Raw genomic sequence first — 116,647 nt, forward strand, 5'->3', positions numbered from 1 at the left:
TGCTGGGCTGCATTAAGAGCAGTGTTGCCAGATGGTCGTGAAGGAGAGAACTGAGGCTGCTCAGCCTAGAGAAGAGAAGGCTCAGCAGGTAACACATCAAGGTGTACAACTGTCCGGAGGGACAGTGTAAGGAAGGCTGACTTGGGCTCTTGCCACTAGTGCCCAGTGACAGGAGGCAGTGGGCACAAAAAGGAACACAAGAGGTTCCTCCTGAATATGCGGAAACACTTGTTTACTGTGAGGCTGATGGAGCAACGGTACAGGGTGGCCAGGGAGCTGCTCAAGTCTCCATCCTTGGAGATCTGCAAATGCCACCTGGACATGGTCCTGGGCAGCTGGCTCAAGACGGCCCTCCTTGAGCAGGGGGGATGGACAGGATGATCTCCAGGAGTCCCTTCTGGACCAAGCTGTGGGCTTTTGCGTGGCAGACAAGGAGTGAGTCCTTCCCCAGCTGCCCTTGGGGAGCTGCGTCAGGGCACTCCCTTGTCACCTTGCTGCCTCCTGAGGGCCAAGCAGCATCCCCTCTGAGCGCTCTGCTGACAAGCTTACCAGGAGGACCTGGCAGCCATGCTGAGGCAGGCCACCGACTTGCGCATGTCACTGTCGCATAAGGCACCTGCTGACAGCAGCGATTCGGTGCCTAAGCCTTGTTCCCACCCCTCTTTTCTCACACTGCATCCCCTGGCTTGGTCCACCGTCATCATTTTCACTAGAGAGAGTGGCTGGGCGTGTGGCAGAGGTGGCCTCTGTGAGGAGAGGCCAGGGCTGCCCATTTCTTAGAGTGTGAGTTGTGGCCTTCATGGCTCTCCCAGTAAGGCAGAGACATTGATTTACAGTAGAAAGCTTCCCAAGGCTTATCCAGGTTATCAAGTAAGTGACTCTGTTGTCTAAATTTAAAGGGCTAACTGCAGTAGAAAGCAGGGTGCCCGCAGCAGGAGGGCTTCTTCCCCTTGGCACCTCTCAGGAACTGTGGCCTGTTGTGACTTTCAGATAACCACCCTGGTCAGCTGACCTGAAGCAGAGTGTCTCCATTTACATGGCTAACATTAATGCCAAGCAGGCTGTATGGTAAATATTTAGTAAAGGGGATTCAGCCTGCTCTGTCCTGGTAGCCTGCCCTTGTTTGAGCACTTCTGACTGATAATACAGTGGGCAGACAAGGCTAAATGTCTGCCTGTACACAGGCCCAGGGAGAGTCATGCTGCTGCCTCTGGGGCTACATCTGGCTGGCGACTGGTCCCGCATGGTGCTTCTCAGGGTCAGTCCTATTGCCAGTCCCATTGGTTAGCTTTCCTCACATCTCACATATCCCAGAAGATGGAGTGCATGCATGTCAACTTTAAAGTTATCCCTAAGCAAGAATTACACAGGTAATGTAGCAAGGGGGATTTAGCTTCCTCTGAACAGAATCCAGCTCCTTCACTATAAAGTCATCCTCTTTTTAATTTCATGCTTCTTCCTCTTCCCCTTAAAATCTACTTCTGCAGCACTGACGTGCAGAGAAAGGAATTTACAATCAGTTAGCCAATAAGGTTGTAAAGTAGGTACATTTATTCAGTGCTGGGTGGCACAGGGGTCATCCCACCAAAGCCGTGCGCATGGCAGCCATTTGTCCTCTAAATATATATAGCATTGTGGTTACATATTCATGAGATCACCTACATATATTCATAGCCCCTCCCCGCTTCATATGATAATTAATATTTCCATGAAACTCCTCCCACTACGCTTGCGCAGTGCCTTTTGGTGGTGGTCGTTGGGGGTCGTGGGGATGAAGGCTAACGGCTCCTCTTTGTCACCACAATAACCGTTCAGTTTTGCGCAGGCTCAGTTGCTCCTTGGATCGTGCCCAGACCACAAAGCTGGTTTCAAACCATTCTCTTCTTTCGCGTGGGCTCAGTCTCTCCTTGCATTGGCTGATCTTATCTTAAGAGTTACAAATATAGCTAACTTTTCATAAGCGTTAAGTCCTGTGCTTTGTTTACCCCATAGGTTGCACTAACAATGCGATTAAGTTATACTATCACTAATTGCATTAATAATACGAATTAAGACTAATTACCCAACCAGAAACAAGTTTTAAATCTTAGGATTCCCCTATCTCAGCACTTCTTCCAGCCTTTATAAACAAAGCGTGACCAGGAGGTTGAAGGAGGTGATCCTGCCCCTCTGGTCTGCTCTTGTGAGATCCCATTTGGAGTATTGTGTGCAGTTCTGCTGTCCTCAACAGAAGAAGGACATGGAACTGTTGGAACAAGTCCAGAGGAGGGCCATGAGGATGATCTGGAGCACCTCCTGTATGAAGACAGGCTGAGAAAGTTGGGGCTGCTCAGCCTGGAGAAGAGAAGGCTGGGTGGAGACCTCATAGCAGCCTTCCAGTATCTGAAGGGGGCCTATAAGGATGCCAGAGAGGGAGTCTTCATCAGGGACTGTAGTGATAGGACAAGGGGCAATGGGTTCAAACTTAAACAGAGGAGACTTAGGTTACATATAAGGAAGAAATTCTTTACTGTGAGAGTGCAGAGGCACTGGAACAGGTTTCTCAAGGAAGCTGTGAATACTCCATCGCTGCTGTGTTCAAGGCCAGGTTGGATGGAGACTTGAGTGACATGGTCTAGTGTGAGGCATCCTTGCCTATGACAGGGAGGTTGGAACTACATGATCTTTAGGTCCTTTCCAACCCTAACCTTTCTATGATTCTATGATAATACAAATCTTTTGTTCCAGGCAGGTAGACCTAAGTTTCCACTAGAAAATGCATACATTCCAGGTAACACAACATACAAGGCTTCCTTGAGGGAGGTTTGCCTTCACTGCAGATGCTCTTCCAAGCATATCCATCTTATCCATTGGATGAGGTGTTAATTTTGTGCAAAAAATAGCTACAGTCATCATTACTTTATCACAACATATACATATATATAAATATATATATATATGTGCAAGAAAGTTCCAAAGTTTTCCTGTGTGTCCTCATCTGTAGAATTTCTAACCGTTGAGAACCTAATGATAGAACCTTTCAGTGCAATCTCTGAATGTCCTTAAAGAATCTCCACCATAAAAGCCAAATCCCACCCTGTGGCATCATATTGTCCCACATGGCCACAAGCAGGAAGGAGTCACTCGACTACTCAGAGTAACTAGTATGATTTACAGTTTGCCACCATTACACAGACAGCACTGGGCAGGAGGGAAATGCAGTTGGAACCTGTGGTTTTCCCAGGTGTGTTCTGACAGCAGAGGAATGACATGCTGGGTCTTTTACCTGCATCTGGAGCAAACACTTACCCAGCTGAGCACACTCCTGTCCAGTTTCATCTACCAGTCTGGAGCAGTTCTGTCCGCTCATTCACACGCCACTTCATGCCCTCCTCTTTTAACTCTTCAAGTCTACACTATCTTTGGCTACCAGTTCCTGCTTATAACATCAGACATCTCTGTTCACTGCCCTACCAGTCTGAAGCTTCCCTTCTACCTTCCAGCTTAGATTTTACTCATCCTAGTGTTTTTTCTGAGTCCCATTTCCCTGCCTGCTACCTTTCTCAAACTTCTCTCACTGGGTTTTAGCCCTAGGTCTTTATCTGGTCTCTTTCTGATCTTTTATCTAATCTCATTTTCAATACACTGCTTCCTACTTCTTTGCCTGCCATTTCTCTCTCTGGTCCATAGTCATGGTTTCTCCTTGGACTTCTTCCTGTTTTCCCATAATGTGAAAACCTGCTGTGACTTTATATCAAGCTTGTTCCAGCCTGAAAGCTTCCCTCTGTATTCAGCATGAAGAGCATGCTGGAGCAGTCTTTAGAGATTTGTAAGTGAATTCCCAAATGTGTGTGATTTTTCTCTTTTCCCTGAAGTTTACCGTGTTGTAAATTGAAAAAAACCTGCCAGAGGAATAGAAGAAAATTAAGATTGCGGGGGGAGGGGAGAGGAGGGATGGGGAAAACAAAGGGATATTGAGACTGTTCATAACCACATTTCAGTTTTGTACTTCATAGCATGCATGAAGATGTTAATGCTTCTCAAACCTTGGTCAAAATTTCTCATACAGAAAAAAACCTTTCTGTATACTAGGACTTCATTCTTAGCAGCAGCTGAGGTCCAGGCACATGGAAACTCTGTGGAAAGAGTTGGAAATTCTGTATGTTCTCCATAGAAAGATTTACAGAAATAAAGCATAATTTTGTCCAAATATGAGGCTTTCAGAGTCTTAGAAAACCTCATCCATAAGAAGGAAAACTCAGACAGAATATTGTTTTCTTCTAATATTCACAGATTCTATTGATTCTACTGTTAGAACATCTACAGGAACCTCTAGGGGGTAAGTAGGAAGGAAGAACTTCAAAATAAACTAGTTTTTGTAAGGCAATCTCATATTTACTAGTGAATGAATGCTTTGTACACTACAAACTTTCAGACCCTGAGAAATAAAAAAATTAACCTCTTATTTCAAAGATAGAAATAATGGATACAGAAAGCATGGGTGATGTTTGGAATTTGCTGTTTCAACTAGAAATCGAATTGGTCTGGTTGGCAGCAATGATCAAAAAGAAAAATGCCATATGACTGCTGTGACCTACTCTTTCTGAAAACACAGACCATATTGTCTATAATGTAAATATGACTGAAAAAGATTTTTTTATCAGTGTGTGTTTTTTTCAGATGTGATTCACAGAGCACACACTAGAAAAGAAGACTCACTGTGTACTAGTAGAGTTTTGCCAAGAAAGGAATGCTGTTGTGGAGGTTCCAAACACACAATGCCATTACTGCTATGTTTTGAAACTCAAAAGTAAAAAAACACGCTGCTTTTTTACAATACTTGTATCATCTGCAAAATTTCCAGCAAGGGTTTCGGGAAGCAAAGCGGAGTATCTAGACAAACGTGGAATAATCAGAAATGACAAGCTGACAGAGTCTGTCTCCTGGCATAAAGTGCACTTTCTCTATGGTCAGAAAAAACACTGGAGCAAATTAGAGCCACTGATAAACCTGGCTAAGAAATTACAGTGTTACTCAGGACTCAGCATCTTCAAAAAATTCCTGTAGGGGTTTAGTGCCAGAGAGCTGTGTGGGAGATGTGCGATCTATTTCTGGGGGTAGGACAATGAAATGTTGGAAGTGGGTGCCGGAAAACTAGCATTCACTGGCAACAGGACAGAGCTGGAAATATTGGACCATAAGGCATTTCAGGGAATTATGTCATACAGTTGCTTTCAAAATCAAATCTAGTATTAGTCTGAGAGTACCGCATTTACTTGAATGCAAGGCAACACTTACGTTTCTTCATCTATTCCAGGAGAAAAAATTGTGATAGTGAATTCCCCTGGAATCCCTCCAGGTCCACCTGATATGACAGCGAAGACTCTTCTGGACTGATGAAAATGCACCCTAAAACCTTGGACTCATGGAAAAGGATGCCACTTATTCTCTTCCCCTCTTTTCTCCACTTCATTTATAAATTAAATGCAGGTACTGCAAGGGAAATGATGGAGAAGTGATCCCACTCACTGAAAGAAGCATGTGCGTGGGAAGGAAGGTTGGTGATTAGACAGGGCAAGAAAAATGCATAAAGGAGTAGGAGGAAGGAAGAGACACTAAATAGCAGCAATGGATGAGAAGTGAAGGAAGTGTGAGGTGCTGGCGCCCTCATGTCCAAAGGCAATAAACATCCTCAGTTAACTCAGGGATTCTGGAATTTACACTCATTTGGTATTAAACCATGCAGGTGATGTGAGGGAGCAGCAGCGGTAGCCTAGCCCAGAGCCCTCAAGAAAGTGGTGTCTGCAGGTTCTGAGGAAGGATGCCTCTCCATCCTTTCACATATCTTCACCTCCTCCCACATGGAGGCAGTGATAGATGCCATCCGTGATTACTTTTCAGTTTGTTTTGCACTAGGCCCGTGTTCTGGAAAGCTACTCTTGAAGCTACCGGCTCCTTGAAGATCAACAACCTCTAAGGTGCCAGAAAAAATATCAAGCTTTACTCATTTATCCTTTTGCCCTTTAATAGCTTTTTGCTCCATTGCTTGTGTTTACTTCACCCAAAATATTTGGAGAGCATAATAATACTGGATTTTAGTTTGATAAATCAAACAAGCCAACTTTCGCTTTAACACTCTCAAATAACAGCTGTGATGTTCCCTAAACATACTTAGAGCTTCTTTCTGGTTTTGGTGCAGCTAGAATTCCTTTCTTTTGAATGTACTGACTACAACTGAACAAGGAATTGATGGTCAAATCTTTTCAGTGCTTTGACTGGGCAAATGAGACTTCCCTCTCTTACACGCATGTTAGCTCCTAACCAATCTACAATCACCCAGTACAGGCCTGTTTTTGCATGGAGAAAACAGAGGTACCATGGAAGGTTAGACAAAACGCAGAACCCAGAAGTGCTTCTTCCTAATGACACAAAGAACGGAGGAGAAGCTGATGCACAAGAGGTTACACTCTCATCCAGAAGGACCTTGATGGGCTGAACAAATAGGTGGAAAGAAACATTATCAAGTGATAGAAAGAAAAAGTCCTGAACCTGTGGAGGAGCAAACCCATGCACTAGTATAGGCTGGGGGTTGCCTAAATGGAAAGCTCAGCGGGTAACACATCAAGGTGTACAACTGTCCGGAGGGAGAGTGTAAGGAAGGCTGACTTGGGCTCTTGCCACTAGCGCCCAGTGACAGGAGGCAGTGGGCACAAAAAGGAACACAAGAGGTTCCTCCTGAATATGCGGAAACACTTGTTTACTGTGAGGCTGATGGAGCAACGGTACAGGGTGGCCAGGGAGCTGCTCAAGTCTCCATCCTTGGAGATCTGCAAACGCCACCTGGACATGGTCCTGGGCAGCTGGCTCAAGACGGCCCTCCTTGAGCAGGGGGGATGGACAGGATGATCTCCAGGAGTCCCTTCTGGACCAAGCTGTGGGCTTTTGCGTGGCAGACAAGGAGTGAGTCCTTCCCCAGCTGCCCTTGGGGGAGCTGCACCAGGGCACTCCCTTGTCACCCAGGACATCACCGAGGTTTCTCTCCTGCATTACTGCCATCTGCCAAGTCAGGGGCCAGCCTCAGAGAATGCGGTGATGTCACTGGGAGGCTCCTTTGATGTCCCCATCCTCAGTGCTCCCCTGCAGATACAGGCTGTGCTCCCGCACCTTTGGTCCAGGGCTCCTGGAGTGCACACATGTAAACTCTATCAGGACTGTGGACCTGCACTTCAAGAGCTGCTTTTGTGCAGGTCCACAGTCACTCTCTTCCCCTCTTTTCTCTACTCCTTTCTCTATGCTTTTTAGCCTTCCCCCAGAAACCCCAGAATGAGGCCTGCAAATTTCCACAAGCTTCAGGACATCATCCGAACTTTTAGGTATCCTCAAGAACAATATGCTATCAACTGGTACAGATCTGGTTTTGCATGGGGAGACCAGAGGTACCATGGAAGCTTTGGCAAAATACACTAAACTGCTGTGCTTCTTTCTGTCCCAGCTCTGTTCTGCAGCTTTTCCAGAAGTTTGGGCAGACCAGTCGCTATGTCGACATTCATTAGGCTTCAGATGCAGATAGTACAGCCATCTGTTTTTTTCCAGTGCACAGTTATCCCACCAGGAAGTTCGCCCTAACATTCCTTCCAGCAGTATTGGTACTGCTGCCAAGTTTACAGGTGTTGCCCCAGCTGGTTGGCCATTCAGGGCAGTGGTGACAGAACAGGGTTTGGCAGCTAATTCATTTACTAAGAATAATAATGCCAGGAATATGCTACTTTAGAGCAGCAAACACCAGTCTTTCTCCTGCATCACCCTGTGCTTTGCCCTACCTGAAGCCGCCTATTGTGACTGTGGCACAGCTTGGTATCTTTGCACAGTAACAGCCAACGACCTGCTGGTAGTTTCCACTAGGCTTGCGCTACAGCTCAAGACTGCCTCTGTCAGACTGCTCTAGACAAAGAAGTGTTCTAAAATAGAGAAAAAAACCCAAAACAAAACAACCAATTTAGAGCTGAACCTCTTGTCATCACTATTAAATTTCTCCATGTTATATTACTTGAGTCTTCTAAGTAAGGTGACTGTGTATTGTTTGTCCTGTTAATGTCTATGATTTAATCACCTAGCTTGCTTTCTTTGTATCTTTGTATCTGAGTGCTCAGTTCAGCCTTAGCTGACATATGTCACCTTGGGTTTGGATCATGTACTAATTTGGGAATGGCAAGACAGTTTTCAGTAAGCCTGGCAATCATAAACAAAGGCTTTTTCCAGGAAAATAATGTTAACTCAACCAAATCAACCTGGAAACTGATCAAAAATGTAAAAGGACATAATTGAGACAAAGCTTGAGGCTTAGAGAAGGCTGACAGACCTAGAGGCACAGTGACAGTAAATATGGAAGGAAGTAACTATGTGGAGCTTCTACACTTAACTGTAATAAGCAATTAATACTGTTTAAATGAAGATTTAAGAAGAAAAGAGATAAATCCATCAGTTTTACTTGGAGTGACACTTTCTTTGTCCTTGCAGCTCTGTTCTCCTACCTGGGGATTTTATCTATGCCAGTACTCATATTTTATTACTTATAGAGGAGCATAAAATATATAAGGCATGTCACAAGTCAGTAAAGACACTCCTGGTATCCCATACAGGGTTGTTCTGAAGACAGCAGTGTTTCCTTTCTGTGAATCTGTTCACACCTCTGATTCTCAAGTGAGCCTGCAATCTTTTCCCCAAGGGCTCAGTGTGTGTTAGGTTTATTTTATATTTTTTTCTTTTATCTTCAATCTCTGGGATTTCTGGTTTTGCACACATACGGTGGGAAAACATAACTTCATGCAAGACAAATATGAGAACAAGTTGAAAGGCAGACAGATGGAGGCATCTCTGTGATATCTCAACAAAATGCTGCGGATGGAGTGAAATACTAAAGCATTTGCATTAGTGTGTGAGTTTCAGCTGACAGAACAAAACTGATGCAACAGAGTTACTCATATGTGGATTTAAAGCCTTAGTTTCTTTGCTCTTGAGCTGCCATTACTGCATGCAAAATGTCATGGGAGACTTTTAGAAGCTAATGAATCTAGCTCCTAGCTACTTGACATCAAGGCATGCATTTATAAGCTGTATGTTGTTTGTGCTTGCCTTGTCTGCATAATTTGTGTCATAGTCTCCCTAACTCTTATCACTCATCATACAGAAGAAAGAACTGTTGTGGATCTTCATCTTTCTCCCACCAGCACTGGGGACTGCCTCAGTTTTACTGATACAAGCCTGTATGTTTAATTTGATTTTTAGTGGAAAATACATGGAGTTTCATGTATTTCAGAGTTAGCAAGTGAAGCCAAACCAAGAAATGACAGCGCAGTCAAGAAAAGAAATGCAGCCTCATCATAACCAGGCACGTTCTGAGCATTGCCCACAACAAACCTTAAACTGTTGCCACTCACTCTGACATTTTTGTAGCCTTTACTTTAGGTTGTGAGAAATGGGAAACTGAGGAAGCATCTATTTTCTCCCTTGTGAGGCTGTCTGCCTTGCTGCTGCTGCTTGGAATGATTTATGCTTGGTTTTGTTTGGAGAAGATTTCATTTGACATTTAATCCATGATCTTCACTCTTCCTATAGCTGATTACTTTTGTAAGTTAAAATGTTCAGACAGCATGGGTCTGTAAAAGCATGTGAAGGTGTAAATTCAAATAACTTCTGAAAACACCTGCTCGTACTTTGAGGAGTTAGGTAAATCTTGTTGCTGTTTCCAGACTCTTCCTGGTAGTAGAGAACTTATGAAAGAACAAATTACCTTTTGTTAAAGCAACACCTGTTAACGTTCCATTGTAGGTTTTGCTGTGTTTTGTAATGCCCTAACATCCACTGGTGAAACCTGGTCATCTTCCATTTTTATGTCATGTTTGACATCTAGCCAATCTTAATGATACTCTCTTCTTATGCTCATTATGGTTTCAATGCACCACTGATGGCAACTAGATCACACTTTCACCATGAAAATACTGAAAGTGGTCCCAGAAGCCAGGAGGAACTGTGGTGTGTGTTCCACCCTGAGATATTCCACTGCCGTTGGCATTGCCTAAGGAGCAGTTATACCTGAGGTTTATAAACTCAGGAAATCGTGGTGAGTGAGTGAAGTATTTGATGAACCCCAGATGAGGCAGGTGCCCAGCAAGGAGGTGCTGGAGCTGGGGCTACTCGATTTAGAAGCAGCAGCACATGCTCTCTGCCAGCATGGCTCCATTGATGCACTGAGCAAAAACGTGGTCTGGAGAGCGCACGGTGCTGTTTCTCTGCAATCCTGCTAGCATACGCGTGCTGGAGTCTGCCTTTGGTGGGGCAATTCTGGAATGGCAGCTACGTTTCCTCCCTGTTTGCCCGGTAACGATGCCCGGTTTGAGGTGTGTGTGTGTGGCAGGGCGATGCCCAGTGTGTTCGGGGAAGGAGCTCTGCCCCTTCCGCCGCCGGCTGAGGGCCTGGCTGCTGCCGCATTCCGGAGCGCGCCCCCGCCCGCGGCGCGCCCCCGCCGCACGCCGCAACACCCGGCGCGGGCGGGCACGGGGCGCGGCGGCGGGAGCGCGCAGAGTTGCCGTGGAGACGGAGCCGCAGGGGGCGGGGACGGGAGGAGGCGGTGCACGGAGGCGGCCGCTCCGCGCCCCGCTCGAGCACCCCCTCCGCCGCCATTCCCTATTATAGAAGAGCTTCCGGTGGCGTTGAACACTCTGACATCATCCTCCGCACCCCGGTGACGTCAGCGCCAGGAGCGGTGCGTGACGTGAGTGCGTAGGGAGGCGCGGTGACGTGTGCTATTTAAAGCTCCCCGGGAGGAGGATGGAGGCAGAACGAGCAGGTGTCATCGGGAGCGGTGGCTGGCTAGCTGTGTGGGGCCGCAGCGCTTTGTAGGGCAGGGCGCAGAGGTGCGGCCCTGCCCTGCCCTGCCCTGCCCTGCCCTGCCCTGCCCTGCCCTGCCCTGCCCTGCCCTGCCCTGCCCTGCCCTGCCCTTCCTTTCCTTTCCTTTCCCTGCACCCGAGAGGAGCGGGACCAGGCGCGGGTTGCATCTGCCTACCGCGAGGGGACGGGCGGGCGGTGGCGGAGGTGTGAGGCAGGGCGGGGAAGGTGAACAGGCAGCGGCCGCGGCTTAGAGAAGCCGGAGCAGACACGCACCGCCTGACGCGGCGATCGCTTCTTCCCTTACTCCGTCCCCACGGCGGGGCTGAGTCCGCGGCCCCGCCGCAGAACAGCGCGGGCTCGGCGGCGACAGCCCCTCCCGCTGGTAGCCCCCGACCCGCCGCGCCCCAGGACGATGCCCGCCCGTTCGCTGCAGAAGAAGGCGTGACGGCGAGGCGCGGAGCCGCCGCTGCGGGAAGGAGGAGCGGCGCCCAGCACCTCCGCAGCCGGGGGTGGGCGGGCAAGCGAATTGGGGAGCACGGCGGCCGCAGCTCGCCACCAGCCGCCTCACGCCGGGAGTCCCATGCCGGTGCCGCGACTCGCTGTGCTTTCTCGGAAAAATGCACCAGTGCCCGCCGCGCTGTCTGTAGGGCTGTTAGGGGGAGCGGCGACTTGGAGTCCTGCGCGTACCGCTTGCCCTATCCCGCTCCGCCTCTGAGCCGCACAGAGCCCTCGGCTGCCGCTCTCGTTCCGGCCAGAAGCGCCGCAGCCGCCGCCAGCCCCTCGCCGAAAAGGCGAGCTCCTCCGCGTCCGCCCGCAGGAGGAGCGTCTGTCCCCGAAGCCACCACCACCACTCGCCCGGGGGCCAGAGCCGCTGCCTGCGGGCGCCCGGCGGAGCCGACAGCCATGGGAGTCCGGCCCGCGGGGGGCGCTCCCTAGGGCGCGGGCGGCCCCGCTCGGCCCGGCAGCTGCCAGCCGGCGGCGCGGCCCCCCGGGCCTGCACGGCGCGGTCCGCCTAGCGCAGCGGCCCGCCGCCACGGGGCTGCGGAGCTGCCGGCGCGGCCAGGAGCGCCCCGGGGACTCGGCACTGCCGGCGCTCGGCGCCGCCGGCCGCCATGGGGTAAGGATCTTGCGGGGAGCTGCCGGGCTGGTGCCGGGGCGGGGGATGGAAGCGGCTGCTATTGAGGCGGGCGCTGCTGAGGGCGCACGGAGGCGAGAGGTGTTGGCGAGGAGCGCAGGGAGCAGTAATCCTGCCGCGGCCGATGCTGTGCATCATCTCGGTGGCAGGGGTGCGGTGCGCTTCGTGAGGGCGCAGCGCGGTCTGCAGCGGATTGCTTCTGCCGTAGCGTACCGGATCGGGGGAAGATCTTGGCTTCCAGATCCCCGCCGTGAGGAGCTTTCTCGGGGGTAGGTACTGGGTGGTCAGAGCTGAAAACGACTGCTTTAAGCTCAGCGTGACAAGGTGAAACTTAAGAGCTAGCGAAGGCTCGCTTTAACTCCCCCGGAGTTTTCAGAGGCTATAAAGCAACGTGTGAATTTCGCAGTGAAGAGGGCTCTGAGGGAATGCGCTGTACAGCAGGTCCCCTAGTAAACTGGGGCGTCCTTTTGAGGTTTTAAGGAGATGAGAACGAATAAAATCTTTAAAAAGGAATCCAATCGCATCTAAATTACTAGGTAAAAAAAAAAAATGATACAGATACCTATGAAAACTTTAAAAAACTTTTATTTGTATTAATTTATATAGTAAGATGAAAAAACGCTCCCTACTACCGGGCTTGTCTGATAGTGGGATTGAAACTAGTCCACGTTCAAAAGCAACAGAAACCTGGTGTGATTTGGCTAACTGCAAGGTGGGTACAGACTTCTAATGAGCTAACAAAATGCTCTTTTTTCTGAGGCTTTGTGGCATAGTCCTGAGTATCGAAGTTAAAGAAATTTGGGAATTCGAATGTCAAATTAGTTATTTATAAGGAAGTTAAAATTGTTTCTTTCCTCAGGCTGTTAAGGACACATGGAATTACACAATTCATTAACTTACCTGTGTGTGCGGTGATAACAGCTGCATCCTTGGCTCTGTCCTAGTCACTGATATTTAGCATACAAGATGTAGGAAGGAATGGCTTCTTAGACTAACTTGTATTTTCCTGTTGCTTTCCCTTCCATTAAAAAAAACCCACAAGAAAACAAAACCCAGACCAGACAAGCCAAATAAACCTAAACTTGCAGCTATCTACATATGCAAGAAGGTGATAATGTGTTTCAAAAACCTGCCAGAAGGCTAAATGGTATTAAAATGTTTTGGGGATATATTGTTAAAACTGGTAAATAGACATGGAATTTTGCACCTCTTAAAATTGAAATAATAGAAAATCTCTATATAAAATCACTACTGTGTTTGTCAATATGTCAGTTAAGTTTCATATTACAAATATGTCGTATTGCAAATACAGAGAGAACTGTTTAAGAGGAGTAAAGCAAAAAACCTGATGGGGGGGGAGAAAAAAAAAAGACTTCCCATTTCATCATCTCCATTATTGCTGGTGTTTTAGAGACATAGCTTCTTAACAAATAGTACAAATCAGTATCTGTAGAGGGAATTAAAATAATCCTAAATACCAAAGTTGGTGTGTTGACTTGGGTAGTATATAAGCACATTGAGGTCAGGAGGACAAAACTCACTAGTGAAGACTTTTGAAGGCTCTTAGTGCACATTGGGATATTGCAGCATAGAGTTCCTTTGCAGACTGTCTTCTGACAAGGTGGGCAAAACCTTAGAAATGTAAGTATGTGAGTGAGCACATACAAGCCAGGGCTAGCACCAGCTCTGTGAATCTGCCATTAAACATCAGGTGTTTGCTCATGTTCAGAGCACAGGTCCTGACTCAATAGGTATTTTGTATAAACATCTAAACGCAGTTGCCCATGGATTTTTGAGTATTTGTAGACTAAGGTTTACAGGACTTTAACACTGTTACTGTGAAAATAGTCTGCAGATACTCTACTAAATTCTTAGAATTGAGTGCTCTAGAAGCAAGTTACAAAATGGTTGATAGTCTGTGTACCTGGCCACACAATGATCTGTGTACTGTGTTCAGTATTTGGTACAGCTGGCCTGTGTAAGCTTGTACCTGCTTGATGGAGAGTTTACCTTTTCTAATGGTCAGAAAACTTCACATGTGGGAGAGGAACTGGCTTGCCAAACCAGTGGTGGCCTTCTTAGTGTCATTTGTTATAGTGAAGAATTCAGAGTTCTGCCAGTGTAGTTCGGCCTACTCGACACATCAGGTATCAACAGGCAGGCCAGTTAATTATGCAGTGTGTATGGGCTGCATACCAAGATATGATGACTGGTCTCAGGACCAGTGCTGCTATTAAATACTTGTTTTGAGAAACTTAAAACTAGAAGGTGGTATTATAGGGAACAGCAGCTCGAAAGGCACTCCTCTTGGTACTGTGTTCTGTGTGTCTGTGAGTGTCTCCTAGCTCATAGGAGGAGATGAATGAATCAAGCATAGACCAGACACATAGGATGTCTATTCTTTTTTCTCTAGCTGCCTGTCTTATCTCTCCTCTTGTAGTTTCTCGTCCCTGTTGCATAGAGACAGGCTGTTACCAATAATTACTGTTGAGTGGTACAACCATTTATTTGTGCAGACCCATCTATTTGGCTGATCACATGAATATAGTGTACTTTAACAGGAACATATGGATTTTTATGTGCCTGTTAAAGATGACCTCAGTATGTTCTGTCCTACTTTATAACATATCTCTTGTATTCCCAGTATTTAGAAATACAGAATTTGTCAGAACTGCACAGTCTTCTTTAAGTAGAGGTTTGGTTACATTAAAAATCCTCAAGAAATGCATCTTAAGTAAATGTAATCAAGATGTATATTGGTAACCTAGATTGTTGTGTTCATTGACCAGATAAATCCCACGCTAAAGCTGCAAACTGTCTCTGTATTTTTACTTGTCATTGGTACTGCTTTTACTTTTAGCTGGGGCAGGGGAGTTAGAGGTTTGCATTTGTGGACTGCTTAAGCTGAAATGAATACACTTCATGCTACCTGCACAGCTGTGAATCCTGGCAGGGGTGAGAAGCTGGTGTCCTGTTAATCTCTTGGATTAATTTCTGGTTTATTAATGGGTTGTCTCTCTCTAAGTACTTTCCTTTATGACCTTCTGGACTGTGGACAAGTATCCAAATTTGTCTTGCTAGATTTTTCCCTTCACTCTTCCTGAATATGATAATGAATTACAGGGTAAAAGCTGCTGTAAGATGTGCTTGTCTCAGTCATGTCATGTTAATCAATGTGTCTCTATAAAGACTTCAGCTTCCCTTCAGTTTTGTTGGACTATATTTAGTATGTTATCTTCATAAAGGTGGTTATAATGTGTGTCAGTTTGAGATGGTGGAATTAGAATACTAGGTTCTTAAGCTGGCTGGAGAATATTGTGGAAGATGAGTATTTTAGGATGTTCTTATTAGCATTGTAGTTGCCTAGAAATAAGTATTTCATTTTAATTTTTGGCAGTTGGGAAAATGTCTTTTCCTGATTGCCCCATTCCTAGCCCTTACCCTTTTTGAATGATGAGTTAGTCAGATGCATTTAGTTAAAGCATTTAGTATACAGGGTCTTATTTTGAAGAGAGGGTATTATAGTTATAGGGGAATTGACAAATCATGCTAATTCTAAACTGTAGGATGTAATATCTTTTTACAAAGCTCATTTGAAGCTTTAAAATCTAAAAATATGTGAAAGTTTATACTGTTTGAACACATGGGATAGAGAGATACTGCTGTGGAAATTGGTTTTGGTTTCCTTCCTGTTGACTTGTTTTTTTAGGTGTTTCCAAACCCTGGTTTTGTCCTCAAACTTTTCAGTTTCCTTTCTCTAGCTGGATAGCCAGAGATGAATGCTATAAAGTTGTCAGGAGCCCGAGGCATTGTTGATCACTGAATTTGACCTGACTTAGGTTCTTTAACCTGTCTTTCTCCTTCCCACAAGGCTTAATGATAGCTTTCTCTTTGTCTTAGCAACAGCCCCTCAGCTCCTCTGACACAGAAATATTGCAGATAATAGAGCAGAAGGTGTAGCTTCTTGGCAGTAGTTCAGTGTTATTGCAATTCCTGGCCATCTCGCTATCTCAGGGGTAAAATGAGATGCTTATTGTGCGAAAGCAGTGGCAGCAGAGTAGTTTATGCTGTCTGTGTGGAGAGTGTAATGAAACCAGATCAACATCAGTTACTATAGATAACACTATAAAACTTGATTAGCTTGAAAAAAAATAGTAAGGTATAAATACCTAGACAGATGGACTGTATGTAAATCAGCTTGAAATAGTTAGTGAACTACCTTGTTAAGCAGCAATGTGTGGAGACCTCTACCATGCTTAAATTATCTTCTGTCACAGTAGTTTTATGACTGTGTGAAATAAGCATGAAAAATCAAAACCAGCTCTTCTGGCCTGTCAGCACATAAACGAGTGTCCCAGACCCACAGGGGATGATTTCCATGCTGATCTAGTGGAGGTATTTGTAATGGCTTAAGGTTGCGATTGATCTCTTTCAGTATTTCCATGCATTTTATAGACTATATAGAACAGCTCTTTGGGTGAAATCGTAGTTCTGCTGAAAAGACACATTTAAGTCCTTCACACTCATCATGTTGAGATTACTGTTATTCTCAGTGTCACAAGACAAACATCAGATGAATGCTTTGTGTGTGTGTTCTTGTGATTTCTCTCTCCCAAACAGTGCTTGCCCTACAACAGTTCGTGTTATTTTGCCGGACTCATGACCAGATGTCAAGCCAATACTTGAAGAAATACAGAGTCTCGAAGCCATAGAGATTGCAGTTGCACAAAATAACAGGCCAACACGTGTAATCAGGGAAGGCAGTGACATCTAACCAGCATTAGAGTGTTTCTGCCTGCTAGTTAGTAAGTGTACTAAGTAGAAATCAGATACCATTTTAATGAGGATTTTGTTGGAAAACATCTATTCTTGATTCATTTTAATTCATGATTGTCTCTTAAGACTGCAATTTTATTTAAAACTTTTAGCTGAACATTCTTTACACTGGAGCTTTTCAAATCTATGTCTATGTGTTAGTCTACTACAAAAAGAAGAGCATTATCTCATGATGTAAGACTAATTTACTAGTAGTGTCTCATTAGTGTAGGTGCCCAGGACATAATTTTATGCTTTTCCAATGTATTCCAGATCAGAGACCATCTAAACAATAGGGACTTCATAGAGATTAGAAAGTTAGTTCTACTTTTCTAGGTATCTTTAATTTTTAAGCTGTTGAGGCCTTAAGTAGTTATCAAGAGCTGATGGCTTTTCTAGTCCAGAAGTTACAGTTTAAGCGGCACTTAGCAAGGGAGTTAGTGTCATATAGAGATAACCAGTAGGGCTGAGACAGGATTTGGAATGGAGCTCACATTAGTAAATGTATGTATATGCACAGAGAAATTAAGTGTGCTTGTGTCTTAACAGCATGCCGTTTATGTCTGAGACAGTCCTGCACTAAAGAAAATCTCAGTCTTCTCCACGTGTGTGGTTATAGTCTTAGTCACAGACAACTGTAACAATGGACAAATGGACAGGGTATTCTGTATTGTTTTAAAACCCTCAAATTGGAGTACTTAGTTTTTGTTTGTTTGTTTTTTTTTTTTCCTCCCCAAGGTAGTATGGTGTTTCGAAATCTGTATTTAAAAGCCCTACTTAGGTGAAAACCTTCTGTAAAAAAAAAAAATAATGTGCAAGAGTATGCTTTCTGGTTCAGGGTTTCGTGCTATTCTCCCTGTGAGGCTTTTCAGATGTATTCAATCTTAAAAATAAGGTGCAGTGGGTATGGAAGCATTGTGCTATGAAAAATACACTTTTAGATCTAATTTTGGTAGCAGGTTTCTTTTCCCCATTCTGTTGCAAGTATTTTTGCTTTTTCCAAGGCTGGGCTGTGTGAGAGTGCTCAGTACTGTGTTCAGGACAAGGAGGCTAGAGGGGAGAGAAGGCTAGTGGGAACTGTGGTGTTACTCCCCCTGGGCCTTGCACCCTGCAGTGCTGGACTGTGCTCTATCTACAGAGAGCCTGATAGTGGTATTAATGTCATCTGCTCTGTTCTGCAAAGTAATGGAACTGTGTTTGAATAGTGTATTGATTTTCTGGAACTGCATCACAAATATGCTTCTGGCAGCACACTGCATTCTGACACGCTTCTCTGGTGGCAAGTAGTGTGAATGCCAGTCATCGTTAAAAAAAATTTGTCTAGGGAGACACTGTTTAAACATGTAATAGATGATGCTGGATTGCCAGATATGAGCATATATTGACATTTCCAGTATTTAATCATGCTTTTTTGCCTTTTTGTTTTTTCTTTTTCATTTTGACCAATGGCTTTTACCTGAACAAGAGGGAAAAACTTGAAATGCATAGTTCCTCTCAGGGTTTTCTTATTCCTCTTCTTCCTCCAGACACATACAACTGATTCACAGACACTGGTTAGTCAATCTCTGTGGTTGTCAACCTTTGTCAGCATTTTCATCATGTTTTCACTGAGCTTGCGACCAGAAAGTAGGAACAACAGAAGATGGGGGCTGCTTTTTCCTGTTGTCTGCTGCAGCAAAAGCATTTCTGTAGTGAGCCACGTCAGTACTGTATCATGGCTGACTGTGTGGCTGTACAAATACAGGGCTGGTAGTAGGGAAATACCATTACAAGTAGGAGAGACATACCTTTTGCTGCAGCAGTGTCTGATGTTCTGAAGGGAAGTGTTGAAAAAGATCCAGACTCAGAGTTATCCCCGTGTGAGTCTGCTCCTCAGTTTTGAAGCTCAAGTCAGAAAACATTTTTTTTGAGACTATCCACTAGGTTGAGTCTTAGCTTGTTGAAGAGTTCTTTCATATAGGTAATGTCAGGGGTTAGAATTTGGCTTTTTTTCAAATGCTTTTAAATGCCTTATTTTGTAAACAGTATGCTATAACCTTGAATCCATAGTTAATCTTGAAGCTATTCTTGTAACTGGGCATATAATGAGATCTTCCTTGAGTTTTGAAAACTGAAGAATGAGCTTTAAATGGTCAACCCTTTACAGTAGAGTGTTGGTGAAATAAATGATCCTTGATGTATATTCTCGTAATTCCTTCTTCTTGTGCCTGCTTATTTCCAACAGCCTGCTAGCCTTGGCTTGCAAGAAATGTAAAAGAATGTTACTGCATGATACTGGAGAAAACAGAGTTTTCTCCAACGTAAGTCTTACTGTGGAGTGTGCAGCAATGTCAGGGCTTCTTATGGTATGAATTGTTTTCCATGCCAACAAAAATAAGCATATGGAATAATATGTGCTGTGTAGCTATCTTGTCTCAAATCATTACATGGAGTAACTGAGGTCCTAAACAGCTATTTGGCCAGCTGACTTTGAAACTGAAAACTTGTGCTTTTGCACTGGGAATATTCTTCACTGACTTGTGTGTGACTAAAAGTTAGCCTGCAATTAGACAGAAACTATTTCACACAGATTAACTTACTTTCAGCTTCTGAATATTGATTTCCAAGTGCCTTTTCAGCATCCACATATATGTATGTGTATATACAGATACACTTATGCACATATACAAGTATATATGTCCCTCCCATGCCAGTGTTTGTTCTTATTCTTTTACAAAATGTAGGATTTCCTGTGTTCCTTTAGCAAGGCTACAAGCCAGGCATCCTGAGCTCTCTGCCTTTGGACATCCGTAGGAGCTGGGTTCCTACCAGGAGATGACTGGCAGTACTTGGGAATAGGAGGTGTCCTGCTGATTGGGGTCCTAGGTAGGCTTGGTTCTTCAGAAGCATTGCACAGCTAATGGCAACATGTCTGGCTACGCACAGTAATAAGACTCCCAGGATCTTTGGGAAGTTTTCTGGAAAAAGACAGGTGCTGAAACACATGGTTAAGTAATGATCCATTTTGATGGGATTTCTGTGAAACATGGGCCCTAAATTCTGGATTCCCTAATTTAGCTCACATCTGAATGTAAATGCTGCCTGTTCTCTTACAACAAATCTTGTCAGGCCACTCAAGATCTGAGATAATTCTTAATGATGATTATGTATTTGGTGTCCTTAAATGTGAGATACATTTAAAAAAAAAAAATCCTCTTTTTTAATGCACCTGAGTTACAAGTTTTTAAAATTGGGTTGGAACAAAAGCTAGGATAGTTCTATTACTGGGATGGATGTGAAGGGCATTGTAGGGGCCTTTTCTATAACATCTGTGACTTTTATCATTAGCAGGATTTGAGAATCAATATTATTCTGGAGTGAAGTTCTTGGACAAAGGAAAACAATTTGCTCTTTCCCCAAGAGTATTTACAAAGAGCAATTTGACTTAGCATGAAAATACTTTTGAACAATCCTTCTCTTCTTCTCCTTAGTAATAACCATACATCCTAGATTTGAAGAATCTTGCTTATCAAATCTTAGATTTGAAGAATTTTACTGCTGTCAAGGAGTCAGAGATGAACATAGCAATCCTCAAATCACCTGCACTAACTCAGCCTTTACATATAGGACCCAAGTCTAGATCTTTAAAGGTTACCATCTGACTTGCTTGACTTTTCTTGATACTTCTGCAGCTGGCTATTGTTTTTGTAAAACTCAAAACATCGCTGATTCAGAGGACTTTATTGTCACTTAAAGCAATATGTGTAGGATGTTGCATATGTTTCTGAAACCATTTGGGAAAGAGTAGTTGAACATACTGGCGGAAGGGTTTTGTCAAGGAAGAAGTAACTGTCAACACCATGTTCAAGTTTGAAGTGGTTTTACAAAATCCAGCCATACAAACAGTTGTGCAACTTTGGGAACTATTTCTGTAGTGGGAACCTGGAACAAACATTTGATTTGATGTTCTACATGGCTTTGAACAAATCCTGGTTAGTATATTTAGACCCTAAAAAATGCTGGCTTGATGATCTGCAACTTGCATGTAAGAGTACTTTTCTGAAGTATTTTTCCCTCAGAATATAAATGGAATTTACCCAGTTACTAAGATACAGACTTCTGTCGTCACCCGGTACAAGCCCTCCTAAATTCTGCATTGTAGAGGAGAAAGAGTGGGAAAGAGTGATATAATGATGAGTTCAGATTGTGGGTAGGTGAGCTGATTTTTTTGACACCAGGTCACTGAATGCTGCCTGGTATGAATACGAGTTTTGCAGCAGAGTGCATGACTGTATGCTGCTGTTAAGAACTTAACGACAGCACACAGTTTATGATTAGCATCACTGGTTGTGGTCACAAAGTGGAATTTCATCTTTTATATTTGAAAAATGCACCTAGTATACTTCCATGAGAAGCTTATATTGAATGAGAAATACCACTAACCATAGTAGCACAAGAGCAGTTAGTCTTCTTCATTGACATTTGACAGGCATGGTGATCTGCTTATGTCAGCTGATGCCTTAATGAAGGCTGTTAGAAGAATGGCAAGAATTCTGGTTTCAGATGCCATTATGCTTGCAAACTAATACGCTTATATACTAAATGTTTGGAAAATTAATGGTCATGATCAAACTTCACATGGAGCCAGTTAAGTGACAATTAAAACTGATGCTTCAAAGTTCAATTGCCAGATACAAAGTTTTGCTCTAAATAATTTTGTCTTGTATGTATGCTGTTCATCTTCCTGAAGAGCTCTTCCTCTTCATTTGTTTGTGAACACTGAGATGTTTATGCAGTTAAGTATGATATTAATACTTCCTACTCAACGCATTCTGTTTACTAAGTTAAGTAGCTGTGTATCCTGGTTATGTATTCTGTTTCTAAACACAAAACCTATTACAGTGGGTAGTGGTAGGTTTTGCTACATGAACTTGCATTTAATGCTTCAGTTAACCTCTTTTGGAAGTAAACTGGTGAGCACCTAAGTGCACCTCAGTTTGGGAAGACCTGTACCATGTCTGTACCATGTCTAGGCTGGAGAGTATGAAACTGGGGACTGGTGAGCAGTTAACAGAGAGCTTGTGGGTCAGGGTTAAAGGGAAAACAGTGATGGGAGACATTACTGTGGGGATCTGTTATAGACCACCTGATCAAGAGAAATCTGCAGATGAAGCACTCCATAGGCAGATAGGAAAAGCCTCACGCTCACAGGTCCTCGTTCTCATGGGTGACTTCAACCACCCTGACATCTGTTGGAATGACGGTACGGCCCGGCACAAGCAATCCAGGAGGTTCCTCGATTGTGTGGAAGACAACTTCCTTCTGCAAGTAATAGAGGAACCCACAAGGAGAGGTGCCATGCTTGACCTTGTGCTCACCAACAGGGAAGGGCTCATTGGAAATGTGGCACTGCAGGGCAGCCTTGGATGCAGCGACCACGAGATGGTTGAATTTGAGATCCTTAGGACAGTGAGAAGAGCGTGCAGCAAGCTCACTGCCCTGGACTTCAAGAGAGCAGACTTTGGCTCTTCAAGAACCTGCATAGTAAGGTTCCATGGGATATAACCCTAGAGCGCAGGGGGGCCCAAGACTCTTGGTTGGTCTTCAAGGATCACCTGCTACAAGCTCAGGAGTGTTGCATCCCAAGTAGAAGGAAGTGCAGCAGGAGGGCCAGGAGACCTCCTTGGATGGATAAGGAGCTCCTGAGGAAAATTCAAATGAAAAAAGAGTTTTATAGAAAGTGGAAGCAAGGACAGGCGGCCTGGGAAGAGTACAGGGATGTTGTCCGGGAAGCTAGGGACCAGGTTAGGAAAGCTAAGGCCCAGTTAGAATTAAACTTGGCTAGGGATATTAAGGATAACAGGAAGGGATTCTACAGGTACATAGCAAATAAAAAACAGATTAGGGAGAACGTAGGCCCCCTCAGGAAGCTCTCGGGAGAACTAGCTACACAGGATTTGGAGAAGGCTGAGGTTCTGAATGACTTCTTTGCCTCGGTCTTCTCTAGCAAAGGCTCTGACCGCACCACCCAAGTCTTGGAAGGCAGATGCAGGGACTGTGAGAATGAAGACCTTGGGCCCACTGTAGGAGAGGAATTGGTTCGAGACCATCTTAAAAATCTGAACGTGCACAAGTCCATGGGTCCTGATGAAATCCATCCGCGGGTCCTGAAGGAGCTGGCAAATGAAGTTGCTAAGCTGCTGGCCATCATATTTGAAAAATCATGGCAGTCAGGTGAAGTTCCCGATGACTGGAAAAAGGGAAATATAACCCCCATTTTCAAGAAGGGGAAAATGGATGACCCGGGGAATTACAGACCAGTCAGTCTCACCTCTGTGCCTGGCAAAATCTTGGAGCAGATTCTCCTGGAAGGCATGCTAAGGCACATGAAAATCAACAAGGTGCTTGGTGACAGCCAGCATGGCTTCACTAAGGGGAAATCCTGCCTGACCAATTTGGTGGCCTTTTATGATGGGGCTACAGAACTGATGGACAGCGGTAGAGCAGTTGATGTCATCTACCTGGATTTGTGTAAAGCGTTCAACACTGTCCCACACGACATTCTTGTCTCTAAATTGGAGAGACATCAATTTGATGGATGGACCACTCGGTGGATAAAGAACTGGCTGGATGGCCGCACACAAAGAGTTGTGGTCAATGGCTCAATGTCCAGCTGGAGACCAGTAATGAGTGGTGTCCCTCAGGGAGCGGTGTTGGGACTGGTCTTGTTCAACATCTTTGTCGCTGACATGGACAGTGGGATTGAGTGCGCCCTCAGCAAGTTTGCCGATGACACCAAGCTGTGTGGTTCGGTTGATACGCTGGAGGGAAGGAATGCCATCCAGAGGGACCTTGACATGCCTGTGAGGTGGGCTGATGCCAACCTTATGAAGTTTAACCATGCCAAGTGCAAGGTCCTACACCTGGGTCGGAGCAATCCCAGGCACAGCTACAGGCTGGGCAGAGAAGAGATTCAGAGCAGCCCTGCGGAGAAGGACTTGGGGGTGCTGGTCGATGAGAAAATGAACATGAGCGGCTTCAGTGTGCGCTTGCAGCCCAGAAAGCCAACCGTATCCTGGGCTGCATCAAAAGGAGTGTGACCAGCAGGTCAAAGGAGGTGATCCTGCCCCTCTACTCTGCTCTCATGAGACCTCACTTGGAGTATTGTGTGCAGTTCTGGTGTCCTCAACATAAAAAGGACATGGAACTGTTGGAACAGGTCCAGAGGAGGGCCATGAGAATGATCAGGGGACTGGAGCACCTCCTGTATGAAGATCGGCTGAGAAAGTTGGGGCTGTTCAGCCTGGAGAAGGGAAGGCTGCGTGGAGACCTCATAGCAGCCTTCCAGTATCTGAAGGGGGCCTATAGGGATGCTGGGGATGGACTCTTCATTAGGGACTGTAGTGATAGGACAAGGGGTAATCGGTTAAAACTTAAACAGGGGAAGTTTAGATTGGATATGAGGAAATTCTTTCCTGTTAGGGTGGTGAGGCAATGGAATAGGTTGCCCAGGGAGGTTGTGAATGCTCCATCCCTGGCAGTGTTCAAGGCCAGGTTGGACGAGGCCTTGGGTGGTATGGTTTAGTGTGAAGTGTCCTTGCCGATGGCAGGGGGGTTGGAACTAGATGATGTTAAGGTCCTTTCCAACCCTAACGGTTCTATGGTTCTATGTTTAGTGTGCATGAGTGAAATGTTTTTAAGTACAGCTTTCTTTAAAACTGGCTTAGCTACTTGCAGAATTCTTGCATTGCAAATAAACCTGCTTGTTTCTGGCCACTGTTTATTTAATGGAAACAGAAGCATTAGGGCTTGACTTCTGACATTTAATATCTTACATTTAATACCTATTCTGATACTTATGCAAAGGAGTGGGTGAGCAAGGTTTTTTTTAGTTCTTGGCTCATGCATAGGTTTTGAATGCATTGAACCCTACCAGCTCATTCCAGTACTGTGTAAGGAGAATTGTTACTGTTGATAAAAAAGTCATACTGAAAAAACTAAAGAGCTTTTAACAAGCACTCGTTCCAGGTCTTTGATTAGATGCTTTGTAACAGTAGTAGCATGTATTTATTGCTTGAATATTTTATTGGACTATTAAATATAGGCCTCTGATATAGGCAATTCCAATTCCATTGAAATAGGCAAGAAAATACCAGTTTTCTGTCACACAGGCATTTGAGCCAGCACCTCTGCACAAACTATATGGCATTCATTTTGCTGCTTAATTTGTCAGAATGCTAACTGGTTTCCTGAGGTCTGATTTTTTTATTCCCCTCCCCCCCATAATTATTCTTCCAACAAGTAAAGTAACTTCCATCTAGGTAAATCCGATAGGTACTTGCTATCTTGGGGTTAGAACTCCAGTCCTTGTGGGTGCCTTTCTACAGTATAAGGCATATTTTGAAGTGTGCTTTGCAAAGTGGTTGGTAATCTGATTGCTGTATACTAACACATAATTTATCTTTACCAGCCTTCACCAGCACAATCAAAGCAAGTGCATGAGCCATCAGTGAAGAGATGTTTATTTACATTATTTGGATAGCAATACGCAAGGGTAGTACTGATGCAGCCATTGTGTTTCCAGCACAGTCATCTTCCCTATGAGATGCTTAGTGAGACAGCCTAGACCTGGTATGGCTGTTACTCTCCAGCTGTGGGGGCCCATCCCCAGGGCACAGCACTTGGCCCAGTACCTTTGTTGACATCTGTTGTGCAGACCTGTGTACGTACCTGTTTACAGCTCAGGCTCTGCAGAAGGCTGTACAGGGTACCACTGTTTGCTCCATGCACAGTGTGTGGTCATACTGATATGTTTGAAAATGGATTGTGCTTTGCATTCTTGTTGTGAATCTCACCATTAAGGCAGGAAGTTGCCTAACAATGCAAGGCACATCACTGGGGGAAACGGGATTTGGAGCTGGCCTAGGAATGCCAGTAGGTGATCTGATGAGCAGAGGCCTGTGAGGAATGGTATTTGAGTGTCCCGCTTTAGGAGGAGCCTCAATGTTTTTGGCATGTGTGTGGTGTAAACAGTCAGGAAAACTGAGATATGTCACTTGCAGTTACAGCTCAATACAGATGCAACCACTGCTTTCAGAATTCAGTAGTGTTTACTAGGCTGCAAGTTATCAGAAGGAGGGACTTGCTGGCATGGTAGTGGCATGCTCAGAGTGAATTAAAGAGGCTTTACAGTTCCTGCAGCGTTTAGTGGGATGATTCAAATTGATTTGTTACTTATGAATATAAAATGAATGTTTACTTTTCTAGGAGTGTAATTCAGTTCCTTGATAAAAATGAAATAATGCAATTCTCATCTTGAGGATGTGGACCAGTGATTCTTGTTGAAACTTTTTATGCTGTAGCAGTCTGGATGGGATTACAGATTGTTTGAAGATCAGTTGATGGGGATAGTGAAGAAATGCATTTTTATTCAGCTTGGTTCATTTTGCTTGTGCCATGTACAAGTTCTGATACTTCCACTGGTGCTGGTGTAAGCATGACTTCAGCTTTGTGATGTCTGCAGTTAAAATGCAGGTTGTGCTAATGATTTATTTCAGGGTGTTTATTTCTGAGAATTAAGTGTAAAAGTGTAAAATGAAAGGAGTGACTAGTGCCAGGCCCACAAAAACTAAAAGCATTTTTTCATATAAAAGGCATGTTGAAATTACTAATTTGGAAATCTAGAAAAAGGTGGGGTAGACTTGGTTGATGGGGTGAGAAACATTAAGGAGGTGTGATCACTTCTGTATGAAGACCTACAAGGAAGCAAATGGAAATTTGAAGCCAGTAAAGACAGTGATGAAAGACTGGTAAGAAACATTAGAAGGGGGAGTTGCTAAAGACTCTGGTGCCAAGTAAGGAAACCATATTTTGCTACAGAAAATCATTTAAAATGAATTCCAAGTGTATCATAATAAATAAAGAAGATAGATATTCCTCGTTTGTTGTGAGCAAGTTGCTGAGAGATCTTGTCTTTAAAATTGCAAAATTATGACTAGTATTAGTTGAGTGTTGCCTCTCAAAGATAATTGGAGAAGTAGAACTTAATAATATAAAAAACTAATTTTTAAATACCATCACTGTTTACTATATAATTGATAATTATCTCAGTGGAAACACATGATGAATTAATTCTGTGATTTTTGTCTTCCTTCTATTGCTTTTTTTTTAGGTTCCAGAATTCTCATCTCTCTCTCTTGTCAAATGCCCAAGCTTTGTCTCTGTTGGCTCATACCTGTGAAATACAGCCATCAAAACAGACATTCTTGTCACAGGCAATGATGAGACTTGATGGAGTGCACAAAATCACACTGAATGTCAAATTAGAAAATACTGCATTTACATGTTTATTGAATTCTGCCATGTTTTAGGGAATTTAAGATAATGTAGGATTACTACTTATTATTTCAGTGCTCTTCATGACTGCTTGTCTTCGTGCCAACCCTCTGTTCTTGGTTTTGTCTTTCTGTGCTAGCTGTGCAGTAACACTTATCAACACTGCTGAAGGATTTCATTACAGCAACTAAATTGATCTAACCAAAAATTACAACAGAGGGTTTTAATTTTTGGACAGTCTCATACTTTCATTTTGGAACAAAGCAGGGAATTTGTCTCTCAATTGTTTGAATGTGTTACTTTGTGTGGCACTTCTACCACTGCTGTCTTATGACCCTTGTATCCCACCAAACAGTATGTTTAACATCAAAGAGTCTTCATGTTCTTGCAGTGTTTTGTTTTAATTCATCTGTGCCTCAGCAACAGCACTTAAGTGGCCTCATTCAATTTGGCTTAATTCTCACCTTGTTTACTCAGCATCAATTAGTCTAATTAGTTATTTGTGAATGGCATTAACAGCCCTTCTCACAAACTGAAAATTGTTTTGCAAAGGAAACTGCTGAAGTTCAGATCTCAAAGAGTCCATGAATTAATTTAAGGGTGTCCGTGAGACATGGCCAGGAAAACAGATAGGATGGGAACAGGCTTCAATTCTGGAGTTTGCAGTAGATTCGAAATCGTGTCCCACCTGGAGCCTTCCTCCTCATCCTCCTCTTCCATGCTTCTGGAAAGGAGAGTACTGCTGGGCCTGCTTGTAAAGCAGAGAATAGACTCTTGCTTATCAGCAGCATCTCTAGACCCCAGAGCAGCTTTGTTCTCTCACCCTCTCTGCTTCTGTATTTGGACAGCTATGCATGTTCTGCTGCTATAGGGGTCTTCTTTGTTTCTTTCTTCTCTGTTGGGTGGTTTTTGTTTTTGTTTGTTTGTTTGGTTTGGTTTTTTTTTCCTTTAAAACTGTACGCCTTGTAATGATATTGAAGCTATAGATAGTGTCCCTGAGGACCATGTCTAGAAAATGTCTATTTATTTAAACTTAAGAAAACTGATGATGCATATTGTTGTGACTGTTACTTAACACTGTTAAATCGCTGTGCTAAATAACAGTAGAAGTTCAAGCTGAACAGTTAAACTGCTTTATGGTCTCCATTAAAATGACTGGCGTGTCAACTCCATTGATTGTAGATGTAGATTGTAAAGAAAAGCTTACCTCTATACAGAGAATATCAAGAAAGTAGGGAAATGAAAGTCTGGTTATTCATACTTTTTGATTCTTTCTAACATTTTCCCTGACAGGTATGAATGACATTATTTCTTCCTTTACTACATTGTGCTGTGTGGACTTCATTCCTTTCTTTCTGTTGCAAGTGTGGCAAAGCTGTTTTTCCATGCTGTAGAATGAAAGGAAATTAGTATTTTTAGACCATCGCTTGCCTTTTTCCTATTGCAGCTGCACCTTAGCTTAGTTTACTGTATGTGAGAGTTCTTGCAGAAATGTCAACATCTAGACTACTTTCAGAAGTGTCTTTCTAGCCTGTCATTCCAGGGTTCTTTGTTCAGATAACAGAATCTGACATTAAGTTGTGGGTTTTTTTGCTTCTGCTTAACACTTTCAGTGGCTAGATGTGGAGCATAGCCATGGATCTTGAACTTAATGTAAAGATACAAGAACTCCTCTGTGGACTTCCTTGACAAGAATTTTTGGACAGAGCAAATCCAATAACTTTGTATTAATTTTTACTATTATTATTATGCAATATTTTCACTATAGGTAAATATGCAACTGAAAATTCAGCCTAACATAGTTTGGCTGCACTTACATCATTACAAGCTGATTACTAGTTTTCTCTAATCTTCTAATTTAAAAACAAATTTAAGGTAAAAGTTCAGAGATATACCTTTGTTCACTTACTTGCATGATTTAGAGGAATAGTCACTTCTTTTCCTAGAAAAATTATGAAGATACTTACATCCCTGGAATGACATAATAAACTGAAGTGAAAAGTGTGAAGATAAAGCTGACTGCTTGTAATACACTTTTTGTTATCTCCTCTGACTCCCATAGCTCTCAGTTGAGTCACGGTTTGAAAATGAGCTTTTAAAGGTTAGGTGGAAGGACAGAAAAGGAGAACCTTAGAGAGACCTTTGTGCAGCTATTGGAGGAACTTTTATAGTCAGTGATAAATTCTTGGTGTAGGTGTTTCCTGTAATACTTGGGCTGGTTGCCTGCCTGCAGAACTTGAGCAGCATATGATAGCTGAAGGCATTGGTGAACAGGCATTTCTTAAAAATCTATGGAGTTTCAGAGGTGAAAGCAAATCCAGTGTTTGTCTGTTTTTCTTCCTTTAGTTTTTAATCAGGTTAACATTACCACTTAGTGCTAGCAGCCTCATGTTCATTGCCTTTATACAAAAAATTGAAGTTTTGTTGCTTTTTGTCCCTTGCTCTAGAATGTAAACCTTAATTTTAAGTAGTATCTATTTTACTCCAAATACAGGAGTTTTCATATTAGCTGGCAAATGCAATTCATTGTGTTCTTTCTTAATCAGAACTTTGAAGGCATGTTGACTTTGCTTGTTAGAGCTCAGTGTGAGTGCCTTTACCATCCTTGGGAGCCCCAGAAAAGAGCAGTGCTAAGCTGCAAGCTGTTCTGTACAGTTAGGAGGCAGACTCCTAACAGACGTCCAGGCATGGCAGGGACAAGCAGCTAATGAGATACTACTTAAACAGCAGGATGAAATGCCTGATCTACAGGTGTAATTTTGACACATCTGAGTAAGCCAAATTACAGTGCAGAACCCTGTGCAGTGTCCTGCTCTTTCTCTGAAGAATGTTACATGTTTTCATGCTTCAGTTTTTGCTTTCTTCAGTTCGTGATAAAGCAAAACATGAGGTTTTGCTGTTGATCTGCACATTGAACATACCTAGTAAGATTTCACTCTGTCATGGATGAATATGATCATTGCTTACTTGAAGGAAAACAAGAAGACACTGTCATTTCGATTTTCACTGTATTCTGAGAAATAGTAAAGCAACTAATGAATGCACTTAAGTCTTTTCTGCTGGTATCTCAAATTTGCTCTGGAAATTAAGAAAAGAAAAAATTTGAAACATCTGCAGTGAAGTTAACACTGACCTACCAAAATAATTTATTCCATCAGTCTCATTAATTTGAAGTTAATGCGTTAAAGCCTTACCCACTTGATTTTAGGCATCTAAAGATGGAATGAGACAAAGGGCAATTCTTGGCTACTTAGTACATTTGTATTTCCCTTGCAATATGGTGAGGGCCAAGGAAGACTGCCAGTGGGTTGTTTCTAATGAAAGATACTGAGGGCAGAATTTGTTTTCTTGGTGTACTCAATGTAAGCTAACTGTATTAGTAACCAACTTTATTATTAATAGACTTTGTAATGTTTTTGAGGTGTGTGTGTATGTAAAAACAGTGATCAGGTGCATGTCAGAATCATAGAATCATAGAATGGTTTTGGTTGGAAAGGACCTTATGATCTAGTGTCTCAACCCCCCCTGCAATGGGCTGGGATTCCTTCCACTAGACCATATTGCCCAAGGCTCTGTCCAGCCTGGCCTTGAACACAGTGGGGATGGAGCATTCACAGCTTCTTTGGGCAACCCATTCTAGTGCCTCACCACCCTCACAGTAAAGGATTTCTTCCTTATATCCAATCTAAACTTCCCCTGTTTAAGTTTTAATCCATTACCCCTTGTGTTGTCACTATAGTCCATGATGAAGAGTCCCTCCCCAGCATCCCTATAGGCCCCCTTCAGATACTGGAAGGCTGCTATGAGGTCTCCACACAGCCTTCTCTTCTCCAGGCTGAACAGCCCCAGCTTTCTTAGCCTCTCTTCATACGGGAAATGCTCCAGTCCCCTGGTCATCATCCCTGTGGCCCTCCTCTGGACTTGTTCCAACATTTCCATGTCCTTTTTATGTTGAGGACACCAGAACTGTACACAATGCTGCAGGCGAGGTCTCACGAGAGCAGAGCAGAGTAGAGGGACAGGATCACCTCCTTTGACCTGCTGGTCATGCTCCTTTTGATGCAGCCCAGGATATGGTTGGCTTTCTGGGCTGCGAGCACACACTGCCAGCTCTGCTGCTTGGGACATAGAATGATAGAATAGTTTGAATTGGAATGGATATTTAAAGATCATCTAGTCCAGCCCCCCCTCCAATGAGCGGGAACAGACCTTTTCCAGCCTAGCTGATTCTATGATTCAACTAGATCAGGTTGCTCAGAGCCCTGTCCAGCCTGTCCTTGAATGTTTCCTGGGATGGGGCATCCACCACCTCTCTGTTCTAGTATTTCACCACCCTTGTAGTAAAAATGTAAATCCACCCTCTTTTAGTTTAAAACCACCTTGCCCTGCCACAATGCATCTAACGCTCCCTTTAGGTACTAGCAGGCTGCTAGTGGCGCTTTCTCTTCTCCTCACTGAGCAAGCCCAACTTTCCCAGCATTTCCACACAGGAGAGGTGTTCTATCCCTCTGATAATTTCTGTGGCCCTCCTCTGTACCACTGTTCAGTTTCTTGTCTACCAACACCCCCAAGTCCTTCTCTGCAGGGCTGCTCTGAATCTCTTCTCTGCCCAGCCTGTAGCTGAGGCTGGGATTGCTCTGACCCTGGTGCAGGACCTTGCACTTTGCATGGTTAAACTTCATGAGGTTGGCATCAGCCCAGCTCACAAGCGTGTCAAGGTCCCTCTGGATGGCATTCCTTCCCTCCAGCGTATCAACCAAACCACACAGCTTGGTGTCATTGGCAAACTTGCTGAGGGCGCACTCAATCCCATCATCCATGTCAGCGATAAAGATGTTGAACAGGATTGGTCCCAACACCAATACCTGAAGGACACCACATGTCAGTGGCTCCTGTGCTTGCAACTCTGCCGGCTTCCACGGTTTAGATGCTGCTGAATTTGTGAGACTATAGTCTCTGTGCAATGCTACAATTAATTTTAAATCTGTGCTGTGGAAGAAGCTCTTTACTATTATAAAGTTTACTGGTAACAATATCCTTCACTGGTCTCTTATGAATGGGAAGCTCTGGCAGAAGAGCGGTGAGTTTAAATGAACTTTTTCATTGCTCTTCATAATCATGATTTTTTGGGTTTTATTTTTTGTTTGTTCTGTTTAATAGCCAGAGCCTTATTTCCCAAGGTGTGGTAATCCTAGCTCTTGTGGTTTTATATGATGACAATAAATTTTAAGTGCTGTCTACAGTTGTCTTACAGTGCCCGCTTGCAGGATACTCCTCTGCCTTTCTTCTCTCTCTTCTTCCTCTGGAAGGTCTTATGTGTGGGCTTCCTAAACATTTAGCTGAGATTGGCACCTACAGAGTGGTTCATTTTTTTTCCTGAATAGACTATTTTATAGAATTACATGCTCATAAAGATGCCATCTACATCAGTGGATATGCCAAAATGTTATCAGAAGGAATCAATTTCAGAAATATTTTCTGCCCTACATTTTGAAGTTACCTGCTTTCCTGACTTGTCTTCTTCTATTTATTGGTACAAATAAGCATAGGTAGATGATTTTTCTACCAGTGAAAGTCTATAATTGCTGACTTCATTAGAGTTCTGTCTCCTCATAGCATAAAATTTAGCCTAGCTTGTATTAAACTATATTCTTTGCACCCAGCTGTATACATGTGTTTTGCATATATTTCTTAGCCCATAGTAAAATGTTAAGATTTTTTTTTTTTCCTTAGAGCTTTAAGGTATGCAGATACAGTGCAACTGTCCCCCCTCCTGTCTGCACAGCTCTGAAATTTCAGCTAGTCTTTATAGGAACACTGACATTTCAAAGATAATAGATTTCTGAGAGTTCTATGAAAATAAAAAGTCAGGTGGAAATAAGTGCTTGTTGAAATAGCGAGTGTTCAGCTCCTAATAGTCACAGAGGAATCTTTTCTCTCTTCAAATACTGAAAAATTGATGGCATAATTTGTGATGGTATGCCGAGTTAGAAGTGGCTAAAGATCAAATACTAAAAGCTCATTGTTCAATGGGAACAAAACAGCTTGGCAGAAAGCTTGAAGGCAGTGCTGTGTGCAGTGTTACATAGCCATAGAACATCTCCTGAGAATTAAGACACTGAACTTAATAGGCAAGTAGGCAAATATATATTAACTTCTAACTGAATACAGAAAACTTACCAAGATTTTTGGGAATGACTTCCTAAGCTTTTGCAGACCACGAGTAAATCTGACTAAAACCCAAAATACAGTAGCAAAAGTAGGTCTAAGAATGTAAATGTAAAAATAGATAAAGTGGTGGTATGGGAAACATTTTGTTCTGGTTGCTTGATTGTAACTTCCTTTTTTTTTTTTTTTTTTACTATCTGAAAGCTTGCTTTGAGACATTTAATGTATGTAATCTGAAAAGCAAAATCTTACGAGGTACTCATTTTGTAAGTGTGTTGAGTGTGTTTTGTCCAGGTACTTAATAACTTTAATTTTTATTTCAGATGGCAGTTGTCAGTCACTTTCTCTCCAGAAAAAGATTTTATTATAGAACAGTTCCCGTACAATGTAAAACCAGTGTTATGCAATACTGTCCCACAAGGTATTGTATACAGTGTTTATCAGACTTCATAGCACTTTCAGGAATAAGGAGAATTCTGTGGCTTTCTGTTGCTTTGAACTGCATTTGCAGGTCTTGTTGGTTCAGATTTCTGAGAAATCATTGGCTGTGTTTGGATGCCGTATTGACAAATCAGTTCTGACTACAGCAGCACTGTTAGTCACTGTATTTCTTTGCAGAAGTACCTCTCCTCCTCAAGCTTCTTAAAGTAACCAAAGCTTGTTACAGCTTTAAAAACAACCTAGAGAGAGTATTTTTTAAAAAGTATAGCAGGGCATTGGGAGAAAGCTCTAGTTTTAGTATGCTGTCACTGTGAAAAAGCAGGAGGGTCTTTGTCCTGTCCTAAGTCTGAGGGTAATCAGCAAATGCCTGAGAGATCATGAAGGGGATTTATGTTGGCTGATACAGGGAGAAGTTACCTTGAATGACAAGTACTGCAGAAGCTCAGAACTTGCTGTGCAGGATCACCACCTTTAAAAACATGTATGTGACGCCTGTTGAGAATGTTTGGAGTCCTTATGACTGGCAGAGCATGTGTGCTGGGCATGCAGGCTGCCATGTGGCAGCGTTTACTGTGCCCTTAGCTTGTAATGGGCTGAGGGCAGAACACTCTTTAAGTCTAGCCTGCACTGTGAACAGGGAAGGTGGAGTGTAGTTGTACTCCATTTCTGAGACCAGGGATGTTGTCTTGTTTTTTAATGCACAGGGCATCAGCTTCCTCTGAAACTGAGTCTGAAATCTGAAGGGTGGGATCTTGCTCTGTTTTCAATTTGCAAAAGCAATAAAAAGCACCTCCAAGGCACATTTTGTTGAACTTGACTTGAAAACAGCCTTGTGTTTGTACTCCAGGAGCACCAAAACCAGTAAGTCTGGATAATGCACCTTGGAGCTTTTAAGATCCATATCAGGGAAATAGAAATTGCTGAAATGATTGACATAAATGCTCATTCTCGTGGACTCAGTGTTTGTACTCAGTAGTTACTTCATAGCTATCAAAGCTGAGCTGAGTAGGAGGACCGCATCACACTGGACCTGCTTTTCCCCTTTTGTCCTGCTGGTTGGGGGAAATAGCTGACCTGGTCCCACACAGTGCAGCACCCTTCCTACCAAAACCGTGTCAGTTTTGCCCGGAATGCAGGGGAATGGCAGGATGTGTGTGTAATTTTTTTTTTAAAGTTTTTTTAGCATCATTAACACACCATTAGGGGAGGCAAGTAGGAATATCAACTAAGGTTGAAGTTCTTACCTTCTTTTCAGTGGCCTTACAGTTTTTACAGGAACTGAAGCAACAGAATCCAAGCTTTGAGAAGTTGTAGGTACGGCAATGAAATAACTTGGAGTCATGTTAAACGATAGCGTGGGGAAAGAAATAAGAGGAAGGAGGTCTTCAGCAGTAGCGTTGAAGTACTAGACATGTCAAAGAATAGATAGGTTTTTCTCCTAAGCCTGTCCTATGACTGATCATATATTAGTGAATGGATTTCTGTATCAGTAATGAAAAAAACTGTTGTGACTCTACCTGCCTAAGCGGTACTTACCATGCTTCTTTAGTCCTCACATTGCCACTCAAGTCCAGGAGGGCATAGCATTTACTTCTCTTTAATTTGTGTTTGACCACTGTAATGTTGCAGTTTAGGCCAGTGAAGAGCAGCAGTTTATTAGCCTTAATGTTTCTGCCACGCCTGAGAAGACATTTCTAATAGTCAAATGAAGTTACTATGGCATTCTTGTTAGTTTCTGTTCGTTTTGTTCAGCATCAGGACATTTCTGAAAAAAAATAATTACTCTCTATGTAATTAGCTAAGAGTTCTTGTCTTAGTACCTATTAGTGTCTTTAATGAATACTCAGTAGCTTTTGGTAATGAAAGAACTACAAGAGAAAGCTCAAAAAGGAGGAGTAAAGAGGGAGGGGTATAAAACCCATAAGATATCTTTTTTTACAGGATTTTTTTTTTCTTATTTAAAGCTGTTCTCTTGCTTCTCTTTGAACTCTGTAGGCAAAAGTAGATTTTTTTAAATGTATATATATATTATAAAATCTAATATAATTTTTATATATATATATATGTAGTCTGAGTACTTTGCAAGGCAAAAGGGAACTACTTTTTTATTTAACTGATACTCCTATAAATAGTATTACTTAACTGAATTAGTTGAAACTTTCAGAATAGGAGGGCATCATCTCCTGTGTGGATAATGGAAGAACAAAATGTTTGAGTAGAGATTGATTAGCTGAAGTTACAAATCTTGTATATGTTTTATATATTACCTTTTGTTTGTTTATGGCCGTTTTAGGGAATCTAAAATGTAAGTAGCTCTATGGTATGTTGCCACAGAAAAGTACAGATGGCCTAATTCAACAGCAGCTTCAACGCACTTGAGTGGCACATCAGTGACTGATTCTGTAAAACATTTAGTCCTGTAGACATAAGGTGCATAACTTCCATTTGTTCACAGAAGTAATCAAATGTTCATCATCAAGTGTCAAAGCATTGGTCTAATTCTACAGGCATCTGAAGTTTAGCATCTTTGTCAGGAAAAAACTTTAATTACTCCAGTAATCTGGCAAAATCATGATTTATGTAACTAGTTTAACAAAGAGAGCTATGTTTTTTTTCCGAGTGTAGCCAGCTTGCCATTCACCAAAATGATAGTTTCAGTTAAAACATGGAAAGAAAAGACTAAATCTAGTCTTATCAGAAACAATTGAAAAAGTGTAAGTAAGCTTAATTTTTGCTGTTCCATACCTTACTATAATGTGTGTGTTTGATCCCGAAATAGGCTCTGCAAAGTGCTCTGCCTTATCTTTGAGCAACACTGCTGAGAAATCAACAGGGATGTGAGGCCATCTCATCAAACACATTGAGGATGTTTAGCTGGGGCTATGGAAGACTATTGTCCTGACAGTGCAGAAAAGCAGCAGCTCAGGGCTGAAAAATAAGCTTTTACTGACACTCCCGCTCTTTTTAGTTTCATAGTTTCCACCTACCTTTTACATACCGAAACCCTAAACTACGGTATGTTACACCCAGTAGTGTGATGTCCTGTACTGTGACAGAATTGAGTGTCACATTTGGGTATGCTTAATTGGGAGGTAAATGCAAAAATGTATTTATATTGAAGACAACAACTAAAGTTTAACTGAAAAAGTAATTGTATCATAGAATCATAGACAGTTAGGGTTGGAAAGGACGTAAGATCATCATGTCCCTGCCATGGGCAGGGACACCTCACACTAAACCATGCCACCCAAGGCCCTGGCCAACCTGGCCTTGAACACTGCTAGGAATGGAGCAGTTACCGCTTCTTTCGGCAACCTGTTTCAATGCCTCACCACCCCCACAGTAAAGAACTTCTTCCTTGTATCTAACCTAAACTTCCCATGTTTAAGTTTGAACCCATTACCCTTTGTCCAGTCACAACAGTGCCTAATGAAGAGTCCCTCTCCGGCATCCTTATAGTCTCCCTTCAGATAGTGGAAGGATGCTGTGAGGTCTCCACGCAGCCTTCTCTTCTCCATGCTGAACAGCCTCAACTTTCTCAGCCTATCTTCATACAGGAGGTGCTCCAGTCCCCTGATCATCCTAGTGGTCCTCCTCAGGACTTGCTCTAACAGTTCCATGTCCTCTTTATGTTGAGGACACCAGAACTGAAAATAAGGTCAAGGAGAGTTTCTTTACATCCTGGAAATGGAGAAAACAAAGAGAATCCAAAAAACTAAAAAGTTAAATCAAAGTTCCGGTACTTGGGTTTGATAACAGCATTCTTTGAAGATTACAGCAATCCCTTTGTCTCTCTCTCTAATGTAGCTAAATTTAAGCTGAAAACCATTTCAGTTACACTAAAGTATTTGTAGATTTCTGTGAAGCTGTAAATTCTAAAGTATGGTAGGTAGTTTAATTTGCTAAGCAGTTGACTTTGTGCTATGTATGTTACGCATACTTGGTGTTGCTATGAAAATGTTCAGCTTGTGAAGATCTGAAGAGTGAGGGTTTCACAATACATGTTCTTGGCCATAATTAATGTTAGTTTTAGAGCAATTGCATTGAATTGGACAGTTTAGTTTCAGATTATGCCCTGAAATTGATTAGAAGAATAGAGTATTACGAGATTTTAGAAAAGATTGGGGTTTAAAGTCATCCACCTTTTGCACTGTAATGATGTAACTTTAGTGCCAGTTAGTTTAAAGGTATAGATATGGAGGGTGAAGGCTTGAGAAAGATGATGGGAAAGGGCTGAATCCGTATTAGAGATGTCTGTCTTTATCTGACTGTAGAGCTGGGTGCTGATTTTTGTGTTAGAAGGCTTTCAGTTTGCTTGCATATGTAAATGTAGTTACTTGCTCTATGCAGCAACACATACAGATGCTCTTAGGAAAGAAATGAGCATGCAAAATGAAATGTGGACATCCCAGTGGGCACAGCTGTCAGATTACTTCTGTGCAATGATATTATATACAAATTAGATTCATTACTTTTACTTTATCCTTCAGGGAACAACCTATCTTCAGCACCCGAGCTCATGTCTTCCAGATTGATCCAAACACTAAGAAGAACTGGGTTCCCACCAGCAAGCATGCTGTTACTGTGTCCTACTTCTATGACAGCACAAGGAATGTCTACAGGATAATCAGTTTGGATGGTGCAAAGGTAAGTTTTATTTTTGAAAACTTGTTTGCTTCATCATTTTTTAATTTATTTTCTAGATTGATGTTCTTCATGTATCTTTTCAAATGCGCTGTCATTACCTGAGTAACAGATTACTGACATGTTAAAATGGTAACATTACTTCATTGCATGTTCTGAGTGTTTGTTTGAAAACGCTATTTTCTGTGTGTTCATATTTACTTTCTGCTGAATTTAAGGGATGACCAGTTACTTAATATTATGAGCAGTTGAAAAACACATTCCCTGTGAGATGCACTGGAAAGTACAAGTAGGGTTACAAAAGCCTTTGTTCATCTCCTTTCATCCCCACATATAAAGTTCTATCAATATCATTGGCTTCAGCATTATGAAGGACATCTGTTCAGTGCCCATAATCACTTAGTAAATCCTTTGTTATGTAATCTTCCAATTTGTGCTGTATAGAATGTGAGGATTCCTTCCTAATAAAGCTCTCCATGGTAAGCTTTTGCTAAAAGTCAGTTGGTTTCAGCTTGTGTTTTGGGGGGAAAGCGTGTTTGTTTGTTTGATTGTTTTACTTAAGAAGGTAATATGTTGAGCTGTTGACATAACAAACCTTGTCTAGGAAATTAATTTGACATGGGGAAAGTATGTGACTGTTCCTTGATTTCTATCCCAAGTAGGTATAAAACCAGTAACTTTACAAACAGTGTATCAGAAAAGCTCTGCAGTAAGGGCATTGAAGATATACAGAATATAATCAAAAGTTGTAATCTTGTCAGGAGACTTTCATTCGCAGCATCTGGAGATGCATCAGTTCATGATGTTTGGAGTGAAATACTTCCATTAGAGCGTAGCAATAGTCACAGAGATTTTGTGGCTGTTTATTGAAAGTTGTTTTTAAAAATATCCAGAGTATTGCTGTTTTAAACGAGGAAGGAGAATTTCTGTCATAAAGGAGTATATAGAAGTAGATTGCATAGTCAAAGATCTGTATATTATACTACTTTAAATGACAGAGACTCTAATATCACAGCCTGCCATCATTCTTCCAAATCTAAATCTTAGTTTGTTTCTTCACTTCCCAGTCTTCCTTCAAATGAGTCTTTTAGTTCTGTCAAATAATTAAAATATCTTTGTGTGACTTTTTGCAAATAAAGACTTTGGGATTGGAGCTAAATGCTCCAAATCAAGAAATCAAGACTACCGGTCTTAATCTGTAGTACCTTAACTGATATGCAGTTTACAAAATCCTGATTCTGGTACCCACTGGTGTTCCTCTACCTTTGACCAGTGCTGCAACTCCTACAAAGTGGCTGCTGAGTTAAATTGTCAAGCAATTGTTCATCTACTTGTTTGTTCTTTTATCTATTGCAGCATTTCCTTTACAATCACAGTACTGTTGGCAAGGTATATTGGTAATGCAGTCTATCACTTTTATTTACTCTCTCTGTGATTGCTGCAGTCCTAATAATGTTTTCATCCAAGTGTTAGATGTCTGACTAAGACCTATGATCCCAGTCAAGATTAAGAACCATTGTTTTAGACAACACAACAGTGCTCTGAAACACACAGATATATAGCAGGGGGACCCATGGAAGAATTTTAAGGCAGTTTTAAGCATAATTCTGAAATTATTATTTTTCTTTTTTTTTATTGAGACCCCATCTTTTTGTAACATGTCTGCACATATGCAGTATAGTATGTACAAAGGGCTAAATGTAAAGATAAAGCACTTCTAAGATAGGAGTACATCTAGACAAGTGTCTCTTTTACATGGCATACAGCTGGGTGCCAGTAACACTGTTGGCTTCCAAGCTTGCAATGACTTATATTGTTATTTGGGCAGACATAAGCTATACAATTTAATTCTCCATTTTAAGTTTTTAAATGAAACTTAATAAAGATGCTTTTGTGGGCTTTTGAGGGACAAATTTTACATTGAAAATGCCTCAAATAAACATTACCAGTGGCCAAAAACTCCTGTCAACCCATAGTGGGTTTGAAGCTGTCATGCCCCTTCTTTGGAGGGACTAGGTCCAACCAGGTTTTATTGTATACGTTGGTGCTAGTGGCATTTACAGTACGCCGTGGGTCTGTGTGGTGGAGAGAATGGCATCAATGTGGCTGCTCAGTTACAGCAGTGCAGGTACTGCACATTAAGTCAGGAAGTGATGGGAACTCACACGAGTGTTCTATTACACTGCAGTAAGGAAAGTTTGAGAGAGAGATACATTAGATTTGAGTGATAATCCTATTTCTTTCTCACACTCCTCTCTCTCTTTAGGTGAGTGGGTTTCAGTAGGATTCCTGGATTAAATTTAAATTCCCTACTAGTTGTCTGAAAGTTATTAAATCTCTCTTGTTGAAAACAGGACATTTTTAAGACATGCTCTTCAGTTACCTCTGAAGGATGCTATTGTACATTGCAGATTTGTATTTGAATTTGTTTGTGGGGCTCTTTGGTGTATTTTGAGAAAGGTGGTTTTTTTTGTGTGTTTTTGTTTGTTTCGTTGTTGTTGTTTTTTTCCCCCCTTACTCTGTATCAGTGGGTTTGTGAACAAGATGCAGACAAGATAGGTCCAATAGAAGTAAGTTCTGCTTATTTTTAATGCATTCTGTGTAATGTTTTCTGATGCTACAGTCTTCTCTTAAAATACCTTTCACAAGAGAAGATGCAGCTCCGTCTAACTTGACTCCAGAAAACGTTCCAGAACCATAAGGCATGGTGTGTGTACATGCCAAATTTTATAGTCACACAGAATATTTGAATCCCTTTTTGCCTATAGCAGGGAGCTCCTGATACAAAAAATCTGATAGAATTCGGGGCCATGCAGCCTTCTTCTCCCACCACTCCAAGAATCAAGAGAAAGCCTGAAAAGTAAAATTTCTCATACAATATGACATGACAGCATTAAGCAGTTGCTAAGGCTTTCAGTTCTCCTTTATTACATAGTCATTTCATAGCTCCTTGGAAAAATGTGGTTTAGTACTCCTACTAGGTGATGGAAGGAAGCTTCCATTATTTCCCCAGTAATGCTGCAGACAGACAGTAGCATTATTCCCAGAATCCTACTATCTTTTTTGTTCAGTCTCAGGCAGTCACTCAGAAAGAAGATTAAGTAATGTGCTTCATGCAGTATTAGTTAATGCTCTGGTAATTTTTTCACAGGTGCAAGGTAGGAAAAAAAAACCCTAATAATGTGTGCCTATCTAAAGCAAGAGAAAATTCTGTAAAAGAGAAGTTTTCCAGTCTGTAGGTTCCATGAGCTTTGTATATATGATTTCTGAGTCAAATCTCCTATCAGTGTTACTGCAGTTGATGATCTTTGCATTTTAATGACTGTTGTAAAATAAACCAGTCACTCGTTGAAGTGATAACCTGTTTAATGCTAAATACAGGCTGTAAGTAAGGCCTGTATGCACAGGTCTTCAGTGGTCTTCCTTTGAAGAAGTTAAAAAAAATACTGTGTGTCTCAATTATCAACACTATCAATTTTAGCACAAGATAAAAATCATATTTGACCACTGCTGTATATCTTGCAGCTGTTGAGTTTGCAGTCAGTAAAATGAACAGCTGAGACACATGCCCTATTTTCTCATAGCTAAACTAATATGAAAGGAAAACATGAAAACTGTTTTATAATTCCAACAAAATCTAAAGATAACAAGATCAGTTTTCTTCAAAAGCTGAATGCCTGTCAGATTGACTCTGTTCTGGTTTAAAGATGTTCTTGTGCATGTATACTAATAACATTCTTCAAAGTTGATGAAATATTTGACACTTGTTATACTGGTAACTGTATAGTGAAATCTGGCATAGAAGGGAACAGTTAAAGTAGTACCTATTTGAGTAGGCAAGACAGGCTTAATTGTAAATTTTAATTTAAAAAATAAGTGTTTAATATTTCAGATGAAGATATGAAGGGTTCATGCCTAGAGTTTTCTAGAAGTAGCTGAAACTGACTACATCTGTAGTATTCTATAGCACTGCACTTTTTAAAAGCATAATTAGTTGAGCACGTGAGGGATCCAGCATACTAATGCTTTTAATTCAGAGAGGACTGAAAGCCTTATTTCTTTGTGGAATTGGTAAGTCTAATGAAAAAATACTTTTTTTTATATCACTGGCATCTGAATTTAGTTTTCCCAGTGAGAAACTTGCTGTCTTTGGACTAATATTGTCTGCTGGAGTGGAGCCTCCTGGTTTTTCTCTTCTGGAAAATAAAGGAAAGAATCACAGCAACCCTTTCTCATTAACTACTACAACTATTTTTAAAAAGTTGGTTTGTTTTTTTTCCCCAGCCTTTTTCCATTGCAAGGAAGCAAGTTGACAGTCATTGTAACCCAGCCTAAATGTAGACTGCTGTCAAAACATATAGCCCGTTCTGGTCAAGGCAGCTTGTTTTGGGTTCTCTTTTGTGCAGCCAGCCATGTGGTCAGTTTGAATCAGTGACCAGTCTCAGCTAAAAGCTGGTTGGTTCCCCAGGGTTTCTTGCTCCATGGTTTTTTTAATTCGCAACCAGATATGCCATTGTCACTGCAGCAAATGCTAGTCCTGCAAGCTTGTAACGTGCCTGTTGCTTGCAGGGCATAAGTCCCTAATCTCAGAGTCATCTTCTGCATTAAGGAAGTTACATCCATGACATAATGCACACAGTGAAATCTGTAATGCATATTCAAATTAATTAGCAATGGGTGGAACCTAGGGCTTAAGCAAGCTAGACAACATAGCTAGAGCTTGAGTTGGGAGGAATACTGTTTTATACACTGTCCACAGGATATTTGATTTCCAGCACATTACTCCTGACAGCTGCCACAGCAAGAGAGATGGATCATTAAGTGAATTTGCACAGCTCTGTTCTGAGTTTCCACCAAACTCTATACTGACATAATTTAAGTCAGCTGGACAGTTCTGTGTTGTAGATTTAGAGTAATATACCACAGGATCCTCAAGTGGTTTCGGTTAGAAGGAACCTTGAAGATAATGTAGTTCCACCCTTCCACTAAACCGAGTTTCTTCATGATCCATCCAGCCCGGCCTTGAATACTTCTACAAACTTCAATGTGATGGAAATACTGTTGAAATCTGTCAAAACTTTAGCTGCTTTTAGTCGAACCAGCATATCATCTAGTAGTTGACTATTTTGTTTACATTAGCAGAAGTTGTATGCTGGAGGATGTGCTTCTGCCATCCCGTATAAACAAGAACTAGAGAAGAAAAATAATTCTAAGAGCAGCTCTTCTTCTGTAGTTGGTGTATGACCCTGTCACTGTTAGGCATGCCTGTGTATATAAAGGAAAACTAGATTCTTTTAGTACAGAAACTTAAAAAGAAATTGTCCTCATTGTTTTATTGTGTATTTTCCAGTGAGAACTGCATATGCAGAGGGGGTGGGGGAATGCAATAGTGCTGTTTACACTGCAGCTTGAGAGGCATTTCCTTAGTGGACAAGGAAATACACTTGTGAGACAAAAATGGACTTTGCCAGTTCTATTCTGATCTCATTAGCTTATGCAGATGCTTTAAAGCTCTTCTTTTAGACCTGCTATCTGTTATATGACTGCTTGCAGCTTTTGCTGTTTTTACAGAACCTATGTGAAAATATGCTTTTGTAATTTTAGCTGTCATTGAATTAGAAAACTGCTCCCTTAGTTCACAGTGTGTGTCTCATTCAGTATACACAGATACTTGACTACAGTGTTGGCTTTTTTAATTTTAAGTAGTCTTTGAATAAAAAAACAACCTTTCTCTTACAACCGTTACTGTTTTTTCAGGCAATAATAAATAGCACCATCACCCCCAACATGACATTTACTAAAACATCCCAGAAGTTTGGTCAGTGGGCAGACAGCAGGGCAAATACGGTCTATGGCTTGGGATTTTCATCTGAACATCATCTTTCAAAAGTAAGTATGATCAGTGGCAACTGTTCAGCTAGCTAGGCAGATGAAGAATACCTGATTCCTGCTCAGTGTATGTCAAGTCAGTGCTCACTACTGTTGTTATTTAAAAATAATTTTACTGTTGGTGTTATTAAAAAATAATTTGCAAAAAATGTTCTGTATTGATTCCTATAATGTAAAAAGACAAGACAAAGTGTGATACCTGCAAATTTTCTTTTAATTGATGGAAGGAAGGTGGGAGATGTAAGCCAACACAATGAATGTTGCTAACTCTTCCTAATTACTGATTTGTTAGTTTTCTCTTTTTTCTGAAGTTGTTTTTCCGTTACAGTTTTTCATGACAGAATTTAAAGGACTAAACAGTTCAGCTTTTCTTCTGTATTTAGAGCTCCTATGGAAATGCTGATAGTCTTCAGATGCATTTTTTCCTTTTAAACCACATTCACTTTCCTACTATGTAGTGCATTAAATTACAGATATTTCAACATCTGCAGGCTTAAAATAAAGCTAGTGTGAAATATATTCAGTGTAAAAGGCAACTACATTTTCTTATTGGAATGCAAAAGTTGGAATGTTTACCAAAGAAACTCTGTGCCATCCATGAGGGTTTTTTTCTGCTGTACTTGTGCAGAGGGAGGTACTTACTCCAAGGAAAGGAGTAACCCCTGTTTCTCAAACTGATGGTATAGTTCCCCAGAGCACATTACCTATTGCTCTTAGTACTAATGCAGTAGGTCAGTCTGTACAAGCCAGTGTCAATTTTTATCCAGATGAGGAATTTCAGTTCACTTTAGGAACATTTATTATATTTACCAGAGAATTTTCATCTTTGAAGTATACAAAAGGTCTGGAAACCCAAGTGTAATAAAAGGAATGCATAGTACAGATTTAAGTAAGAAATAGTGATTGGCTTATTATATAAAAAGAAACCAAAACAAAAAAATCCAACCAAAAACCCCATCACAAAACAAAACAAAAATCCCCCAACAAAACAAAACAAAAAAACAAACCAAACCCCACCCAAAATGAAAATTCATACCTACCCTTTTGAGAAATTGCCACTAACCAAGGATAAGCATAAACCTGTTAGTAAAACCTTAAAATAAGAGCCAATACTTTTTTTTTTGGACAAATATTACACTTGTAAGTTTTTTTTCCCTTCATAATCAGATAGCTTTCATTTCCACAAAGTAACACAAATACAGGAAATTTTGGATGATACTAATACCATGTGTGCTTTTGTGTGCCTGTCATTGCATCAGTGAACTTGGAAACTTTGTCACTGATACTGGTTTGTATGTCCTAGAGGCACTTGCTTGCCAATGTAGTAATAACATTTCTCAATATTTCAATGGATTTAGCATAAAGTCTAATTTACTTTACCTTATTCTGTTGACTAACTTGTTTTCCTTTACCACAGAATGCTTCTTTGGAGGCAAAGTATCATAAGGTAGTCATGCATACTGTGTCTGACTGACTTTAAACGCTAGGTTATCTTTGCCAGTGAAAATATTTATTGTTTTTTTTTTTTTATCTGTCCTTTCCTTGACTCTTTTCGTGCTCTCCCCATGTGGTTCTGCCTGCCTTCTTAATTACAGTCCTATTCTATACTGCCTTCAAACGGATGTCTAAGAGTTTTAAGTATGGCTTTGCCTTAAAACTATATTGCTCTTGAAAAAAATACCTGAAAAGCTACAGTAAATATTTTATCCCAAATACACTTTTGGTTAGTAGTTACTCAGATTGCTGTGTTTTACAAAGAATACGCAAATCTGTTGAGAAAAGAGCCAAGTCACAGACCTTTCCTGGAGCTTATGGTAATGAATCTTCAAGACCTTTTCAGCACATTGTTCCTCTTCTATTATATCTTAATATGATGCCTTAGTATATTATGATATCTCACTATTCATGTGAATTGAAATTGCTGATTGTTACTATTAAAATTCATGAAGGTAAAACTTTTTATGTTATTTTAAAATTAAAAACCATATTTGATGAAGAAAGGAAACTTCTTTACAGTCACTGGAGTTGGTAGATATGTTGGAATCAGAAAAGCCGAATTGGAAATCCTGGATCTGCTATGTAGCTTTAGAAAAATCTTACCTGTATTCTTTTTCTTGTCTTGTCTCTCTGCTCAGATTATAAACTCATTTCTCTGCACTGGCATCATAGTCAGGTTTACCAGAGCACTCTTTGGTATACCTAGCACTGTAGAACATGAAATCTAATTTAGGGCTGATGGCACTGCTGGATATTAATAACAGGGTTAACAAATAACTTGTATTAATGATTTTGTTCCAAAACAACTTGCTTCTGAAAGTTGCCTTAACTTCTTTTCTGTATTTGATTTACCAAAACCCTTAAGTGAACAACCTTGTTGTATGCAGTTTGTTTTGCAGCAGTGTCTCTGGGCCCCAGTACAGTATTTCAAGTTCCAGGGAGCAAAAGGCAGCCTGCAATAAAAAAAAAAAAAAAGAAAAAAAGAAAAAATTAGTCTAGTCTGTTACTGATTCCAACATTTTAATGAAGCAAATAAACAGAGCAGATAGAATAACCTGGATATTCACTTTGGTTCATGTGCCTCTGTCCTCCTACACTAATTACTAGGGTAGGGTGCAACAGTGATAACCTCTTTTTGTGCAATTATTGTGATTGATAATTAGTGGAGTGAGATTATCTGATAGAAAAATAATGGCACTCAGATATTTTAATTTTATTGTATACTGGCTTTATATGAAATTGATTTGTCTTTTTTAGACCTTTTCTCAATAAGTAAGACCAAAAATTCACCTACAGATTGTTCCATCAGCAGTCTGTGATATGTTTTCTGTGTCAAAGAATATTCCTTTCACAGGATTTGTAACAGAGTCCCTCTCGCTGTGCAGTAGGAAGAACAGAATATTCCATGATTTTCAGAAAAAAAAAAGAGATGACTTTGTCACTGAGAATATACATCTCTGCTTTAGATAGTATATTGATGTGTAATAAGAAATACTCTTTTCAGGTTTGCTGTCTGTCTTTCCCCTTTGAATTAGTTGATCTGTTTTATTCTTTATAATTTAAGGATATGTTAAATGGGAAAAATGCCATTAGAAATAGTTGTAAAGGCCTCCTGTAATCTCCCTGTACAATTTGTTATCTTTTCCTTAAAATACTGATCCTTCAGGAAATTTTTCCTTTCATACTGTGAGATCTCATCTTCATTATTCAGGAATTTTATCAAGAGATTGCTATTATACATCACCTGGCTGTCTCAAGAAGTTCCAGTAAATTTGTGAAAATTTCCACTACATTAGTCATGTTGGCTCTTCTTAGAACAGCATCCATTTGTCTGTCTTAAATATTTTTTTACAGTTTCTACCATTGTGATACAGAAAATAATATTTACTGCATTCTCTGTGTTCAGCCATTTATTCTAAACCTCAGCATCATGTTTTCCATTCATCAGTCCTCTGCTCTTAAAGCTGATTTAACAAATAGATTACCCATCAGATTTCGAGGTCTATGTACAAGTCTCTAAATAAGTATCATCTAGTTCTGGTGATCTGTTGCCAATTTTGTCATCTGTTCTGAGCCAGTTTTTGATGCTGGATTAGACTTTGAGGAAATGCATGCTTTTAAGTAACCTGACAGGTGAAATGTAGCATACGAATGGAGAGAAATTATTTTTCCTCAAATACTAGTAGCCTACCAGAAGTTTAAAGACAATAAGGTTCTTTAGGTCTTGCATGGCAAGTGAAGTTATGATTGAAGAAAACTGGGAAGATTGCGTCACACAAAGGGTAGCCTTCATGCCTTCTAAATACATAGAGTGCAAATGAATTTCTTTGGATACTGCTGCTAGGGAGTTTTAGAAGCTGTTGGTGAAGCTTCTAGTGTTTTTGCAGAATCATTTCAGTCTTAAGCTGTTCGTAAGAAGATAATGTTCTGTATAAAAGCAGTAAGAAACAAAAACTAATGCTTGGATTTTATAGCAATTAGTATAATATCAGGCTGAGATTTATGAAGCAAAACTTTCCTCTAGCCAGAGAAATTAACCCCCATTCTTACTAAAATGATTTAATCTCTCAAGTTTAAGGGTGAATATTTTTCCAAATGGCTGATACAGCTGTTTATTGGAAGAGGTACCAGCACCACAGAAATCAAGCTTCATATGGCAGTTCAATATGCAATTCTTGAACTTAGTATATAGAAGTGTTTAGTTCAGTGAATCTGTTCTTTAACTGGATTGATACGAATAAGCAATCGAGAATTGAGCTTGACTCAATGTTCCTGTTGTTGCTTCCCTAAACAGCTGTTGAAATTATGAATGCTGTTAAAATCTGGGGAAAAAAAAAAATCAGTACTTAAGTCATGAAAGAATGAAGCCCTTGGAAACACTAGGCTAATAATGACCTCAGGAGGCTTTAAACCAGATCATTTATTGTCAGGACGGGAGTAAAACCTAAATCTGAAAGCACATGTGTAAGGCAGCTTTTTTATTAGCCATGTCTGAGGTGAGGTTTTTTAACATGAGCAACAGATCAAACTTCATTACATCATAATTTTCATGACATACAAACAGTGTGCATTATGTCTGGAAGTTATATCACTGTGGAACTCACTTAAATGAGTATGTAATAAGGAGAAAACTAAAAAGTTCTACTGACAGAATTTGACTTTGTAAAATGTTAAGTGCAGCATTCTGTTCTGCATGTAAAGTACTACTTCACGCCTACTCTTTCTCTTTTTTCCTTTTTTTTAAAAAAAAACATATGTACCTTCAGTTTGCTGAAAAATTTCAGGAATTCAAAGAAGCTGCAAGACTAGCAAAGGAAAAATCCCAAGAAAAGATGGAGCTAACAAGTACACCCTCTCAAGTGAGTCTTGTTGCCTGATTGAATCATTGTACTTCATATCTGTCCTTACTGTATTGTATCTTACACACAGATGTTGTATTAAAATTGGATGGGATACTTCTCAGTTACCGTGAATACTCTCAACAGTCAGCTGGAAGTGTCAAGAAGTCTAAGAATACATTTAACATACTCTACAAAAGTGTCAGGGGGAGTCGTTTTAAGATAACATTTGCCTTTTGTTTACTCCCATTCCTCTCTTTGAGCTTTACCCAGAAAATGAGTAAGCATGGTGAGCAGTTATGTAAGTATAGTGAGCACCTTTTGTGTTTGTTCCATACTGTATCTATAAAACTTCATGACTTTTGTAAAGGACTTTTTTGTAAAGGACAAAATTTACAGAAGAATTATTACAACAAAAATTGAAGTTAAAACACCAAGCTATTTTTATTTCCTACTGTGTAGTATTGTGCAGTGTGTTGAATTTGCTTTGAAACAAAGCAATTGCATGGGGCTTTTATGCCCCCATAGTCTTGCTCTCCCTTCCTCTCCAGTGCTTCTGTCTGTGTGTGTAGCTATTTGCTTTGTTTTAAGCTATAGCGAAGACAAGGGTAATTCCTTCCCTCGGAGGATAAAGCAGCTTTAAAACTACAGCAGGGGTTACTGAGTTGAGTAGGATTAAAGCAGCTGAGTCTTTTTTCTGGGGAGTCTTAATTCATTGAATCAGTGCATCTCTTGGGTGCTTTACGCAGTAATATGCTCCTGATCTTTGATGGAACAAAGATGGCAGGCAATTTGTAACATACTGTACAAACAGTTTTATTGCCACCAGAAAGCTACATTTGGTGTACTTCCAAGAGAAGTCAGTGGAAACCACAAGAATACACCCAATGAACCAACATCCTGTTGTTTTCCAGTAGGCATTTTGCCCAAGTACTAGGTTGGCTTTGCTGTTAATGACAAGCTGCTTGCATTGCTGTAATAGGCGAAAAGTAAGGCCTTTTTTATTAGTTTCCTTGGCTGTATCTCACTTTCTGATAAATTCCATAAATAAACACAGAGGTAATGGAAGCAGGTATTTCAGTGTTACAACCTAATACATACTTGGCTTTAGAAACAGTGAAGTGCTTCAGCTAGGCCTCTAGTTACTCAATATTATAGGCAAAACAATTACTCTGCTTCTCTTCTGACATGTTTATTAATATTCTAGACTCAGAAGGTAAATCCAACATAGTAGAATGGAGCGACTTAGTGTTTGGTTTGGACATAAACTTGAACTACTTACTCAGGGACATGATGCTTTCATCTGGCAGCTGCCTATGGTTAAACCTTTCTCTTAAAATATATGAGCTATTAGTATTATTAGTATTCTGGATAGATTTCCTTTTTATACATGGAACCTAACATTTTATACTGTAGGCAGTTACAGAAATGTTACCTTGAGTGATTCTGTAATGCGTATTCAGAGCTGCAATTTAATTACTACACACTTAGTGAAAAGTCAAGAGAAGTCCTGAATGTAAAATTATTCCTGTGTTGGTAAGTTAGCATATTATTCAGAAAGATACAGTTAGTGCAAGTGCCGGCACATCAGCATAGTGTTCTTCACATACTCAAATTTTCTCATTACTTCTTCAGAGAGAAGGGACTTAAATCAGGAACTTCGGAGCAGATGAAAGATGATGGCTTCATAGCAGACTGTAGCACTTCATGGCACTGGGGCTCATTCAGAGAGGTTTATGACTGGGGGAAGATGGGTGCTTGACAGCAGAAAGGGAAAGCAGGACCCTTGAGCCATTCAGAGGACCACTTGCTGTCATTTTGACCAGCTGCCAAAGACTGGCTGCAAGGCAGATAATTCAGGTGTTGCCTTTCTCAGTCATTTACAGCTCTTCTTTATCTTTTGCCTTATGATCCTTTACAGAGAGGGAGAGTAAAAGAGGAAGAAGGGAGACGTTTTCAGGGGCTAGTTAAGACTTCACAGGAGCCTGGCTTTTTTAGGAAGCTTTGACAGGAAAGGCACTGGGAGGTAGCGTACGAGTAGTGAGTTATATAATGGTAACCCAGTTAGCTACAAGTGTCGGTCGCTCTCCTCTCTGGAGACTGGCAGAACATACATGTCAAAAAAAAAAAAGTTTTATTTCTCTTGGTACTGCTCTAAAATAAATGCTCTTATTATTTATCAGTTAATTAAAGTACCAGGTATGGTACATTGGCCACCCCCTCTGCTACACAGTTTTAAAAGAGAAAAAGTACATGTGCTTTTTTCTGCATTCAGTATGTCCCTGCAGATTGACCTTTATTAAAATATCTCTACAACAACTAATAGCATAACAAAACCCTGTGTAGGGCGTTTGCTGTTCATTGCAAATACAACTGGTATGTGTGAGTTTCAATTCTGAATGTTCTGCAAAAAATTGTGAAATTGGAAAGAAATATAAAACAGCATAATAAAAGTATCTCAGAAATAGAATATGTGTTTGTAGTTCAAGTACTTGCTCGAATTAGCCATCCTAAAACTTAAGAATAATCCTGTCTGAGGTCCACTGAAGTTAGGCTGCTTCTCTAAGGTGTTAGAAGCTTTAGCAAAACACTGGTACTGTTTTTCTAGGTATTTCCACCAGAAAGATGCCTCAATGGCCCAGAAGTTATAGTTCTCATTTGAGTATTTTTTGGATATTCTATTTCATCTGATGGCATGTATTCTTTGGCTTTTGTGTGTATGTAACACATAGTAGAAAGAAAACAATACATAGCTGTATTTCTGTTTACTCAATAGTAGGAGTTCCTTTTCCGCTAAGCTATAATGCTGCTAATTCTAAACTCTGCATTCTTACTGTTTCTTTAATACTGCCTGTTCTCTTCCTGTTTACCAACAGGCTTTGCTTTATTTTCCCAGAATATTAGATAATATATAAAATCACCATTTACCTTAAATATAAAAAGAAGTTCACTTGTCCACAGAAAGATGGTGGCCTGGACCAACAAATTAAGAGAGAGATATTGCTGTGTAAAGTCCTACCACATGCATGGTGCTTTCTTGAAATGAGTAGCACATTGTTTCTGTGTCAGAACTTGTACTTTGAACCTGAAGATGGATTCATATAATAGTACACACTTTATCTGATATGTCTGGAGGCTGTCTGTTTTACTTCTGAGGCCACCTATGCACATAGGTACCCCCATCTGGTGTCCCTTCAACTCAGCCTTAGGTAATAAAACTTTGCAATGCTCTTCCCTTATTTATATGAAACTAAAATACTGGTTCTCCTGCTGTGCCACCTCCTATTTCCCAGACCCGTCTTGTAATATAGGGAATTAATTTGCTTAGATCAGGAACTTACGGATGTTACAGTGACAAGCCACCCATAGTCTATTTTCAGTTACAAACTTGCCTGTGCACTAAAAGCAACACTTAGACCTGGAGTTCAGTGAGCTCACAGGAAGCAATAGCCTGAAAACTGTGTGTGTATTCCCCCACCTTGTTGTTTTGGTTTTGGGTTGTTTTGTTTTTATTTTTAAAATTAACTGGGTGAAAGTGTAGAACCAAATAGAGCAGTTTGTGTGGTCTGTAGTCTCACCTTACCAGTCTTGTAACCAAATGGAGTTTTGAACCTCAGTTCGTTTTCTCCAAGCGAGAATCTGCCCTCAGATATTGCTTTTAACCCTGGTCTTTTCAGATTAAGACTTCTGTTAATATTTGAAATTGTGTGGTGACTAATTTACTCAAAATAGTCTTGTCTGCAATTTTGATCCCTTTTTATGCAGACTATAAGCAATAGCTGGTGCCTGAAAAGTTGTAGAATCACGTAATTTTTTAGTGCAAGAATTGGGTTGGTTTTGGCAAAATGGTCACGGCAAAAAAAACCTGTTGGCTTTTTCTTTGTAGAAGTACAGAATTTGCTTAGAAAGCTTGTTGAAAAAGTAACTTTCTGGGATGTTATGTGCATTTCTATGCTGGAACAAGCATTTCTATGCTGGAACAAACATTTCTTATAATTGTTATTGTACCTAAATCAGTAGCTGGCAGACTTACACCATTGCCAGGCAGTACTGAACAGAGAAGCACCATGAAGAACAGCAATGCCAGGGAAGTGTATGAAATACTTTATGAGAAAGGAGTATAATATGTAGTAGGAATGCAAGGTGGAATTGGTGTGTTCATGATTTTAGAATGATCTGCTCCTTCTATTCTGTTCTCTATTTAGTCATAATTAAAAGGTGGCTTGGTCTGTAATGTGAAGTCCCTTGTTTTACTGTAGAGGCTCTTGTGAGTGTATTCATTTTGTTTGTAAGATTTTAAAATTGGGGCATCTTTTGATGAATTCCCCTATGTTATATTTAGTTTATATACTGTGTGCACTGTCATTTTTACACTGCTTGGCATCACTGGAGTCCTGTATACCCAATTAGTAGGGTCAGAGCTCCATTAGACAGTGCAGATCTCTGACAAACTCTTAAATAGCAAAATATACCTGAGCCAGATTCTCATGTCTTGCCTACTCATCATGTGGGAAAATACTAATCCTCAAGAGCATGTGTAAGCCCAGGACTGGTGAGTGACTTAAAGTTCAATATTCTCCAGAAAACCCATATATGATACAACAGTGGTACCACAGGAGAGCTGTTACTCCTTTCTTCTCAAATGTATGAAAAGCCTATTTGTAACTGTCATGACTGGGAATTATCAGGCATTAAAATACATCACTGATTTATAGGAAGACTTCTCATTTTCAGTTTAAGAGCTGTGTTTTTCAATATTGTGTCTGTACAGTTGAGTGTTAGAACTAAATTAACCTGCTATCCCAGCTAGAAGGGAAGGATGAAAATCTCTTCTCAAGCTGACCGCAGTTTCTTCCCCAGCTCTGTGAAGTCTGGAGTGGATGTGTGAAACTACAGTGGTATGGAATAAAAACTTCATTACATATGAACATCTCACAAAAATGTTTCTAAAATTCTTTTCCTCTGATTAATAGAAAATGGGAGCACATTATTTTTAAACATTTGTAAATAATTGTCCAGTGTGAGTGGCTTTCTGTTGTCTTTGGTGCTTTATTTGTAGTCAGCTTCATTGTATTTCATTGCACATAAATTATTTATCAGGCAAGGATAGTTGTGAATGTGTGAGAGCACTAATTAACCTGTATTACTGGTGGAAGAAACACATTCTAGAATCTGATGCTTCTCTTGTACATACAAAATCAACCCCTCGTGAATTTGCAGGCAGTGAACCCTTAGGTATTACATGGACTATGATTGTCTGCATTAACGTTTTTCACTTCAATTGCATTCAAATTAGAAGTCTGTGACAGTGCTGTACAGAAAAATAAGCCTAGCTGGAACTTGCACATTTGTTTTTCTCCTACTGAAATAATTTTTATGTATTCATACTCAAAACATTTTAATAAGTAGGCTCTGGCTTTATGTATCTAATAATGGTGGTGCAGGAATTTTAACTTAAAGATACAAGCCATCTAGATTTTGTAGAGTGTGGGTTTTTTGTAGAGACATACGTTTTTTTCAGAATAGCTAGTGTAGTTTGGGAGGAGGAAATAAGAGAAACTAATGGGTCCATAATGCCTTTTATTTAATGTCAGTGGAAATTGTTTGTCAAATGTCTATCCTGTGAAGGATAATAATAGGCAAAACCATATAATTTGTGTAGTAAATTTGTTTGCAGGGTTATCTTGCTTACTGCTCTCTTTTCACACTTAATTTCATTTCAGTTTCACTTCAGTAATATTGTTCTGTAAAAGTGTTGACTTTTAAAGTATTAACACTTAAGATAATAGTTTTGAGTGTAAAATAACAAGCTTTCTGAAAGTAGGTAACAATTTTCATTCATATCATAAACCCCCTACATTTATATTATAAATAATGGCTTTTATCTGTGGAATTAAATCAGTGTAAGCTAATTATTTTTGCTTTTTAATCAGTAAGAATTTAATAAGGTGTAGAATGGAGACACTGGTGCATGTTCATGAATGCTAAATACAATATAACTTGAAGTCAGTATTAAAATGTATCAACCACTAATTCACATTGTAGAGTCAGATATGTATCTCTCACTGTGTGAAAAATATGGCAGAATAAATGCAAAATTTTGACAATTGTTGTGCTGTAAAGGTTTAATGTAATTTAAAGTGCAATGAAAACATTGAACAACAACGTTTTTTGGTTGAGGGACTCCAGAAAGATGTGGAAAGTGATGATCTTACTTTCTTTCAAAGAACTGAGTTTTTCCACCTAATTAAGTCTCAAAGTCAAGGACAACATGTCCTACAGATGGAGGATTGGCTTCAGTATTGGCTTTCAGAAAGCTTAATCCTTTTAAACTAGCTAAAGGCTACAAGTGGAGGTTCAAAATTAAACCCTGATCTTGTATGATCATGATGACCTTCAGATACTTTGCAATTCCATCTGAGATTGCTGTTCTTCAGTTTCCTATGCAGAGTGTTAAAGAGCTGCGGAGAGGAGCTCTCAACTTCAGGGACTACTTGTGCTTAAGCTTAATAGCATTACATAGCAGTTTATCTAGTCCCTATGCAGGTGGTAGAAGGCTGTGTGAAGATGTTTAACTTACGGAAACTCTGTAATTCAACCAGTCCTCTGCTGTATAGACACCCCTCTGTGACATTCATTGAACTCTATTCACGAAGCTCTTATATTTCAGAGTTAAATGTTGTCACTTGGTTACTGAAAGCCTGCTAAGACATTTGAAAATTGAGATGAGCTGCTTAGCTTATGTGACTCTCTGATCTCCTGCAAAACCCATTACTTGAAAAAGAATAGAATAGGAAAGAAAACACTAAAACCACATGCAGGGACTGAAAAACCTATAATGTGCTAACCTAGAATGTAGGCTACAAGGCTGTACTTTGAATAAAAATAAACACTTTTCAGTGGCTAGAAATTAGCAAATGGTGTTTGTTGGCCAAAACACAAATGTACATATTGGAGTGGTGAAGCATGGTTAAATCCCCAGGAGTGCCCTTTGCTGGGAGGCAACCATTAAGTTTTTCAGGTGTACAGTTACATAGCAGTAGTGGAAGCTGTCTGAGTGTAGCTGGGTTGTTCTCCTTCACAGATAATACCACAGCCAGCAAGAGCTAAGCCAGGCTAATGTGCCTGTGAAACTTTCTCAGGGGCTTCGCTGAACAAGCGTTCTTTACAGGTGGCTCATTTGTGAAACAGTGGATGCACCACCAATGGCGCTTCTCATGTTCACTTTGGTTAATAAACAATATAAAAGATTTTGAAACAAATATTAGAATTGTTTGTTTCACCATGTTAGAATATAAAATAAGAGACAAGAATCCTGGTCAGTAGTCATGCACTGTGTAGCAGGATGAAGGCAGAATGTAATACCAGGTAAGAGAGAGAGAGAGAGCTGTAATGAGCAATACAAGAATACTTGCAAATAATTCATAGGTCAGTTGTGTTTTGTACAAGATAATGTGAATGTTATGTTGATAAACTACTTCTAAAATTAAATTCATGTGATGAAATATTGTCCTGAGAGATGCTGGGAGGCTGAACCTTTCAGCAATGCTACTTAAATTTGTGTATCATTTGAGAATTCAAGTTAGCACTTACATGCACATAGATCTCCTGAGCAGGGCTGTTTGTAATTTTAATGTGTTTTTTGTTTTACTTAAGGAATCAGCTGGAGGGGATATTCAGTCTCCTTTAACGCCGGAAAGTATTAACGGGACAGATGATGAGCGAGTGATGCCAGAAGTGACGCAGAACTCAGAACCAAGGGCTGAACCAACCCAGAATGCATTGCCATTTACCCATAGGTACAGATTCCATTCCCGCATCCTGATTAAGTGATACCTGTCTCCTTCCTTGTTAAAGGGACCTTCTCCCATTTTGCATGAAAAAACTCCCAAACCACCAAACCCAGCCCCCCCCCCCAAAAAAAATGGACTAACTTTTACATTTGCTCAATTTTATTTTTTTTGTTTTAAGAAAAAAGCAGGTATGAGAAAATATCTTGGAGTAAGATTTGGGGGAATATTAATTCAGAGTTTAATCATCTTAACGTGAGCCCTTGAGCACTGGGTAGCGTAGGTGTCCCTTTAACAGGAAGCATTATTTCTATGTCTGAGATATTAGTAAAATTAACTGCTTCATAGAATATGCCAATTAAATCATTTTTGCACACATTCCTTAAATGACTGCTGGGACTGGATGTTAGCCTTTCATTGGTGAGCTGTTGGAAGAAAAGAGTCTCTTACAGCACTTCTGAATTACGAAGTTTAAAGCAGCCTCTAACTGAACAGTTCTCTTGACAGTTGAAAACATTTTTCAACTTATTTTAAAATACAAGAGAAGTGTAGTTCTGCTTCAAACTGAATTACATTTTGTTGCATTAGGAGTGTTATGCTCTGTTCTTTAAGAAAGCAAAGACTCTCTATTTAATTATATAGGACTTTAACTATACAAATAATGAGTTAAGATGGATCTCACCTATCAGAAATTGTTGTAAATGAGTCACTCTCAGTGAAGCACAATGTATTGAGACTGTGGAAAGTAACTGAAACATTTGATAAACTTAGAACAGAGCTAGAAATACTAGATATATATTTTTAAACATTGTCTAATTCAGTTTAAATAGAGTTTTAAAAGATCAAAGACTGGGGATTACTAGGACTTCAGGTCTGTCATGCAATTCAGAATGAGCAGTGATGCAATTGTGCAGGACTTCCTGGTACCAAATGTATCTGGAAATAATGTACATTTTCAAATGAGAAAGTTACAGTTTTGCACTAATTTTTTTAACAGAGTGATTGTGTTTATTTTTATACTTCACCTGTCACTAGTGCATCTATTAAATATTCTAGAAGCAATGGTCCTTTGTAAGAGTGCTGTGTGCATGTTGAAGGAGTATTGCAAGTGTTGCACATTTGTCAGTGTTCTGTAGTGAGTTCATTTGAACTATTTGTGTGTTGAAATTCTCTATCAATGTTTTTGTGGAAAGGAGTTGTGATAAAGTCCACATGAGCAGTGTCGTTTCGTTTTTTTGGTGTGGTTTTTTTTTTCCTTCTTTTAACTGATAGCCGCAAGATCTCCAGTCATTCTGCAACTGTGTTTTCTCTTATGTCAGTGTAGTAACTAAGCTTTGCTCTGCATTGAGCATGACTGAAGATTTGCTTTGGAACAACCCAGTTGTAATTTTTGGTGGTGTAGAATAGAGGTTATGAAACCTTCATGTGTTTTGCATTTTTCTGTCTACTTCTTGTATGCAGTGTGAGTGCCTAGTTTTAGTTCTTATCCTGTTAAATACCACTAGCTTGAATTGGTTTTCCTACAGTAGTTCTGCATTTTGAGGGTCATTTCTCATGATGATTCTGAAAAGACCAGAGTTTTGTGTTGCTAATGATAGCTTCGGGTTTGTTAGTGAGCTATTGCTGAAGAAAATGCAAATTTTTAAAAAGCTTTGAAATAAATTAGATTTTTTACTAGATATGTTTTTCAGTATAAATAAATAAAGGTTCTTTATTTATTATAAAGAAATAAAGATGCATGAAACACATGCATGAAAGATGGAAAGTGAAGCTTTCAGGATCGTGTTAGTCCAGGTTAAATGGACACGTTTTGTAGAGGTATTTCATAATACTGAATTGGCAACTTGATAGACATACATAGCTGCTTGTGCTGGCTGAAAGTGTGCTCTGTGCAGGCAATCTGCTTGCCTTATTTAAAGGAAAAAAAAAAAAAGAGTTAAATTTAAAACCTTACACCCCTATATATGGGGACTCCCTGGGCTTTTCATGTGTTGGGAATGGAAAGGGACTGTGCTGCTCATTCCCTGCACTGCTGATGATGCTGTGTGTTGTTGTCACTCCATATATGATGGAGAGGAGCTGCTGAACTGAGCCCTTTCCTTGTGCACCCTGGTAACTCCTGCCCATCACTGAGCCTCTTCCTCCTGCACCCTTCTTTTAGGCAAAGGTGAACTTTAGCTGATTCTTCTGGGTGAGGAGGGTAATGCTGGAAGGGCATTCGAGTGTTGTCTTCTTTGTGGTAGTGCTTTATACATTATACACTTATACTCTCAGAGCCACTGAAGCTGCCTATGCTTCACTGAAACAGTACCAAAGCAGTTAATTTCTTCCATGAATAGGAGAGTTATATTGTGCTCTGGCACTGTCGGTACATACTTACCCTGTAAAGAACCAAAAATAGTGGTCCTCAGTGAAGGCATGTGAGGGGCTGCACAGCAGGGGCCCAGGTAGCTATGAGGCAGCTATGAGGGTGGCTGGTGAGCTGGGAAGTGAGTTGCTGCTGAGGGGATTGCCAGGCTCAACTGAGTGCTGGTGTCTGTGGCAGAGGACAGAGTTAAAGGTTTGAAGGCGCATCTCCCAGAGCAGTGATACAGGTAAGGGGTTTTCATGTCTTTGTATGAACTGAAAGGGTCAGACAGGAGTTCACAAGGTCAGACATCGCTGATGTGGAGGTCATACTTAAGACTGCATCTTACTAGTTGCCATTTTTAATCTGCATGCCTGAAAAATGTTTAGTTTGATTTTGTTCTAACACATCCTCACTGGCCAGATATGTATGTCCTCTTCTGCAAGTGTTCTCTGTGCTGTTTATGTCTTGCTGTAAGTTGATGTGGCGTGTTACTTCCGCAGAGTTAAGTGTAGACTACATTGGTATTTATAGTTATTTTCTGACCACTTGTACTTAGAAGCTGAAAGCCAATAGTTGGAACTTGATGATCTTAAGGTCCTTTCCAATCCTAACTATTCTATGAATCTATGAACTCACCAGAGTTTTGTTATTGGAACACAAATTTCTCATTATTCCAGTAAATAATTGTAAGTATTGAAATGCAAATTCTCCAGTATATGTCTAAAATACTATTAATATCCCATTAGCATAATAGAGCAGAAGTCTGTTTACAAGCAGTGTTACTCTAGTCAACTACTTGAGAAATAAGGATATTTCACAGTTACAAACCTTGCACAGTAGATAAACTCTTGTAATTAAACATCTTGCTTTTCTTTTTTTTTTTTTAACCATCTATGATTGCTAATGTTGAATTATGAAGTAATATTACTTGGGAGCTCCCACATCCTAAAATATATTATAGCCTGAGCACTGCTCTCATGAATAATGCTGCCAGAACAAATGTAGCCTAAGCCTGGCATTAGAATTTTTCAAAATCTCAGCTGACACACTGATCAGTCCTTTCCTGAATGATAGCAAGTCCAGGAAGGCTTGTTTCTCTGATAGAAGCTGGTTAATCAAATCTAATATTTAAAATAACTAAGACTAAAAGAAGTATGTCTTTTTATTCTTAAGACATCTTCCTTTCTAAAAAACATTTTCCACATTCTTAGAGTTGATTATTGTTTCTTCTTCCAAACTGAAAACTGTTGATCATAAAATGGGGTCTGGAGAGAAGCTATGAAATTTTTTTTTACTACTTCTGATGTGACTGTTTTTTAAATAAAATTTTTAATCCTGATGTTGCATAACACACAATTTCAGGTCATCTGAATGAGCACAGAGAAACAGTGTACTAAACTTATTCAGCCTTAGAATATAATTCCAATGTTAAAACTGAATAATGTATTTGGCGAACTCTGCAGCTGCTGCTTGGAGCTTTTGGTAACTGTTTGGTGAACCTGTTCTTTCACTGTTGAAGAGAGAATATATTTGTTTATAACAAGCTTTATTCTGTATTTGGCACCTTAACAAAGTTGATAAAATACACTTTCAGAAACAAAATGTAAGAGGATTCTTCTGGGACAAATCTTGGAAGTCTTCAGTTTTCTGTCAACCATTGCTTAACCCTGTTACCTCATTTTTTCCTTGTAATACATAAACTTGGATTTTCAATTACATGATGTTTTGATCAGACAATATGTATATGTGTGTTTGTTGCTTGTTCGTTAAAATTCCTATTTTTGTATTCAAGCAAATTTTTAATAGGGAATTTTGATTCATTGCGTTAGTGGAAATGGATTTACTTCAAATGATGTTAATATCTTAGATATTGTTAATATCTTAGATATATTAGTTATTGTCTAAATATCTTACCATTTAATGATGCTGCATGTAAATCCAATACTGTACAACAAAGAAAAAACAAAAATCTTGCTGCTAGCTTGTGTTCCTTCACCGAGTTTCTATTAAAAGTTGTATGCAGAAATCTGTTTAGTAGATTTTTCACTTTGTGTATTAAAACTACTTACTTCTACAACCTTAAATATGTTAGTTATATTACAGTAAAGATATATTGGGGATCATGCTGAACTGTTCAGTTGGCTTTGAGGAAAAGTTTTGAGTTGGTTTTGTGGTGCTTTGTAATTTGAATTTGTACTCAAATCCTTGTATTTGGGTGGGGGTTTTTTGGTAGGGTTGTGCATAGCTTCCTTACCAGATAGTCCTAGGGGTACGTATTACTTTTTTTTGCTTGTTTTGTTTTGGAATGTTATCTAACCTGATCATAGGATAATTTCTTCTTCTGAGGAAGCTCAGGAGCATTTCAACCCAAGTTCCTGCTCAGAGGTCAGCTATGAGATCACACCAGGCTGCACTAAGCTTTATCCAGTTGGGTTTTGAAAACCTTCTAGAATGTGGACTGATAAAGCCAGGGTTTTAAAAAGGGTTTCTCTATAACATCAAAGGCAGTAACTGTCCTCATGTTGCACAGTACTGTAATTACCTGTGACAATTTAAGGCACACTGAAGAAGCTCTGGTAAATCCAGTTAGTCTGTTGAGAAAGGATTGTTATTTCTCAGAAAAGAAACTCAAAGGTAATATGTTCCTGCTGTCAGTGCAAGCAAAGGACTGCCTGAAACAGCAACTTAGATGTAGGTCTTGACTTCACCTCGACCAACATCTCTTTGATGTGAAAGGCATAGCTATGCTGTTCCTCAGCCTCTTGTGCTCCACCAGCAAGAGTCTGGTGGTCTCTGGAACTAGCACACAGGCAGGGATTGCTCACCGCTCCCTGACGAAATTCCTGCTGCTTCCCCACACTCCTGTACTTCTGCCTAAACTGCCAGGATCTAGCTCAAGTAGGCTGTCCTTCAAAATAAAAGTTCTTGGTAGGAAATTATTAATTTGAAAGGAAAATCTTACCTTGTGTTCATCCAGTTTTTTCATGTATCTGACTTTCTGGACTAATAATTTCTGAAAATTCTTTAAAGTCTGTTTGGAACACGTGGTGAATCATTACATAGTTTTAAACCAGTAGCATGTCAAACAGCACAGTACAGCTCACCCTGTAATATTTTCATAAGTTTCTTTAGTAATGGGAGCAGAGGTGGAGATGAATTGTGTCTGCTATTGAAAGAATGGTCTTGGTGTTTGTGTTGCGTAGGTCTTCGAAATGAAGAAACTCTCAAACTAATTGAAATAATTTTAATGGCTGCGGGAATGGATGAGAGACAAAACACTTAAGAGAGTAATTTCACCATCTCCCTTGTGCATCTGAGCACATTTTAGTTTGGAGCATGTCAATTATCTTCTTCCTGCCATTTATTTAGTGAGAGCTCCAAGGGGCAATTCAGGCAACGTGACCTGGATGTTTCAAATTAGATTATATAGATACTGTCCTCAGAAAAAAGTGAGCATTCTTGAAACATAACTCTTGAGTACCTTCTTAGAAAAGGAATGCAATCACTATGCAACTTTATTAAAACCAAACAAGAAAACCCAAATAAAACCAAACAAAAACCATACTATTTGTCCTATGTAATTTTTCACCCTTTAATCACATGCATAATTAAAAGCCCAGTAAAAATGGGGGGGGAGGGAAGGAACTATCTTGCTTAGGGAATTAACTTTTATTTTGTAAAATACATTTGTAATGTTCAGGCTATCCAAAGTATGACTGAAATTTAAATACTGATAATACTTAAGCAATTGTAAGCATTGGGTCTGTGAACTGGGATATATGATATTTAATACTGAATCAGATGCAGCAGGATAAATGTTTTCCGAGGTTTTTTGGTTGCATCGATTAATTCACAATCATTAATTTTTTTTAGGTATTTTCAAGAATACAGTTCTCTGAAACATGTTACTCATTTTAGGAGTCTACTGTTAGCATGCAGTGACTTTGGTCATTTTTAGTCATCCATGGAGGAGCTATTCTCTTTATTCTATTGTACATTCTGATACTAGAGCGTATGCTTGTTTAAAATTGTGGGCAGTGTCTGTGAGGTTTGTTTTATGGTATGATTGGTACATATATGATTTAGAATCTGCTGTTTTGTGAGTTGTAAGATCAAGCATGCAATAATCCTTTCAAGAAGAAGAATTACAGACTATATTATGTAGGCAGTTGATACCTCATGTTTTCTTTACTCCCATCAGTAAGAGTCATCATAGAAAACCTTTCAAGCAGTAAGTAGGGATAAGCTGCAAACTGAACACCAGCCACCGAAAAGGACTCCATGGTCCACTCTGGTCAACACCAGAGATCTCTCTGGGTAAATTTTGCTGAAGTTAGGTCAACATTTCCAACTACTGTGTCTTTTCATCTTGCAAACCTTCCCCCCCCCGCAAACTGAGAGGTGCCATTAGTATCAAAGAGAACAAATACGAAAGAAATGCTGCAGGTTACAGTGCACACTACTCTTCAGAAAAAAAAGAAAAAAAAAACCAACGAAAAATTTTGAGAGGAAATAGCCACTTTGTATCACTACTTTTTGTTTTAAAGTCATCTGTGGCTAGATAAAACTGCAGGTGTCATGCCCTGTTTGGATTGGAAGCCTCAGTGCATATTTACCATTTTTCAGCCACCTACTAAAGAAACAGGCAGAAAGCCAGTAACACCTGAAATTACCAGGGAAAAAATAAACCTGCATAGCTATTCATCCCCTGAGACTCAAATGAGTTTTCTAACAGTCATGACCTTTGAAAAAAAGCCTTGGGGGAGGGGGAGGAAAGCAGAGGGGATGTTTGTAGGACAGACATATTTTTCACAAAGTCTGATCACTTGGACTTCACTCTTTCCCATTGGTTAAGAAACTTGACACATGGAAGTATTTCACAACTAGGGTAATGTGACCCCTTCATGCCTATACCTTCAGGTTCTCTGTGACGAACCCAGTCTCCTTCTATAACAAGGTGACCCACCTGGTTGATGAGGGAAAGACTGTGGACATTGTCTATTTGGACTTCAGTAAAGTTTTTGACACCATTTCCCACAGCATTCTCCTGGACAATCTGGCTGCTTATGGCCTGAACAGGTGTATTCTTTGCTGAGTCAAAAAGATGGCAGAGCCCAAAGAGTGGTGGTAAATGCTGTCACGTCTTGTTGGTGACCAGTCACTAGTGAGTGTCCTTCAGGGCTCAGTGTTAGTGGCAGTGTTGTTTAGTATCTTCACTGATGATCTGGATGAGGGGATCAAGTGCATCCTCAGTAAATTTGCAGGTGACTCCCAGGTGGGTGGGAGTGTTGATCTGCTGGAGGATAGGAAGTCTCTGCAGAGGAATCTGGACAGGTTTCATTGATGGGCTGTGGTCAGTGGTATGAGGTTCAACAAGGCAAAGGGCCGGGTCCTACACTTGGGCCACAACAACCCCATGCAACGCTGCAGTCTTGGGGAAGAGTGTCTGGAAAGCTGCTCATGGGAAAGGACCTGGGAGTGCTGATTGAAGGAGCTGAACATGAGGCAGCTTGTGCCCAGGCAGCCAAGAAGGCCAACATCATCCTGGCCTGTATCAGCAATAGTGTGGCCAATCCTGTGTTCAGTTCTAGGCCTCTCACTACAAGAGAGACATGGAGGAGCTGGAGTGGTCCCAGAGAAGGGCAATGGGGCTGGTGAAGGGTCTGGAGCACGAGTGTGATGGGGAGTGGCGGAGGGAACTAGGGTTGTTCAGTGTGGAGAAGGGAGGGCTCAGAGGGAACCTTGCTGTTCTTTGCAACTACCTGAAGGGAGGATACAGTGAGGAGGTAGGTGGCTCGTCTCTTTTCCCAAGTAACAACTGATAGGACAAGAGGAAATGGGCTCAAGCTGAGCCAAGGGAGGCTTAGACTGGGTATTAGGAAAACTTACTTTGCCAGAAGGGTAGTCATGCATTAGAGCAGTCCTCTCAGGGAAGTGGTTGAATCACCATCACTGGAAGTGTTCAAAAAACATGTAGATAAGGCCCTTAGTGACATGGTTTAGTGGTGGTTTTGGCAGTCCTGGAGTAATAGCTGGATTTGATGATGTTAAAAGTCTTTTCCAACCTAGTTGATTCTGTGATTCAGCTTGAGATTAATTCTTGATGCGGAGGCTGGGGGCTTTTTTGGAGCCTGGAATTTTAACTGTTTGTATCAAGACTTGGCCAGGGCAGTGTGTTCTCCAGGTAAGAGTATCATACAGTACCTTGTGTGTAGCTGCTTCATTTAAAGTGCAAGACTTTGTCCACTTATCTTTACCAATGCAAAATACAATGCTTATGCAACCATCTATATGGGAAGACAAATGCTAAAAGGCTTTTCCAGATCTGTTCATTTACTGCTTTCTTCCTCTAAATAGACTTTGTAGTTATAATCTGGTTCTATGAAAATGGAGAATAGTCCACATTTGGGTTTCAGGGTGGATGTTTCCATCCACACAGAAATTATTGAAAAGGTTACACAGTTTTAGAGAAAGTAAGTTGAAGAGAACTGAAGATTTGTGGCCTTCAGTTGACTTTTAAGTGTGCCGCAGAAGAATCTGCATCACTATCTTGATTTTGATTCTTGTGTATTTTGCTCATCTCAAGATTCACTGTCAACTTCAGATCAGTTTCTAAAATCAATATACAAAACATGGATGAACTTGTGTAACTTCCAGACATCCCAGTAATGGAAGAAAGCCTCTGTTATATTCGTTAGAAAGAAAGGAAACTGAAGTGTTGCTGAAGAGTTCTGAGTTCAAAGTCCAGAAGCTAAAAACCAGCTTTAGAAAACTCAGCAAGAGAAAACTTGCGGAATTTTGGTACATTAAAATGTGTTTTAATGTACCAGAACGTTTTAACTCATAGCAACAACTTATTTTCAAAATACAGCCTTACTCTTTTAAAGTCCATGTAAACCTGCCACCTTCACTTTACATTTGTGAAGTCTGTTTTTAATGAAGAAATACCTCCAGTTGTTAAATTGCTCAAGTACTTGAGTATCTTCACTCAGATTTTTTACAGTGAGGGTGATGAGACACCAGAACTTGTTACCCAGAGAAGCTGTGGATGCCCCCTCCCTGGGAGTGTTTAAGGCCAGGTTGGATGGGGCTTTGTGCAGCCTCTGCTAGTGAAAGACATCCGTGGCAGGGAGGTTGCACGAGGCGATCTGTGCCAGGTATAGTGTCTGTTTGCGCTGCTCCTTGCTCTTTTGAAAGATCTGTGTGTTGCTGTATCTCATCTGTCTGCTTTATTCTGAAATAAAAGACATATGGGAAGTTTTTAGGCAGCAGGTCTAAACCCAGTGGAATACTGGAAGTATTTTTTTAAAGAAAGGAAGGGAGAGAAAACTGTAATTGAGTACATTTTAATGAAGGTAAATCTTCTGAATACATCTGATTGATACCAGTTTAGTCCTTCTCTTACTCATACCAACAAGTTACTTTGCCTCCTGTGTTATCTTGGTTGTAATAGTGGATCATGAGATACATATACTACTCATGTGGGAAGCTACACATATATATATAGGGATATTCACTTCTGAAATCCTACATATGCTGTATGTTTGTGGTTTCACTACTGTCTGGAAGGCCTGATGATACACATGCATCTGTGATGACATCATTAATGACTGAATTACTGCTATTTTCTAAAACAATGTAGAACTCATTTTTCCCAGACTTCCAATCAGGATATAAATAACCATACCTTCATCCTTGTAACAACTCACACTGGAGATGAAACCAGTATCAATCTGTCTAGAACCATCTTCTGCAGGTGTTTAAGCTGAAGTGCCTGTTGCTCATTCTGTTCCTACCGACATTTACTAGGATACTCTTAGATACGGGGTAGGGGAATTTATGTTACATCTGACATGTGTTACAAGATGCCAAGCATCTTAAGTCATGAAGTGTTTCCATTTTAAGACTGGATGAATTACTAGTCGTGGATGGACCTAAAATGTGCTACATGGATCCTTGGATCCGTGGGTTTTGCCATTTGTTAAGTAAGTAGATAGTGTTAAGGAAGCCCATATGGACTTAAAAATTAGCTGTTTTTTAATCAACTAGATAACTTTCTCCTAGGCAATTGTCCATTGTCAATGACAGCTGACAACAAATTCTTAAGTTATGAATTCTTTTCCTGTTGAAGATATGAGATAGATGTTCTGCTATCCCAAATACTGTTTTGATTGAAAAGAAGCACAGTTTAGGATGTGACTGCAGATCTCATTTTTTTTGTTACCTCTCGGATGCTTCAGAATTAGCTACTGCAGTTAACAACTGTACCTTGAGCAACTGGTGCAGGCCCAGTGGTCACACAGAATGGAGGATTGGACGCTCGCTCCAAGGTGCATGTAGCTTAGGAATTAACTGTGCTCTGTTTCTCCAGTTCAGAGCCAACATGCAGTTGTCTGCATGTTGCAGAGAAACCATGGGAAACTTGGTTAAGCCACTTGCTGGTATTATGTATTTATTGGTAGGATTCAGCCAAATGGGTTATCTCTGCCTGCTCCTTGAAAGAATGCATATTTAAAACCTGCAGTTTGCTAAAGCAGTTTAGAAATCTATATTAAAAATACATAGCATGCTTACCAACTTGGTATATTTTTTAAGAATGATTTCATATTTAAATGAGTTTCGTAGACAAAAAATAGTTTTCATCAAAGTTATTTTTTTTAGAATTTGTCTGTTATAGAGCTGACTGAAATTCATAAGCTGTGTAGCTGTATATTCTATGAGGGATCGTTCTGTATCCCTGCAAGAGATGCAGGGCCAAGGACAAGGACCTCTTAATTCTCACATGAAGTAAAAAACTTGGTTTTAAGTCTAATCCAAAAGATCCATCCTGTTTTACTAATATGGTACTCTTTGGAGTGTGTCGTTTTTGTCAGATGAATTAAGATTGCTAAAGATTTCTCCCTTACTTAGAAGCAGACTTTACAAGTAAACTTAGTTAAGGTAGGAATTCCTTTGGAAACTGCTGTGGCCTGTGTCCTCATGGAGAGAGCCAGCAAGTTCTGCCACATCCATGTGACACTGAGGTCAGAAAAATTCTGCCTGAGGGGTTTCCAAAGTGCCTGATGGGTTTCCTCCTAGACAAGCACCTAACACTGGTAAGATGAACCAGGATACTTAATCTCTCTTAGCTTTTAAACATCTAAACTTGGGGAAGGTGGGTTTCATCCACTAAGCCCTCTTCACCAGGTCCAGCCTTAAATTTTACGTGGTGAGCTGTTTCATTAGGAATCCCCGGTCTCAGGTCATGGTTCCTTGTTCAGATAGTGTAAGCCCCTGGAAGACCAGAGTAAAAGCTCACTGATAACGTAGAAGTCCAAAGTTGCCTTATTGTAAGCCATTTCAGAATGTGTCTGAATGTGCAAACAGTATTCAAGCTCCACCTGAACAAGTTGTGTCACTGAACATAATTCTGGGCTGTTGATTATTTTCTGTTGCATTGTAGTAGGCGAAACCCTTGCAGTGGAGCTTCGATAGCATCAATCTCCTTCCTACATGGGTAGACATTAGGTGCAGGCACATGTAAACACAGAAGCAGAGTATCTTGTTTGGTATATTCTCTTCTTGAGGTAAGAGCTTGAAGGGTAAAATGGGAAATATGGGGAAATAGAGATCAACATTTCCTGTAGTTTTCCATCCACTTTACGCTTTAGGGAAGCTTTCTGTACCTAAAGAATCACATCTTTTGAGTTCATTTAATACCACTGCAGATGCCAGTGACATTTTGTAGTACAGACAGAAAGTGGTTTGTTTTGATCAGAGTTCTGAACAAACAAAACATTTGTTGCTGAATAGCACTTTGGTAAGATGTGGAAAAATGGCAATTCATAAGCATCATAAAAGTATTTCACAGTGACACCAAACATCCATCAAGTTTTGTCTGTAATGAATTGGGTTGGCACAAATCAGCAATGAACTAGACTGCAAGAGGGTTTTTTTTAATCAGCTCTTAAGCCATTTGGCAGATAAAGGAAGCTGAAGCTGGGTGAAGGTGCCAGAATAAAATATCCAGGTTGTTAGGACTCTGTTGTCTCAAGTACACAATAATAAAGCATTACGTGTGTTCCATCTGTCATGATGAATTTCTGTTGTGGGGATTGTTGCCATTCCAGATTTTATTCTGTGGCACTATGGTGTAATGATGTTCTGTCTTCCTATCATGAAATGCAAAGTATTTGATTTCTAAATTAAAGTTAGAATAGTGAAAACCATTTTTTCTGGGAGACTGCAACCACACAGGAAATTAAGAAGTAATTTTATTTAAGAAGCGTGGCTCAAACAAAAAAAACCGAACCTAAACCAAAACCTAAATTGACTGAATTAGAGTGATTTACTCAAATCTGTAGTTTGTCAAAGGAAAAAGAATAAAGGTTTTTTTTCCCCCTCACTACAGTGAAAATAGGATAGAAATAAGATAGAGGTTTGTTGTCTGAAGCCAAATGCTTTTTCATGTAGGCAATATATTCGGTTGCCCTGAATTTTAAGAGGATAGCTAAAATAATTTCCTACATGCCAAAAGTGTGATCTGACTGATCACTGTGTTTGGCTGTGACGTAACTGTTCGCTTTATCTAGGAAATACTCTGAAATTTTTAACTAATGTAATTACAGGACAACACTGTTTAATTCTGCTTTAGCACCTTAGAGATCCTTGGTGCTGGGCATTGTGGGAGGTTCAGCATAGTGGGAGGCTCAGGAAAGCTGACTTTTAAACATCTTCAGATCATGCTGTTTGTCTACCCTTTTTCTAGGCTAGGTGTCTCATCAGGGAAAGTGAAATACAGCTCACAATATTAGAGGACAAACAAATACACTGAAACAGCATTGTAGCACCTAGGCATAGCCTTGTGAGAGGGTGGGAACTCAGCACCTGTTCTGCTGTCTGTAAAAGCACAACTAGCAAAATTCATGTGCCGTTTCATACTCTGGCATCCCTTTTAGGTTTGGACAAATTAAGTAAGATGGAGTGGGGAGAATAGTGAGAAACCAAGCTTTGTGTGCTTCTCTGAAACCGTTTCAACAATTAAGTGTTGATTTGGGAAGAATAGGTCTATAAATTACTATATTTTAACTTCCAGATGAGTTTTTGAGCCAAATCATCTGATGTATGTTGAAGAGAAGCTGAGGGAAAACTAAGGTCACTTAGTCTAGACTGAACAAATAAGAAGTAGCAACTATCAACGAATAAAGGAAGGTGGTGTGTTAGGGGTTTTTTTTCTTAAAAACTAGTATTTTTTATAATAGGGGAGACAGAGAAACGTATATAGGGGGACTGCTTCCTCTGAGTGGTAACCTGTATTTCATAGAAAAAATGCCAGTATCAGACTTCTCACGTATTAAATTTAATCTTTTTTCCATTGATTTAATCTTTTTTTTAGTAAATTTGACTCTAGGATCAACATAGTGCAAGAAAATTAGTCATTTCTTGGATTCAAATTTGGTTTAAACAAGGCAAATTTAATGCTCCATTCACTTAAAAAGCTGGGATGGAAAAGAAGCATGAGCTGCAGTATCCACTTGTAAGTGTTGTAGCTCACTTAGAACTTGTATTCATCACACCTATACAGTCAGTAAATGCTTTAATGTGATCATACAGTTCATGTGACTTCTTACTTTTCAGAGTATTTCTGACAGTTCCATAGATGATTTAGTTTGGGCTTTATATACAGACTATTGACTCTTGTAATTGTATGGTTATCACAGGAGATAAATGAAACTTAATTAAATTTACCATGCTCTCACACAGGTTCTTAATGGAATAAAATTATTTTGTCAGCATGTAAACTTACAGTTCATCTCTTGTGCTGTGTGATTAATGCATGTCATTGTATTCACCTGGGATAAGCAAACTGGCAATGGTAATGCAAAAATTAATTGCACCAGTAGTTGATATTATAAGATAACCTAATGCACTAGCTGGGTAGAGGCCAAATAATCATAATTCAGAATCTTTATGCAACTGCCTAATCACATATTTCTGTCATTCTATAGAATGTATTTCTGTTGCTGGCAGTGGAGTTGTGAGGCCCTGCAGCTTTAATGATTGAGCTGCTGAGGTCACTTTTTGCTATGGAAAAGTAGCACAGAAACCAGCATTAAGGTGTTTTAGAAGCTGAGCTATCGTGTGATATCACTAAGAGAAGGTTCAACTCAGATCTAAAATAGGGACTTGCAAGTCTTGCACATTCAGCCACTCGTAACAGCTCCTTTGTGTTCAGCAGAGGCACAGTACACTCTAGGTAAATCTGACAGTACTTAGAAATGCAGACAGGGGCTTGTGCTGAGGACCTCCACCCCTTGCATGTGGTTTATGTCAGATTTACAGGGTTGGGAGAGGTCCCTTCAGCCACCTCACTGCTTATACGTGTCTGCAGTTGCTCGGAGCATAACTCTTACTGTCTTCACTCTGTTGTTGCAAAGCTGAGAATCTCAGTTGAGCTCCATAGAATCAACCTGTAACAGCAGCAGCCTCATGGGACACATCTGTACAGCTAAAAAATTGGGCCTTGACGATGCGGGCTGTGGGCTGAACCATTTCCACTTGTTATAGCAATGACATTGGATCTCTTCTGTGTCCGTGCAGTGTCCTTGCAGCTGTAAGGCACGGTTACTGTTGTGTATGGAGTCTTTTTCAAGTTTCACGTACCTGCAATGATTGAGGGCTGCACTGCCACCCACCATAATTGTTCTCCTTGCACAAAAGCACAAATGGGCGTTGTGTGCCCAGAAGTGTTATAGATGGGCGTGGGAGGGTTGCAGATCACATTGAGCCTTGGAAGGCTGTAGAGATGGAAGGGTGCTAAATTTGACGCTGTGCAAACTGCTTGGGATCTGGCCAGCTGAGATGGACCAGGGCAGTTTTCAAAGAGTGTGAACCCCCAAGCCCCTGTGGCCTTCAGAAGCTCAGGGCTTACTGGCGGAGGTGTGGTCACTGGTAAAAGAGTTTTTCTTTGTTCTTACTACTACAGTGATCTGTGGTGAAGCTAGGGAAATTCCTCAAACTCATGAAGATGTAGTTGAGAGCACAAGTCAGTGAAACACTTAAAATCAGAATAGCACTCAATAAAGGAGAGACCAGCTGACAGAAGTGTATGGCAGCTGAATACTCTTTCCTGTCACATTGCTGACAGAGCATAGGTTGGTTCAATGCACACAACAGTTATAGGGTAGAATTTTTGAAAGAAACAGAGGGTTTTGTCTCGCCAGGGGCCTCAGCAAAATTCATCCATCCAAATACGAAGTGTGAATTTACAGTTAAACTGTTTTAAATTCTTGGGTGAACAAATGAGTTTCAGAATGAAAGTAGTCCTAATTTAGATAATTTTAGTGTCAGGGTCACTGTGTCCTGGTATGACTTGCCAATAACCACTTCATCGAATTGCTTTCATAAAGTGACTAAGTGCCATAAAGAGCCCAAGTCAGTTTGACTTATTTTGGAACCAAATATGTAGTAATTTTAGAAGATGGGACCTAAGTGCCTAAATAACTTAGGTTGTTTTTGAAAATGCTGTTTGTGGAACATTAGAAATTTTCAGCACCACAGCACAGCAAGGAATTATGTCTAGTGTTTAATGCACTGAAAAATCTTACCCCAGGTATCAGTTGTGAAAAGTCTGAGATACATTATAGGTGCAAGAATTAACTACTTCCAGTGATACCAATAAGTAGTTTCAATAAGGGAGCAAGGGTAAATGTTTTTTAATTTTTCAGAGGGTCTGATTAATGTTAGGTTGGCAAGATTTGCTATACTTGCTCCTGCAAGGGGCTGAAAGTGACAAGACAGAGTTACTGATTTTGGTTTATGATCTGTGGCCTTCAGGAAGAGATAACCTATTGTCTCTTTACTATATAAAATTAAATGAGTAAGACAAAAATTGAGATCTTTTTAGAAGAATAAAATTAAAATAAAAATTGAGCCTCTTCAATGAAAATAGGGTTTTTCTTGGTGCTACTGTGATGATTCAAGTTAAATGCAAGTCTTTTGCATTGTGTTACAGTGTACAAAAGTAATGCATAAAACTGTTCTTAACAGTGTACATTTAGTAAGAAACAGAGTCTAAATGACACCTATGTAAATACATAAAGCATAAGCTAGCAGACGATACAAGAAGCTTGGAAACTTCGTTGTTTCTTGTGGAGAAGAGTGACTTTTCTCTTTGTTACCCAGTTCAGCTTGGGTCAGGACTGAGATCTAAGCCCCAGCTGGTAAGGATCATAGCTGAAGCATTAATTTTGTTTTCATACACAGTCTTCTGCATCCATGGAGTGCCTTTCAGGAGCTCTGCTGTTGCTGTTGGCGTAGTGTTTCCCTAAGCAGTGAACACCATCATTCTTGGGCATATTTTCTCTGGCTTTATTTCCTACAGGAATACCATGCTGGGTTACCAGAGAAAATAAGTATGTGAAATTTGCCTGCCTTAAGAAGGATTTACTATCTAGTCTATTCCTCAGTGATAAGCTTGAAAGGTCTTCTGTGTTGTGGTTTGTATCGGCTCTGTGATGAATGAAGGCTGTGTCTGAATAGGATATAGCCACCAATTTGCATTGTATAGTTGTCTGCTATGTAGTAGAAAGAGTCTGTACCATTAGTCTACCTCTTTGGTCATCTTCATCCGTCTGATCTGCAAAGATACTGACCCTTCCTGAGTGAGCTGATAAAGCTTAGCTCAAGAAATGCCTAGGAACAGGACTGCCTGTAACAGACCTGGAAAGACAACTTCTGTACTTTTGGGTACTTCAGGTGATTCAGAATCTAAGGGCACGGTCAAACTGAACTTGAACACAAGTGAAATATCATATATGAAACACCTTGAAAGGGAAATCTTCAATAGCTCCATAGCAAGCACCTCTAAGCCCAAATTTGCAGAAAAAGGTTCTGCATTTCTGTCTGCTACACTGACATAGAAATTGGGAGTTCAAGCAAATTGTAGCTCTGGGTTGAGGAAAGTGGTGTGCAAGATACAAAAAAATATCCTGGAGTGGGAGAAACCTTCAACATTTGTAGAGAATGATAGGCTCTGAGAAAAGTCATGCTCTCACCTGCTGATTTCAGCCTTTCTCACTTCCCAGTAGGTCTGTGTGTCTTTGTCATTAGTCACCTTTCTTAAAGTATGATATACTTCATGGGCCTCCTTCGCCTTTTTGGTATGATCAAATTTGTCATTTAATCAGTCTAAAGAGCTGATTCATAACTATGTTTCCCTGGTTTTGTGCTGATGTAACTCCAGTGAGATCATGTAGATATTCCTTATCCCAAAGAAAAGAACAGATCTTTCATGCTCTGTTAATGTGCCTGCTTCTCTCCCCAGGGCACCTCTCCTCCTTTGCTAAAAATTCTTTTGAATACTCTAATTAAAGATAAGGATCTCTTTGAATATTAATTAGTTTTTCATTGGCCTCCCTCAAAATATTTAACTCAAAGCAATTCCCTGGTAATTATCTCTTGATTATAATTTTGAGAGGATTTACTCTTTTTTAATAAATTCCAGTTTATCAGATAAGACTTCCTTTTCTATGTGTCCAGTTATTCACAAATACAGACCAGACAATCAGCAATAGCTGTAAAGAGGCATTTTTTATTGTAGTTTCCAAAGTTTTCTTCTAGCAAAAGCTGTCATTCTTGCCATAGTTCCCCCTCTTTTGCTGGTCTTTAATTATGTAACTATGCTGTAGATGACTGTGTCCCATAAATTCAAAGTCTTCTGAATGGCGGAATCCACTGCGCCTGTAAAGGCAAACAGCTTTGTATGAATACTAAAATGGCAGAACTACTCAAAATGTCTTTTTTTTGCCTCTTTCTGGAATGGTGACATAGGACCTGATCCACTCCACTGCTTTTTTTTCAGTTCCCACTCAGTATATCATTAGTATAATTAAATTTATTTAATTAGCATAATTAAATGTTTCTGATTTCAGTTTTGCTTTGAATGTTCAAAAAAGAGGGAGAAACTTACGTATTGTTAATAAGGGCATACTTCAGACTAGCAGCAGGACAAACTCTAAAACCATCATGTTTAAATCCTTTCTGTCATGAAGTAATTTTACACATTTAATAGATGGCCACAGAAGATGCCTTTTGAAATCTCTGAAAAGGGGTGAAACTCCCCAGATTCTGGTTTAAAATGTCTTCTAAACCAGGACATGAAGTGATGAGCTTAACTTTCATTCTCAGCATAAACGATAACAGGATTCTTGTTGAGTTTTTAGGAATACCTTGAGGGATGCTGCTCTCATTCTCTGTGTCAGCAGTGTCAACCTTTCCATCTAACAAGACAGTCACATAATTCTAATGTAGCTAATAGCAAGTGTAGCCCATTGCATAGATCTGTCCCTTCCAGCCTGGGACCTCAGCATTATCAGAAGCACATTTCATATGGAGGATTTCATAAGGACCTTGTGCAGAATTCCATCCCAAATACATAAACCCAAACAAAGAGAAGAAGCTGCAGTACTTGATTTCACTAGAGCTCTGGGATACTACTGTAACAAAACCAGATCATGCACAATCCCTCTTTGCTTCCTTAAGTGTGAAGAGCTGCTCCGTAAGGCTCTCTGGCAAGGCTGTCAGAAAGGATCGCCCCTTGCTGCCAGTACAGCTAATGTGTGGTTACCAGCTGGTTGACTTGCCTCTCCCGCTGATTGGTAATGCTCACTCCACCAGACTCTTGGGCTGCTTCCAGCGCATGCCACTATTTATAAATTAGGCAGCATCTACAAGGACTCTGCTCGTATTTGTCAAGTCTTATGGATTTACTATACCAGATGCCAGATTTTGTAGTGAAAGTACTCCATTCTCTACTCGCTGAATTCCTCCTCATTTTTTCTATCCCAAGACAGCACTTCTCACCATACACCTGGAATGCAGATCACAGTGACACCTGAAGAAGAAAAAGTATGTGCTCTTGAGTAACTGTATTTCTCTGAAACCATGACTATGCTGTAGTAAGAAAAAAAAATATAATTCATTTTATGCAATGAATCCAACATTAAAACCCATAAAATATTAATAAAGCAGAATTCTGCATGTATTTCTGTAAATCTGAAATAAAGCTTAAACCATGTTTTACAGTGTTGGTGCTGCATACAACCTGGCAAACAATGTATAAGCAATGCTGTTTCAAAAAGCAGAAACATCTTTTGATTTGAGCAGCTTTTGTTTCTTTGTTTCATGAAGGCATCTCTCAAAATAGCTTCATTCTGAATGCGGCTCATTAATGTGTCCTCCCCGCCCCCTGTCTTTGCAAGCTTTCTCTAACTGGCTACACATGGTGACTGGAGCTTTTCGGATTAATTTTCCTAAAGTGACCTACTTTGCAGAGAAAGATAATCATGCATTTATAGCCTCTGGCACTCTATTCAGGTCACAGATGGACAGATAGCAAAGCTATTCCTCCGTGACTTACTAGGGTTGTAACTAATCCGCAGTGAGAAAGATTGGCCTGATGTTGATTGGTCAACTCACCTTAAAGTATGGGTAATCATTGACTCCTACTTCAGTTTTCAGGAGGTGTCAAAGTTAGGCTGCATGATACCAGCCAGTAGTTGTTCTAGGAGTGTTCTGTGGTAGTGACTGAATTACTGGATGCCATAGATGTTAAATATATGACTCTGAATCTTTTACCTTGATGGTGGATCACCATGTGTGTTCTGACTGTGGACGTGTCTGAAGTTAACACACGCACCAGATACTGTGGCTGACACCAATGATCAGATGTTCAAGAGTGTTTTGACCTTTTGCTCAGTAACAAGCACATATGATCCTGTCAGCACCTGACATTGTAAAGATAATTTTCTGTGCAATCAGACCTAAACCTCTGTTACAACAGCATTTCTTTATATAGCATGATAAGCTGAGCCAATAAAGCCCGTATTTTGCTATTATCCATTAAAGGCCCATTCTCCCTCTTGTACTTGGCAGTAATACAGTGATGTATGCAAAATAGCTTGTTCTCTTATTTTCAGATGTTCATAAGTTTCACAAGGGAAATGACCAGGCTTTGTTCTCTTTTGGAGAGATTTGGTGCAGCTTTTCACACTGAGAAATGGGCAACAAGCAGTTGTGTTAAGGATGACTTTTTCTGAAAGGCCATCTTGAAACTCTGAGTGTGCCAGGCAGTCACTGATATTAATTCTTAGAGGTCTGAAGAAGTTAAGTGTTAGAACTGTGGCACTGCCAGCAAAGGAATGGATGGGTTTCAGAAGAAAACAAGGTATGTATTGCACCACAGAACTGCCTGTGTCCCCCAGTGCATACATAGAGCATTGCTGTTTGCACTGCAGGATGAAACTGAAAGGTATTCTGCTAGAAGTTAACATTGTAGTTTAGATCACTGTGATCACCAAGTGCTTGTATTTCGTGTGCTTCCTAGAGCAAATAATTTAAGAACACTTGAGGAATGATTTGAGTTTTGTTTTGATGTTTACAGCTGTTAAGATAACCTGGCAGAGCTGTGTGTGTAATTTCCTATGACAGAAACTAATGCATCAAGGGCAAAATCAATTCCTTTTGGCAAGAAACCTTTCAGACAGGAATTAAGTAAAAGATCTTGGAGATAAAGAGTGTGTGCAGCCCTCCCATACCTGTCCTGAGGGACTGTAGTGCAGCTGTTGCACCATCAAAATTCTGGCCATGGGCTCTTGCAGTTGTTGTGAGCTTTTTCAATTTTCCACTTGTGTCCTTCAGCTTCCATGTGTGTTCCCTCTCCCACATATTAGCTTCAGCATCTTTTCTTCTGAGAGACTATTCTCATTGTGTCTGAACCATGTGTTTCACAGCATTTCTTCTTGAAGTACTGATAGATTTGAACCAGTGGAGACTTCAATGCAGATACTTTTAGTCTAGCTTAAAACCAGCCTGCTGTATGTGTGCTTTTGTCTGCTCCTAAAATAATTACTCTAAATCCAAGTAAATCCAGTTTTAACCAAAATAATCCACAAAGTGTAGTTTTGGTTATATTTATTTTATTTTTAGTTTGTCAATAAAGTACTCAAGAAAAATAGGTCAGAACTGCCAGGATTGGTTATGGGCTATTTTAATCAGATTACAATCTTATGAAACAAAATATTTACATCTTTGGTTCTAGTTATGTTTTGTGGTATGATATACATCACATGGTTACATTTATTTCAGACAATGTGGAGTTTTGTAAGAAGGGGGGTAAGTCTAAATAGTTGGTAAGTCATTGTGTATTACCAGATAAAAAACTGGACTAATATAAATAATATGGAGCCATAGTAGAATCTCTGTAGAAAAAAACTATATGCTACAAACAGATAACATCTGCATTGCAGTGGACATATTCATGCCCACTGTGTAGGTCTCCTAAGGGTAAAATGTACAATTGAGAAATAATACCGGTACATTCCTTCTGAAAACAACCAATCAAAAAACAACCATCTCCAGAGAAACCTTTTAGCTTTTGAACCAGGATAGCCATAGCAGTAACAGAAAGTGCATGCTTCATATGTAATTCTGACGTTGCAGTATACAAGCAGTAACTTAAGAGCTCCTGACTGTTTTCTTAGGAGGGTAGTAAGGGAACTAGCCAAAGAGAACATGAAACATGCCATGAATACCCTTTTCATTATTACTCAACACTACTTGAGAGTCTGTCCCCTGGGACCTTAGTGTCTTATAAGTTTACTTGTATCATTGAGAGTGTGCACATTATTACATTGAAAAAAAATTCATTTGCTTCCCTGTTTGCGTATTAAATTAGGATATTAAGTGATCAAACAGATACAAAGATTTAAATCTGCTGTGTTACATCAGTATAAAATATTGTGTGTGTATTTCTTCTGTGGAGAAAGATGTGTGGGAAGCCACATTTTGTAAAGGTGTAAGGTGTCACACAAAATTTGTGACTAGCAGGACTACTAAGTGGAGCTACTTACTTGCCAAAATGGCTGGAATGGGTGCTTGGCAGGTCAGAACATCAAGGAGTAGTTATATATGATAATGAACTAGGTTTTACTTGGCATGGTTTTTACAGAATTTGTTGATCTGCTGCACTACTACAAAGTGAAATAAAAATCTGATTATAGAAATGTAAGAGCAGACATTGTTACAGAATTTTCTTATCTTCTTTAATATGTGAGTCAGTATTCCAAATGAAGTAGGATTATCATTATTTTAGTTTAGTAACTTAAAATTTAAAATTTCTGTTGGTGAACTTGTAGTTAGTTGAATAGATCATTAAATGCTAGAGCAATTTGAAAGGTACCCATATTCTTTTTCCAAAGGAACTTGTATTCTTGTTGAAGGGGATGAAGCAGCATCCCCAGAACATGCTGGAAGAATCAGACATAATGTATTAGTGAAGCAGTAGATGTGATCTGAATTGATAATGAATGTTTTTTGGTAGCGGATTGATTTTGAATACTTGAGGAGCATTTCTAGGATTCATAATGTTTTTGAAATATTCTTTGGTGGGATGGGCTGTGCATATGTGTGAAGTGGAAAAAAGAAACTCAGTGGACAAAATGCTGGCAGAATGCTTCTTTGTTCAGACGTACAAAGTTAAAATAAGCCTATAAATGCTAGTATTTCTAATTAAGCCTATTAAATTGTATTATAATAATTATAATAATTTGTTATAATTCATCACAAAGCTAGATACAAAAGAATTTTGACCAGAGTTACAGATCTTTGGTTTTCAGTTGTGCCTTTAACAGCAATCTAATGAGACAAAATTATTTCCGGTGTGTATTTTCCATATAGGTGTGCACTTCACATCCTGTCAGGGTTATACAAGTAAGCATTAGTGAGACATTTGCATACTAATACATTGATCTCGTGTGTCTTAGATGTTTTTCTCTTGAATACTGAGTGCAAGGATGGGGTCTGTGGATAATGGCAAACTAATTACGTGTGAAAATTAAAGTCCTGTGTTTATTCAGAGAATAACTAAATTGTAGGCAAGGATTGTTCCCCCACAGGCTATTTCAGTAAACCCCAACATCATCTTCTTTGCAAAAAAGCAGTAATATCTTTATGCTCCTCGATCTTTAGTCTCTTTGCTGGTATAACTCAGGAGAAGCATATTAATAGTATTATGGTATGGAAATTCAAGATCTTCGAGTTCGCAAGTACAAATTAAATATGGTATTTAATAAAGAAGTAAAAGGCTTGCATTAAGACAACTAAGCTGTAGTCCCCAAGAACTACATTAGCTCTCTTTAATCAAGTTGGTGACAAATCTTTTTCTACAATACATTTCATAAAGTAGTACATTAAAAGAGCACTTTCACTCAATATGTATATATTAAAATAGTGATTAATCATACACATACTCTAGAATTGCACACTGTTGCTTTTGGGAAGCTGATGTGAATTCCATCATCCTTAACATTTTACTAAAAAAATTATCCTGTTGGACTGGGAGGGTAGAGGTTGTTTTTCAGTAAGGATATACCTATATTTTAGGAATTTAAAAGTTCTGATGATTTGAGCATTTAGATTCTCATTTGCACATTCAGTCATAGGATTTTTGCATAATTCTATTTTCCTAGATACTTTGAAAAAATTATAAGGCATATTTAATTAAAAAAAAATAATTAAAGAGATCTGGGGGCTCTGACCATTCTCATTCTGTCTGTGCAGTTCGACAATCAGCAAGCATTGGGAGGCAGAACTGGCCACACTCAAGGGTAATAATGCTAAGCTCACGGCAGCCCTGCTGGAGTCCACTGCCAATGTAAAACAATGGAAACAACAACTTGCTGCATATCAGGAGGAAGCAGAACGTCTTCATAAGCGGGTAAGTAACTCAAAGCAAATGGCCAGGATCCTTGAGATGGAAGTACTGGTGACTGTATTCACTCATTTTCAAGTAAAACAAATTTATTGTGGTTTCAGGTTAATCTTTGAGACAGAAATTAATGGTTACTTTAAAGCACACAGGGTTCTTTCACTGGGAAGTTCTTTCATTTGTAGCAGTTTTCTGCAAAGGGTATTGTTGCAGGCAGGAAGATTTGTCTAATGTTATCCCATGTTTGCCAGCTTTCACTCTGCATTTGATGCCATCACATCTGTTTCAGGACCTTCTCCATAGAATTACACTTCAGTCCCTCTTGCATTTAAGCCACATAGATATGATGTCAAATCTGTAAGTTAAAAATAACCATCTGTAGTTTCCATATGCAACAAAGGCAGTTTTCTCTCATCCTTGCACCTAAGATCATTAAACATAGTTAGACTTCTGCTCCCACTTTCAAACAGGAGGGACTGTCCTGTTCCCTCCACTGTAAATTTTGCAGAGGTATTTTAGCAGACCAGATATTAGTGCACCGTGTGGGATGGCAACAGAGTGTTTGAAGGAGGAATAAAGTATACAGGGTTGAAGGCTGCATTATGAAAGCAAGTATACAATATTTTAATTTCTCTTTTCACATGTAACTCTTTATACATTGTATAATCTATTCATTTTTATCCATATGAATTTGTAATCATAACTTAGGATACATTTTTGTGCAAAGTGATGGCAGGATTAGCACATGTATGGAGTGAAGATGTCTTTTGATGAAGCTGGATTACTTTGGTTCATATTAATTGACTTAGAAAAACACCAAGGAGATGTATTCCATTAAGAAAATAAAACCAAACCCAACAAAACCTATTGCTTTTTTTTCATGAAAACAGGTTTCATGAATACACTGAGAGAAAGGGAAAGGCCAAGTAGCAAACATAGCAGACCTTTTAATGTTTTTTTATGCTGTACTACTCAGCTGTATGAAATAAGTTATGGCAACTACAGTTAGCCAAATCATGTAAATTGTGAAGGGTTCTTTCAGACCATGCTGGACCTGGCCAATTGTTAGTAGTCTCGAGAAGTTAGTAGTCCCAGGAACATCTGACAGGGGAAAAATACAGCAGGCTTCATCTAACCTGGAGATGTGGAAGAGTAACAAGAATTCTCTTGAGCTTTGAGAAACCTGGGATAATGGCAGGTTGTTGAGGCTATCCTGTGCATAGACTGCCTTGCAGGCAAGGATCCTGAAGTCCCAGCCAAATGACCTGATAGGGAAGAACCACAATTTCTGAAGGACTGTAACTGTGTGTGCCATAGCTGGCTAGATTAAACGCATGAAGTAGAATTAAATCTGGTGCTTTTTGCAAAGTGCTTTTAGTTCAAGAAATTGGCAGTTGCTGACAAAACTGCTTTGCTTCAGAAATTTTCCAGTCAGGCTCAAGCTTTTCATATGTGTTTGTACAGAGGGAGACTTTTCATTTTGTCATGTCATTTAAGCTTCTCCTTTGGAAGGGTTGGAGTTCTGACCTGTGCTCCAGGTTTGTGAATAGATGTTAAGTCATTAATGATAAAACTATTGAAATTACATCCTGGCATTAAGATTACTAGCACGCAAATACTCAGGTAGATTTGGCCACCAGATAGGCTTTACAGTGAAGACCTCATTGCTAAAATGCAGACATGATAAGGTGGCATTCTTCCTAATATAACTTATTAACAGCTTTTGTTGCAAAATGAACAAAAAAAAGAAAAAAGCTGAGACAGTATAGTCCTTACCTAAGAACGAAAAGTAACACACAGCAACAGCAGCTGCATTTACCATGGGGAGTCCCAGGCCAAGACGGGCAAAGATCCCTTTTTCTTGATGCTACTCTCACTTTTAGTCAACTCTTGTTTAGAATCTGTTATTGGAAAACAGTTAATGAATACAAAAATTTTTAGCATGTCACTTTGCTTTTCTATGACACTACAGCTAGCGGAAGTGGTGACCCAGTTTCTATAGCTATATTCATTAATAGCTGATGATTTTTTCATAACCTTTACCCAGCAAATTTCCTGCAATTATTCTGTATTTCTGAGAGTATGCAAAATCTTTTAACATGGGGTCATCTACCCTATGCTCTTTTGATTGTCATTTGCATGCCTTTATTAAATGTTTCTGTAATCTGTGACCTATGGAGTTGTTGATATTTCACACAGAATACGGGGACACTTAGTGCCTTTCTCTCTCTAGATGTACCTGTAGATTACAAGTTAGTGCATCAAGAGTACTGCCCTCTGTTGGAATTGCTTTTAGAAAAATTAAGACCTGGCTAACCCAATAAATATAACTGTTTAGGCAAAAGTATGGAGATCATGTTAAAAAAGTAATCAATTTCAATCTGTTATCATATGGTACGATACAAGAGCTCTTGTAACCTACATGCTTGAAAACTGATTTTCCAAATTGAAACAGTGCCCCATTTCAAAAAGAAGGTGCAAGACAGATGCTTTTTTTTTTGACACAGATCGAAAATGGGATGTTGAAATGGCAGATCTGGAGCCTGTTGGTTATGGTACATATGTTAACACGCAGTGTTAAATCACTGTGTTGTGCTGTCTTTCTGTTCAGTTTATCTGTTAAGCTCAGTACAAACATGTAGCTGCAGTTGATCCAAAACAATGTTCATCAGACCAGACTCGTTTCAGATCACACTATATAGAAGTTGTAAGTCTAAGATGGTCATCTTTTTTTTCTTGTAATTCTTGGAGACACAAAAGCACATGAAATAAGTGTCTCAGTCTTAAGAAAACTAAGGTGTTGAATTGAATTTGCAGAGGTAAGAGCTTGTCTTTCTCCATAAAATAGCATATAGATAGTCCTATAGCCATACTTCTAGTCATATGATACGAACAATGGCAATGTAGTTGTTTTATATGGAAAATTTGGCTTTGACAGCATGTTACCCACTGGAGAAGAAGAATGTGTTTAGATGTGTATGCATTGGAGGGATGCGCTCACTTACAGGATTAGAGTCTTGTATAAAATAGACTGAAATTAAGAATGGTACTGCTGACATTAACTGCTACATTTAGTTCAATTTAATAATACATCAAGTGATTATAATGTAATTGTGGTATTCACTCTAGATGTGCTTCAGGTTTAGATTCAAGTTTTTGGTGCCTGAGTCATCTGTCTGCAAGCTATAGCAGATGCATATGCTCTGTCAAGTATGTTGTATATGGCAAAGTAGTGCATATTGATTAGTAAACTTTGCATTGTTGTTTCCATCTTTAGTTTGTTCTTTTTATAAATAGCCTTATTTACATAAATAGTTTCCTTTTTATATTAAAAAAAATGCTAAAACTGTCTTACTAGTTGACTTTTTATGATCTTTTTCCAGTTTGAATTTTGTCATATTTTATTTATAAGCATCCTTTGATTTTACATTATATCTCATTTTAGATCTGTTTTTTTCATTCACTGTGGTAAACTGGGCTCTTCATCTCATGCAGTATTTGTTGTAAACTTCATTTTTTAACTTGTTCTAAATTCTTTTAAGCCCAACATTTTTTTCTATAATTGTATCTGAATTTGTTTGAAATAGTTTTTCTGTGTATCACATTATTTACACTTTTAAAAACACAGAAGCAAAGCTAAAATGCCCCTTTCTTTAATTTTGGTTGCATTTTTTAAATTAATTTAATTTATTATTTGCCATTTCTGAGCAAGTATAAGATTTACTCATCTCTCAGTCCTTTTTTTTTTCGTACTAACCTATATTTAGTTTCTTTCTCTGAGGCTTCTATCTTCCTTTTTCCATTTTTTCCATTAGTAATCCCTAGAGCTGAGACAAAGCAGAATACAGATTCAGTGGGGCTGAGTGCAAAGTTCTCAAAAGTTCTCAATAAATCAAAGTTTTGTGCTCTCTTCTGATACATTGTGATCTTGTCAAAGTACTGTACTTCGATACTTTGTCAGACATATTTTTCAGAAGTTTGCTAAATGAGTTCATGGATTTTTCCCTCTGTAATACTGATTTTAGAAATAATGATTTCAGAAGATGTGATGCCCAGCCAAGAGTGTAACTTGGAGCTCTCAGCCTTCTCTCCTCTAATCTGCTCAGCAGCAACTTAACAAGGATTTCCTGTAAATGAGGTTGGGGAGCACTCCTACACAGCTTGCATAGCTTTTGGAAGTTAAAAGGAATTCATGAGTTTAGAACAGCTCAGTATCAGAAGGAAAAACCCTGAAATTGTCTCCTTCAGACAAATAGAATAGCATTGATAATAATGTTAATCCTGATGCCACAAAAAAGAAAGGATTGAATGGTGATATGAATTATGGAAAGTAACCCAAAGTCTTTGGTATGTTAAAAATGAAAATGATTTTTTTTTTTTCTTGCATGCTAACTGCTAAAGTAAATCATCTTATGACACTGGGTAATAGCACAGACTAATAACACTAGTGCATAATAATAATAAAGCAGCAGTCCTTGAAGATCATAAATCTGCAGAAAAAGAAACCTAAGATAAAAAGAGATGAAGGGAAATGATCAAGCTCTTGGGTATTCCTGAAAGAACAGAGAGGTAAACTCTTGAGCTTGTTATTTTACCAGGATTTCCTAAGAAATAAGATAAAATTAGCCTATTATAATCTGCTTCTTTTCTACAATGAATGAAATAAGTATGCGGATATATTATGTAGTTATCAAAACCACCTGATACCTTTCACTGCTGTTAAAAGAAATTTTAAACTGGATATTAAGAAAATGCATGAGCATACAGAGCTAAAACCATGGTCATTTTATTGGGCTATTTCTATGCTAGTTAAAGAAAACAGCAATCTATAAAAGCAGTTATTAAAGTCCAGAGGAAGTATGGAATACTGTATACGTTATCTTCTCAGATTATCTGTAGAAAATCTTTGCAGACCCTTTAGCAGTCATCTTCATGTTTCCACAAGCTGCATTAATAACTGAATAACCAAAACTAAATTTTGAACATGTAGATGTGATGAAGTTGCTTGCTAAATCAGAGCCCATGTTGTGGGCTTTGTGCTTGCTGAGAAGCCTTACTAGTACCACTGTGAGACTACCAAGAATAACTGTTTGATATCATGAAGAAGGACATTATCTAAAAGTGGAAATACAAAAGAAGGTAATGCAAAGTGTGGTGAGAGGAAACTTAAGAATGCAGTTTTGATCCAAAACTGTATTGGCAGTGTAGCTTTTTTATGTGATGCTTTTCTCTTGTTATCCTCCCTTTAAAACTGTGTTCCTCCTACCCCCAGTGAACAATCCAAACTTACATTTAAATTTGGTTTGATTGAAGCTATCCAAGTATAACTTCCTTCTTAAAATATTGTAATTAGTATGTGGCCAGATAGAAGTTTGGTAGCATTCATTTGTAATGAACATAGATGAGCATTTTGCAGGATGGAAATGGATAGCTTGGCAATATGATCAAAACAGTGGGATTATAATTTTGTTAGTATTTGTCTATGGATTTATTTGAAAGAAATGTGTATGCCAAGGGACAAGTAAGTACATATATTTACATATACCATCCTTTCATCTGGAACTGCAAGCAAACTCTTGTTGCACTAGAAACTCCTGAAAAGGCAAAAAAGGTGCAGCTCTTGGCCAAGTGGAGATCACAATGTTGAATACTGACCACACGTTCAAAAGAGACGTCTAGGGAGTATTAGGGTTTTATATGACACAGTAAGATTTGGAAGGCTAATTTGTTCTAACTTTGGTAATTAAGTTTTTAGAAGACAAGGGGGAATTAGTGACTGGTTTTTATTTTTCAAATTGTGATATTGCCTTAAAACAGAGTTTGTGTTTCTGAACAGGTTGTAATTATCTGGGTAAGGTTATTTATCCTTCGCACAGTGGAACTAGTTTACAGTAAAAATAGAAATCCAAAGCAACATTTTTAAAATGCTTGAGAAATGATTGCAGAGTCTGACCATCTTCTTTGCACCATTGTATCAGGGGATACCAGAAGAAAAATACAAGCATGTTATTTCAGGGAATATGTATTTTTTTTTTCTCATATGTACATTCTTGATCCTTCAGTATCAATTTCAGCAATCACAAGTTCCATATTATTTTTGAAATGGTGTACATCATCAGTCGTGATGTGAGATTATTAGAGTGTTTCCTAGGACAGGACTTTGGAATTTCTCAGCTAACTTTCCTAATCCACATCTGGCCTTTATCAGCATTCAACCCTTGGTTAATAATTACAATTTACTAAGAAAGATGGTCTTTTTTCAGACATGGAAGGTGAATCAGGTCATGTTCCTGAAATCAAAATGTGATTTTGCCATTTTTTAATATATGGTGAACTGAAGTCAAGTCTTTTCTGCCTTTTTCCATTTGTCTTGATTTGGTTTTAGAGCAGATTTGCATTTAGGACCCAAAACTATTTAATTGGGGTTTTTTTTTCTGGGAATTCACTTTCATTGAAAATCACAAGATTATAATTTGAAAAAAAACCCAAACCCAAACCCAAAACAAGCTACCAGCCAAACTATTGTCACTCTGGGAAAGTCAGAGTTTTCACAGAAGGGACTTTCATCCCGATCTTCATCTTTCTAAGAAACCTAAGAAAATTTTATGATCCACTTAACTGCAGGTTATAAAAAACAAACTTTGTAGAGGCGTGCTGCAAGATCATCATGTAGTGACGGCTTTGTAGAATGGAGCATATTCTGTAATTCCAAAACTCCACTGAATAATGAGAAAAATACTGGATTTAAATCCTCAGGATTAAAGGATGACTTATCTGTGCTATTGCATGTATTTCATGAGCTGGCCAGATAGCTGGAAAAAGTATTTGCTAATTAGATTGCAGAGAAAAGCATGTCCCCTGAAGTTAGTATTAGCAGTATCAGTTGCAAATAATGGTTGAATCTCAAAGCATCAGTTTTAGTGAATTTCCTATATTTTCAACTATTCCTTCTGTAGTTTTATTACTCCCTTCACAGTAAGAAAGCAGATGATGGATTATTCCTGTTTCATCTCTGTAGAAATGAATAACTGTGGAAAACATTTTGATACTTCCATGGCTTGAGGCATCAGTGCCCACAGAGAAAAATGTGTCCCTTTCAGCAAAATCTTTAATTATTTTCCTCTTGAAAAAAGTAACATATTGTTGGTAATGCAGAAAACTCTCCCTGCCCCCAGGCTATTATTTTATCTATGGGTAAATCTTGGAAAACTACAATAATTAATTTGCTGTCACAAGCAGTGTATATAAATAATATGGTGGTGTACTTTTTGTTCTTTCAGCAGCAACCTTGAAAAGCGATTTTCCTTGTTTTCTGTGTTTTCACATTTCTCAGCACCAAAGATCCTTCCAAAGTTTTTTTATTCTTGAAAGCAGTGCTGGAATTACTTTTATGCTTGGCTTGTTGCATGCTCTCTTGTATTTTACTGTCCACCATGAAGAATTGGGACGCTTCTTCTGCATATGTTATGTGAAGCTTTATGCAGTTATTCTGGTTTTGCTGAGCTGCGAAACATCACTTCTCTGTGTGGAAAGCAAAGGGCTCTTTTTTTCATTGTAAGAGATTCATTTTGAATTATTGATGGAACAATATTATCACAGTCATAGTTATGATCCATTTAGGATGTAATTCAATCAGCTAAAAATACATAATTAATACTTCAATTCAGTCTTGCAAGTGAGCACTCTGAATGGTCTGCACCATAGCCTGGGCTGGTAGACCTTCGATATTGAATTCCACACTAAATAGAAGGGGTAAAATACCTTTAGAAAACAGCAAGTTAATACTGTCAGGTGTGCATAGTGTACAGTTACACTGAAAATATGTTGCTAATGTGGTTAAAAATATGGCTGGGTCCAAAGACTGCTGGTGAATGGAGTTAAATCCAGTTGGCAGTTGCTCAAAAGGGTGTTCCCCAGGCCTCAGTGTTGGGGCCACTTCTGTTTAATGTCTTTATTAATGACCTGGATGAGAGGATCAAGTGCATCCTCAGTAAATTTGCAGGTGACTCCCAGGTGGGTGGGAGTGTTGATCTGCTGGAGGATAGGAAGTCTCTGCAGAGGAATCTGGATGGGCTGTGGTCAGTGGTAAGAGGTTCAACAAGGCAAAGTGCTGGGTCCTGCACTTGGGCCACAACAATCCCATGCAACACTGCAGGCTTGTGGAAGAGTGTCTGGAAAGCTGCTCATGGAAAAGGACCTGGGGGTGCTGATTGACGGAGTTGAGCATGATCCAGTTTGTGCCCAGGCAGTCACGAAGGCCAACAGCATCCTGGCCTGTATCAGCAATAGTGTGGCGAGCAGAGCCAGGGCAGTGATCATCCCCCTGTACTGGGCAGTAGTGAGGTCGCACCTCGAATCCTGTGTTCAGTTCTGGGCCTCTCACTACAAGAGAGACATTGAGGAGCTGGAGCGGTCCCAGAGAAGGGAGCCAGAATGGGGCTGGTGAAGGGTCTGGAGCACAAATCGTATGAGGAGCAGCTGAGGGAACTGGGGTTGTTCAATCTGGAGCAGAGAAGGCTCAGGGGGGAAGGGGAGGGTGTTGTGTGTGTCTGTCTCTTGTCACTCTTTGCAGATACCTGAAAAGAGGGTGGAGTGAGGTGGTGGCTGGTCTCTTTTCCCAAGTAACAAACAGGACACGAGGAAATGGGCTCAAGTTGTGCATAGGGAGGTTTTGACTGGATCTTAGAAAAAAGTTTCTTTGCTGAAATGGTTGTCAAGCATCAGAACAGGCTGCCCAGGGAAGTGGTTTAAATAAAAGATGTAGATGAAGCCCTCAGTGATATGGTTTATTGGTGGACCTGTCAGTGCCAGCATAAGAGTTGGATTTGATGATCTCAAGGGTCTTTTCCAGCCTAAATGATTCTATGATTCTATGTTCTAATCTTTCTTTGCATTTCTGTAGAAGTTGAGGTAATTCCTGTATGAAGTTTAGAAGGAATTTCATGATTTGTTGTACTGAATTTAAGATGCTGGATAAATACTATTGTTTCTTGAGAACAGAAATGTACAAATTTATCTCAAGGAAGTGATTTGGAAAAAAAAACCAACCTGCAGCAAACTGCAGATTCATTCATTCAGTAATTGCTTGGGGAAGGTGATAGCTCAAAATATTACTGTCATTCTCACTTCTTTGACTAACTGAAGTCTGCTTGTGAAATAGTTGTCTGTATTGGGATTTGATGCATCTCTCTTGATTTCTTTGTTATTTGATTTTATTTTCTTTGAGAGATTTGTCAGTCCTTTGAAGCTTTGGACAGCCAGTGTTTTAAGCTCCCATCAAGGCAGTCACTCCTTGTGTTAAGTGGCCCAAACCTTAATTCCTTCAGTCTTCACAGCAGCCCAGTGTGTGCTAACAGTCTGCTCCCATGAAAACTTCTGCCTGGCTTCCTCCTGTATTTATGTGTTGTTTACCCTATATTAAAGTTTCCAGAAAACACCAGGATTGCCTTTGCTGGGAAAGCTCTCCAGGAACAAGCTGCCTTCCTATCTTATTTCAGCTAATGCATTTCTCATTGAAGTATGTAGTTAAATATAATGCCAGCCATATACTAGAAGAGTTCGCTCATTAAATAGTCACTGAAAAGCCCTTTCAGAATTTTTTTCCCTACATGCAATCCTTACCTGCATGGTAAATGCAAAATAAAGCAGCAGTGGCTAAGAACATTGGTTTCTTTTTCTTTTTAGTCTCAAATACGAAGTCACAGTATTGCCTTTTTTCACATACACAAGTCAGTGCAGTCTTAGGAAAGCAAAATAAAAGAACCTTTTTTAATCAGTTATTCAAAGACTGGTTTTTTAGTCTGAACTTTGTGCTGAAAACAAGGCTTCATCACAGGTACATTGCTCAGTGTTAATGTGTGAAGGCTTGAATGATTGATTGAGGCTTGCTCTTAAACATGAAACATGAAGAGATGTCCCTGCAAACAGCAAGAGGGAGGGTCAAGGAGCTTCCTTTTATACCCCCTTCTGTGTGTAACGCATAAACAGTTACTTTTAATGTTACCTGGACCACTGGTCACAAGAAAAATAAGATCAATTTGAAAAGAGGAAAGAGAGCAAGTAAACACTATCCAGATTTTTGGCTAGAACTTTGTCTCCTGTTACTTCTGTTTTCGATCACATATTCCTTGTATTGCGTCATTTTCTAGCCCATCTCACTCTGCAGATTTTTTTGAAAGGGTCACAGTATGATTTTCTTTTTTATAGGTACAGTCAAGAAGATAGCATCATGAAGATAATTTGTCATCTTTTCAGATCTCTGTAGGAGTGGACATTTAAATAAGGTTTCAGTTAAAATAACCCCATTTTTTTAATTTAGTTTCTTTTGTTTTTTCAACTCACTGATTCTTCAACAAATAGGAAGCAAAACAGTTGAGCAATGCATTGTTTTCTTGCCTAAGCAGTAAGAGGTAGGTGTTAGTAAAGCAGGACCAGAGTAAGACATCACAGCCCTTTTAGTGTAGGTAATTAACTGCCCTTCTGACACTGGCTGACTCTTTTGGCAAGAAGACGACAGAAGGGTGAGCACACTCCCTGATCTGCTCAAGCAAAACTAGTTGTTTGTCTAAGCAATTCTAATAGGTATCTTGAGTTAGTATGGACCAGAGCATACCGGGAAGCATTCACATGAGCCATGTAGCTGGTGGGGCTGCTGCGGAAGGTGTTTTCAGCCAGTGGCAATACATGCAGCCAGGAGCAGTAACATTCCATCCACTGGAGTTCAGTCCACCAGCCTGCTTGGATTCCAAGCTTGCACCAACACATGCATCCTCTGTGTGTTTCCTCAGCTAGGAAGCCATGTGGAGAACAGTGGGGGGGTCCTAGCACTTCCTTAGTAACAGGGCGAGACACCTCTTCACAATTGCTTACAAGGCACTAGGTGCTAGGACAGAAGTGGTTTGGAGACTAGGTATTCTTCTGTCTCTCCAGTTGAGGCTTTTAAGCTTTGTAAATGAGTATTTGCTGTGTGAGTGCTTTGTAAAAGCCAGTGCTTGTTGCTGAATCAAACAGGTTTAAAAGAGAGATTGACCTTCTTGGAGGTTCCCATACAACGTTCCAGTCTTTCAGAATGGGTGGGAGGTGGCCTGACCTCCTAATCCCTCCAGGGTCTGGCTTCACTGGGGCTTCCACCTCCAATTCAAGACTCAGCAGAAAAGCTAGGAAATGTTTAAGGAGTTAAACATCAGAAGGGTGAATGTGGACAGGGTGTGTTCGACAGTTCCAGCAAAACTCAGGAATGGGCTAAAGCTCTGCATAAAACCCACAGTGCCAGAAATACAGGAATCTGGGTGAAACTGTGGCAGCTCTGCTAGATAGTGAAGGGTTCTTGACTGAGCAAGACCCTAAGCAACCAAATTTGACCTCAAAATTGGCCCTATTTAGGGCTGGAGGTCTCAGTCAGATGACCACCAGGGCCCCCTTCAAGCCTAAATTACTCTGTGCCTCTCTAATTCTTGCTATATCTAGATTCATTCACTGTGTAGTCATAAATACATCCCTGTGTTCCAATTCTGCTTGTGTTTGTGTAATTGTAGTGGTGAATGCTTTAACAGACAAAATCAGTAACAGTCACAGGAATCCAGATAGATACATCCTTGTGTAGAAGCAAATTGAGAAAATTATCTAATAAGACTTCAGTTGTAATGCTCAGTGGGATATAAAGCTGAGCAATCCGCTATTGGCTTGCACTGATACTTCTTTTGGGACAATTCCAGAAGGTAATTCTTTGGGGTGAGCTGTTGGGTGTCATGTTACCAAGCTATATTCTCATCCCACATTCCCCTTAACCCCTCACAAGAATTTGCTGTAATCTCAGTTCTATTTATAGAAATTGTGCAAAATGTCTACAGGTTTCCAGTAGAAGAAACTAGCGTCGTCATGGCTGTTACAGAGGGGAAGTTCATGCCCTGTGACTTAGAAAAAAAGTTGATAGGGATTTTATTTCAATTTTCTTATGTTTCATCTTGGCTTTCCTTTGACTTCACTCAGCAATCTATCTTTTGAGCCTACAGATAGTTCAGAGTCTGAAATTACTGGCATCACAGTGGTTTCACTAGTTAAAGTACATTGGTGCTGGAGGGCACAAACCTTGATTCCTCAAGATGTTCTTTTATCTAAGAAATAACATTATCATGAGAATGGCTGCCCCTCTAAGGGCTAGCTCTCCAAGAAAGTTAAATGGAGACCCATAGGTTTTCATTGCAGAATTGGTTAGCACTTTGTACAAAGAAGTTACCATAGGCAGATGGTGCAGTTTTGTTGAAAAATGTTGTACTAAGATTGACAGACTCATATCTTCTGGGGAGAAAAAAGGTATTGCTTTAAATAGTATTTTTAATATTTTAACAGTTTGTTCTTAAACAAAGTTTTAGTGCTTACATCCACGCAGACATGCAATGTGAGAGTTCTATCATATTTTTATTTGTAATTTGAGAAGTAGTGGAGTCTAGCTGCATGGCTTTTATTTCTTTGGTGCAGAAGCTATTTTTTACAACTGTTTATCTGTGAATGGCAGGATATTAACATCTCTTCAATTAAAAGTAAAATAAAGAGGGCATACCACCATTAGGTATCTTCACTTATCCAAAGGCAGATGGAGAGTGTTTGCTGTCTGATGATAAAGAGGAGATGTGGAATCCAAATTGTGAAATTAATTGTTGGCTTTGAGACTGAGAGATGAGGTCTGAGACTAGAGAAAGTAAGAAGCTGGCAGTTGTACGTTGCTGGCTGAGTATTTGCTATTACACTGTTGATGCCGAGTCAGAAATTGAGGCTGTGAAAAGTTAATTGGCTTGCTAGGAAGTGGGTGAGCATTGTGGCTTAGTTGATTCAGGTGATGCAGCATTAAAAAGTGTCAGAGAGGTTAGTTAGACAGATCCGTGTTTAATTGCCTAGTCACTACTGTTTCTGAAATGGTAATTCAGTTTCTGTTATAAAATTTACAATAATTAGGAAGTATAATTTTAATTGTTTTTTTTTTCAGCCTACAGCATAATAAATTTATTGTTTCCAAGAAGTCATATCAACCATTTTGTACTAAACAATTTGTTGAGGAATTTTATGTTAGCTTCCTAGAATACCTTCACCATTTTGATCAATATAAGTCACCCAAAATGCAGGGTATATTTCACATGCAGCTATTGGTACAAAGAGTAATAGTACCTTGAATTTGTTGAAATTATTCTGTATGTTACTTCTACTTATTTCAACAGGTGACTGAGCTAGAGTGTGTGAGCAGTCAAGCCAATGCGGTCCACACACATAAAACAGAATTAAACCAGACAATACAGGAGCTAGAATCTACGCTGAAGAAAAAAGAAGAGGTATTTTCTAACATTTATTTGTGGCTTTTCTGTTATGTCATTTCTAAAGGCTTTCAATATTAAGCTTGTGATGGCTGGTAAATGGTATATTTATTTAGATGTTACAAAGTGAATTTTTTTCAGTTGATCAAGTAAAATTTTTTGCAGCTGTTAATAATTTTGCAATGGTTAATATTTTTTCATGTATAGAACTAGGTATCTGAACAACAAAAAAAAATCCTATGATGTTTTCCAGTTTGCTTTTACCAAGCATATTTGTTTGCAGGGGCTGGTCATAAGTGGTTTCCACAGAGTAGTAGTCATCACTCTGATGCAGTCCAGGGAAGCTGTCATAAGAATGATTTTTTTTTTTTCTGGAGAGTAGGGTTTGGAACAAGTAACAGATCAATACTTTTTTCAGGCCAATCTGTTTTTCAGGCTATGTTAATATAGCTGACTTTTATGTTCCCCAAGATGAGCCCTTAAACAGATGCCAAACCCATGACCTGAAACTTGATGGTACTTCCTGTGGCATCTGCCTTGGCTGGACCAGCAGCAAGAAAATAAAAGGAATTGGAACAGTATCTGCACTGGCATGAGTCCTAGAGGAAAGGAGATTTGTGGCACAGAGTGGTCAAGAATTGCTTCTTTATGGATGATAAAAAGGAGGTGGAAGAATCTGTGTATGAAAGATTGTTTGTCCCTATAAGACAAGATCCCTTGAGCCCTCAGGGTGTGCCTTGAGATACAGTAACTACAGAATATCCTCCGAAAATGGAATAAAACCTTTTCCAAACTACTTCATACTTAAGAGATTAGCCTCAAGTTGGTAATGTTTCCCATTATGGTGCCCATTCACTTTTGAATTATGCTGAGCTGTTGGCTGCAAAGAGAATTTACTGCAGGGATTTCTGGAAGGTGAATATGTCCTTCCAGGGAGAAGTACTTAATAGTTTTAAGTTATACATTCTAATTTCATTAACTGTTTCTATTCTTGTCTCCTAAGTTACAAAAAGGCTTCTCTTCTGCTCATTATTTTTTCTGTATTTGTTATTTTTATACCTTACTACTTTCTTCTTGCCAAATTAAGGATATCATTTCTTTTAGACTCTTTTTACAACACCAATCGTCATTTTTTTGATGCTCAGTGCTGCTGCTGGTGACGTAATGTGCAGGTCACAGGTGAAAACTGGATCTTTCTCTTGGGGAAAAAAAAAAAAAAAGTAGGGTAGATTCTAATAGAATTTCAAGTATAATATTGTTTCTCTTAATTCCAAGGACCCATAATTTTCCAGGAAAAAAATATTTCAGATCTTTTGCGTGAGAAAGAAAAACTTGGATTTTTACAAAAGAAAATATTGTTTATTCACAAAGGAATCACTGATTTGGGACTGTGATTCATGAGTATTGAGATCAGGGCTTAAACATGTGCTGTGATGGGCAGTAGCCAACTGCCAGTTTTGTTGTCATTGCAATGGCTTGCTCAGGAGAAGAAGCAATAGCCAGCTTACCTGCAGCCAAGACAGGTAAGGTATCGCTAGCAAGGTTGTTTCTTCTCCCTTAGGAAATAGAAGGATTGAAACAAGAAATCGACAATGCCAGAGAGCTCCAGGCACAGAGGGATTCTCTGACCCAGAAGTTACAGGTGAGCTATACTGTGTCATCTTAATTTAGAGAGAAGGAAAAAAAATGATCATTAAGTGAGCAGTTCAAATCAGCAACTTGTGGTAAATTCACTGAAGGTGCCAGATAAATATGTGAGTTAGACTGCATTGCAAAGTAGTAGGGTGGGATGATCCGTAGGAATTTGTATCAAAATTTCTGCCTTCTGTATGAAGTTGTTATTTGTACCTGAGGGAACAGACCCAAATTTCATTTACAGGTCCACAGCGTACTCTCAGGCTAGCAGATGTCTTTCAGCAATACATGTCCTGGGCAGTTCCGGTCTCGTTTTATTGGAGTGTTTTTCTGTAGGTCTTGTGTGCCACTGAAACCATCAGGCTGTATATCATCAGCTTGGATGATGATATATATGGAATGAATTTATTCAGCTTTTAAACATGCCCTGAGAAAGTAAAAGGTTGAAGGCTTCATGTGTAGTACAGTCTTTAAAAACACACTTTGACATTTTCTTGGAATTACTTAGAATCACTGTGGTTTTATTGGGTTTTGTGGATTGTTTCTTTACTCTGTGTAAAGCCAGATACCTCAGTTTTACCAGAATCAATGTGCCCTTAGTACATTGTCCTGTGCTACCTCTGTCTGTTGCTGGGCTGAGCAATCAGCACATATGCATGGTGAACCAAAGCTTAGGTGGGTTAAATTCTGAAGTCAGACATCAGAATTTAAATAGGAGTGCAAACTCAGGTATTAAACAGGCCAAATCTAAAGTGCTGAAATGCCACCCTAACTGTTCTGTGGCACGACCTAAATCATGCCCCATCAAACTAGCCACAGCTTAAAAATTATTAGTTATTCTTTGAAATGTGTTAACGTGAATAGGAACTTTCTTCAATCTCATTTTAGCCTACAGAGTAAACCACATAAGAAGAAAATGATTTTATTCATTTTTCCCTGTTCATAAGTCAAATTACTAGGAAAAAGTATGCTATTACTGTAAACAATGTTTAGGGGTTGCTTTGAATACACCTAAGCTTGCCTGTTCCACTGTTCAAAAAATTGTTGTTGGCTTTAGGCTGAAGATGGGAATTTTCAGCTGAAAAAGTACTTATCTGAGAGGCTCAAAAGGGAGATTTTAATGAAAGCTGGAAATTGTTCTAGCAGGAGCATATGCAATAATTTCAGTGTAAGATCTTATGAAAAATAATACTGAGCCAGGAATGAGCTATCCTTAGCAAACAGATCTATGAAAGACTAGTAAAAGATTGAAGATTAGAAAATGAAAAGTTTTTATTAAAATTCTATTTTACAAAGTCAGTAGCTTCCTTTGGTACATCTTTAGTATTCATATATTGTCTATATATGTCCATATATGTCCATATGTCATGTTGTAGGTGATGAGTTTCTGAAGATAGGTCTGCATGGGTCAATTCATGTAAATTTAAAGCTCACTTAGGATCTCACTTAAAAGTTGCCTTTCTTAAGCTTAATTACTGACCTGATGCAACCTGTCTTAAGATATCTGGAGTGTTTGCTTTGCTGCTTCGATTACACCAGCCTACTCTGAGCCACTGTACAACTGTGACATCAGTGAGACGGTGTACCTCCAGACAGACCTCACAGTTGACTTGTCCAGGGTCTGTGCTCTTTTTTTATTGTGCTGTGTTTTTTCCCTCTTGTGTCTGCAAATGGATTATGTAATACTAACATAATTTGGAATATAGTCTGTATGAAAAATGTGCTATACCAAGAAATTATGATTTCAAAGTGTGTTGCATTTCTAATGCACTCATAGAAGGGAATGAATTAGAAATCCAGTTGGCAAATTCCAATGAAAAGCAGTATGTTATCAGTGTGAAAGGTACATATTGGGGCCCTTGTTACTTAGTAATTCCATTAGCAATGTAGAGAAGGCGTTCAATGAATCATGATCAGTGTGACTCTAACAGTAAGTCAGGATATCTTTATTACTATGGCTGATTCCCAAATATAGCTGTTGTGTGTGGTTTGAATATTTTAGTCAGATCCTTGCACTGAATTCCACAGAAGATGATTACAGTGCAAACAACAAACAATAACTTGTTAATAACTTACTTCTTTTATAGAAGAAAACAATGTTTGAGAAATTATTGCATCTGCTGTAACAGGGCAAAATGCACTGTAAAGGGTCTGAATGTATCAAAGGAGTCAGTTTATTGTTAGATGAGATTAACTGCAAATAAAAGTGAAATGATGCAACTAGGGAACAGATTATATTACAGGGACACCTATTCATTTTTTCCAGACGTAGACTTGTTTGTAATAGGAAACTGCATATGAGCTGCACATGAACGTGTAATGCAATACTATTGAAAAAAAAATATCATTAATATTAGTCTAGAGTAAATAAATGTAAGGATCAAATGTAAAATTCGGGAAGAAGCATTTTCCAGAAGCTAAAAGCAACAGTTCCTTGTGTATTTCAGTTGATTCTGCTTCCCCTACATCATTAAATATAAATTAAGGAAAATAAAACAGGAGGAAGTGTTGGAGAAAGTCTGTCTGAGGAAATGTTTGGGAAGCTAAGTGTATATGGATTAGGAAAGAGATATCAAGAATGGAATGTAAATAAAATATGCAAAATATGGAAGACTGAACAACAGAATGGATCTCTTCTGTGAAGACATGCAGGGCAAGGACTAGCAATGGAGAGTTAGTCTGTGGCTGAATATGGATGGAAGTGCCTACGTCTAACACAAACCTGTTGGTTTTACCTCGGTGTTACCACCCTAACAGGTCACAGCAGAACAATATCTCAGTTTAAAAGTGTCTGAGGAGGACCTGAAAGATGATCTTCAGCATTAGGTACAGGCCAATGGGATACTCTTCAGGCCCAAGTATCACAAAATAGAGCCATATATGTATCTGTCCATTTGTTCCGAAGTGGTCCCTTTCATCACTGGCTTGTCTCCTTATAGAAATGAATTATGTCTGGGGTAAGAGCAGTGGCAAGGAGAGTTTCTAGAGCACACATGTTTGATGAGTACAAGAGGAGCAGTGACAGGAGATGCAGGACATCTGAGTAAACATTGACAAGTAGCAGTCAGTTTTGTGTGAGCTAAAGAGAGGACTGTGTTATTCCTGCATAGCTGAGAGGACTTTAAATTTCCCTTTTAGTCCTATACTGCAGTCACTTGGTCTCAGAGGGTCTTGAACCTGTGCAGGCATTATATTAGGCAGCACTTGTCAGTACCCAGTTTGGAGGGCAGGAGTAGGCTTAGTGAAAAAGAAACATTGGAGGGAATGGCTGGGTTATAATCAGCTTGTTTGTAGCAGGAGTGGTGTAGCAAATCACTATATAAGCATACATGTGTTTTAATTGTTCCTGTAAATATTCTTTTCAGTTAGCTTCCTTTAGTGGTTTGGTAACTATATTGCCAATGTTAAATAGTTTAAACTAATTGTTCTCTTGGTCCTGGCAGCAAGTGGTAATTTCTTCTTCCATCTGTGCTGTTCAAGACCAGTGCCCAGAACTCTGTAATTTTTGACTTGCCCATTTACAAACAAGAAGTAAGGGAGGTATTGCAGTTCAGCTTGGACATAACCCTTGCCTGCACAAGCAGCCAGAGATACAAGGAGATCGGGTTCTCAAGGTTCTGCTGCCTTTGCCTGCACCACTGCAGGGGTCCCAGAGCTCTCCACCACTCCAGGGACTGGGAGCCAAAACTGAGCACTGGCCACATCACCCCATCCCTTCACTGGCCAGGGATGCAGCAGCCAATTGATGCTGCCATCAGACTCCTCATGGGTGGAAACATGTCTTGGGCCACGGACATTGACACAAGGCTGCCGTTTTATACTTGCTGCTCTTGGCTGTATCAGTCAAGCTGTTTCTTATGGTTAGCTGAGATCTTTCCAGTGTAAACATGAATATATTTGTTAGCTTTGAAGGGAGACAGAAGAATCGTAACAAAACAAACCAGTGGGAGAATGGGAGAGCAGAAAAAGGAGTCCCTTGCAGTTGGCATAGTTGCTGCTGCTAAATCAGCCATCCTATAGCTGTGTGAAACTCGTTGTAAAAACTCAGGGCAGGTCCATTAAAGCTTTGTGACGCAAAGCCATTGTTGAGGGAAGTGGTATTGAAAATATGTTTATGTAACGTGTGTAAGTGGATGAATTCACTATGCACTTTTCCAAAGAATGGCTCCACAGGGCGTATGGTTTACTGAAAACACTCTGCTGCCTGTGAAAGTGTTTCTCATAACGGAAATCAGAAAGTTTAGCATGAATTTATGAGATGTGCAATGTATGGGACAAATGACAATATGTTGTTCCAGGCCCATATGACAGCCGAATTAGTCATCTGATAGAAGAGAGAGCACCTGGTTTATACAGAGCCAGGTGGCCAGGACCTCCATCCCTACTCAGGCTCTGGGATGGAGCTGGGCCTGTTCAGGGTCAGATCTCTTCACCTGTGTGTAACACAGCACCACCTTGTCTCCCTACCTACTGTATGGGACCAGCTTGTCTCTCATGCTTTCCTGCTCCCAGAAGTGAGCTGCTGTGGGGTCAGGGGTTGCTCTGGGGCACCGTGCAGCAAGACAAGATGTTCAGCTTACACTTGCTGATTTAAATTTGTCACAATCGGTGTCACCTTGACATCAGTCTTGCTAGTTGATGTTTCTGTCTTAATTTTCAGGGTGAAAAGGCATGTAATGTGGGACAGGAATAAAGCAGTACTCCTCCATCCATAAAGCAGTATACTGGATGGGTTTCTGTATGAGATGGTTTAATAGGAACTGTCTCCTTGAGTAATTCATGTAGTCTAAATCAGGGAATACTTGAACTTAAGTAAACCTTTGAGAAGCTGTTTTCAGTAGGTGGTATGTTTCAGAATGATAGAAGCAATAACTTACCAGAGTAAGTATATTACCATCCTTTGTTTACTGACTAAATTTTGTCCTTCTCCAAAAGTTTCTTACTTTCAGATGAATTACTGAAAAAATGGAAGAATTGGCAGTATGTATGTGGTCATAACAACTATTTGGGTTCTGGTTTTGGCTTAGTGGAAACTGTAAAGGGTTGCAAATTGTTTTAGAAAACCGTTGACAAAACCAGCACACGAATACCAGCAGGAGGTGAGACTGCTTTCTCTTTGCAGACAACACAATTAACATGTTATGTATTTTCTCTGAAGGAAGTAGAAATTCGAAACAAAGACCTGGAAGGCCAGCTGTCTGATCTAGAGCAACGTCTGGAGAAAAGTCAGAATGAGCAAGAAGCATTTCGCAATAACTTGAAGACACTTTTAGAAATTCTTGATGGAAAAATATTTGAACTATCAGAGTTACGAGATAACTTGGCCAAGCTAATAGAATGCAGCTAAAGAAAATGGGTTTTCAGTGCCAATCAGTTTAAAGATGCACTGTCTCTCTTCATAAGACTGTGTTGGGCTCTGCATCAAAGTTGCACAAAATTAGAAATTGCTCCTCTGAGAGGGCTTGTTTTAAATTTAAGTCATATTTCAATGTAAAATTTAGAACTTACTTAGCAGTATCTCAATTTAGAAAAAATACAACAAAAAAACCCCTTGAATTACAGATTACCTCCTTGTACATTATTGGCCACAGATACCTTGAAAGATACTAACAGTAATCGAATGCAATCTTCTTCTAATTATGAGTTGTGGAAGAATTAGCAGTGTCCCAGGTCACTTCCCTTTTTTGTGATAGAAACAATATAGGTTGTCTGCTGTTTTATTTATTTAAGATATTTAATTGCTGTGTTTTGTGCAAGAATTTAGTGATGACAGCCCTTTATTTTGTTGTTTTTAATAATTTCTCAGGATACTTTGCACTGTGGAGAAGCAGTGCCATTACCAATTTATTCTTGCCAGGAGTGAGAGAGAGTTGCATCTTTAATTGAAAAAAAGTTACTATAACTGCTTGTATAAAGTTCTTCTTTGGGGGTTTTTTGGTTGGTTGGTCTGGAAGTTTTTTTTAACATATATATATATATGTACACACACACACACATATATATATATACTGAAAGATATGGTATTTCTTTATGGAGCTTACTCTGGTGTTCTGCAATATTGTCCAATGTAAGGTTTACTTTCTCATATGAATTCCATGTAATTACAGTGAGATGCTATCTTCCACTTAACTGTATTTTGAAGCCAACCAGTGACGGAAGGTGAGTCCCCAGAAGAAAGGGAAAAGAAAAAAAGGACAAAAAGCCCTTGAGAATTTTAAGTGTAAAATTTGATATGCACAGATAACAAGGAATAGCTAGTTATTTGTTTTCTGGCCTTGATACATATATCGAATATGTATGTTCAAATTAACTGTTACCTTGTTCTGCAGGAGACTCTTTCAGAATGTCTCATGAGTTTCAGGTTTTGTGAATAATGGCTTATGGAAAGTACTGTATTATTACAGGTTGCTTTAAAGGCATAGAGCTATTGCAAGGAATTGCTCGTACGCTGAACTTGTCCAACCAAGAAAGCTGCTTGTAGAAGTTTTGTTGTCATAGCAGATTGAAATGGAGACATGTTTACTCTTTTATGGTCTTCATATCACATCTTAATTGAAAACACACCAGGCAATATTCTGAACTGTTAACTAAATGTTTAAAAACAGGAAATTGAATTCAGTTATCCTCAGTGAGCAGGTTTTAAAGTTGTTTTGATGTAATTTTAACAGACTTTTGGCAAACACACATGTCTTTATATAATAGATTTATTTAAAAAAACAAAAAACTCTTTGAAAGGTAAGCCAGGTGTCATGCATCTTGCATCATAGTACATTCTCGCCATAAACTGCTTGTAATACTGAAGAAGGCTTTTTTAAAACGAATGAATGTCAGACTTCAGAGTCAAAAGATGCATGGACCTTTGTTTGCTCCCCAGGTTAATTTGAGTGTTAAACATGAAATCTAGCTGCTTATTAAATTTGTACAATACAGTTTTCTCAACTTAGAGACTGCTATTCAAAACTAGAACATGTAAGTTTGTTTTCACGTGTGTACCGTGTGTATATACACCATGTAATACACACAGGTTCTCATTTTTGTTAGACATACATGCTTTATTTCTAAGATACTGGGGTTATTTTCTTTACCAGTGATTTATCAGGTCTCCCCTGACTAGTCAGGAAAATGGTTTAGGTCAAATGCTAAACCGTTGTGTATTATAGAGTATGTAATGTAGACAATGTTTAAGTTTTCTCCATATTTTGGGGGTATTTTCTCATGTATTTTATTTATTAAAAGGGTGGGGGAAGCTTGGTTCAGCGTGCTGCTGGTTGAAAACTTACTTTGTGGTGAGCTACATGTTTTGCATTCGGTGGATTTTACACAGTGGTGTGTTTATCTTCATCATGTCCAGATGAGCAGATACTACCATTTTTTTAATTTTATTGGGGATGTTTTGGCCTGATTCTCCTGTCACTTTAGCTGCTGTAAACCGGATGTGTCCTTGATGTGTCCTTGTGTTACGACAACTGAATGTCAGTAAGATTCAGTTGTCCTAACATCTGTGGAAGTACAAGGAGAATCTGGCCTGTTGATGCTCAGTGGACATAATAAGGATGAAGAAAGAATAAAAACACAAAACGTTAATGATGGAATAAATGTAATATTATTTTTAATGATATTATTATTGACTTTTTAAGGATAATATGTCATTTACATGTGGGAAAATAGTGGACAGAAATATTTCCACTTAAATTTTGTGACTATGTGTGGTACATGAGTATTTCTATGTATACGTACACACACATATGTATATACAGAACATGGAAAAATTTAGATGTGCACATTTTTAATATTTTCCTATTGAAATTAAATTTAAAATTGGAAATTGATATTTGAGAATTTCTTTACTCATAGAGTAGATATGCTTAATTTTTTTTTTTATTTTAATAATACAGTTATGGAGGACTGCACCTTTGAATTCCCAAATAGTTGCCAAACATAAATGTGGGATAAGGTGGACGCACGTGCACATATAAATCAAGTCCTATTGCTAAGACTATTTTTAATGTTTATGTACAGTAGGTGAGTGTTTAGAAATTGCAATCTGAAGTTCATACTTAGGTGGCTATACCTACTGTAGACTCTCCACTTCTGTTTTACAATGGAAGTTTGCCCACTTGGAGCATTACTTTCCCAGAGACAGGTACTATACATCTGTGGGAATATATATAGGAGGAAATGAGTGTTTGAGGACTATAGCCTGAAAACATGACCATGAACTTGCACTGTAGAGGAGAGCAGTCACATTGTGTATAACTTCTTATATGGCAACTACAGTGTTGTAAAAAAAAAAAAAAAAAAAAGTGGAATTACCAAAAGCCTAACACATACTCAACAAAAAAACAAACCAAACAAAGCAAATAAAAAAAAGAAAACTCAAAAATGCAGTTTTTTATTTTGAAATACACTTGCTGTTCTCCGGAGAATGTACTTTTATTTTTTTCTTAAATCTTTTGCAAGTGTGTGCAAGTGATAGCAGCAGCTACCTTAATCTTTCAGGTGCTACTGGATTTTGCATTATTAGTGTGTTATGTTGTGAAATCCTGACTTTGACATAAAAGATTTTTGTAAGTATATCCCCATCTGGATAGTTAGTTTTTGGAGTGTCTTGTTCATGATCCATATGCCTCAATGACCCAGAAATTGCATTTTTCTATGTGGACAAAGTAAAACATGTGAATTAATGTGTCTGTTACAGACTGGGAATTCCTTTTCCTGGCTAATATATCCAGGAAAGAGGAGGACAAAATGAACTGATAATGCAGAAATGCTGTTATAAGGTCTCAGAAAATACATTTTCAGGTAAAATAAAAATAAATAAAGGGCTAAACCAGATGTAACACTAACAAGTATTCTTTAATGCTGTCGGTGGCATTCCCAGGATAATTCCTTTAAAGAAAACCACACAAGAGTGAACAATGCATCAATTAAAAATTAATACTTTGGGATGTGTCTTGTCAGTCATGAAAGATTTCTGATTTCTGCTCATTTTTCTAGCAGTTAGGAATTAACTTCAGGTTTACCTTCAGTTTGTTCTGTCTTCTTTTATATTCTGTACTGAAGAGCGCTTTATGAACACCGCATTCAAAAGTCAAAATCAAAACCTGTTTTCAGAAATACTGCACGGAGAGAAGAATGGAAAACTGTTGCAGACCTTAATTCTCTGCAGAACTGTGGATGACAGTAAAACCACTTAATTTGGTTGGCTGCAGAAATCATGGATCTTGAGGCCAAAGATAAACCTGATTAGAGATTAGGTCTGGATGTCAGATCACAGTTAAAGACAAGGAACATCATGAAACTTCATCCAAATGTGCACATTTCAGCCTCAGTAACTGGACATGTCAGTGAAGTGCCCCCCTGTACATTAGGTTTTCTTCAGGAAACAGACCTGGCTCTGCAAAGCAATGTTCAGATTGTCTTGTTTACATATTCTTAGTAGCGCTGCATGTGTGCGCTACTTCTGAATGGTGCTAAGCAGAGAACGTCAACGAATAACATACTTTTAAAAATCTGTGTTTTTGCTTAGTAGCATTAGTCCCTTGTTTCACTCCACTTATTTCAGAAAAGTAGGATTAGTTTTCCGCATTACGTTAAACGTTTGGAAACTAAGAACAGAGTTTTGTGTTAGAGCCTGAAGTCAGTTTGGCTCATGTCCACTCTTCTGGCCGTGCAACATAGCCAGAAAGCGGGTGCCAGTGTTTATATCACAATACCTCTATAGACAGAACCATATGGGGTCTCGTAGCTTGCCCTCCACAACCTCTCAGGGACCTGTAGCTGCCTGTACTGCCTCTGCAGTACTGCCTCTGGCAGCTCATCCTAGGACCAAAGAAACAGAAGCTTAATTTGTACCCACTTTCTCCCTCATTGCCAGGTCCTGCACAAGCAAAGCTCAGCTGGAACAGTGCATCTGGCAGTCTGTGTCATTTTCAGACACAGGCATGGGCAGAAAGAGCAACCATCAAAGATGTTTCCGATCTCGGGGAAGTGCAGAGTTGTCAACAAGATTCCTTTATGTGTAACTACATAGGCAGGAATGGTTTGCACAGCAAAGGACAGACCACCTGAGCTGTGCAGCAGGTGGGAAACGTTCATTAAAAGGGATTTTGCTTTCCTTAAGCATTCATAGCCTGATAATACTGAACACACCTGGCTTGCCCCAAAACTCTGCTCTGGTTGCTATAGGCTTCCCAAGGTCAGCATTAGGCGTGTGTGTCATGAACACAGCCAACATCCTCACAGTCTGCAAACCCCTTCAGGTCCTTTCAACCTTTTCACAACTCTAGAGGTTTGGTATCAGTAGTGTTTGACAACACTCCCTGTTTTTGCCTGCCATCAATTCCTGTCACTTGTGGTGTCTGTGTAACAAAGTTCTGAGGTGGATTTGGGGATTTTTCTTTTAACTTAGAAGCAGTTTCAGACCTTGTCCATCCCTGCTCTGGGGATGTTCATCTGCTCCCATCCGAGCCTCATCTCACTGCATGGCCCCAGCAGTGTCAGCTGCTTTTGCTTCCACTAGATTGAAAGTAGAAACCTAGAAGTTTTCTTGGAAGAGAACTTGCATTTCTGTGACTGGTAATTCTTGAAGACAAAGAATTGTTTTCCTAGTAGATCAAGAAGGAGGCAGATCCCACGACCTTCACAAACAATACAAGCATCCATGTGCTAAGGGGAAGGGAAGAGCTACACTGACAAGGTATGTTTAAGTACAGTCTGTGTGTATGGTTTTCCCCTTTTTGAGTTAAATACAGTCACGCAGGTTATTTGCAGCCATAAGATTTTCAGAGAGGGAACAAGAACTTGGAAATCCTGATTCTGGACGGTAGTTTGTTAAATGAGGACAGGAATTTAAACAAAACAAAAGAAGTGGGAAGCAAAGACAGACATCAGAGCCTGTGGCTGGAAATGTAAAGATCAAATCTACTTTTTCTGCATGTGAATACACTGTTGTTTTTGTAATTCTGGCAGTGTTGTTTCGGAGGAATCTGCAGCAACAGGAACCAGAAATCTATCAGTGAAAGGCACAGCTCTCTATTTGACTTCCACTTAGTGAGAGGAGCCAGGGTAATAGTGTGTGTTCAGTGACTCAGATAGTACCTAGTATGAGCATTGTGCACTGTGTCCCTGCTGCTGAGACTCCATGCTAAACCCTGCTAGCAGTGTGGAAGCCAGCCCAGTCACGGCTGCACTTGCTGCCCTCAATATCTGTCCCAGAAGCAGCCCTGGAGGATTTGTTGCCCTTTGTTCAGAAGCTGCTGGTTCGAACTGCAGCCCTGTCACTACCAGTTGAACCTTTCTGCTCCAGAAATGTTTGGAAATATGCTTGCAGGGGAAGAAAAGAGAGGGGAAATGTAATTCTGCAGATCTTAAAAGATGCAGACTAAGTACTGGGTTGATGTAAGCACCTTTTCACCACCTCTTTGAAAGAAGAAGAAATGATGAAAGCTTTATTTGGAGTGGTTATTGTTACCCGTTAAACCCTCAAGTCAATGCTTGTTTTATCCTTATAGTTCTTGTATTTTTCCCTTTTTCTGTCTATGTTGTTTTGACCTGCATAACATGGAGCAGCCAAGCACATGTTTCTAATTAATGTAATAACAGTCCTGAACTGCTTTTGGAATGAGACACATAAACATCCAGTGTCTGCGCACTAGGCAGGCATATCAGCAATGCAAACAAAAACCACATAGAAGATACCTGTAGGTATAGGGTGCTGTCTGTTGTGCGTGAACATCTCTTAGCCTCAGCAAAGGAGTCAGCCAGCCAAAGATGCCAAGAGAAGAGGCAATGAGGAAGCATCAGGGATGTTCTAGGCAAGTATTAACTGAAGCATGCCACAAGGAAGTATTCTGAATCAAGGCTGGCTAAAGCAGAGAGCAATGAAAGTATTTTCAGAAGAAAGGAGTCTGTGTGCTCTTTATTGATGATGGCTGCACTGCAGAAACAGAGAATTCCTCTAAGGCGTGTGTAACTCCTCAAGTCAATACACAATAATATGTCAGGATTGGCAGGCTGTTTGCAGGAGAAACTGAGCTGATTGTCTTGCTAAAACAAGGGGATCATGTACTGGGCAGCAAACATTCTTATCTAGCCAGAGGACTTCTGCCATCAGCTAGGAGAGGAGACAGATCCTTTGCAAAGGAATTACAGCAACATTAGGAAACTTCCCTTAGAGCAGCAATAGAAAGATGAGAGTGGAGCTTTGTGCAGCTGCTGCAGTGTGCAGGACACTGAGCCAGACTGGGAAAGCTACCTGCAAGACTTACATGTGTGGCCCTGTGGGATGGGCAGGTACCAACTGTGCTGTAGGTTCAAGGGCTTTTTGTGTCACTTGCATCCATCCAGTTGCAGTAATGAAGCTGTAACAGGAAAACCCAGAGGGAATGAAGGTCTCGGGATGCAGCAGGAGTCAGCCCTGTGGGTGACCAAGCAACCACACCAAGGACTCTTGGTATGTCCAAACATGATCTCCTCGGTAAGCCAGTCAGAACAGAAGGTTTATTACAGGATTCAAGGAAATAGATACCCACCCCTGGACATGACATTTCAAGTCTCTCTTTCGAAGTGCTGCACCAGAAGAGGGAGCTGCTACTTCGGGAAGTTGTAAGCTGGCTTTCATAGCCCCCATAAGCGTAACTGTATGTCATATATTGAATAAAAGCTGGGGTGTAGCTACTTGGAAAACAGTTACCTGGTGAGTGCTGTGTTAAGGGGTCAGGCATTCATCAACTGAAAGGTCTTGACAGAAGTGAAGAAATTCTAATCTACAGTATTTCATAGTGTTAGGAGGTTTTTTAAAGGACTGCTCTTCAGTGACCTGTTGATGGGCTAACAGACAGCATCGTACTGCCCCTTACGAAACAGCTAGGCTCCTTCCACTGGGTGGGCTCCAAAAGGAGCAGGAGCCAGATGATACATTTAGTCACTTAACCAGGCTGGTACTGACAACGTCTTGCTCAGGACCATCCCTGAAACCTTGAGTGCTGAGTAAGAACTGCAGCAGATTCATGTGTCTAGGCCTCAAAAGGCAAGAAGACTTCAGATCTGTTGGGCGGCTGATGGCTGGGAGCAGAATCCAGGTTTATCCCAGGTGGCTGACAGAGCAGTCTTGACGAGTGCTGGTTGAGACAGAGAGTTTCTGTTTAAAGCTTCTTATTGTGAATTGAGATTAAAAGCCAAAGATTTGAAGGGCTTTTTTTCTGTGAAATGGGACATAGCATCGACTTGGAATTGTACCCACTTTTGAGTATTTAAGTGCATTTTAGTTTAAGAGATGTTAGTTTGTGCACAAACCTAAGCAAAGCAATCCCCCGTAGGCAGTGCTGGGCCATGTTCTCCCTGAAAACAGCCTGAGTAGACACAATGGTGGGGGGGGGGGGGGGTTTACAGGTGAGGGCTTGGTTGATTTTAACGAAGACGACAGACTTATTTCCTGAACCGAGCTTTGCTATCGGTCAGCAGTGTTTAACTACTGCTGCCTTTGACTGAGGCGGGTCCCGCACTCCTCCCATCCCTTCCCAGACTGGGTTGAGCAGGAGCAGACAGGCTCCAGGTGTCGCTCACCAGAGTGCCGCTCTCCTCCATCCGGTGAGTGCTGCCCACGAGCACCAGAGGCGCCACTGGGCGCCGCTTTATGACAGAGCAGGGGGTGCGGGATGCGGGCCACACAGACCGCTGCTGCAGGGCGGGTGGAAATAACTCGTTCATGCAGTGGTAGTGGGCAGGAGAAGAATGAACGTGTGCTTCAGCGTTGATGTTACTAGCTATGAGAAGCCTTCAACCAGTAGGCACTGCAGGGGATCCCTTGGAGAGGAGGTGACCTTCCATCAGAGAAACTTTCAGGAAACTATTATGGGAATGACACAGGTATATGTTCTCCAGCAAAAAAAGGATAGGATGTGTGATTTTAAAATATTTTTTATATTGCTGATTTTATTTTTAATGCCAGTTCTTGTTTTCAACATGTGAACATTTGAAACCAAGAGCAGTGTACAATGCCTTCTTTGTCAAATTGTTTTTGCCAGACTCTGTCCACTCCAACAGTCATTTTACTCACAGCAAGTGAGTGTGGGGATAAAAAAAGGCCATCGCTTTATGATGCGTCATATGAAGTTGATTCATAACGTGTCTGTTGTGTTGTTTACATTGTGTAGTTAACATGCATGGCAGTTTGAGCATGCATTGATGATTTTGTATGCTAAGAGCTCGGGTACATGCCTACTGAAATCTGATGGGATTAAAATTAAACACTGAGGAAGTATAGTTAATATAAATGCTTTGTATGAATTGCATGGCTCTTTGATTTTTCTTATTCCTGTGACTTTTAAACATTACTATATGAGGGGAGTGTGATGCAAATTAGAGAAGTTGTTTAAGATAAAAGCATGAAGTAAACAATGAATTCTGTTTGAAAGACCATGAATGTGCTTGGCTTTATATAAGCGATATGGGGCATGTTGAGATATCTTAAGGAAGGCAAATCTACTGTCTTCCTAGTGAGGAGAGAGTGGAAAAAAAGGTGATACAGGCAATTTGTCTGTGGCACAAGTGTCTCCAACAAACATCCCACAGACAGCACACAAATAGCTAGGTAGAGAGGCAGCAGATGGAGGGAGTGATCCTGAATGTAGTTCTTGTTTTGCTTTGGGTTTTTTCCCCCGAGTTTTGTGTGATTAATGAGGAGAGAGTGAACCCCGACACTAACGCAGACAGGCAGCAGTTGTTAACAGCAGATAGGAATCGTTGCCTGTTTTTATCCACCTGCCCAGAGATGTGCTGTCTTCGAGCTGATGAACATCTCAACAATCAGCATTTCAGTGGTGAAGATTTTAATATAGTTTAGGGAAAGTATGAGAGACTGAGGTGCAAAGGGGACATCTAAAGTTTAGATGCTATTTTATCATCAAGTTTATTACCCCCCTCCCACCCGAAGGGTAAAAGCAGTGTTGGAAAACCCTCCTATGGCACTAGACCTAGGTAAGTGATCCGTGACATGAGCATGAAGCCCAGGCTTTGCTGGTGTGATTCAGAGGTGCTACAGGAGTCCAGGACTTCTGTAAGCTCCCTCCTACGGCAGGAAGAGTAAGCCCTGTAAAAGGGGTTTCTCCCTATGATGGGAAGCTGCAGTAAGATCTGCAGAGGTAAGGAACAGTTCACAGGTTTGGAAAAGGAGACCTGACAGACTCACTTTGTATTTTTACTTCTCTCCCTTCTCTCCATCACCTCTGCTGAGTATTAAGCAGTAAAACAGAAACAAATACAACAGAAACCAGGGAATGGTTTCTGTGAGAAAGAGGAGGTGTTTTATTTCTACAGCTTTGAGAAGGGCTGTTGCCACTGAATACTTAATTCACAACATACTTTTTGATCTGACTTGTAATGAACATGAAAAAAGAAAAAATGGTTCTACCCCTCTCCCATTGTATACGTGCCTTAAAACATTCAGGTCTTACTCTGTAGCAGATCACCACCTTCAAAGCACACCTGCAGATACACTCACTAATTTGCAGTTCTGGTGCATGCATTGAATATACTTCCAACCTGCAGGAATACCCATCAGTCATAAAAGAGAAGCCACTTTTCTGCAATGCCAAAGTAGGCACCAGCTGATGGCAGCAAGTAGTCTTCCACAGGAATTTGTCCTGGCGTGCAGGACACGTGAAGGCACCCACACCAGGGACACTACATGCTGCTGAGGGCACAGCTAAAAATCGCAACTCTCCTCTTGTAGGAAAGGCCAGTGGTGATAAAGAACTTGCTTGTTTTAATACACATTTCCTACTTGTTCAACATGTTCTGCCACAACCCCAAATTCACAACATGTGCCATTATCACTAGAAGTGAAAAACACCATTGGAAAACCTGAGCCACACCTTGGATTTTGGTTAAGACAAGTGGCAGCGTAGGTTTGTACTGAAAACACCACCACCTCTTTAACTTTGTTGCTAGGAATGTCATATCTTTTTCTTGTTTTCTCAGGATTACAACTGCACTAAAAAGTTCCTGCTTCAGAAATACACCTTTTTTTTTTTTTCCTTATGTTAAAATGTGAGTCAGTACAGGCACAGAACATGCCTGCACTAACTTACCTGCACTCTAGTTCTTGTACCAGGGACACCGGAGTTAGAAAATAAAGATACACAACACAAATGTATTTCTTGCATAAGATTTATGTAGGTAAGTAACAACACAGAATGGCTATAGAGAAAAACAAACAAGCAGCTGGCAACTCTAGTCTGGGACATGATCAGTTGTCTATTTTGGGGTATGTCCCCTCCCCGAGGAAACAAAACAGAACAACTTAAAAACACTCATAAAGGTACTTCTACAGTATCTTCATTTACAATCAGCTTTGCTTTTCAAATATAATGTACATATACCAAAAAAAAGCAAATAGCAGAGAAGCTGCATGTTTCTGATTTCAGCTTTTCCATGATCCTCACTTGACTTTTTAAGTGACTGCAGGTGGAACCTTGCTCTCTCCTTGTAATGGCATTGCCATGGGCTATCTGTGAAACAGTAGAAGATTGTAGTAAGGGAACTAAGCTTTTAGTATTTCTGGGTTTAATTTTTTACTCTTCTTCATAGTGTTTTTGTCTTTAAGGATGGGAAGTGTATGTGATTTGCATTTCAGCAAAACTATCCTGCATTACTTAAGAATAAGATTCTTCTACAATACCTATGTTATGTGATTTAGGTACAAGGATGTTACCCAATATAATTACTCCCTGCTGCAACATAGCTTATGCGCAACCATCTGCCATGAAGCAATGGTAGGCAGCTTGAGGAGTTCAAAGAATAACAATGGAAACCAAACAAACCAGGTATGACTGCTTTTCCCCATGGGAACTAAACTATTAAAAATATTTTTTTCATGTTAGTACATATTCAAAGTTAAAACCAGACAGTGATCAAATAAATATCCTTTAATAAAGGAAAAAAGAATAATTTTAAAGCACCAAAATTGTGAGTATGATGTTACATCGCATGTACAAGAAGGTGAGTACAGGTTTACATTTCTGAGTCATGATAATAAAAAACATGAAATACACAGCAATAAACTTGCATTGCAGAAAAGCTGCACTAAAGAAAAAAGACCAAAAAGCAGACAGTTAAAACTTTTTTTTGTTTTTTAGGTATTGATAGAAAAGTTTGTTTTTTACTTTTTTTTTTAAACATACTTGTTGCTTAATACTTTATAACATTGAGCAATTTTAGGCATAGTAACTTTGCAGTCGTTTACAGTAAAATATGCATTGAATATGTTCTTTTGAATATAATGGAGTTAAAGAACTTTCTTAAAGCCAAGCACAATGTGCTAGTAGTGTTTGAGTCTACTGATAATATTGCACAAAGCTAGTGAATGGCAAACTGTTTTTCTTTTGATTATTTCTTACATATTCAATAGGCTTAACAAAAAAATTAGTTTCATTAAACTTCACTGGCTTCACTCATGCAAGTCAACCTGCAGCCATCTGCATTTCTTAAGCTTTCATCTTATGATGATGTATTTGTACATACTTAAGATTAAATTCAAAACATACAACAACCACAGTAACACACTGGGAGATGTTAAGCGAATATCCCCAACATTTCGTAATAAAAAATATGTTTCTAAATCTGAAAATCAAGCCAGTCTATGGCAAACCTAAGTATCAAATAGGTGACAGTCTCTGGAATAAAATCTCTGCAGAGTTTGGACTATCCTCACCAAAACAGCCATTATCCTTTTCACTTGTTCCAAGTGGACACACTACCTATTAACAGCCTTGGGTATCAGCTTTCAATAATACTCTAGATTAACATTGGAAACTCAGCAGAATAAAATCCATTGCCCGGTCATTTTCCATACTAGAGGTACATCAGAGCATTCACATTTGAGAATGGAAAGATGACCTTTTCTGTCTAATTCTGAAGCTGTGGGCCACAGAATATAGAAGACCTGAATCACAATAAAAATACATAAATGTCAGGTTGCAGATTCACCACAGTCAGAGCTGGGAGTTTTGGATTAATAGTCAAACTGAACGGGAAGTGCAAAGAACCGTATATACAACAGCCCCTCCCCAAAATATACGGGCATGCCCACCCACCCTTGACCCTCCTAAAAATTCTAATTTTACGTATTATGTAGTAGGCATATTAGCAATTAAATATAAATTCATTCTGTAGGAAAAGTTTAAATTACAGTATATTTATAGGTTAAAAACAGCCATTGCTGTACTTTTTACAGCACTGCTAGCAGTACATCAATGTGCTTATTACACTGAAGAGCAATTTGCAGTCAAGTTGAGGATGACCTACTGCCTGCCAGCTCCAGTAGCACTGAAATCATGCAACGCGCTCTCCCAGTCTCTCTCTCTTCTGTTTATTCCTTTTCTTTGCAAGAAGCTTCGCGTGTTCTTAACATGAATTCTGTTGTGCTAAACATAACATATTGTCCATGCTTATGGAGTAGTTACCAGAAACATATCTAGGTAATCTAATTGCATAAGCACTGCAAAGAAAAATATCTGATTACACACGTGAGCAAACTTGATTTACAAATTACACTCTTGAAATTCAGTGCAACAAATGGAATAAAGGTAACATTAACCAACAAAAGTTTCTGTCTCCTCAGTAAGTTGCATCTTCAATAATGCACCTGTCATTAATATTAAACATTACAGAATATAGTGCTTATACTCAAAATGATTCTTTACAAATAATGTGAAGTATGTTGAATTCTATCCCCAATGCAGCCACAAAAAAACACAGTATAGAATTATACTAATTGGTTTTACAGGTGTCTGGTGTAGGATGCAGACATCAGACTTAAAAAATAAAAAAACAAAACCAACAGAACAAACAAACAAAAAATCCTAAAAAACTCGTAAGTGACATTTTAAAAAAATCCCCAAACCTTCATCTATCCTAGATAGGTAACTTAACTAATATATGAAAACATAGTAAAGTGAACAAAATAAGACTATTGGTCACTTTTAAAGGATCTGGAATCTCTGTGAATGAGAGCATCAAATTCATGTTGATGCAGATTCCGTTTCTGATCAAAAGACTATTGCTGTTTACCTTGTATTTTGGTTATTTTAGTAGAAATCGAATACTTTGTTTCTTGTTCCCACTCACAGAAGCTTTTTCAGTCCTAATATAAGTATTTATACAATAAACATTTTTTACCTTGCTGATCAGTTATGCTATGATAGAATAGTTTTAATTTGAACAGAGAAAGAAGTTTCTAAAAATGCAAAAAGCCTGAACGCTGGCAAACTGCTTAAGTGACTAGCAACAGAACAATGCAGCCACAACAATAAAGTCCAGCCACAAATGAGAAATACCAGTAATAGACAGGAAGGTCTTTTTATGGAGGCTCTCTTTCCTTTGCATAAGTTTATGTGTTTTTAATGTAGTGATGATTTCTAAGATTTCTCAAGGACCAACACAGCTTTCTCAGCTATGGGAAAACCATGACTTACTTGTGAATATTCCTAAATTTCCCCCTTTGCTGCTGTAGCCATTCCACCACAAAATTTCATATTACAGAAGATGGGAAGTTTTATGAATAATATTCACAAGTTTTTATATCAAAGTGGAGAATTTTGTGAAATTGTGACATCTAGTGACTCGTGGAGGATTAAAATTCAGGTTTGGGTTGGGTTTTGGTTTCTTTAGCAGTATGTGGAAAAAAAAACATTTACTTTCCACACTGAAGATGTCAGTTTTCAACTGATATAAACTGCTATGCTTAGCATAACAACTACTTTCTGTGTGCGTATAAAATACACGTTCTTGTAAGAACTCTATATACTAAGCTATTACAGGAATCTAAGATTTCAGCTAAATATAAAACATATTAAGGACAGTTATTCTTTTCAATCATGCACACATTTTTCAAGGCAAAGATGATAGATCACATGGCAAACAAATCTGAAAACTGTGGTACAGTACAGCATGGAGCTAATCACATAAATCACAACACAGTGTTAAACTGCAGACACAAATGTTGTGCAAGAGGACCACTGCACCTATACTTTAAAATGACACTATTTTTCCTCCCCTCAGAATTTTGCTAGTGTCCCATATGTATAGCCTAAGGAAAAAAACTGAAGCCTGGAAGACAGGAAAAAATGGACATTAAAGTTGCTCAATCAACACTGTTAATGTAGCACTGACTTTCAGATGAACCATATAATCTGAATTACAGTTCTGCATCATAGTTCTGCTTTGTGCTACAGCCAAAAGATTATTTATTAGCTTGGTTTTAACGTGTGGCGTGACTTGACCAGAAACACCACAGCTTACAGTAGAGGCAATCTCAAATGACTATGATGAACTTTGAAAGTGCTGTTATTGCTGCACTAACAGAGTGTTAGGCAGCCTGGAACCATGCCATGTAACTTGGGGTTCAAAGCAGTTTAAGAAAAATAAATGATGTAAGTTTAGGTCCTTCGAAAGCCAGTATCATGTGCTTCATAGAGCTGATCTCAGTACAGAGAAACACAGACCTGATGACTAATACAGCAAAATCCATGCGACTCTACATAACGCTGCTCACAGTGCTTTGAAAATGAATGTTCACTAACTTCATAAATAAGGCAACAATATTAAGTAAATGCCTGTGAGAGCAAGGGTAAAGTGACATGCTTTCAAGATGTCTTGACAGAGCTTGAATTTCAGGACAGCCACAGCAAAAAAACTGAAGGGTCCAAGAGCTAAG

General features: G+C 39.6%; 1 protein-coding gene across 2 annotated transcripts; it reads left to right on the plus strand.

Annotated features, from left to right (window-relative positions):
* The first annotated feature begins 11,892 nt into the window (after nucleotides 1-11,892).
* On the plus strand, nucleotides 11,893-104,766 carry HOMER1 (homer scaffold protein 1). 2 transcript variants are annotated; one of them, XM_061376826.1, is made up of 9 exons: nucleotides 11,893-11,983; nucleotides 38,230-38,386; nucleotides 44,141-44,272; nucleotides 49,036-49,128; nucleotides 56,764-56,906; nucleotides 80,845-81,001; nucleotides 94,204-94,314; nucleotides 95,858-95,938; nucleotides 101,090-104,766. In XM_061376826.1, the coding sequence occupies exons 1-9, from the start codon at nucleotides 11,979-11,981 to the stop codon at nucleotides 101,276-101,278; spliced, it is 1,068 nt and encodes a 355-aa protein (XP_061232810.1). In that variant the 5' UTR covers nucleotides 11,893-11,978; the 3' UTR covers nucleotides 101,279-104,766. The 2 variants fall into 2 exon arrangements, with proteins under 2 accessions (XP_061232810.1, XP_061232812.1); XM_061376828.1 differs by lacking the exon at nucleotides 49,036-49,128.
* The last annotated feature ends 11,881 nt before the right edge of the window (nucleotides 104,767-116,647 follow it).

This window comes from Neopsephotus bourkii, unplaced genomic scaffold, assembly GCF_033783945.1.
Source record: "Neopsephotus bourkii isolate Nb327-2 ecotype Australia unplaced genomic scaffold, CSIRO-AGI_Nbou_v1 NB_1740, whole genome shotgun sequence".
In the NCBI taxonomy this organism is placed as follows: domain Eukaryota; kingdom Metazoa; phylum Chordata; class Aves; order Psittaciformes; family Psittacidae; genus Neopsephotus; species Neopsephotus bourkii.

What these genes read in the sequence shown, in the direction of transcription:
- HOMER1 (XM_061376826.1), top strand. An exon ending in TAACAAGTACACCCTCTCAA is followed by an intron (nt 49,129 to 56,763) that starts GTGAGTCTTGTT and finishes GTTTTACTTAAG; the next exon opens with GAATCAGCTGGAGGGGATAT. An exon ending in CGCTGAAGAAAAAAGAAGAG is followed by an intron (nt 94,315 to 95,857) that starts GTATTTTCTAAC and finishes CTTCTCCCTTAG; the next exon opens with GAAATAGAAGGATTGAAACA.